We start from the raw sequence: 144,179 nt of genomic DNA, 5'->3' as shown, positions 1-144,179 counted from the left end.
CAAGGTCTGGTCTGTCCCTTCCATTCTGAATAACTCTCGTGGCTAGTGCTGGCTGCAGAACCTCCTTCTGTTCGGACTTGCATACACATTCACTCTGACTCCGCCATCGGCCCATTCCTGCTTCCTCCCCTACCTCTCCCAGCCATTGATCCCTAATAGAAACATACATGCAGTACCCCATCTCGGGGTCCACTTCCGAAACCCCAGCCTGTGAACACGATCCTTCAGGGACAGAACGTCGTTTCTATGCCCCATGGAATTGTCACAAAAGGTTATGAGATGCCATTACATCCAAGGAACATCTCGTACTTTATGTAAACAATGATCCGTTTTCCCCAAAGCAGGAATTTCACATGCCGTGTTTTCTAGAACACAATGCGATAAAATAATAATAAAAGTTAACGTAACCAAAAAAAAAAATGAACTCTGGCATTTTAGTATTATAAATCATTATTCCAGTTAATTATTGGATAAACGGGCATGGAAACTGCAAAACGTCAGCAGTCAGGACTCTGTAAAAATACATTCTCTGTGGTCACAGCCACGTTAGAAAACCCTATAGCGTTCAATTTTAGTATTACTAAGAACGACTGAAATAAGCATTGATTTGAAAGTGTTAGAAATAATATGAAAAAACCAAATTACAATGAATTGCACATTACTATGAATTACAATGGGAGTGAATTATAATGTAAGAGTTAGGATACATAAATACAGCTGAGGATTGGTGCTTTAAATAATAATATATACACATATCAGATTGAAAGGAAACATACCAAAAATACTTGTGGTTTTTCTGAAATTGTTGGCGGGTTTTTTTTTAATTTTTTTTTTTAACGTTTATTTATTTCTGAGACAGAGAGAGACAGAGCACGAACAGGGGAGGGGCAGAGAGAGAGGGACACACAGAATCTGAAACAGGCTCCAGGCTCTGAGCTGTCAGCACAGAGCCCGACGCGGGGCTCGAGCTCACGGACCGTGAGATCATGACCTGAGCCGAAGTCAATTTTGCTTTCTTTTTTTGGTGGGGGGAGGCATTGGACATGAATTTATTTTATTCATCAGAATAATGTTAATCTCTTAAAACACTAAAATGTCACGATTTAAGATCACATATCTTGAACCTTTGAGGAAACCATGAAAATCGATGCTTTAGAACTTCTGTGAGATGACAGTGTCCCGTTGTTGACAGTATGATCTTCACTATCTCACAGTATAAGTGCTAATACAAGAAGGCTGTCTTCCTCTTTTATTGTATTGGCCACTGTCGTTGCATCTCCAGTGTCCGTTTCTCCTTCTTGGGGAAAAATAAAGTTTCTTAGTGCTTTCTGGGGAGCGTGGAAACAGTAGTGAAGCTTCTCTGCCTGTGTGTATCTGTGTCTCCTGTCTCCTCCCGCTCCTAGACGTTGGGGGGGGCTGTTGCCTTCCCGGGGGTGTTTGGTTGTGGTCTGGCACTTGGCCGCCACAGAAGAACCATGATCAGCCTCAGAAGGAGGCTAACGTTTAGGGAAACTGCGCCGTGGTGGTCTCCTGGCGTGCCTGGATCCAGCTGTGGGGCCCCTGTAAGCCTTGCCCTGGGATGGCCGTCTCCCCTGTTCTTGAAGAAAGCTTGAGCTGGGCTCCTTGCTACTCCTGACTGCCCACGTTCTCGTGGTGAATCATATACACGTGCAGCTTTAAGAGCCCTCTTCCACCAAATGAAATCAGCACGTTTGAAAACCTTACTCTGCCATTTTCTGTCTGTTCTTGTGGGTCTATTTCTCCACCTCAAGATGGTGTAATATAATCTGTTTTCCATTTCACTTATATAAACATAGGTGCGATAAGTGGTTCTTGTAACAGAGTAGGCACTCAAAAATGATACTGGGCCCTTTTGTGTTTTCTCCCATCATATCGTAAACCCTTTGATCCTTTGGCATTAAATACAACTACTTATGAGGCCTTCTTGGGAATTAATTATCGTTGAGAGACTGAGTATACACACGGACAGTCCCAGGCCACTTGTGGCCGTGGGAGTCTGCCCCGCGGCCTGTGCAGCGATCATTCACGGACTGTGGAGATGGGTACAACAGCTACCATCTACCCTGGTTTTGCCCCCGACTCTGGACCACCCAGAGAAAGCCAGTATGCGCCTTTGACGTCGTATGTTTCTCTTGTCTTCCTTTATTTTGATTCCGATTATTTTCTGCAATTAAAAAAATGTAACATGATGCACACAATTTATAACCGTTCTCACATTAACAATTCTCAGCTCATTTGCCTGTGGTTCCCCCCCACCCCCCGCCATTGGTTCTGCAGACAAATTTGTTGCATAAAACTACACCTCTGAGAACTTTGATGATGCTGGACTCTGTGCTGGCAACGGTATGCTCCTTCATTAAAAAGTGGAGACGCTCCCTTGCAGCCAGTTTGACAGCAGGATGATCCAGTGCAAGATATTTTTAAACACAGGTTTCACGAGACGTGGATGCCATGGAAGTGAGCCTGAGTGCAAAGGAGATCACCACAATGCTCTGCGTGTGGTATAGATTATTCTGGCACCAGCTGCGCCTCTGTGCTGGTCCAGCAGTACCGTCACGGCCCGAGAAATGTGTGCGGTGGTCTGCCGTGGCGGGGGGGGGGGGGGGAAGGGGAGGTGTGTGGCATCCCAGTTACCACACCTCTGCCCACCAGATGTCCTACCTGGAAAGGTCCTTAGGGCGGCAGGGGGCCATTGGTGGAAGTGGATGCTAGACGATTTTGTGACTCATTCTCCAACCCACTCCCTCTTCTTCCTCACACGCGTCATCCCCTCCTTGTAACAGGACCACACCTGAGAAGCTGTGTTTTTAGTTTTGCTTTTAGTAAAATTAACCTAAATGTAAGGTTATGCCCCTGTTTCTCGTTTGGAATTTCATGTGTAAACTTCAAAGCAAATTCAACAAGGGTGTTTGGTAGAGGTCAGACTTGTTGCATTTTCAACCGGTTCTGTGCTGTGTGATCAACTCCCCCCAACTCCAAACGTTCCTGTCCATCCTGCCTCCTCAGACTACCGTGCAGCTAACAGGGAATCATATCTTTGGATTTTCTTCCTCTTTTTCTCATTGTCCAAACAAATATCCTTGTCCTTTTTTCTTTCTCCTCCCTGCCCCCTCCCCGTTACACTGGGGACTGAATTCTGCTAAGCATGGGCCAAAGTGCTTGAGATACAGAGATACACAGTCTGTGCTAGAATATCATGGGTCAGGGGCACCCGGGCGGCTCAGTCCGTTAAGCATCTGAGTCTTGATCTGGGCTCAGGTCGTGATCTCACAAGTTCGTGGGTTCGAGCCCCGCATCAAGCTATGCACCGTCAGTGCAGAGCCTGCTTGGGATTCTCTCTCTCCCTCTCTCTTTGTCCCTCCCCTGCTCGTGTGCGCTCTCTCTATCTCTCTCTCTCTGAATAAATAAGTAAACTAAAAGAACGTTTTTTTTTAAATAAAATTAAAAAAAAAAGGATATCATGGGTCAGTGAGGAAGGCAGCATCTACAGTGACAAGAACCGGGGTCCAGGTGTGCAGAAGAGTGGGAGCGTGGAGGAAGTGGGTTTAGGTGGGTGGGACGGGTGGCCAGGCAGGTTTCTGGAGTGGCGGGGGAGAGTGCTTGGGCTGAGTGTTGAAGGGTGAAGAGAAAGTGAAGCAGGGTTGGCTTCAAGGGTGTGCGACCTGGAGGGGCACTTAGAAAGGACCTGTGCTGGGGCGCCTGTGTGGCTCAGTTGGTTGAGCTTCCGACTTCGGCTCAGGTCATGATCTCACGATCCATGAGTTCGAGCCACACGTCGGGCTCTGTGCTGACAGCTCAGGGCCTGCAGCTTGCTTTGGATTCTGTGTCTCCCTCTCTGCCCCTCCCCCGTTCATGCTCTGTCTGTCTCTGTCTCAAAAAATAAACATTAAAAAAATTTTAAAAAAAGAAGAAAGGACCTGTGCTTTGTTTAGTGCTCTGATGGCACCATCTTGAAATTCTTAACAATTTTTGGACAAGAAGCTCCACTTTGGCACTTTGAGTGGGCTGCACGGATCATATGGCTAGTCCAGGAGAGAGGGAGTACCTTGTGGGAAGGCACAGAGGCAGAAAAGAACGTGGTCAGGTAAGCATGCCAGTGAGTTCAGCGTGACTGCATGTGGAGTGTGAGGTGGGAGCCTGGCTGGAGAAAGGGCTGGTAGGTGAAAGGAGCCCATTTGAGGATGGGCTGCATTTACTGAGAAGAGGGCTAACACTGACCTGTAAAGAAATGGCATACTTGAGGATCTAACAGTTGAAGAAAGTGTGTTCCAAGAGGAAACAGCAAGCAGAGACAGGGTTTTGAGAATTTGGTAGGGTAGCCTTCCAATTGGGAGACTATTGAGCAGGAAAACGCATCATTTGTAAGAGTAACGGGAAGTCGCGTGTCAGTGGGTCCATGCTCCTGCTGACGGAAAGGAAGCGATTAGAGAGGCAACCACAGAGTTACAGGAGAGAGAGGGAGCACATCTCAAGATCCTCCCCAGCCCCGTCTCCTTCCGTCGTCCCTCGGAGCACATCTCAGGATCCTCCCCAGCCCCGTCTCCTTCCGTCGTCCCTCAGACAGCAGCCAGTTCATGCTGAGTCCTCAGCACCTTGTACTAGCTTAGAGGGCTAGTCCCCATGAGCTTCTCCCCAACACTGACCCAAAATTTACAGCCCCGGGAGAGCAGTCTCGCTCACGGCCACATTCTGCGGCCACCCCTTCCCATCAGGCCATTGCCTGGCTTCCTTGAGCTCTTGACGTATGCACTTTCCTCACCTCTTACCCTTATCCACTTCTTATCCATCCTTTCACACTGAACTGGCCCATAGACTTCTCTTCCATTATTAATTTTTCTCACAACTTGTATTATCAGTGTTCCATGTTCCTAGTAACTCAGTTGAGCTATCCCTGATATGCATTTTTTGCCCAGCCCACTAATCCCTTCCGAGAAAAAAAAAAAAATGCTCATTTACTCATACTTAAGTTACTGTGTGTTGCAATCTTTATCTTAACGTGGTTCAGAAGCTGCATCAAGGTGCCCCTGGGGACCCAGCCGACTCATGGGGGCACCGCAAGATGTTTTCAGCTTTGAAGGACACAGAGATACTTGACATCTGTCCAACACTGCTCTGCTACTAGCTTGAATAATTAATAGTTTCAACATTAGATCATGCTACAATCCTTTCAGTAACGTCACCTCTTTGCAAAGCAGGAGTCTAGATGGTAGGTGTGATAAAAAGCATGTACAACGAAAATGTGAATCGAGAAATGAGGATTAAGAAATTGCCCAACAGGTGCACATTTGCCACAAATGGTAATTGCCTATAAGATAAAATAATATTTTTCTTTCAATTTATGTGTGTTATTTTTTTTCCAGGGGCATCTAGGTTGTTAGGATATAAACGTATTAAATTTTTTGGACTTAACTGCTTAATGAGCGGAGCTGTGTTTATTTTGGAACGGGCACTGTGTAAATACTGTGGAGATAATAAGGCAGTGTATGGACAGAGAGAGCTAAGGATACCTGCCCTACTTCACTGGACCAGGGACCAGGGAAAGCCAGCTGTGGGTCTCCAGCCAGCAGGCTGTGGTGGGTCTGCTCTGAAATTACAATTTAATAGGGGAGCAAGCTGCTGAGACCACACTATCCCATCAGGCTTGCTCTCTGGAGGAGACGACCCCTGGTGGAGTGGCCCCGAGATGGACAGGGATTTGAGACCATGGTGGAGAAGCCAGGGGACATTTGGATCAAAGACCTGCCTGCAGCTGACCGACCTTCAGGACTGAGTGGTGCAGAAACGAGCTGGCCATTCATCAGGGGGGCAGACCATTCAGGGAGAAGGACCCCTAGGAACAGCCAGTATAAGCTGCTTCATTCCAGCTGCCCTTCTAGTCCCAGTGTGAATGGACAATGCCCCGGTTCCAGCCCATGGAAATGTTTACTCATGTGTCTTTATAAATCTTTACATTCTTTTTTAAAATTCATTTTGATGTTTATTTTTGGGAGAGAGAGAGAGACCACACAAGTGGGTGAGGGGCAGAGAGACAGGGAGACAGAGGGAGCAGGCTCCAGGCTCTGAGCTGTCAGCACAGAGCCCAATGCGGGGCTCGAAACCAGGAACGGTGAGACCATGACCTGAGCCGAAGTCGGACGCTTCACCAGCTGAGCCACCAGGTGCCCCTAAGTTTACATCCTCATTGAACTCCGCCCAGCACACATCTTTCTGTAGAGCTGGTATGTCTTTGACCTTTGCCATCCAAAAGATCCCAGTCGTCATATTAACACCTATCGTATGCTGTGTTCTGTTACGTGTTTGATATGGACTTTTAATTTCCCAAATACAAGTTTTTGTTGCCAAGGTGACCTATTTTACACAAAATCCACAATATTGGTCACATAATTTATTTTATTACAAAATAGAATTTAACATATGGCAGGTCAAATGTTTTGAACCTTATCAATTCTGCTGCCTTATTTGAAACAAGAAAAATTATGGCCACTAACAGTAAAACAGGCCAGCATTATATATAGCGAGTCATAGAACCATAACACGATTTAGCCTTAAGTTGTTAATTCCAAAACACCGATATTCCACACCCCATGAAGGTAGAGGTGCTTACCGAGCGGTCCCTATTTGAGCTTTGACCTCCATCCCTGGCATCAGCTAACAATGTCTTAACTGATTCTAGCCCATGATCTAAGTTAGCGTGGCGTGTGTTCATGTGGCTCAGCCTAGTAAAACTCCATTCTGTAAAATTAACATTGCAATTGTAATACAAATGAAAATGTTAATCTTAAAGAGGCTTTTGCTCAGATAGCTCCTAAAGGGTCGAGACACTTTATTCAGGGTGTTAAGACCCAAGGAAAGTTCCAGTTAAGTATCTCCTCTTTGATGAATTTATCAAAATCTTTGGATTCTGTTTCTAAGAAGCGTGTGTGCGTGTGTATTTGTTTTCACATTGTCCATGGTTAACCGATCTTGTCATGTAGATCTCTCTTGCCACTTTGCTTATCATCTGCTCTGTTCTGTCTTGCAGTCTCTGTACTCTTAAGGGAGGTTATTCTTCTTCAGAAATTCCGTTGTCTTTTGGCGAAACATATTACGTCTCATATTATCAAAGCCAGATACTTATTGACCCAGGATCACTAATGATTAATGGCAGTTAGATCTGAAGAATGTGGTTTCACTTATTGGGCTCTGATGCCACTTGCATAATTCAGACTGCATGTCTCGGAGGAAGGGAAGGCAAAGGCCGGATCGACATTTATGAAGACATAAATAAATATACAGGTTCCTGCAGAACTGTTTCCACTTATGCAGACTGGGATACATATAATATATCCATCCAGTATTTCATGTAGTCACTGGAATAGTCTGTGGTCTATCTTTGTTATAGACAGCTGCGCATATTTGTTTTCATTTTGTAAATATTTGCTTAATTTTTTGAAAATGCATCAGGCTACATTGTCGGAATACTCTGAAGATTCATGTAATTTAACCCACACTTCAGGAACTCAAGATGAACTTGTAGTTCAGCATATGACCACGTAGATATTTAGAATTTTTCTTCCTCCTCAGTCTCTGGATAAAAATTTTCTCCTAAGGTTTTAAAATAAAAAATTCCTTAAGGGTCTGTTAAAAATTTCTGATTGGCTCTGCACAGGCCAAATGACCACTGAATTACACTACCATGGAGTGGCCACATTTTCTCCTTTATTGATTTATTGATTTACTTTTTTTCATTTTAAACAGACTGAGCTGAAATTGAAACTTGCTGGTAATTGAAATGAAGCACATGCTGGGTGTGTCACTTACCAGGATAGTTGTTTTTCAGTCAAAATGTTCTGCATCAATGTATGGTTTCAACACATAATTTATTTATTTTTTTTTTTTATTTATTTTTTTTTATTTTTGGGACAGAGAGAGACGGAGCATGAACGGGGGAGGGGCAGAGAGAGAGGGAGACACAGAATCGGAAACAGGCTCCAGGCTCCGAGCCATCAGCCCAGAGCCTGACGCGGGGCTCGAACTCGCGGACCGCGAGATCGTGACCTGGCTGAAGTCGGACGCTTAACCGACTGCGCCACCCAGGCGCCCCAACACATAATTTATTTGTTTAACACGTATTTATAGAGTGCCCATTTTGTGCAAAGCACTGCAAAAATATGGCCTTAGAAAATAAAACCAGGACGCCGGGGTGTCTCAGTTGGTTAACCGTCGGACTTTGGCTCAGGTCATGATCTCGCAGTTCATGAGTTCGAGCCCCGCATCGGACTCTGTGCTGACAGCTCAGAGCCTGGAGCCTGCTTCGGATTCTGTGTCTCCTTCTCTCTCTGCCCCTCCCCTGCTCGCACTCTGTCTCTCTCTCTCTCTCAAAAATAAATAAAACATTAAAAGCAAAAAGAAAAGAAAACCTAAATTTTGCCCTCAACAGAGACTGGAATTTCATTGTGAAAACTGGCAGGTTCATAAAAGTATACACAGGATTGAATAATGGCATAAAGATGGGGCACAGAAGGAAAACGTGTGGTGGAAGGGGGATTTCTGCTGCCAGAGCTCCGTAGGGTTGTGTCATTTAGGCTGTGCCACAGTACGTATATAATAATGCACTACATTGTACACAGATAGGAGTAAAAGTATATACGTATAGGTGTAATATTATGTTTATATTTTAGATAAGATAAAAGTTTAAAATAGTCACAGTTGTATCCTAGCAAATACTGTGTTAATAACTTTATATATTTCCTTCCAGTATTTTTCCCTATAAATTTAAAACTTCACGTAATTGTAATTGAAGACAAAATATAAGTAACTCTGTATTCTCTAAAAACTGTTAATATACCACTAACGTTTGCACTGCACTTCTTCCAGCCGCCATCTTGGATAAGGGCATAACGTGTCTTTCAGAGGATCTGCTGTATCTATTTGTTGTGACTTTCTCCTGCTCTTTCTGGTTATCTTTCTGGTTATCTATACTAAAAAGAGCTTTTTTTACATAGCTTGTTTTGGAAAATACAGGCATGCCTATATTTTTGTCCCCATCCATATTTCAAACTACTTTCTTAGAAGAGGTTCCAAAAAGTGCGACAAACGTTAGTGCAAATTACTGATGGTGCGTCACTTTTAAGCTGCATTTTGATACTGAGACTAAGAATGTAGCATCCTCCCTTGTCTGAGGACACAAAAGAAGTATATGAGAGAGAATGACAGATAATGCCCCAGCATCTTGACACAGGAAACACTGGGACAAGGATGCTGTTAAGCTAGTCAGCATTTCTCCTAAAGAGCATTGGGCAAACGTTGACAAAAATGAGCATTTACTGAGAGTTCAGATTGTGATTGGGAAGAATATTCAACCAAATAAAATATTAAACCAAATATATGCTCAGGAGGGGGGGAAAAAGATCATATACTTGTTCAGTCTCACTTTGCTGGCTTCTGCCCAACATTTAAATATAACATCTTTTAAAATCCCAATCCTTATACTGTCCTACCAATATGTAAACATGCTTGCCCCAAATCCTGTCACTTACAGATTTTATCAGTCACCTATGTTGTTTCCTCATGCTTTTGAAACCTAGATAGCTCCACAGATAAAAACTCGTCTTGCATCCTATGAGACTTCCATTAAAGTTACAGCGAGCCCACCGTCATCCCAATCCCAGGACTTTCTATCAGTTCACGGTTTCCCATCTTACAAAACGGTTCATCAAATGAGTCTCCAACACCTAAACGTTAAAACTAGGTATGAGCACACAATTCTCTGCCAAAGTCTTACACCTTTTCCCGTGACCCATGAGCCATCACTAAGTGCAAGTTTGATGATGGTATTGCTCAGTTACAAACAAAAACAAATAAACAAACAAAAAACCCAAAGGAAATCTGGAAATGCAGAAACCACAGAGAAGCTGCAGCAAACGACCACAGCTGCTTTATCCCAGAATGTATTCTCCTCAGTATCACCCTGGAGCCACTGGCCAGACCTCGGGTTGCGGTCCAGAAATGCCTGTGATCTGGGCTACGGCTGCCTTCTGTATCTCTTTTGAATGTCCCTCCTTGGAAGCACTCACTATTTTGCTGTTGACAAGGAAGTCTGGGAGCACGGAACAAAGGAGAACTCAGAAGGGTACAGTTCATGTTGAGTGTTAACAGCCACAACAGAATGCTGATCCAGTGCTTGACAAGGCACTCTTGCATCAGTTTATCTCTTTCGGCCTCATTTTCTTCCACTTTCTGAGGTGTATCTTGCAGCTTGGGCACCCTTAATTATTCCCAAACTTCCCAGATGTGGCAAAACAGAGCACTGAGATCCACACTCACGATTCTGAGTGTCACATACCAGCCTGTGTGTGATTGACGAGCACCTGAAATTCCGCAAGTGCAAAAAAAGCATACCCCTCTGTCTCGCTCCCCTGGGCACAGCAGTGGTACCCCCATCCACACAACTTGTGCAGTGAGCAACTTGGGCTTTATCTCCGGCCCTTGCTTTGTCTGCGTCTCCTTCATCTCATCAGCCTTCGGGTCCTGAGGCCTCTAGTTCTTTCTGGCTCCCCACCTCACCTTGGGCAAAAAGTATTTATCTCCCAGGCCATTCCAGGACCTAAGCCCATACGCCACACTGAGCTGGTGCTCACACCCCTTCAGGAGTCCCCCCTCGCTTTTAGAATAAAGCCCGATCTCTTAACACGTTCTAAGCAATCCATGTGCCCTGACCTCCACTTTCCGTTCCAGTCTCCTATTCTGTCATTTCATCGTTCCCTCCACATCCCTATCACAGAGAACATCTTGTGTTTCCATGGGCACAGTTCCGACCCCCCTCTTCTCTACACCCTTCTCTCCTGCCCACCCTTCTGGCCAGAACCTGTTGCTGACCACCTCCTACTTGTCTTCAGGTCTCAGTTGAGATGCCACTTCTTGAGAAGGCACGTACATGATGGTCATGTGAGCGACTCATCTCACTTGAACATGAAACGAGAATGGCAGCTACCACAGCAGCACGAACGGTGCTCTGTGCCCGCGTGTCTCTTGAAGTTGTTCAGTGTGGTGGTCCTTTCTGTAGTTATCTCGTGTAACCCTCCAGCACCTGATTTTCTCACTCGTTAGCAACTACGACACAGTATTTTCATACATTTCACTTGTCTCTTACTCCATCCCATTTGGAATATGGGTCTTCAGGAGAAAGGAAGAACCCCCGTCGTGTTCAGCATTGTATGGGTAGACACACAGTGAATACCTGTTGCACGGACAGGTAAATGGACGAAGTTCATGCTCTCTCCATTATCAGTCTTAAAGCCATTCCACACCTAACTTGACGAAGACAGACTTGTCTGTTATTCATTACCTGCCCTTGATTTCTGCTTGCCCACAATACCCTCTTCTAGTAGCAGCAAGAACTTCCTCCCTGGGAGACAGCCCGCTTCCATCCCACGTCATGCCACTGCAGTTACGGGCTGTCAAATGGAGGAACAAAAGCTTAACCAGGCTGCCACACACGCATATTCTCTGTTTTGATCCTTGTGTCTTGTCCCAAGCCTGGTTCAGAACAGCCAAAGCTGTGAAGTTCGTGAGGTATCAATCTGGGGCTGACCCTAGTTGATACCCCTTACTATCAGCTCTCCGATGTCGATTGGTTGGGATGTGATTTTTTTGTACTTTTGGTTTTGTCGTGATATTAGCAACAAATATCTATTGATCCCTGTTAGAATAATTGTATTAAGTAATTCTTAAGGACCGGAAATTCTGCAGGCAGAATTCTCACTATATATCCTAAAGTATTTATGCAATGCATGCTGCGATGGCCTGGGCTTGTGAGGAACAGACAGACAGTTTCATTCTGCTCTCCCTTACATTTTTGTGTGGTTTAAAATAATTTCAGAACAAAAGAATTTTGTAAAAATCTACCAAAGCCAAATGTATGTATTTTGGCTGGAGGAATTTCAGGGGAATGGTCCAGGGCCGAGGGACTTATACTGTGACATCAATTTACTCCCTAAAGAGGCAGTTGTAAGTGAGCACTATAATTTTATGAATAGATTTATCTCATCATGCAATTTTTATTATAGTTTTAATATGTATAATGTTATATTTTTCTTTGGATGTCAGCATTATTACATGAATTTAAAAGTTTTGTGCTTTGAATTTTTAGAGTGAACATTTCAGTTCATATATTAATCTTTTTTTAATAAAGAGCTTCTTAGAAGCTTTTCTACAGCTGAAAATAATTAAATCCTCTCATAAAATTGAAGTGCACAAATTCCTCGGTAATACAAATAATTATTCTACAGACGACAATGTGTAGAATCTTGCCTTCTTAAATTCCAGGTGTTTCCGAAGTAAGCCTTACTTTAATCAGGTTAAGTTCTTCATAATTGAGAGTCAAATTTACAAAGGTAAAGTGAGTGGTCCCTCCTTGAAAAACAAGTATATAAAGAAACCCTATTTCAAATTTATATAAACGCTTTTAAGCATCTTCGAACAAAAGTGCACTATTTTTTTAATGAATCATATGAGTATAATCAAAGAATATGATTTATTTCTCTCATTAAGCACATTACTCTTTTACTACTTCAGTTGAATATTCATGAGTTCATTTTAATCACTGAATGTAAACTTTAAAAAAAATGCCCTTTTAAAGGGCATTTATTTAAATTTTCAATAATCTATCGTAGAGATTAAAAGTATAGCATAGGGAATAAAATCAGTAATACTGTAATAATGCTATATCGTGACTATTGGTAAGTACACTTACCGTTCTGAGCACTGAGTAATGTGTAGAATTGTTGAATGATTACCTTGTACACCTGAAACTGATATAACATTGTATATCAACTATACTTCAATAAGAATAATTTTTCCAGTAAAATGATACCAGTTCTGACATTGGTTCCCGGGTCATTTTCTTGGTTTTAAAATGGTCCCCAGTTTTTTTTTAAAAAGCTTTTTTTTTTTTTTTCCTATTTAATGTATACAGACTATCAGTGACTTAACCTGAGCGACATTGTTTCTTTTTTGTTTTTGTTTTTTGGTTGAAAAATAGATTCTGGTATAGAATTTACATGATAGTATAAGTTAGCACTTTTTCTCATGCTTCCTTTGTTCCCTACAGCCTATGCCCACAGTTCAGAGGGGGTCTGCTTTTACCTTTTTATTTTCTTTCTTTGGGGGCATGGGGCAGGGAGCAGACTTGTATGTCTGTGTTCTCACCATAAAAGGCTCCACTTAAACTATACAGTTGAGGACATGTGATCATAATTTCTGTCATTGACAATCAACCCATGTGTCACCTTCTGATATCTTAAACCCAGCCCCTCTTTGTTTAGTCCCTTCTTCCCTGCGAGCCAAATCAGACAACCAGTGAAGAAGGCCTTGCCATAGGCTCTGTGCCCAGAGTGGATGTATTTCGATAAATATGTGAATGAATCAATGAATGAATCAATGAATGAAAAAATAAATTGATGTCCAGACAGAGCACAACATGGAAAATTATCGGGGAAAAAGAAGGGCATTATGTAATGATTAAAGGGTCAGTTCTCAAAGAAAACATAGCAGTCTTTAACATGTAAGTGCATTTGACTGATATCACAATACATGAGGCAAAAGCTGATCGAACTGGAAGGAAAAATAGATGAAATTCTCATATGTGGAGACGTCCGCACCTCTCTCTCAGTAGTTGACAACTCCAGTAGGCAGAAGATCAGTAAGAACGTAGTTGAACTCAGAACCACTAAGGATCAACTGTATCTAATCGATAGTTATAGAACTTCATCCAACAATAGCATATCACTTGTTCTTCTAAAGCTCTGATGGAACAGGTACCAGGATAGATGAGACACTGGACTATAAAATAGACCTTCAAAGGTCAAGACAATATTGATCATGTGAAGAATGCTCCCATACTAAAATGGAATTAAGCTTGAAATTAATAATAGAAAGATAATTAGAAAATCTCCCAAGTATTCGGAGACTTAAAAACATACCTGTAAATAACACATGGCTCAAAGAAGAAATCCGGGGAGAAATTTGAAATGTTTTGAATTAAATGTAATAAAAAAATATAGCTTTTGAAAATTTGTGGAATGTGGTAAAAGCCTTACTTACAGGGAAATTTTGGGCGTTGAGTGCATATATTAGAAAAGAAGATCTAAAGTTCAGTGATCTAAGATTCTACTGTCGGAAAATAGAAATGGCAGAGCAAATTAAATACAAAACAAGCAGAAGAAAAAGAAAAAAATCATAGCAGAAATCAGTGGAATTGAAAACAACTTTCTTCATTTATAACAGCTTTATTTACAATTACCTAAAACATGGGAGCAAATAGGATTATTCTTATATGCATTTAGATTCACAGAGTGGTATATCCATGTAGTGGAATATTATTCAACAGTATAATAAATGAGCTATCAAGCAATGAGAAGACACATGCACACACGCACACACACACACACACACACACACACACACACAAACCTTAAATCCAAATTGTTAGTCAAAGAATCCAGTATGAAAATCCATATATTCTATGGTTCCCAAAGTACGATTTCTGGAAAGGCAAAACTGTAAAGATAGTCTAAAGATCAGTGGCTGTTGGGGTTGGAGGAAAGGAGGGATGAACAGGCAGAGCTCTGGGGAATTTTAGGAGAATAAATCTATTCTGTATGATACTGGAAAGGTGGATAGATGACGTTTGTCAACCCCTACAACTGTACAACACAAAAGTGAACCCTAATTTATGGACTTTAGCCAATTGGCTCATTAATTTGGATAAATACACCACACCAATGCAAGATTTTCATAGAGAAGTTTTGTCAGGGATCAGGGAAATCATAGGGGACTCATTGTACTTTCTGTACTTTTTTTCTGTAAGCTTAAAATTACTCTAGAAAATAAAGTATTTAAAAAAATATTCCTTGGGGCACCTGGGTGGCTCAGTCAGTTGGGCCTCCGACTTCAGCTCAGATCATGATCTCACAGTTCTGAGTTCGAGCATCGCTTCAGATTCTATGAAGCCTGCTTCATATTCTATGGAGCCTGCTTCAGATTCTATGTCTCCCTCTCTCTCTTCCCCACCCCCGCTCATGCTCTGTCTCTCTCTCTCTCTTTCTCCAAAATAAATAAACATTAAAAACAAAATTTTTAAATACTCCTTAAACTGTATCCTTAAAGTGGGTGCATTTTATATTTTTAAAGTTTTTTACCCTAAAAAAGCTGAATGAATAAACTTTGATCAACTCCGTATAGTTCCTGTCTCAAATTCCTAAATAACCACAGGCTTTTTGGTGAGGCGGAGGACAGGATATGGGAAGTTTGATATAGTTTAAAAGAAACTAGACCAAGGATGGGTAAGAAACACACAAATTCTGCAATTAAAAGTTCACCATGAGTTAAATAAAGTTAAAAGACCATAAGGTTTCAAGAACTTGTCATATTTTGAAATAAAATCTCAGTGTGGAAATTTAAGGAATCATTAATACTACTAATTTAAGAAATAACTATATCAGAAGACACAGTTGAACATTCAGAAAATAGAAACATATCCCAAGTGAGAAAGAATCAGGATGAAGTTCTTAACTGAAGGCATTTGCAGCAGCAGGGAGTGTGAGTTTTGGAGTCACGCTGTCTGGATTTCTTTCCCACATTACAGTTTACCAAACAGCTGACCTTTGAAAACTATTCAAAATCTCTAAGACTCTGTTGCTTTCCATATACAATGTGGAGAGGAGTAGTATCTTAGAGACATAGACAGTAGTACCTCCTCTTGGAGACATCAATGAAACAGTAGATTAAAATGTTTAACACATTCCTATTTTTAGTAAAAACTCCATACACTGTGTTATTATTCATATTGTCATGAGTCTTCTTTTTAGTATGTCTCCTTCCCCCGTAATTTCATGAGAAGAAAGGTTCAACATCTGCAGAAGTGGTTGGCAAGTTTTTAGGAAATGATGATCAGTAGTGATTATAATGGAGCTGGCATATTAGGTATATAAATTTGATTTTTTTTTCAAGTCAGATGTTTTATTTGAACTTTACCTACATGCTTTTTAAGAACAATGGCTTCCTGTGAAATTTCAAACATGATTTTTAATTGCTTATAATCAGTGACAGTCTAAACACTATGTTAGATAGGTACTTACATTTCTTTTTTAGTTTGGCATAATTTCAAATTTACAGAAAAGTTTCAAAAATAGTATAAAGGATTTCCAAACACTTTTCAGAGTTCTCAAATGTTAATATGTTACTACATTTGCTTTATTTACATTTACTACATTTTCCCCTTCCCTCTCCACATACGTTTTCATGTGATACTTCTGAAATTGTTAAGAGGAAATTGCATATATGATGATCCTTCCCTACAAGTCCCTGTATATTGCCTAAAAAATAGCATTCTTTCACAAAACCACAGTTTAACCATCAAACTCAGGAAATTTGCATTGATATGATACTACTCTCTAATATACAGGCCTAGTCCAGATTTTACCAGTTGTCCCTGTAATGTCACCTATAGACAATACCCAGGGTGATTGCTTTCACTTGGCCATCATGTCTCTAGTTTCACTTCATTTGGAACAGTTTCTACATCTTTATAGATTTTAATATACTAATATTTTATAAAAATATTGGATACATTTTGTAATGAGTCCCTCTTGGCTTTGCCTAATGTTTTCTCATGATTAGATTTAGGTTCCATACTCTTGGCAGGAATACCACAAAAATGATACTGAGTTTTTCTTAGTGCATCCTTTTAGAAGGCAAATGCTGTCCATTAACCCCATTACTGCAGTGTGAATTTGATTATTTGGTTAAATAATGCAGACCAGATTTCTCCACTGAAAAGTTACTATTTAGTCTTCTGTCATTAGATACTTAGAGATATTAAAAAATCTTGTGACTCCTCTTTCAGCCACTCATTTTAGCATTAATTGATGATTCTTACCAATGCCTAAATCAGTTATTATCATATTATGATATTGTTTTAGTTAAATTTATCAGTCACTAAATAGCAGTGATCCCTCATAGAGGGGCGTAGCCCAAAAAGTCATCATTTCACAATGCAGTAGAAGTGGATAGGCATGAGTTTTCAGTCCAGTCAAAGCCAGGGACTCTTTCCATTGAGAAGGTAACTGAGCCCATCACACCTGTGTTTAAATTGTGACATTATCATTTATTAGCCATTACCCTTTATGCAAAACACTTAACCAATTCACACGGTTTTGTTTTTTTTTTTTTTCTGTTTAAGAGGAATAAAAACACATCTAATAGGTTTTTCTTTTCAGATGAGATACTTTAAAGAACTTGGAAGGCATTACTTATATGTAAATATGCTAGCTACTTTTTTCTTCTAGGTTTTATTTCACACTTAGAAATTTCGCTCTTTAACCTATCAATCACAGAGACTTTTCCATTGTATATTGCATGGGAAACTTGTTACTTTCACATCTATTTCAATTATACTGGAAGAACGTGATTATTGAGAATGAAAAAAGAAAGAAGTATGTTTCAACCCAGTTATTCCATTCAACTTCCCATTTTTCTGGACAAATTTCTCTGCTTAATTGAAGTCACAGGTTTTGAATCGAATCTAAACACTTAACTGGATCCAAAAAGATGTTTAGATGTCTTTCTGTTCTTATCTGTTGTCTGGTTTCCCAAGATGTTTTAATGATATATTTTCAGAATGAAATGTAGTTAAGAAGCACTTATCCTTTGGGCTTTATGTTAATTTTATAACCGGGACGATAAGTGAGAACCAAGAACTGTGTGTGTAATCCCGGATTAGAATTTGCAATTGAAATGTAACTCTTTACAATACATTGAATCCCTTCATGATATGGATAGGCATAGGAAACATCTAAATTCGTACACTACTGACATGTAAATTTGGTAAACTAACATAGTAAACAACAAAATTCTTACACTAATGAGGTTTACAAAATTTTATGTTGATGGTACAGAAAATAAAAATTATTTTTACTATCTTTATAGTAGCAGCCCAATTAAGACATTTGAAATCAAGGAGACAATCCAGAAGATTACAAGGAACATTCTTAGTGCTCAATATCTGGTTTTCAAATAAATAAGCACATGGAATATACAAAATAGATTGCACTATTAATCGTGTTTCATTGCAATTGAGCGATAACTTTTCATGGACTCTAGCCATGATAATAGTGCATGTGAATAGGTGTTGTAAATAGCACACATTTTTTTGACATGAGCAAACTCACTAGAAACATACACTTTTAAAAACTTTTTAACTTTTAGCGGTGCCTGGGTGGCTCAGTCCGTTGAGCGTCCGACTTCGGCTCAGGTCATGATCTCATAGCTTGTGAGTTCGGGCCCCGTGTCGGGCTCTGTGCTGACAGCTCAGAGCCTGGAGTCTGTTTCAGATTCTGTGTTTGTCTCTCTCTCTGCCCCTAACCTACTCACATTCTGTCTCTGTCTCTCTCAAAAATAAATATTTTTAAAAAATTTTTTTTAATTAAAAAAAAAACTTTTTAACTTTTAATCTTCATATTTTTCATTTAGCCTATATATTCATACAAGGTACAAACACTTCTTATTCCACATTTAGAAGAGCAAATGTAGAAAGTGCGAACTTCACGTGTGTTACTATGGCCATCATATAGTATTATTTGATAGGCAGGAACTTTATACAAATATAAAACTGCACTGCTAGTCCTGGGTATTTAAACTTTGACATTTTTTAGCTTTCTGGTTTTTAATTCTTTAGTATTTTTTAAAATTAGCTTCTGCTGTGATCACAACACTACTAATTTGGGCAATGTACATCCATGTTTCTACTTTATCTGTGTATGTATCAATACTTAATATCAATGTGGATATCTTTTGTATCTGGCAAACATTGAAATCCAAATGGGGCTTGCTTTTTGAGTTGGAATGACATTAAGTCTGACCAAGTTCTTTGTTTTCTCAGTGTGAGTCAAACACAACTGTTTTGTTGGAAAACAATTTTAAGTTTCTAAGTTTACCTTTTACTCTTAAAAATATATATAAAACAATAGAAAAATACTTTTATCTGCCTGCTCTTTTGGGCTTCCCTGGAATAGCCTTCCGGTTCTGGCCATAGATGAAACCAGGAGACTCCCATTAACTTTCAGTCACTAACCTGTGAAATTGAAGACAGAAGCCCAACATTCATTCATGTTTCCGGTGGCAAGTTCTGTCTTCAATAGCTTCAACTTCTTCTTTACTCGTGACTAAATATTCAAGTTATATGCCATACTTCCTAAATGTAAATTTCTGTAGTCATTGTATCTTAAAATATTTTTATAGGTTTAAAAAGTCTGTATAGTATGGAGAAAGTCACCATCATGTTTTGACAAGAAACTAATAAAATAATGTAACTATTTGGTGTGGTTGATTCATTGAGGAAATCAAACCACTGGCAGGCTTTTCATAGTCAGTTAAATGCCACAACACATGAAATTGTCTGAAATTTGGACATCATGTCTAAGACTCAGTTTTTATATGTATTTTCTCCAATTCCATCTCTCATTCTGTTTCTTACAAATTGATAAGCTTGTATTTAAATGGGCTTCATTTTCAAACTCTGTGGGAATTACGAATCACTATTGAATGTTTTTCTTCTCAGAGCACCAAAGTAGTTGATCATAAATATACCCAATCTCCAGTCCATAAATTAGATAAGAGTCACATGACAGGAAGTATCCTCAAATAAGTGTATTTATCTATCTGCTTTCAAACAAGTGTAAAGCCAAATTTACAGAAAGATGGCAAGCTAATCTTCACACTTATTTACGAAAAAGAAAAATTTTCATTAGACTGTTTTGAGCTAATAACCATCATATATCATAGTTTGGATGAATTTTTACCTCAACCAGTGTACTCTCTTAAAAATTTAACATTTTGGCCTGGCCTTCTCTTGATTGCTGTCCACATTTTTAGCATCGTCCAAAACCAAGTATCTTATCTTCCCTTTGAAGACATGTTTCCAACTATGCTGATGAACGCTTTCACATCATATCACCGCAAGTACTTGGAAATCAGACACAAGCTTCATGGCCCCTCCTAGTTTTGTTTGTGGTTTTGAATGGCACAGTACTAGGGAGAATTAGATTAGTCTTACAGAATTTTTCATAAAGCTACACTAATACATACCTACACATTAGAGTCAAAATCCATATAGATTGGTTCCTGAGTTTTACTCAACATAGACTTCACATACATGCCAGTAAAAACTCTGTTGTGGGGGCACGCAGGTGGCTCAGTTGGTTAAGCATCCAACTCTTGATTTTGGCACAGGTCATGATCTCGCGGCTTCATGGGTTCGAGCCCCGCATCAGGCTCTGAGCTGGCAGTGGGGAGCCTGCTTGAGATCTTCTCTCTCTCCTCTCTCTCTGCCCCTCCCACATTCACACTGTCTCTGTCTCTCTCAAAATAAATAAATAAACTTAAAACAAAAAAACTCTGGTGTTAGAAGTAATCATTAATTTATATATGACAGGAAATTCAAATTTGTTTTACAGAGAAAGCACAATTATAGGATGCTCTTTATACCATGCTCAAAACCATTTACTTTGAATCAATTATTGAACACAAAGTGTTTCTTGCTCTTGAATAAAATAAGTGTGCTGTCTTAGAAGGATACTACATGAATGAAACAAACCATGAATGTTTGCACCCACGGATTTGACTGCCCATAGTATTTTATGTATGTTTGCTTCATTTGGGTATTTTGATTCTTAGTTCTCAGGTAATCCTAGATACACTTCTACTAAAATGAGATGGGTTTGAAAGAATGAACCACCCCCAGTTCACCTGCCACCCCTTGGTAGATAGCCCAGCACCTAGCAGCCAGTGGATAATCCATATCTGCTCCTTGCATGAGTAAAACAGAATTTAAATACATCCTAAATGTCTTGTTTTCCTAAAAATATGATCAGAGGCTCTCAATTCTTTAAAAATGCCATCCTTTATTTTTTGTAAAGCATGTCACATAAAATGCATGCATGATGTGTGAATTCCATTTGTTTATTTATAAGCATCAGAGTCTTGAAAAGCCTGCTTTAGATGTCCATAGTCTTCAGTTAGATTTTTGGCACACAACCTCGAGTGTCTGCATTCGGAGGTGATCATAAAATTTCTGTTCACACCTTCAAGCAGCAGGGCCTTCAGCTAATTGCCGCTTCAGTCGGCCACCTGTGCCCCCAGAAGCTGAGCCGGCCCAAATGGACGCTGGCGAATAAATCATGAAATTGCCGAAAGAGGCACGGCAAACAGGAAACATCTCTGTGGACCCAAATCATGTGGGTCTTCTCAAAGCACAGCGTGGAAACATGGGACGGTAATCATAATGCCACATTTGGCTCTGAAATCTAAATACCCTCCATTGTATACCAGATAGTCACATAATTTAAAACACAGTATTTTTGTTAAATAAATACCAAACGACAACAAGGTAAAATTGGCAGATTGAAAATCAAATAACGATTTTTAAACAGAATTTTCTTGGAAATATTAAATTTATATTTTAAGGAATGGGTGAATAAATGCGAACATGTAAAATATGAGGGAAAAAATGAATCCTATCATATGAGTACTGAATGTATGCCCAGAATGTAGAACATAATGCCTTCTATTTCAAGGTATTATTTAGTAGCTCTTTTAATGTTTTCTGTAACTAACAAATCTGTTACCCTGTATGAACTGTACAGACAATTAAAATAAACTTTGTACTACTAGCAAGAAGAAACTTTAGATTTTAAACCCACTTCTACTTCCTGAGTCAAGACCTTACTGTTATCATAAAGGAACAATGGTTTAAGTGATCAGTTACCCGCTTGGAGAATTTTTCTTTTTTCCACTCACCAACTCAAACTTTAGTGTTCCAAAAGAATACTTCACAGAATGCAACACCCAAATGAGATATTTTGACTATGTCTCGGGGCCGCCTATGGCTTTGTGAAGAGTAATTTTGACTTTGGACTGTTTAATCCTTTTTAAGATGAAAAATAACTCTATTTAAAAAAATACCCAACAGATACATGAAGAAATGCTTGACATCATTCATCATCAGGGAAATATATATCAAAACCACAATGAGATACCACCTCACACCTGTCAGAATGGCTAAAGTTACTAACTCAGATAATAACAGATGTTGGCGAGGATGCGGAGAAAGGGGAACCCTCTTGCACTGCAGGTGGAAATGCAAACTGGTACAGCCACTCTGGAGAACAGTGTGCAGGTTCCTCAAAAAGTTAAAAATAAAACTACCCTATGACCCGCCAACTAGGTATTTATCCAAAGGCTACAAAAATACTGATTCTAATGTGTACATGCACCCTGATGTTTATAGCAGCACCAGCAACAATAGCCAGTTATCGAAAGAGCCCAAATGTCCATCAACTGATGAATGAAGAAAGATGTGGTATATATATATATACAATGGAATATTACTCAGCGATCAAAAAGAATGAAATCTTGCCATTTGCCACAACGTGGATGGTAAGAAGTCAGTCAGAGAAAGACACCATATGATCTCACTCAATGTGGAATTTAAGAAACCAAACAGAAGAACAGAGGGGACGGGAAAGAAAAATAAAACAAGATAAAAACAGACAGAAAGGCAAATCATAGGAAACTCTTAACTACAGAGAACAAACCGAGGGTTGCTGGAGGGGAGATGGGTGGGGGATGGGCTAAATGGGTGATGGGCATTAACAAGGGCACTTGGGATGAGCACCGAGTGTTACATGCAAGTGATGAATCTGAATTCTACTCCCGAAACCAATACTACATTATATGTTAACCTACTTGAATTTAAATAAAATTTTGGAAGAAAAAAAAAAGAATATTAAGTCTTCCAATCTATTAGAAAAAAAGGCCCTATTGAATTTTTACCAGTGAAAGTCATAAGAATATAGAGTCAATTCTTTTAATAGTTTAAATTTAATTTTATTTATTTCATTTAAAAATGTTCCAAATATTATATGTACATGGTAGTTAAATAGATGATTGAGAATGTTCTTTTAATTTTAGCTTTGACAAGCATGTTTTAGAATATCTAACTTTTTTTTCCTCTGGAACTACAGAATTTTAGCTCTCTTTATACAGTATTTGTATTGTATTTAATCTTAGTATACAGTGTGTACATTACCCCTCATGAGTTGCATATTCTTTATTGCTTTATGTAAAAATGGGACTAAAAATACCATCATACGATGTGGAGAAACTTAAATAGGAACAAAAAAAGGGTAAAACAGCTAACTGTACTATGTTCAGAAATTTCAATTTCCTACTCCCTTCTTTTAAAGATGTATATTGAGAGTCTGCATAGGTGAACTCTTTCTAGGATAGCATCATATTTAAAAACAACAGCCAAAAAGCAACTTCCCTAATATGAATAAGTACCAATAGAGTGCTTACTTTTTACCCAGTCACTGTTTCTGATGTTTTGTATTAAGTCATCTTCTTTAGCCCTCAAAGTATCCCTCTGAGATAGATGTTAATCCTGTACGGTTTTGCAGAAGAGCCTTAAGAGGTGTGCGTCAGGATGGGGACTCAACCCCAGCGGCTTGCATGCAGGGGCTATGCTCTTATCTGCGACGCTGTCCTGCCTCGCTGTCCAAGCTGAGGAAAATAAAGTCTGTTTCCAAATGTTGGGAAAAAAAAAATCTTGAGAATCGAAATCAATGTTTTCTTCTCTGCAGTTTACCATTCCAGTATGATTTCTTTTAGACTAATCCATGCAGCATGGCCTCACAGGGAGCATCGTGTCACAGATTCTGACAGATCAAAGCATTTCAGAAATTCTGAAGCCCCACAGCAATGTAATCCCTTCTGAGAGGGATGGCTATAGCTGGCCCATAAATTCAGGCAACTCTACTGGGAAAGAATGAGAAGTGATTCCATTGGGCATGGGGGAAATGCCTTTAGCTCAAAGTCTAGGCTTTCTGTGTATATACAAAGTGCAGATTAAACCTCCTTTCGCTCTGTCCAAAAGAAGCACTTGCGTCGACACTCAGCTTTTCCACTTCGACAAGATGAAGAGCTAAACGAATACAGCTGGAAGCTAAACCGTTTGCTCCAGATGGTGTAGATATTTCAGACCTGTCGTTCCAAGGCAGTGGCAGCACACAGGATTTTATTCGAGGAGGAAGCAGTAACGTGTTTGCGAGGGCGACATTTACTTCTTTGGTGTACGAATAAAAAGCACGTCGACTTTAGGAAATACGTGTGCTCACAAAGCAGAGTACAGAACGGGGCAATGAGAAAGCCTGCCTTTGATAGGATTACTCTGAGCCCCTCCCCCATTTTTTTGTTTTGTTTGGTTTTTGGCTTTAATAATGTGCTTTTCGATTGCTTATTTCACGTCTCTTATGTAGAACAAGCATTACGGAAATACTCGCTGACCTGTGTGTCTGTGCCTGATTTTAGCCGTGTCCCTGTTCTGTATTTTGGGTACAGCGTGAGAACGAAAGGGTCCCATCTTTGTGCCCCGGCTGTCAGGGCTGCAAATCACCGAAGACACAACCACATGCCTGCAGTGAGATGGCCGTGTTGCCCCCACGTGGTTTTGCTCCCACAGCCGCCACCACCAGTGGAACTGCCTCCTGGCGTCACATAGTTATAACCACTGTGCGGGGGCCGTTAGCTGTTTGTTTGCAGCTTTTGTTTGTTTTATGTTTCTTTCAGATTTTTTGAGGTGGAACTGACAAAATTATAATACATTTAAAATGTACATCATGGGGGAAATCTGGGTGGCTCAGTGGGTTAAGCATCTGACTCTTGATTTCAGCTCAGGTCATGATCTCGTGGTTCGTGAGTTTGAGCCCCGTGTTGGGCTCTGTGCTGACAGTGCAGAGCCTGCTTGGGAGCCTCTCTCTCTCCATCTCTCTCTGCCCCTCCCCCCCACTCTAAAAATAAATAAAAAATTTTTGTTTAAATAAAATGTACATCATGATGATTTGATACACGCAACATGAAAGGCTTCCTACCATCCAATTTATGAACACATCTGTCACCTCAGGTTTCTCTCTCTGTGTCTCTCTGATGAGAACATTTAAGTTCTGCTACTCTCGCTAAATTTCAGCTTCACAATCCATTGTTGTCAACTATCGTCCCCTATTGTAGATCCTCAGACCTTACTCATCTTACAGCTGAAAGTTTGTACCCTTTTACCAGTCTCTCCCTATTTTCCCCACCCACCAGACTCTGGCAACCATTTTAGTTTCTTGTTTCTATGAATTTGAATTTTTTTTCCCCTTTAGATTCCCCATGTAAGTGACACCGCACAGCATTTGTCTCTCTCTGTCTGACTTGTCTCACTTAGCATGATGCCCCTTCCCCCAGTTCATCCCTGTCATCACAAGTGACAGGATTTCCTTCCTGCCCTCGGCTGAATAATATTCCTTCTTCTGTATGGATCCACCATTGTTGAAGTCCCTTAGGCATCGCTTCCTTCCGCTGGAGCCCTGCCTCCGGGACGCTGGGTAGCTGTGCGGCATCCTGAGTCTCACCCGCTCCGCCTCCATTAGAGGTGGGTGGGACTCTTGTGCTTCTGCAAGTCTCTGTGGATCAGATCACATCTGGATTACTGCTCAACAGTGACCTGTAGGGGCAATGTCCACAAACTGGGGACACTGAGTCACCAGTCGTAGAAAGCTCAAGGTCGCGTTGCGTGCAGAACGACAGAACACGATGAAGACTCTTAAAACAACATGAGCCCTTCTGGTGTGTTGTTTCCCTAGAAGGTACTCAGGGTGAAAGTTCCCATCTCTCTCCTGGCAATTCACATGGAGCCCGGAGGAGGGGATGACGTGGCCAGAAATGCTTTCCCAGTCCTTCCTCCTTTCTTTGTCCTAAGCCTGAGAGTGACTTCCTAACCCCCTTTCCATGCCCCTTCCTATCACGCAGGATTGCACGTGGCTTAATGTAACAGAGAAGCCCCAAACAGCAGTGATTCTGAAAAGATGGATGTTTCCATCTCTCACAAGAAAGGAAGCCCATCGGAGCCACCTGGGTGGCTCAGTCGGTTAAGCTTCCGACTTTGACTCAGGTCATGATCTCATGGCTTGTGAGTCCGAGCCCCCTGTCAAGTTCTGTGCTGACAGCTTAGAGCCTGGAACCTGCCTCAGATTCTGTGTCTCCCTCTCTCTCAGTCCCTCCCCTGCTTGTGCTCTGTCTCAAAAGTAAACAAACATTGAAAAAAAAAAAAGCCCTTCATCTGGCAGTTTAGAGATGGCATGGCTGCTCCCCAAGCCTTGAAGTCTCTGCGCTTTCTGTGCTTCGGTCCGTCAGTGTGGGCCTCATGGCTCAGTGTGGCTGCTGGCCTTCGTCCATCACGTGAGCATTCTGGGCAGCAGGGTGGAGGAAGGAGAAGGTTGATCCCCATCCCTTTATAGAGTCTTCCTGAAATTCCCACACATTTCTGCTTGCACCCTGTTGGCCAGAGTATAGCCACATGCCATGACAAGACAAAAAAGAGACGGAACGTTTAATCTTCTGGATGTGTGCATCCTGCCCTGAATCAATGTGAGGTTCTGTGGAGGAAGAGAATAGATACTGTGTAGGAAACATTTACCTTCTGCCTCACCATCTTGACCACAGGAGGTCAGTGCCCCTCATAACTGCAGCGAGGGCTGCAGGCCATGGCCCCACATCACTGCCACATCACTTAATCACAGGTTTGGAAACAGACGCTATTCGCAGCACGATAAAACGTTATTGTGGTTTCTTAAATCATTCTCAGCCTTAGTTGGCCTCTCCAATCTCTCTTACCTCTTTTTCCAAACCTGTAAATGAAGAAAATAGTAACAAGTGACTGAACTTAACTTTAGTTGTGCTGACCCTCTAACTTCCCTTCACAGTGGATGGAGTGGCGCCTATCCTTTTGGAATTAGCCAATTTGGGCTCCTGCAACCCATGCTTCCTCCGACCCACACCAAGGTAACATCTAGTATGAAACTTCCAATCTGGTCCCTTTGCTGTGGTAGGTCTTCTGGAACTTCCCTGAGTATCCCAAAGACAAAAGAATTCTCAATGTAAAGATCTTTATTATTATTATTATTACTATTATTACTTATTTTAATTCCGATATAGTTATCATGCAGGGCCATGTTAGTCTTCGGTATAAAATATAATGATTCAACAATCTGTGCATTACTCAGTGCTCATCATAAGTGTACTCTTAATCCCCACCACCTAGTTCACCCACCCCCAAGCTACCAGTTTGTTCTCTATGGTTAAGAGTCTGTTTTTTGGTTTGTCTCTGTTTCATTTTTTTTAATGTTTATTTATTTTTGAAAGACAGAGAGAAACAGAGTGTGAGTGGGGGAAAGGCAGAGAGAGAGGGAGACACAGAATCCGAAACAGGCTCCAGGCTCCGAGCTGTCGGCACAGAGCCTGACGTGGGGCTCGAACTCACAGACGGTGAGATCATGACCTGAGCTGAAGTCAGATGCTCAACCGACTGAGCCACCCGGGCACCCCAGTGATATGGTATTTCTGATTGCAAATGCATGCTGTCTGTGCATATACACAAAATAGTTCTTGCTAATGGCTTTGGGGTCGTTTCAGCCATTCCCAAGCTTTGCCACATTGTAATTCGATGTGTATTTTGTGTTTATTTACTGGCTTTGTGAATTGAGTTTTTGAATATTCATGATCTCTGTTTCCTTGAGCATGAGCCAGGGGTAAAGATGCCCACTGCAGAGACATCCTGAACATCCCAAGTTTTGTCTGTGTCCCCAACACGTCCAAGCGTGTTACCTCTCAGATACACGCAGTGCATGTATGGGAGTTGTTGATATCTTTCTGAACTAATAACACTGTACCTGTGTATGATTGTCTTCAAACTCATCGTCTGCTCCTAGCTGAGCACTGTAAAAATGAGGCAGTGTCTTAAGTGCTCTGCTTTGAATTATAACTCAGTATATTTTAATGTAATTGTACTTTTCCATTCAAAATAATCTCCTTTGGTTTATTTCATTTTATTTTCTAGTACCTAAACTCATTGCTTTTCAAATGTTATATTCACAAGTATTTCTTTGTATTTTCCATTAGTTAGCAGAACGCTATGTATATTTTGACAAAATACTGTTTGTGGGCAAAATATTGAGGTTCCTACTTTTTTCCCCTATTTTAAATTTAAAAAAATATTAATATCTTTTTTTTTAACGTTTATTTATTTTTGAGACAGACAGAGACAGAGCATGAACAGGGGAGGGGCAGAGAGAGAGGGAGACACAGAATCGGAAGCAGGCTCCAGGCTCTGAGCCATCAGCACAGAGCCCGACGCGGGGCCCGAGCTCACGGACCGTGAGATCATGACCTGAGCCAAAGTCGGACGCTTAACCAACCGAGCCACCCAGGCGCCCCAAATATTTATATCTTTTTGATTGCTTGCAACTGTTAAGGACTTATGTGACGTTTCTGCTTATTGTTGAAAATTTTTTCAGTTGGTATGCCCTCCTTATGGTTCATTTTCTTAGGCAGATTCCAAATTTGTTAAATTATGACCACTTTTTGTACATATGATACTCATTGCCAGCCATTAAGATCCTAGAGGTGGTGAGAATTATGATTTAATATCTATCCTTTTATTTTTAGTTTTGCTGTGAGATATGATATTTACTATTTTCATTATGCAGCTAGAAATTTACTTTTGAAAATATCATCATTTATTTCCTTTGATCACCTTCTAAATAGACCATTGAGAACCTCAGGGTATTTTTTTTTCTCATTCTGTTTCCCTTAAAAGATATTATATCCATTAGAACCACATCTCAGTATCCATTAGAACCACATCTCAGTATGTATCTACCAGGATCTCAATTCTACAGATTCCTTTTTATTGAGCAAAAGATCAGATCTTTCCTTTCCTGTGTGATGATTTAAATTCTGCAATGAATTCCATACCATTATTTTCTTTGCTTATATGTACTCATAGTGCTAAAAAAATAGGGAAATAAGGACAATTCCTTGCAAAAACTTATGATAACAAGTATTAACCAGTCCTTACAAAATCAGTGACAAAAGGGAAGCACCTCTTGCTTCTCACAACGGCAGGGACTGGGGAGTTGGACTCCCAGATAATTGCACGTCTCCTATCCAGTCCTTTCCCTTAAACTGATGCTCCGGAGATGAGCTCGTCCTGGAACACTGCAAATCTAAATTAGCCTGAAATACCACAGGGGTTTCAGGGTTACATCATGAGTCTAGAGGAGAACTCGAAAATATCTCTATTTCAGGAAGCCTTATCTTAATTATTTTTCTTATCAATGTAAGCATAACATTTTCAAACAACGCACAACAAGCCTGAAACTTAAATACAGATCAGCCTGCTGCCTCTGTCCACTGAGCTGCCTCCACAAAATCGTAGACACCTCCCCACCCCCCATGCCTGCCACAAGGAGATTTCTTTCACTGGTGTTTTGTTTTTCTGTGAATGGCCTGACCGTGTCTACAACCACAAACCTAACAGAAAATGGTCGGAACTATTCCTTTATGATGAAATACTGCATTACATAGGCTGGCTGAACTCATGGGTTGGAAAAAGGAGATGATTCAGTTCACTGTTGGGCTCATTGGTGAAACACAGAACATGCAGTCATGGCTGTCAAAGCAAAATGAACAAATTAAAAAAATATAACCATGAATGCAGGTGTATGAACTCCTTCTGGGAAGGTAATGCTGTCTGTGCTAGTTCAGAGACCGAAAGTAGTACAGGGAGCTACCCAATCCTATTCGGAAAAGAAAAAGTGTCCTGCACGTAGTTTCACTGGATCTACTGGGTGGATGAGTAGGCTAATTATTATTGCTGTATGCAGAGGCACCCAGGGGTGTTGTGAGGGATTCCCAATGCTCCCTGGATCCTGAAGACAATGGGTGTTCTTCTCTCTCCTGTGGTCAGTGCACTGAAAGGAAAGTAAAACATGAAACTGAAAATTGTCTCTAATCCACGACTTTCGTACATGGCACACATGAAATGACCTCTTAGCCAATCTATTCTCCCACTTTCAAATGAACGCGATAAGACTTCCATTCGCTCCCTCGCCTTTCAGCTAAATAGAAGGCAACCAGGGGCAGCGGACCCAATGGCATAGTCAAGAGCCAAGGAAGAGTGAATGTCACCAGCATATTGGTATTACTGATAGCAGATAGTGTGACCTTTTGCTTACAAGGTTAGTCTAATCATACACATGTAGAATAAAAAAAAACAGAAATGCACTTCAATTTGTAACTCACATTAATAAAAGAAATACAAGCACATACTTAAAAGCCATCAGCAGTACCATGATATTGGTTTAATTTTACTGCCTTTGACCCTCTTCCTCCCAGTAAGTATTGCTTTTGCGTAATATGTTAAATTTGATTACAAAAAAAAAAAAAAAAAGCAAAAACAAAAACAATGAAACAAAAGAAGACAAGCCACAAACTGGAAGAACACACTTGGCAAAAGACACATTTGATAAAGGACCGTCATCCAATATAGAAAAAGAACTCTTAAAACTCACCAATAAGAAAACAAAACAAAACGGTTAAAAATGGGCAGAAGACCTGAGCAGATCCCTCGCCGAGGAAAACATACAGATGGCAGATAAGCACACGGAAAGATGCTCCACGTCCTGTGCCATCGGGGAACTGCAGGTGAGAACAGCAGTGAGAAAAGCCTGCGCACCTGCGGAATGATGAAATCCAAACCGCGGAGGGCACCAGACAGGGGCGCGCTCCTGGCGCAGCAGGGACGCTCGTTCACCCCTGCTGCGAACGCAGAACAGGACGGCCGCTCTGGGAGCCAGTTTGCTGGGATTGCTGGACCATATAGCGAATCTGTTTTTGATTTGTTGGGAACCACCGCGCTGTTCTCCGAAGTTGCTGCATCACTTTACAGCCCTGCCTGCAGCACCAGGATTTGAATTCCTCCACATTCTTGTTAACACTTGTTATTTTCTGGTTTCGTTTCTTTTGTTTCCCACAAGAACCGTTCCAGTGGGTGTGAGCGACTCAGTATATTGCGGCGATTCTCAAACAACAGATTCTCTTATAACTATCCTTGTCTTTTTGAAGAGATTTTTTTAAATGTAGAAATTCCACGTTAACTTATTATTTCCAGGTATTTAAAACGTAATTCACTTATCCAACGAGTGCTTTGTAAACCGACCCAAGTGCATATGGAAACACATATAGTGGCCATAATATTTTTAGCACATTTGTAGGGCTTTTAAAAATGGTGTGCACGATAAATTCTTCCAATTACAGAAGTGGAAACCAATGAAATTAAAAGCAGATTTATCTTCTAAGCCCAGGTTAGGCAGTTCTGAGTCTCATGACAATTTTGAAAGAGGATGAGAATAGGAATTTTCATTTATCTTTGGTTATAATTGAAGCATATCTCATTACTTTTAGTTTCCCGTCAGTTTTTGACAATGAAGTGATACCAAGGTCTGAGATTTTGGGTCATCGGGGAAATCCAATGGGTATTCCTGTGTTGAATGCTTTTAGGACTTGCATGATCTCCTTAGGAGTCTTCAATTCCAGATTGCCATTTTGCAAATTCATATTTATTATAAGCCCATATGTGAGTTTTATTCATATTTGGTAGATAGTCGAGATGAAACTGAAATATTTTTTACTTAAATTATGTTTTTAATTTTTTAACATTTATGTATTTACTTTTGAGAGACAGAGAGAGATAGAGACAGACAACACAAGCAGGAGAGGGACAGAGAGAGACACACACACAGAATCCGAATCAGGCTCCAGGCTCTGAGCTGTCAGCACAGAGCACAACACGGGGCTTGAAACTCAGGAACCGTGAGATCATGACATGAGCTGAAGTCGGACGCTTAACCAACTGAGCCATCCAGGAGCCCGTTTGTTAAATTTTTTAATGTTTATTTATTTTTGAGAGAGCGAGAACACAAGAGGGGGAGGGGCAGGGAGAGACAGGGATGGGGGATTCAAAGAAGGCTCTGCACTGTCAGCACAGAGCCCGACTTGGGGTTCAGGCTCATCAACCATGAGATCATGACCTGAGTTGAAGTCAGACGCTTAACCGACTGAGCCACCCAGGTGCTCCTTATCTAAAATTATTTTATGATTTTTCATCTTGGAAGCAAGAAAAGGGAAAAAGGAAAGCAGTAAGTGAGAAGTCTACCATTTCTTAAGTGATTCCACCAGAGACACTTGTAACTCCAGGAGATTTGTGAAAATAACTGTCATGTACTCTTCAAATGTTCAAGGTCAGGAAGGACACGGAAAGTCTGAGGCGCTAATCCAGATCGGAGGAGACTACGAGGCAGAACAGTTGAGTACAACATGCCTTCTGAATTAGATCTTCTGCCTTCCCAGAGGGTATTATTGGAACAATTGGCAAGATTTGAATGAATAGATTAGATGGTGATGATGTATAATATTAATTTCCTGATTTTGACATTTGCATTTTGGTTACGTAAGAGAATGTTCTAGTGTGTGAGCATTACACACCGAAATGTTTACAAGTGATGGAGCATCGTGCTGACAGCTTATTTCCAAATGGTTCAGGAAAAACAAAGAGACTCTCTGCTGTAGTCTTGCAAATATCTTTACATTGAAAGTTATTTCTAGGTTACAAATTATCTAGACAAGAAATTAAAGATAAAATAAAGATCTTTTATTGGACAAGTAAATATTTTTGAAAACAGTGGAAATTTTTGTTTATCAAAAATTTCATTTAGGGGCTCATCCTAAATGTGACTTGGTTGATTGAGCATCCGACTCTTGATTTCAGCTCAGGTCATGACCCCAGGGTCGTGTGATCACACGTTGGACTCCATGCAGAGCACGGAGCCTTCTTCATTAAGATTCTCTCCCCCTCTGTCTGCCCCTCCCTTGTGCGCATGCCCACTAGCTCTGTCTCTCCAAAAAAAATTTTTTTTAATTTAAAAAGCAAACTGATTTATTTTATTCCAAGACAACTAACCCAAAGTAATAATATTAGGTAACCTTATTTTAGACTTTGTATTTCATAACAGTCTGGAGATGCCCTGGGTGAGAGCTGTATGATCAAGCACAGACAAGATTAGACCTATGTCTGGTAGGCCTTTGTTACGTGATAATAAAAAAATAATTGACTATTCTGTTAGAAGTTCTTTAACAGGAAGCTAGATAGAATATCTTGTCATTTTTGTCCCTTAAGAGCATCTTGTGTGAACGCTTCAACATGCAAAACTCACATGTGCCAAGGGAGCAAGCTATAAAAAGGCATATTAATGCATTTAAAACTTGTGAACAACAGAAGTGTCCTATAGTCTGTCACAGATAATAGGGAAAAATGTGGTGGCTTCATGGTGCATCAGATTAAAATAAGTGAGCAATTTCCCATAGCTTGGGGATACGCATGATAAAACCTTCCGTGACAAGTACATGCTTCCCTTCTCACCTACCACCAAATGCGAATTCACAGTCACTATTAGACAGGGAAAATTATTTGATAAAGACGTTGCTAAGCCCGCCAGAAATGCGTTACTTGATTTCCTAAAGCTGTTAGTGCTTTGAGTGAAAGGAGGGAAATACTTCCTGCATAAACCCTGAAACCTCTTCCACCGTCTCCTGTCCTGTGAGTATATTTATGTCACATTTGAATTACTTTTAGTTTTGATGTTTTTGTCTCTTACAAATTAGCTTTCTTGAACATTTGTTGTTGTGCTGTTCATTAAGACATAATGTGAATTTTTTGAGGATAATTTACAGTGAGGCATTACTTCCAGATTGTTCTAATGGTAATTTGCACTCATGAGTCTCTGATAATTCTTTATGTCACAAAACCCTTTTGTATCATACTTAACACACTTTATCTTTTTTTTAATGTTTATTTTTGAGAGAGGGAGAGAGAGAGAGAGAGAGAGAGAGACTGGAGGAGGAGCAAAGAGAGAGAGGGACAGAGGATTCAAAGCAAGCTCCATGATGTTAGTGCAGAGCCCGATGAAGGGCTTGAACTCACGAGCTGTGAGATCATGACCTGAGCAGAAGTTGGATGTTTTAACTGATTGAGCCACCCAAGTGCCCCATACTTACACATTTTTAAAACATATTTATTTATTTTCAGAATGAAACACTTGGAGAAGAAGAAAGGCAACCTGAATGGCAGATGCTTTGAGTTATTTTAAAGACCCATCTGGAATGAAAGGTCCTGGAAAGACATCCTCTGTGGGTCGGTGTCATGCTTGTGTCTTTGCCACTGTCTTCACTCATCCACGTGGTAGAGATCAAAGCTTCCAGAAGCTTCAAACATGGTAAGGATCCAGCATATGGTCAAGAAATCGGATAAGCCTCTTAGCCCCAATTGTGATTCCTTGGAAATGAACCTGTCGGTGGCCTGGTCTAATTAGGTGGGCCCCGTTTGAGGTGATTGTTGCCTAAACACAAGACCGTCACAGGTGCTGGGAGTCACCCATGTGACCATGTGGATTTGTGCAAGGGTCGTTTCCCAGTAAGAGGCCGCGGTGTGGGGAGTAGACAGATAATCCAATACTCTCGCTGTAATTATAATGGAAAACAACATTAACGATTATGAAAACATGTCTGGTTAATTAAAACACCTTTTTAATAGCATATTCAAAATATTCAAAAAATATGTTATTTGTATTAAAAGTAGTTTCTTATGGGGACATAAGATCTCCAAGTTTACATTTCTTCAGAGCTAACGTTAGTTTGAATTTCAAGTATACTTGTGGTACGACCTCAAAAATCTGCAAGAAATTAAACAAATATTGGATTTGGTGACCCAGAAGTTCATACCATAAAACTTAGTTCTCTCTTTCTATTCCTCTCCCATCTCAACAGAAAGTAACATCTCGATCGAACTTTTACCATAGACGTCTATGTAGTGGGAGCCGGAAGAAAGGTAGTCCTATGGGGGGGGCCTTAGGAAATAAACCATGTCAGAACTGGTCTGGATTTGACAAGCAGTGCTAGATATCTGAGTCTCCTAAAATCTCAGCATGTACACTCATAGCAGTCTTGGCAGTTCATTCTAGAGTTCAGCCGCCACCTCGTGAAGTCTGGCGTTATTTCTTAAAGAGCTTCCTTAGTACAAGAATGACTCGGTCAATTGTGAGTGATGTTTTTGAGCTGCACACCCTTGCTTTCAACAAGACCATACATCTCGAGTGTTTATAGGCACAACTCACCTCCACCACATTAGAAACTGGATTCTTTCAGGGCGCCTGGGTGGCTCAGTCGGTTAAGCATCCGACTCTTGATTTCAGCAAAGGTCATGATCTCATGTTCCATTGAGTTTGAACCCCACATCAGACTCTGCGCCGACAGCATGAACATTGCTTGGAATTCTCTGTCTCCCTCTCTCTCTCTCCCTCCCCCACTTGCTGTCTCTCTCTTAACAATAAATAAATACATACATACATACATACGTACATACATACATACGTACAAAAACTCGATTCTTTCTAGACCTCAGACATAGAGCTAATGGGCCTAATCCAGTAGCACCTAGGCAGGGTGCCACGTCGGTGCTAATACAGCTGTGGTGTTGCTGTGAGTGGGGTTTGTTAACAGAAGAGTTAAAGGCATTTCCCAGGTGGATACAGTTCAGCATCAGCTCTGGCTCACCGTGTTCTCTTGGGCTCGGAAATCCTACTGAATCCGCAGCCATGTCCTAGTTTTTCGTACTCAGTGAAATGGGGACGGGAGGGTAAGTGAAGTCAAGGCAACAGAGTAAGAAAAGAGAACTTCCCCTGAAAGTAATGCTAGCTATTATTGCTAAAATCAATACTCTACATTTATTTTCATCTGTATAATTTTGATTTGCTTATTTCCAAATTGGAGCACATATTTCATTATTTTGGTATTTCAGCTAAAAAAAATTTTTGTTTCAGTATTGTATTAAGAAGCAATATTGGGTTTCTGGAAATGTCAAATTATTTTCCAGGGCTTGATAGAAAGCTGTTAAATAAGAGATTATGCAAAAAAGTGTCAGATTATAGCACTTTCAGCTATTGAAATAAATGTGTGGATCTCCAGAATTACTAAACTACAGAATCCTCTGTCCTGATCCTTTTGACCTGAAGCCTTGGATTTTGAGCTATAGCCTCAAAGCAAGAGCTCCTTTTGAAAGATTCTGCGTGGAAGAAATTTCTAGAAATTTTACTAAATTCCTGGCAAAACCCTGGGCTTACAAAGCATCGACAGAACATACCCTTCATTATATAGCTTGTGTGATTTCTATTCCAAGATAAACTTATTTTTTCCTTTCTACATCCAAAGTGAAGACAAAATAATAGCTTGTTACCCTATCCATAGATAAACTTTCTGAAACTAAGAGGACTCTGGGTAAATTTTAATTTTTTTAAATTATATTCTTATAGTCCCTATGTTCCATTTCTGTGTACCCCTAATTTTGTTTATTTCACATATATTTTAAGGACTTCAACTGGGAACAGTTTTATTTTTTCTTTAATTTTTTTCATGTGTATTTATTTCTGAGAGACAGGGAAACAGAGCAAGAGCAGGGTAGGGAGGGAGAGAGGGAGACACAGAATCCGAAGCAGGCTCCAGGCTCTGGGCCATCAGCACAGAGCCTGACACAGGGCTCGAACCCACGAATCGTGAGATCATGACCTGAGCCGGAGTCGGACGCCCAACCGATTGAGCCGCCCAGGTGCCCCAACTGGAAATAGTTTTAAAACATAGTTTGGCAACAGTCAAATTAAGTCATGGTGTGTTGAGTACATTAGGACCTTCAAGACATTTCCAAATAGCTGAGTAGTTTCCCGATTAATAGCAAAATTGAGTAACAAGAAGTGTATGGGATAATACGGTTTGGAGAGTGAGCTCTGATACGCTCCACGACTCTTAGCTGTACACGGCAGCTTTGGTCTTCAGAGTCCGGACGAGGTGATTGTTTAGGTGCGGAGGGTGACCCAGGATGTCCTCTGAGTTGTGGGACGTGAGGGCACCTTCCAGTGTAGTTATGGACTCAGGATCTCAGCTTTCAGGGTGGCAGCCTGACAAGTTCCAGCTCCAAAATGAGCCTATTTTAGGCAAGTTGCAGGGCCTGTCCTTCAGTGTCCTCATCTATAAAGGGGAGATTACAGTGGCCCTGGCTTTGCAGTATCATTCCACAGAAACAATGCAGTGGTACTTAGAAGTCCCAGTGGTGGACACATGTGCACATTAAATCAATGTCACCCATTGTAATTGCTGTGATATCCCTGGTCCAATAGGATGCAGTTCCCTATAAAATGACCTCCAGTCATGCCAGCAAGCCCTGAAAAATGTCAACAGAAGAATTCAAGGAGGCTCCCATCATCTCCCAAATTTTTGACTTAGTCAGGAAACAAATAAGGAAGGATGAAGAGGGGATAACTGTGGAGCTCACTTCCAATCTCAAAGGAAAAACCAAGCTCAGACAGCAAGACTCAACCACTTTATTGCTCTTCAAAAAAGACACGTCCTGGGAAGGTAGACTTTGCTAAACTGTTGAAGGTCTGTAGGCTCAAGTGTCCTAGTCCTTGCAGTGACCTGACTTCAAAAAAATCTGCCCCTTCTCCATCTGTCTTCCCATAACCTTTCTGAGTTTCTCTTTAACAAAAAGATTTTTGGTCTTGGTGGGGAGGTGATCTTTTCCTACACTCGATGTGTCAGATCTCATCCAGCCTTGTCTAGGCATCTGCAAAACAGGTTTTCTCGCTCAGGCTTGCCCTGGAAGCCTGGGGGCAGGGCAGGGGTGGGGTTTGGAGGGGAGCGTGAACTTGCCTTGGTGTTCATTCCTTGGTGGCGGGCAGCCTTGGCCTTGGCGGGCTCTGTGGGACTGTGGGATAAATTCCTATTCTGTAGGCCCCCCGCCCGTGGCTCATGGCCATCTTGAATTCCTGCATCGGAACAAAAGGAATAGGAAAATGCGTCTCATCTTCTGATCAGGATAGTTCAGTTCGCTGCCGTCCTGCCACCTGCAGAGAGAAAATGGTGGAGCCAGACCCCCATTCACTGGAACCCCAGCACATACACTGGTGTCTCCCTGTTAAAATAAGCAAATTCTTATCAGCCAGCATCTGTTTCCCGTTCCCTCCCCCGACCCCCACCAAGAGCCTGTCTACCAGATTTTTCATTGAGAGACTTCCCCATGGAGTATAATTCACTTCGTTTTTGCTCATTCATAAGATTTTTTTTACATCTCCCAGCTGCAAGTATTTTAGGCAAATTTCTGAGGACTTGGAGTTGAATGAGACTCGTTTGAATAAGATGGACCCGCAGCACAAAGCGGTCAGAGGTCTTTGGAAATAGGAATTCACACAATGTGCGATTTTTGGTGTCAGCATGTGATTCCTCCATGAAGAAGCCTGGCAGGAACGTGTGTGCCCCGTCTCTTCGAAAATGACGCGGATTGCTTTTTAATATGCAAATGTCCGGAAAAGACTATTCTTTCTCTCTCTTTTTTTCCCCCTCCAGAAGTTGCCAGTGCGAAGCACGTAATCCAGACAAAGTAAACTCATCACTTTCATACAACACAAAATCCAATCGCTAGTCCCGGGCGTTCCCATGGCAACTGCCTTCCTAAGCAAACTTCTCTACAAAATATACAGCTGTTACTTTATCTCGTTGCTAAGTTCCCCTGACAGAGCCACACTATAATAGCCACTCACATATATGTGCTTAAAGGGGAGGAAGCTCCCACGGGCCTCACACAGCTTATCTTCTAAATGATAACTGAGGAATTCACCCTTCCACCTTCAGCAACAGATGGGGTTTTCTCTTCTCTGCTTTTGAAACTGCGCCGTGTTAGGAAAAGTCCCTGCAGTCTTCAGTACACATGACTGTTAGTCATGCGAGTAGAACTTCTAGCTTTTTTTTTTTTCATTATCTGACAGTGAACAGTATGTTAAATTGCACAGATTTCTGTTCTGAAATTTCATATTCCCATAGTAAATACGTCTTATGTCATTGTTGATTTTAATTTCTTTTGGCATAACTGTGACTACAGTAGTCTTTGGGTGCCAGTTATCCCTGTGCTGAAAACAGGTAGGTGCTGCCTGTCTCTCGAGAGAAACCAGTAGGAAAACTGAACTCATTTTATCAGACTCAAGCCCTGGGAAAGACTTTCCCTACTGTATGTCCAACCTGAAACGTATTTTATCACCAGTGAAAGCTGTAAAGAAACCGGAAGAAAAATAGGACCAAGCCATAAAGGAGAGTCAGATTCCCATGAAATATTCACAGTGAGGATCCATTGTCTCCAAAGTGAAGGGACCAGAGCAGGGAGGGAGGCAGGTTGTATATCCCAGAGGAGGAGGCAGTCAGTGCAACCTGTCCCCCAAAACGATGGAGTTTGGTTTCGTCTCACCGTTAGCCTGCTGCGTTCCTCCATCGCTTTCCCTTAAACGAGTGGATTTTTTTTTTCAGTTTAATTTCAGCGAATTTGACAAGAAAACTGGTTGCCCGTGACCCTTAAGATGATAGTTTTCAGAAAGATTCATTGCTGGCAATGTTAAAGTATATTTTTTTTTATTTTTTATGAGAGTCAAAAATGGCTTATTCCTGCAGTATTTTTCATAGAAGTGAAGTGCAAGGAGAGTCCTGGCCGCCGTTCATTGCCCACGTCAGGAGTGGGCGTGCGTCAGCCGGCACACGGGCACCGTGGAGATGGACGGGGAGAGCGGTGTTGGGCTCTAGCAGGGGCCATGCGACGCCTTCATTTATAAATTGAAAGGATCCCATTGACTTGATTTTCCTGAAAAAAAAAAAAAAAAAGTCCACAAGCATTAGCTTTGTCATAGTCTCACGTGGATTACGCCGACATTAGGGTTTATATGGAGGACACGTCCGCCTTCAAATTCGCATTCACTTTAGTGTTTTTTCAGATCCTTATTATTAAGCCATATAATCTTTCATGTGCTTCAGTGACATCGATGATTTGACAAGAAGAACCCCTCATCTTGATGAGGATCAGAATCCTATTGGGGCGCCTGGGTGGCTCAGTCTCGGTCGGTTGAGCAACCCGACTTCAGCTCAGGTCATGATCTCACGGTCGGTGGGTTCGAGCCCCACATCGGGCTCTGTGCTGACAGCTGGGAGCCTGGAGCCTGCTTTGGATTCTGTGTCTCCCCCTCTCTCTGCCCCTCCCCTGCTGTCCTCTGTGTCTCTCAGTAATAAATAAACGTTTAAAAAAAAAAAAAAAAAAAAAAAGAATACTATCAGGAAGCAGAAGATGCCCAGGAAGGGGCAGAAGGAAAAAAGTTTCCCTGAGACGGCAGTGATTATGGGTGTACATATTTATACATATTCTTTGTTATCCTGGGATGCTTCTAACTCCACTGTATGTGGGGTTTTTCCTTGGAACCCATTAATTGTTTGCTCTGGATGTGTGGGAAGATCTTTATTAATGAAATTGATTCTACTTACGAATCGAAAAACATGTGTGTCCTGTGGGACACTTCACCCCTCCCCCAACTCCAGTGCATTAGCACCTTGACCATTACCAACCTCATCAGCGCCCATGAACCGTGAGCCCCGTGAGTGGCGCTCCAGACCGAGCCCCGCCTCACCCAGAGCCTGCCTGCCTGCCTCTCTCTCCGTTTCTCTTTTCTTTTCTTTTTTCTTTTTTTATGTGCAAAGTTTTCCATTTTTAGTGTTCAGTTAAATAAAATAAATCTTTGGTAAACAAACCCAGCACAAGGCCAACAACAATAAAGGAATAAAAAGCACAACAAACAGAGAGTCTAAGGTTACACCCTGTTGGGCATCATGGTCAGACATGCCCCTTCCTGAAGGGAAGTGGGGTTTTTGCCCTCGGGCGTCGGTATCAGTCCCTGTCTGTCAGCACCAGAGCTGAATAAAAACCAAGAAACCAGCCCTGAAAAATGTTGAAGCATCTCTGCATATCCTTTTGGCTCATGGACTCCGAGTGCATGGGGACTCCTTTGAAGGCAGCCTTTTCTCTTCTTCCCAGGACGTGGTTTCCTGTCACTGACAGGGTCCTGCTTGTGACACTTGGAGGTTGACCTGTGGCTGCTGGTGGTTGTGATATCACTGCGCAGGGGTCGAGAACAAGCCTGGCTTAGAAAACGGCGCAGGAGAGAGGGAGGCCAGTTGCTGAGAGGGCGGAAAGCTGTAGTGGCTTGGATTGAAGTGGTTGGGTTGAAGGTGTGTGGGCAGAAAAAGTGTGGGTGTAAATGTGCACGCTAGTCACAACGGAGGGAAAGCCTCAGCCTCATGCCGTGAAGTTTCCTCAGGCTTAACACGCGAAGCCAGTGTCGGCTTTGCTGCTGGGGAGAAGCTGGCCGGGGGCTCAGCTCTCAGACCTGCCCGTAAGGGCTACACAGGCCATCCCTGCCTGCCTGCCTGCCTGCCTTGAGGCCACCACAACCCCTTAATAACAACATTGTTAAGTATAAACATAGTATACCCTTCATAATACAAATATGTGTATACACATTTATGTACATTTGTGTACTGATTTGTACATACATTTATTTATATATACCTTGTACATATGTAGCTAGAAACTCAGCTGGGTTTTTTGGTTGGGGGGTGGGGGGGGGGTTTCTTTTTTTTTTTTTCTTTTATTCACCACAGGAAGCAGCCTAATTAGTGAGATCTGCCCAGAAACCAGAAGGACTGTATACCCAGGTTCCATTGTCCCCCTATCCCTCCAGGATCTCACTTTGCTTCACCTTGAGAAAGGGTATGATTGTTTCTTGATATTCCAACACCCAGGTCCTTCCCCCCACCCCATCCTGTGTAGCCTTACTTAGAAATTCAGTGGCGATGTTGTTGTTGTTTGTTGTTACTGATTTTTAGAAGTGCATGCTGTAGCTATTAATAACAGTTACTGGTAGAGGGGTGTGTGGGGAGATATATGCGTGCATGTTATTCCTCATGGCCTGTATCAGTTAGAAAGCTCTTGGTCATGCTACAGTGTAACAGAGAGCCCCAAACAAGAGTAGGCTAAACAGTGAAGGTTATTTCTTCCCTTCCTCACCCAAGTTCTCCCTCAAGTCCAGATGACACAAATTTGTTCATGACAAAATTTAAGCCTCGTCTTTGACCCACTCTCTTCCCTCTACCCTTAATATGAAAACCAGTAGCCAAATCTGCTTGAATCTAAACCCTTTACTATCTCTCAACTCTATTAACTGCTTTCTGTCACTGTCACTGTCACTGTTTTGGGTCAGCACCATATGCCAACCAGGTTACTGTCCCCTCACCCCCCATTAATAGCACCTGCCTCTAATCTTTCCACAGTACACTCCCAGGGAATTTACTTATACGCCACTGGCCCGTGTCTTCAGGATGGTGTACTTACCCACAAGTTGTACCAGTTCTGAACAAGCTTGCTGCCCCAGTGTTCTTTTGAACTCATATCCGTCCCTCTACGCAAAACTGATTGTTGTTCTGTTTGTGCATAGCGTTTCGCGTTCGGTCTCAACCTCAGGCCCCCATAAAGACTGTTTCTTCTCTGGAGTGTTATTTGCTGCTCATTAATATCATTAGACTCCTAATCCTTTCACTATCTTAGATATCACTTCCTCCAGAAATCCTGCCCTACCTCCCTGAACTCTAGCGTTTATTACAGCATTTATAAGAATGGACAATAAGAGTCTGCACCTGTAATTCCTGAAGGCCAGGATAGAGCCAGAGCTCTGCCTTGATTGCCACCGGATTGCTCTGCCCAGCACCGTGCCTTAGCCTTAGTAGATAGTCAGTGAATGTTCATTGATATTAAAATAATGGGACATCCTAACCCTAACTCAGATAAAATGCGGTGTAGAAGAAATTGTTTTTTTGCCTTTATGAAACACCGTATCTTGGTGAGCAGAACCACAATAACATCTACCAAGTTCTGCAGGGAAAATGGAAAAGGAATATTCTGGAATTATGTCTGTTCATCTCTATTATTTCTCGAATGCAACCACTTTTTAACTGTGGAAATTAGGAATTTACATACTTATGAGAGTTATGATATTTCAGAGCATCTCATAAATCTGTTTCTACCACAATGTTATTATTATCAATGGAGTCTAGAATTTATTATCAATTTAATCTATAATTTGACCATTTATTTTCCGAATGACCACATCATACAATTTTCAAAACTATAAACTGGCTCAGGGTTTTTTCAGGTATTTGTATGCCCTTCATTATTGTCAATAACAATGTAATCTTTTATTCATTCATTGATTCATATGTCCATCCAATATAAAGTAGGAACTATGGGAAATAAGAATGAGAATAATGCTCGGTCTTTGCCTAAAATTATAATTTAGTTGAAGAAGCAGCCGTGTCTCAGCAAAATGCAGAGAGGAAAATATTCTCACAAAGTGATTAACGTGGTACTGGAGAATGCCAGAGGAGAGATTGTAAAAACATTCATGGAAGCTGACTTCTAAACTGGAGTGTGATGATTAAATCAGATTTCAATACGCAGAAAGAGAAGATGGTGTTTCAAGGGTGAGGGAATGGGGCGAGAAAAAGCAAGGTGGTCCCAAATACTTGGGCAGAGGAATGGAGTCCAGTGTGGCCGAATCATAAGGTGTATGATGTTATGGTAGAAAACCAGGGGAAGCTAAAAAGCCAGTTCTAAATTAGGGAATGACAGAAACGCCAAATGAATAATTTGTCTTTATCATACATTCAACGGGAATCCATTGAAGATTTTTGAAGCATGAAATGTCCTGAAATTGACAAACATAAATGCAATACGGAGATGAATGACAGAACCTGAACTGGAGGCCAAGACTGTGGAACTCACGGACGCCAAGAATGATGAAGGACTAGAGTGTGGGACTAGCACTCGGACCACCCAGGGGAGTTCAGATTAGAATATGGCAACTGTAAGCCCGTTGGGTCTGAAACCCACAAAGATTTGTTACTCGTGGAGCTGGAATAGAGAATGAAGGAGTCAGAAATATAAAAATACCCTGAATTTTGGTATTTCTGAATTGTCCTCCCTAGATATAGTATACACTCGTTGTGAAAGCATAGACACAGAAATGAAATGAAGCATTGGACTGTGTTCCACCAATCATCTTCTCACAGACTACAGCTGGTATGCATGCCAGCCCTTCAGAAACAGTCGAATAGTGTTTTCTTGAACTGAAGTTTATGCCGAATAGTTTTTTATGTGCGTATGTGCTATTTTCCCCAAATAAACGATTTCTTTCCAAAGAAGATAAGTGTTCTAACTGGGAATGATCACTTGGAATCTCAATTCCACAAGTTAAGTTTTTGGGGTTTTTTTTAACGTTTATTTATTTTTGAGAGCAAGAGACAGAGCGTGAGCAGGGGAGGGGCAGAGAGAGAGGGAGACACAGAATCCGAAACAGGCTCCAGGCTCTGAGCTGTCAGCACTGAGCCCGACACAGGTCTCGAACTCACAAGCTGTGAGATCATGACCTGAGCCGAAGTCAGACGCTCAGCCGACTGAGCCACCCAGGTGCCCCCACAAGTTAAGTTTTAAGGAGTGTATTAGTGAGTTCAGAATTGGAAATACTGAGCTTTGTCATATAGGCAAGAGAAACATATGGAGATTTTCATGAGAGAGTCAGATATTTGAATCTAGATTCACAGAATGAATATGGTTAAGAATATAGGTCACCAGTTTCTATAAATTTATTTATTACCTAATGTAATGCCTCATAAATAGGTCATCATTAAATGCTTTGACTACTAATAACATCAATAAAAACTTGAGGTAGTAGAGATCTTCCAAAATCTTGTGGTTCTCAAAGTCAGTTTTAAGCGTTGATGTTTTATTGATTCCAGAAAAACGTCATGTAAAATCTCTGTTCGATGCCACAGGACTCAAGATGTAGACATTTACAACTTTAGAATAGTACCCTAGAGAGAAATTTGCCAAGAACTAATAATCGAGATGTTATACAGTCAGCCCACTGTGATCTTTATTAGTCTGCAGGATCATGAGCTATATTTCCTACTTCAGGACCTACAATAAAGAGTTTTTTTCAAAATTGTAATAGGAAATAATTTTGTTCACTCCATAGCATGTTGTGAGAAAATTTGTTTTAAAAATATTTCACATCCTGTGTATTTTGAAGCCCATCTAAACTGCCATTTAAGGCATTGGAAACGTACGGTGTAAGAAAAAATAGTAAATTCATGCGAGCTATAGTGTTTCTTTTCTCCTGAGAGAAATTCAATACACGTAGAAGGAGTAATAGAGAACCATACATGTTATCTGTACTGTTAATTAAATTGGTTGAAGAGCAAATCACTGGGACTTTTTAGTGTTATAGATATATTCATATGTGTTGTCAATAATTTTTAAACATGGAGCGCCTGGGTAGCTCAGTCGGTTAAGCATCTGATTCTTGGTCTTGGCTCAGGTCTTGATGTCAGGGGTGTGAGTTCATGCCCCGTGTTGGATTCCGCACTGGACGTGAAGCCTACTCAAACAAAACAAAACAAAACAAACTTATAAATATTTTTGAAACATGATGAGTGCAAGAAATCATTTAGGTGCAGTTGGTAATGGATCCAGAAAAAAAAAAAAAAAGATTCTCGAGTTAGTGTAGAAAATAAGAAAGTGGATGGACGTTCAGAATAAATTGAGAAACTTAGAGACAATCTGGTTTCTAAAAGTAAATTAACTTAGTGATAATTGTAACCTTATGGGATATATATATATAGAGAGAGAGAGAGAAAGAGAGGCTTGCACACGGAAAAACCAAATCCTTGGCAACCCACCTCACGAGTGCACACCCAAGGACATGAAAGCATCTATCTGCCTCCATGTTTCCCAGTCCACAACCTTCACTGCTTAGAAGTAGGAAAACAAATGGCCTGGATCCCTCAGAAATTACTCCCACCTGAAGCCTAGTTGGCCTCTCCTTCCTGCTGTGTATCAGGTTAAGTTCAGCCTGACTTTCTTGAGAGATGGGGACAGCCTTGAACATGTGTTAAAACTGACTGAGACATGCTGTTTAAGCATAGTTTCACCTCTGTTCAACTTGCCAGCACCTCTAGGAGTTCCATTCAGTTTCTACTGTCCCTTTTTTTTTTTTTCCTCCTCTGAACTTAATTCCCGAGGCGTATATTTAAAGTAGATTGCCAATATGTTCAGGTTTGGCGATGAGAATGTGTAGAGAGTACTATAGTTATAAAATAAAATAAGAACATAAGCAGTGGATCCTCATTAGCAAGTGGAAGATTGGCAAGAGGTCCAGAGCAGCCCTTGTCGTGATAATTAATTAAACAAATACATGTACTTGACGAAAGAAATGCTTACAGTATGTCAAAATGAATGGCAAAAGGAAGTGAATCAGCAGGCAGAAACGCAGGTGCCTGCCCACCATCCTGCAGCCTTAGCAGACAGCCCTCCTGCCCGCTTCCTCCAGAGCCTGCCCCCTGCTCAGCTCAGAACCTCCCTGCTCCTCCTAGCCTCCTACCTTGGAACCAGTCTATCAGCCTTCCAGCCAGAAAACTGACAAGTCTTTCTCCACCACTCTTTGAAAACGCGACTCTTCCCGGTTGAAGACACCTCACTGGATCCTCTCTCTCTTCAGGAGAGAACCCATTCTGTGGCTCAGGGGGATTTTCATAATCTGATTCCTGGAATTCTTGCCACTTCAGACAGAGACCACATTCCCCAGCCTCCCTGAACTAATTACATTTCGTGGAATCTACCATAGTCTGACATTCCTGTTTTCTCCCACGGGTGTTTACTCTCCTTCTCCATCACCGCTGTCTCCAAATCAAGACTCAGTTCATGAGTCCCGCCGTTCAGGAAGCCTTCTCAGGCTTGAGACCCACTGCCCATGCCCATGCCCTGCCTGTGCCACTCGTGTCCTGGGCACATTCAAAGGGTGTGTTTGCGCCATTAGTTCATTCAAATACTTTTTAACAGACTTGATGTACATGTGTATCGGATTTATCCGGAATCAGCATTGCTCTCCACGGTTGGTGATCACAAGGGTAAAATTAGGCGGGCTTCATATGTAGACTGCAAAATGTAGTTGTGTTGTCTGATGACTGCTGTTTGAACTTGATTCATGATCTACCGTTTAAGCCTCTGGATCCACCTCAAAATTGTGTTACAGATTTTGAAATACTTTGTTGTCATGTTTTTACTGTTATGAATGATTATAACTTAGTACATGGAAATTACCTCTCTTTGAAGAACTGTATCTGAACAAAATATGTGAGTTATTTGTTTCAGGATAACAAGTCTGAGGGGAGTGTGTTTAAACAATATAAAAATAAATAATTTGGGGGATTTATTTGGGGAAAAAAGGAACGATTACATGAAAAATGGACAAGAAGTAGATCAAAGCAGTTTTCAAGAATACATAAACAAAAGAAAACAAAGAAAATTGGTAAAATAACAGGGTTATATAAGAAATAGGGAAAAGACTAATATAACTAGAAAAGAACAGACATGAGATAGTTGATATAAGGAGAAAATCTGAACTGGATTGTCATCCAAGCAAATTGGATGACAAAACTTAGAAAAGAAAATATTGTTAACAGTGACAAAATCCTGTTCTCTCTTACAGAATAATATACAAAATATTTGGCAGATATTTTCTTATAGTAATAGAAAGTGAGAAATAAAACAAATTTTTGTCTAGCTTATTTTTACAGAAAGTTTGAATGTTACATGACAAGTATCCTCCTTCTTCTTTCTTCTTTTTTTGAAGTTTATTTATTTTTGAGAGAGAGCACGTGTGTGTGTGTGAGCTGGGGAGGGGCAGAGAGAGAGGGAGACACAGAATCCTAAGCAGGCTCCATGCTGTCAGCATAGAACCTGATGTGGGGCATGAACTTACGAACTTCGAGATTGTGACCTGAGCTGAAAGCAGGAGTCCGACGCTCAGCCACCCAGGCGCCCCGCCAAATTTTCTTCTACTAATTGTTTTCTAGACTATCTAGCCTTCATGGTGAGGGGTAAATCGCAGTTTGTTCAAACTGTTGTTGGTTTTAAATGTCTTATAATTTATATTTTCTCCAAAATATCTAAATGTCTTTTAATGTTCCTATGACATGAGTTTTATGTGACCCAATTTAACACCTATGACCATATATATTTTTGACAGTTTTATTCATTGATAGATCTCTAGACACAAGAAGAAAATAGGGCACAAATTGGGTGTTTAATTAATACATTTTTATTACGCGAATTTTATTTTATTGCCATACTCATTTAATCTTTCACATTAACTGCAGTAAAGGTAACTACTCCCAGAAAGAAAAAGAAAAAAAAAAAAGAAAAGTAATGAAACCACACTTCTTTGTACTTCTTTAACAGAAATGAGATGGTTAGATTGTTTTATGTCTGTAGTGATAAAGCAAAAATGCTACCATAAGCATGCTCAGATTTTCCTATTATTAGTCACTCTAATGACATGGGATTCCACCTTTAAGTAACTGATTAGTACGGATTGCTTCAGAAAGACAGTCTGGTCTTCATTAGGGCATCTGCCACTGTGTCGGGGTTTTGCAATCGCTGCCTCCTACAGCGTGTCGTGAAGCTATGCGGCTGCTAGTTTGTAAGGCACACGTTCCGTGTTTCCGTGAGAGTAGAGCTGGTTTGGTTAGTTAGCCTGCATTTATTTATTTATGTGTATTTATTACGTCTTGCTCGGTATAACTTAGATATATTGAGTTTTTTGCTTTGGATGCATATGACACGTAGACACTCAAACTAGCTCAGATAAAAAGTGGGTTTAATGCAACAATGCATAGAGCACAACTCTCAGGAGAGACAAATGCGACTCCTGAGCCACATTTCCAATTTCCAACTCTCAAAAACAAAACAAAACAAAACAAAACAAAACCCACAAATGTGTAACGGGTCCTGTGATATGGTTCCTCTTTATGCCTGTGGTCCTCGTGCTCTGGCTGGTCTGCTTACTGGCTGCTGTTGAGCTGAGTGCCCACTCCTACTCCCCTAACTGTACCTGGGGTGAATTTGTTCCTGGTACATCGACTAGGGCTGTGAAACAGGCATTGCACGAGCGGGTCTGCCCTAGAGAGGAAAGAGCGGACGTTTCACTGGCAGCGCATGTTGGATGCTAGGGGTGGTGCGGCTAATACTCACTGAGCACAGGTTGACGAGAGGCAGACTCATTTACTCACCCATCGATTCCACAAATACTGGTTGAGTTCCGCTCTCAACAGGCATTGGATTAGGCATTAAAGACACATAACTGATTAAAAGCAGGCTAGTAGCCTAATTCCAGAACTCTTCAGTGCCGGGTAGTAGGGACAGATACTTATCAGCTGAACTATGAACAAGACCATTGCAGATGAGGATGAGTTATATGAGGAAATAGAGAGAGAAATAAAGAGAATAAAGCAGGGGCCAGCAAATTTTTTTCTTTTAAGGACAAGATGGAAAATACGTGAGGCATTGCGAGACATACTGTCACAACTGCTCCACTTTGCCATTTTCGGATGCTACCAAACAAATGGGTACAGCTGCATTCCGATAAAAGTTTATTTAAAAAAAAAAACCCTGGGGCACCTGGGTGGCTCAGTCGGTTAAGCGTCCTACTTCGGCTCAGGTCATGATCTCGTGGTTCGTGAGTTTGAGCCCCGCATCGGGCTCTGCGCTGACGGCTCAAAGCCTAGAGCCTGCTTCAGATTCTGTGTCTCCCTCTCCCTCTGACCCTCCCCCATTCATGCTCTGTCTCTCTCTGTCTCAAAAATAAATAAACGTTAAAAAAAATTTTAAAAAGACTCCCCCACTTGTGCTCTCTCAAAAATAAATAAAAACATTAAAAAACAACAGTAACAACAGGCGGTGAGCTTGATTTCATCTGAGGGCCATAATGTGCTGAGCCATCACAGAGAGTAACAGTGACAGTGGCCTGGGAAGCACACTGCTGTATAATATAATGAGAAGAGGCCTCTCTGAAGGAATAATGTTTGAACTAGTGAGCAAAGGACAAGAAGGAGCCGTGACAGCTGGCACAGCAGGCATTGTTCTCGGGAAGGAGCAAGTGCAAAGGCCCTGTGGGGACGGAATAGGAGACTGAGATGGCTGAAGTTTAATGAGAAACAGAGTAGATGTTGTAATTAAGTTTTGAGAGGCAGACAGATGTCAGCTTATGTAGCTCATCTAATTGAAGACAAACCTGACTAACTGGAAGAATCAGAACCAGGTTAGCCAGAACCGATGGGCAGCCTTAGTGGGGCACTGCTAGGAATCAGTCACCTGTCACTCCCTGCATTCCTCCATGGGATTCAGATTCCTTGGAAAAGAATCAGATGGCTGTGGACTATACATGTTGATTGAGCGTGTAAGGTGGCACAAAACGGAGGAAAGGACACTCCCCAGAGCAAGATGGAGATTCTGTGACCAAAAGGAGGAAGGATGTATGGTAGGGTCACAAGAACCTTTATTTGCAAATGGCAGCTCCTAGGTCACATCGTGCCTTTTCATGAATCCAGCATTCTGAAAAGTTTGAAGAGTTGCTCAGAGATCTCCAGAGGTACTCTGAGACCAGGATTTAGATTCCAAGAGGAAATGAAGGGAGAAAAATATTTACTGATGGGTTTGCAAACACTATCACCTCTAGGTTAAGCAAACTTTTTGTTTTAATAAAGGAGCAGGGATCTTAAAAATGTAGATGTCACTAATGATTTCTATAATGCCTGCTTGAATAATTTATTTAATATTTCTTTTGGGGCTTTTACGCCAGCTTGTATAGATGACAATTTTGTTTTAAAAATAGGACCTCCCTGGGCCAATGTTTGTAAATGGATGGCATTTTTATTATACACGTTTTCATCAGATAACCCAAATTGATAGTGAATAAAGATAGACGTTTTATTAGAGTCAACTCAGTGTCTCAAAACCCCTTCCTTTCCATCCCTTCTGACTAAGAGCATGAAGTGGGTAAATGCCTTCTCCACGGAAGAATAAAGCTCATTTTTCATGGTCAGTCTCAAAAAGAGACATCTGAAATAGTTGAATAGATTTTAGACTGTTAGAACGAGAAGGTATGCCAGACAATCTAGCCTGGGTCATGGATTGTGATTATTTTACCCAGAAAACTTATTAGCCACATTGCAGATTTTAATAATAAAGCATCTGTGCTAAAGGGAAATTATTCAGTGTATTTTACCAAATGTAAACTCTATCATGCATCTATATAAGTTACTGAACATCTACAGGAATGGAGGTTTTAATAAATTATATTCAAGGATACCATAGAAGTATCATTGTAGTAAATAAATAAAAATGTTTAACGCAAATGAAAACAAATTTAAAAATTTTGTGCTTTTTCGCAAACAACATATTTTTTTAATAACAAAGTGATACTGATCAAAGAGCTCTATTTTTGAATTATCCTTGTTTGTATTGAATACATTTAATGCTTTCATCATTTATGTGTTCTTTTATATGTATATGCATTTTTTAGGACATTAGAATCAAATTACCTTGTTATTTTGCAATATTTTACCACTTTCACGTATTATGTTGGATTTCTAAGCATATCACATATAATGTTTATCCCAGTGCTAACGCATATTCGTCTACATTTTCATGTTAAGTAAATGCATTTTGTGTGTTCATTTATCTTATGCAGCTTCTAGATTCATTAACCTCATAGCATTGGATCTTTACCTAAGAATCATTCAACCATCGCCATAAAATGCCTTTTCACAAGCCAGCCCCACATTCGCTGTGCACAAGAGTCCCGTGCTGTCACACACCTCTGCGTCAGCTGAGGCTGAGGAGACATGCCAGGCTTGGCCGGGTGGGTGTGCTGATCTTGGCTGGGCTCTGCCATGCCTCTGTCACTTAGGTATGAGTCAGCTGGTCACGCAGGGCTCCTCTGGGGCGTTTCCACCCCATTCCAAGTAGCTCATTCTCCTGAAATCAGCAAGCTAGCCACATAGACTCTTCCCATGGCCATGGCAGTGATGCAAGAGAACAAGATAGTGTGTTTCTACCGTGGTCTTCCTACCGCCCCCTTCCCTGTTCTCCTTCTCCCTCCCCTCTCCTTTCTCTCTCTCCCTCTCACTTTCTCCCTCTCCTCAACAGACAGAATGCCAACATTCCATTCTTCTCCTCAGCTGACAAATTTAAATGAAGAGTGTAGTTTGGGGCCTCAGGATTCAACACTTCTCTAAACCCTCTCTCAAAGGTTTACTGAAATAACGCTTAAGCTTACTACTGCACTCTTTATTGAGGGTAGTTTGGGCTCCACTCCATTATTGAAAAATCATTGCTTAAATGAATCTTAGTTCATACCAGTGAATGAGACCTCGAACTCTCTGGTTGAGCCGCCCATGTGCATCATGTAGCTGGGCTCACCCTCGCCCACCCAAGTGATAGATTCGTTGTCTCTGTTTTTATTTTATTTCTGGCGGATACTAACGATAGCCAACGTATATGATGTCAGATTGTTCTTTTTGAAATTGATTTCATACCTCAAAACCTAACTGGCATTGCACAGTCTCGTTCTCTTCCTGGACCTCTTCTCCACAACACCAAGTGTATACAGTCCTCCATTAGTCAGGTATCTCTCTTTGCCACTTAAACTCCATGCGTTAAGATTTTAGCAAGCATTGTCCACGGTCTGTTTTCATCGCGTTAGATGTTTTACATAATTTAATATGTACATGTGGTTATACTTTTTTTAAAAAGATTCCCCACTTTTAAAGATTTTACCAGTCTTGACTAATTTTACCTGACTAGAGAAATTAATAAGAAATTAGTATTGACAGGCTGATTTTCTTCCATCACTTAATTATCTTGACAGGTTGAAGTTAATCATTTGCTTGGCTGAAATTAATGCCATGTAGTATTGCCATCAAACTACTGAATGTGAGGACAGCTGCTTTAGCAGAAACCTTTTCAGAAGCTCATCATGATTTTCTTTCACTTCAGAAGCTATTGTGTTCGTGCCTCTGCAGTGAGGTCACTTATGATTCAGTGGCTTTGTATCCCCAGCCATCCCCACTTTTGACTAATCACAAAAGCCAAGTTGAGTAGCTAAGTGATATTTCTAAGAGCCTGTGGTGCTCCAATACTAATTAATTCAATCTGGCAGAAATACAGTAAGGGACACTTTTAGCATGTGATTATTCCATTACCCCCTTTCTAACACCAGTGCTGATAGATACGTGATATTTTAAACCTGAATAAAAGTTTTCAGATTCATTGTTTAAACAGTTATTGCTTATGTGTCAGTGCAATATCTGTGTCTCAGACATTAGATTTGCACTGTAAGTGCAAGATGTATCTCCCTGCTAAATGGAACAAATTGGAATTAGTGTTGACTGATACCTACTAATTCACTTAATCCTTGTTATAATTCTGTGTCATACGTGTACTCCTCTTTTTTGTGGATATGACTGGAATTAGTTGTCTAAACTCACACAACTAACAGGAAGCAGCAGTAGGTTTTCAATCAAATCTGACTCAGGAGTCTGTATGCTTTCTGTTCCACACTGGCACTACAGTGGTATTTGCCCTTAAATTCTTTTATGATTAAACCAAGAAAACCTCATAGAGTATGAATTTTCAGTGCCAAGATTAATGAGCTTTAACACTCTTATCTCAGCCTGAATTTTCTAGTTTTGCCCCCTGTTCTCTTATAGAACCATCAGTCACAGTCAAGGTCCTTATCCTTTCTAGACCACATCCTCGAAACCACAGACTTCTGCATGACATTTCCTTTCTTTGCCCCCTTCTGACCCACTGGGCGGGGGGGAATTTCATCCACCAGGTCTCACCTAATCAACCTCTTTTCTGGTCTTCTCCTTCAGAAATGATCCACACTATGTATCCATGCCTCTTTGCTCTTGCTGTTGACAGAACATCACTCATTTGGAAGACAGTGACCAGTCCCGAAAGGTTTCTCTTAAATCTCTCTTAGTATGCACTACAATGTCTCCATGCACACAGTAAAAACATCAGAGCATGTGATGGAAGGGACTGGAGAGTTGCTTGGATCTGCACTTCAGACCTTACCGTTCCGTCAAACGGCATCATGCTACCCTCCATTCTAATACTGTCACTATAGCATAGTGTAGTTATACTTCACTACCGTTGTAAGAAACAAATATATGTCAACATAGTATGTTATAATATGTAATACTAGACTAACACACTATGACTGCATCATGTTTTCATTTCAGCCACTCTTGTGCGCCCTGTCCACTTAGTACATACAGTACGTACTCTCTGTGCATTACAGATTCAGTCATCATGGTGCCACTGTGATGAGTGTTATTATCCCCATTTCACAGATGAACTAGAAGATTAAACGCATTAACTGGAATTGCCACTGACACAGAGCTCCTAAGTGAAGGAGCAGGGATGTCTGATTCTAAAGCTTAAATTCTACTCCACTGAGCTTTCCTGCCTTCTGGAAAAGCAAATGGGTTCAGAGACATTAAATACCAAAGAGTCAATAGCAATGATAGCAGTTTTATTCCCAGATCCTCGAAGGCCAGTGTTCATTTTATTTTATCGAGGTTGCCTTTCCTCCATGTGTGTGCTTGTCAGTCATTTAGATTTGAAGATGCTTGTGGGGAATAAGCTTAGGAATTCCCTAAGCTTGCACCAATGGGTTAACAAGGCATAAAGAGATACAAAGCCATAGAATGCTCACCCCCGAGTTTGGGTAAACAAGATTGGCACCCCAGAATAGAGAGGGGGTGTAGAGCCCCCAGAATAGAGGGAGGGGCAAAGGGCCCTGAAATAGAGGCACAAAGGTGCCCAATACATAGGTATATGAAATAAATAAGATTAGATATTCAGGGTGGAAGCACCCCCAATGTAGTACCATAGCTGCTTTCACAGGAGGAAAGGACCAAGTTAGGTAAACAGGTAAATTGGACTATGGACCACTGCATTGCAGGAAAAGCAGCCCAGAGCAGAGATGGTTAACAAAAGAACAGGTGCCTTGCCAACCCTGAGGTTATTCCCCCCTGTCTCATCGCCTAGGCTAGCTAAGATAAACAGAGGTGATGCCTCATGTCCTCTGTGAACAACCCTCCTCCTGACTGCCCAGCACCCAGATTTTGTTTTGTATTAACCTAAACCCCTAACCCCAAATATCTTCGGGATCCCCTTCCCCTCACGTCCACAGGTTAATGTTCACAAATTCATTGTATCTTTGTGCACGTCCATCGCCATGTTTGTAAGCCTTCTGATCCTGATGAAAACGGGGCAGGGACCCTTATTCAGGGCTCTTGTCTTTTCCTGGACATTAGCCATCTCTCACTTTAATCCTGCATCCCGCTCTCTTGCTGGACAACAGAGAACTTTAGACTTCGAGTCTATGACAGATGCTGCCTTGAATTACTGTCAAAGGAAAATGGTTCTCAAAGTAGCAGAAAATCTTCCCTTTCCAACTTAGCTATCGGTATATTCAACAGTCAAAATGGTTTCAGCTAATATTGAAAATCTCCCTGTATATTTTACTCACTTGCTTTTATATATCCTTTTGTAGACTATACCATCAGTACTAGGGAAGCCAGAACATAGAACATGTGCGTTTCAGACCTTTGAAACCTATTATTTGCCCCTGAGCCAAAAAGAACAGAGCTGTTATCATCAGTCACTATTTTAATGGCTTATTTCCTGTTTGGAATTATAATATACCATAGTGTCAACTTGTTCTGACTTTGATTTCAGTTTTCAGTCTTAGTTTTGGAAAGTTGCTTTGACGGAGGGCTCAAGCATTCTAGTTGTAGAAAGAAGAACCTGTAATTTCTCTGACGAAACAACTTCAGATGAATCACATTTCTTGTGGCCATGACACCTTGGCCGTAACTCAGAACATAGCCCAGGGCTTTCCCATGTCTTTAAGGTGAACTGTGTCTTCAAATATCTGACCCAAAAAACAGTGCGGGCCATTAAGGGATGAGGATGAACATGCCCATTTAGGACAAGTTTTTATACAGAATTGGTCGCTGCTAGTGATCAGTGATTAATATGTGCATCGACTTTGTGATGAACCTTGGTCTTGCTTTGCTAACGTGTGACAAGTCATTTTAGATATAACGTAGATACTAAAAATACTTGCTGTGTCCATTACAACGTCCATACTCTCCCTGACATTTGATTATAAGTCTTTTGTCTTTTTTCACAGCAGTCACTTCAGAGTATTTTTGGAATTTTTTTTTCTGTGTGTGTATTTCTTTGTAATGTTCACTAAGAAAGTTTTAGATTGCACCAGCTTGTTTCTTACAGCGTTTTAGGTCTGAATAAAGAACTGTCTCCGTTAGGAATGCTTTGTTCCTGGGGCACCTGGGTGGCTCAGTTGGCTAAGCGTCCGACTTCGGCTCAGGTCACGATCTCGCGGTCCGTGAGCCGACAGCTCGGAGCCTGGAGCCTGTTTCGGATTCTGTGTCTCCCTCTCTTTCTGACCCTCTCCCGTTCATGCTCTGTCTCTCCCTGTCTCAAAAATAAATAAAACGTTAAAAAAAAATTAAAAAAAAAAAAACCTTGCTGGCACCCCTATGTAGGGTCAAGTGTCCTTTCTCTTTGTTCCTATAACATCTCACTCTTGGGCTTTAAGAAAATGTATTTGAGGGGCGCCTGGGTGGCTCAGTCTGTTGAGCATCTGACTTCGGCTCAGTTCATGATCTCACGGGTCTGTGAGTTCGAGCCCCGAGTAAGGCTCTGTGCCGACCGCTCAGAGCCTGGAGCCCGCTTCGGATTCTGTGTCTCCCTCTCTCTCTGACCCTCCCCCGTTCATGCTCTGTCTCTCCCTGTCTCAAAAATAAATAAACGTTAAAAAAACAAGGAATGCTTTGTTCCTAAGAAGCCACAAGAGTGTGATGGCCACTATTGCTTCAGCAGCTCGACAACATGAGGCCCAGTGTCTTCGTGTCACTGCTTCCTGCTCACTCCCAGCCATCACCTCTCTGTTCAGGGCAGAGGGAGAGGTGGACTGGTTTGCCAGCCTCCTCTGTAGGTCCGCAAAACACAAGAGCCCCCGGTGTTTTTTCCAGCAGACTTCTGTTCTTTCTTATGACCGGAGTCAAGTTTCTCCTCCATTCCTGGCTAAAATGTTTAGAGACAGTTTGCACAGTCATGATGAAAAGGATTGTTGAATCCTTTCAAATGTGTATCCAGGATGTACCACGTGCCAGCCACGAGCCTGTCTGCCAGCTTCCCTAGAGGACGCGTGGAAGCTTTCGTCAGTGTCGGGGTCTGTGAAAGCCTTACTGCTCCGGTTCCCGGTAGTGGAACGGAGGGTTGCGGATGGAGATCCTACGGAGGTTAAAGCAGGAGAATGAATTATTCACGGTCATGCATCAGGGTCTGGGAGGACAATGGGAGTGTTAAGTGGAGGATTTGAGATGTCGTTTTGAGGACAAAGCAAGAGTACAGGATACATGACTAAGTTAATAACTCGGTGACCCAAGATTTGTGTCCAGTTGTCCTACTCAAAAGCAAAACTGCAAAATCAGCAATTTCAGGTGCAGATTTCAGACTTCCTGTTCATTACTCTGACTCCCTGATGAACCTCACTGTTAATACATTTTACTTAAATATTTATAAAGTAATATAGAAGAGTCAGAGCGAGCTAATGAAGTCACCAGAAGCATTATTAGACTGTATTACGGATGAATGTTGGTGTCCCCTGAAAATTCCCGTGTTGAAGCCCTAACCCTGAATGTGGCGGTGTCAGGAGGTGAGGCCTTTGGGGGGTGATGAAGTCCTGAGGGCTGAGCCCTCAAGGTAGCATTGGTGCAGACACTTTGGTCTTGGAGTTCCTGCCCCCAGAAGTGTGAGGAGTGACGTCCTGTTGTTCGAAGCCGTCCAGCCCGGGTATTCTGTGATGGCCGCGTCAGCTGGCTAATGGAGGCTTGGTTGGGTACTCTCTAAGAACACATGTAAAAACCGCTCTGGTTTGTTCCTGAGCTTTTTTGTTGTGGCTGCTCTTGATCTTTTAGTGAACTGTTTAAACGCCAATGTACGTGACTTAACGTGTAGTCACATAAAAATGAAGCCTCTGTCAGTTTGGGCTCTAACCTTCAAGAGAGAGAAGCGGCTGGTTAAGGAAGCCGACTGTGAGGCCTGGCACGTGCTTCATAGGTACACGGTGGAGATTAAAGTGTGTTGATCCCTGAGTGTGCCCTGATTTAAATAGTGAAAGATGATAGGAGGTTCAGGGAAAGTCTGGGATCAATTAGGAAGGGAGAATACATTTTTTTAAAATGGTTTTATTTCATATATTAATTGTAGACTTATCTTTGAAACAGAATCATTTATCATTCATTTAATCAATATTTATTAAGCACCATTTATGCACCGCGGCAATGCCTGCATATATCATAAAATAAAGTACAAATCTAGCTGAGGGAGACAGATGATAAATAATAAATATGGAAGTAAGTAAATTATGTAGTATGTTAGAAATTAAGGAAAAAATGGTAAAGCATGATAAGAGATTAACATTCTTCGGTAGGGATGGTGTTTGAAGAGAATGGTCTTAATGAGAAGGTGAGATTTGAGCCAGGCCTTGAAAGGCAAGGAATTTCCAGCCAGATATCCTGGGGGAGAGTCACGGGACAAAGTACAGTTATCATATGCAGTATATGAGTTATTCAAACACGTCTATGTCATGTACAGTCTCGTGAGAGCCCCGCTAGAAACCTATAAAAAGCACAACAGCAGCAGAATTTAATTTTCAGAAATGTTAATTTGATTAGGAAAATAGATCTCAGAGTTAAATGTGAAATGACGTCTGAGAAATATGGTGTGGGTGTTTCAATTTCTGCTCCCCTCAGGTTCTAGCATGTAGGAGAAGTCGGTATATTGGTAACGCTCGTGACCCATAACTGTTCTCTATTTTGTGCTTCAGAGAGTATACTGGAGACGTCATTGGTATTACGACATTTGCTTAAGGCAGAATCATAGGATCTTGGGAAAGAATCCGGTTCAGTAGTTGTGCTTAGTCTACAAGGACAGACTTGTTACCTGCCTTCGTGAAGAACATTCTAGTGGAGAGGACTGACATTATTCACACAGTTCCCGCCCAGGCTGTATAAATACAAGGTGAAGCAACAATTATTGTAGGGAGAGGACAATTATTGTATGAAATTGTATGGTGATGAAGAAAACTTACCAAGACAGGAAAGGCTTCCCCGGGTGTATATCTGCCCTAAAATCTGAAGGACGAGTGGGGAACAGCCAGCTAAGGGTTTCAGGACAGCACCTGCAGAGGGAAGAATGGCAGAAGCAAGCAGGGTGTGCCTGGGGCACTGAGAAGGCCAGCGCTGGGAGGCTCGGTTGGTTAAGTGTCCGACTTTTGATTTCAGCTCAGGTCCTGATCTCACGGTTCGTAGGGTTGAGCCCTGCATCGAGCTCTGCACTGGCAGTGCGGAGCCTGCTTGGGATATTCTCTCTCTGTCTCTCTCTCTCTCTCTCTCTCTCTCTCTCAATAAATAAAAATAAAAAATTTTAAAAAAAGGCCAGCACTGCAGTAGTGCAGGAGTGAGGGGAGCAGAGACATCAGTTGAGGCCAAAAGGCAAAGGGACAGAAGTTAAGAATGTTGCTTTATTTCTCTCTAAAAGCAATGAAGAGCCATGAAAGGCTGTGCTCAGTGGAGAAGAGTGTCTTAAACAAATCTGCCTTCGGGACAGATGCTCCGATGGTAAGTGAGGCAAGTTTTCAGCAGGGTCATGGATTAGCGAGGGGAAAACTAGAGCTGAAGGCTTAAAAGCAGGTCGCAGTGGAAGAAATGGGGAACAGTTGATGGATTTGAGAGTTTGTATAGGAGAAATAAGTCAGGAGAGCTTCCATACATGTGGGGAGCAAGGGAAAAAGGAACAGCTTCAGATGATTCCAGGTTCCTAGCCTGTGGAGAAGGATAAAGGGCCATGCTGTTAGCGGGGGTTCCTTGCAGCTGATGGCGGTGGCCTTGGCCAGCTGGACCGTAAACCTGCTTTACTGGGTGGAGAAGATGGCTAGCATATGTAGACGCGCCCACACAACCTCGAGAACACACCCAGAGCACTTGCGTGAGCCGCAGTGTCACAGCTCATCAGGCAAGGATCAGACAAGGTTGCAGAAAATGGACGGGTTTTGCTGGAATCACCCCGTGTGTGCTGCACTCAGTATTCCAGTTATCTGTCTGCTTTCCACCCTAGAGCTAGCCTTAAACAGTCCTCAGGGGACCAACTCCCCGGGAGACAAAGTGACACTTAAAAAAAATCTAAGACCTTGAAGCCTGTGGAAGATCGCGTGGGAGCAACATGTACTTCTTTGTAAGCGCATGTCTGAAAACAAGTGGAAACCATGCTGTCGATTTTCTCTTCATTATCAGATACTTGGACCAGTGATCTCTGGTTTTTTTCATTAGGAAAAAGAAAGAGCTTCTTAAAGTCCCGTTGGTCTTCCATTGACGTAGGACGCAACCCAGTTAAGCTCACTGGTTAGGTATTGGGGAGCACAGAGGTCCGCAGAAAGCCACACGCACTGATGCCGCTGGGTCAAGGCCTCGGGAACAGAGAAGAGAGCTTGTCTCTGTTGTGACAGAGAGAGAACTTGTCTTGTCCTATCTGTATAAAACAGCTCTGGTGGAAAAGGTCTTTTCCTTTCTCCTTTTGTTTGTTTTAATTTTTTAACGTTTATTCATTTTTGAGAGATGAAGAGAAAGAGTGTGAGCAGGGGAGGGGCAGAGAGAGAGGGAGTCACAGAATCCGAAGTAGGCTCCAGGCCCTGAGCCGTCAGCGCAGAGCCCGACACGGGGCTGGAACCCATGAACTGGGAGATCATGACCTGAGCCGAAGTAGGAGGCTCAACCGACTGAGCCACCCAGGTACCTCCTCTCTTTCTCCTTTTGAGTAATATGTTGGGAAGCCTGGATAAACTGTCTGTATATAAATTGTACTCTGAAAACGTGGCAGGACCAATCAGATGATTCACCAAAAGAACTTACTGCTGATAAAGATCTCATGGGAAGAGGTGCCTCTCCACCCCTGAGCTCAGTTGAGCGCAATCAGGAACGACAGACACAGTGCTCCCAGGCAGGACCTGAGAAGGGCGCTCCCAGGCACCCTTCTGACCCGCAGAAGTCGAGGGAACCAGTTTCTGATTCATAGGATGAGGAAAGTGGCGATCCACAGTTTAAGCTGGGCTGACAGGCATTAACCTCGTCTGCAGTGAATATGAGCTTGTAGTCCCCCCAGAGCAGGTGCTGACTGCATGTGAGAGAAATGACCGGGGTCCAGTAGTGGAAAACGGGCCCAAAGCACCTGATGGAACAGTGACTCTTAGAAGAGGCCAACTGAGGAGAAATGGGCCAAATATCCAGATTCTTGATGCTTCGGGAATGCCACAGAAAGATGTCATCCACACAAATGGTTCTGGCAGAAAGTGTCTACAGAGGACAGATAAATCCTTCTTCCGCCATCTGTGAAAGGAGGCTTAGAGCGATGGCATCTCAGAGCAGCCTCACCGCTCTGCTGTTCATTGGATCATGGTCACAATGTGAGTGTAGCTAAGGCTGATCTTATTCTAGGGCGGCCTTCGGGAGTCAGCCTCTACTGAGAGGTCAACATCCAAGGTATGACATCATTTAAGTCATTCATCAACGCACCTGAATCACCCACTGCCAAGTGATTATGAGTTTGTCTGCTTTAGATTTCTTTCCTCAGGAAACAATGTCTGAAATTTGTTTACAGGCTTCTATTGGGAAGGACTGTTAGGAGTAACATGTGTGAAGAAATTAAGGAAGAGCAGAGAGAAAAATCGATGTGCAGGGCAACCACAGGACTTTGGCCCATCCCACCCGTGTTCTGGAGCTCAAAACGCCACTGAGTGTCCCTCAAAGAGGTGAGGGAACGTAGGCTCCAGTGCGGGCAGGTTCTTGCAGCCAGAGCCTTCCGGGAAGAACCTCGGCAGGGAGTACTCAGCAGGCAGCACCTCCGTGGCAGGCCCGGCGGACGTGGGAGGAACTGTCTTCTCGGGTCCAGTGAGCCAGGCCATACTTGTCAGCGCGAGGGTTCTTCCGAAGGGAAGGGACATCCTGTCCCCAGTCGTCCTGGGAAGTGGTTAATCTGGGAGAGACAGGAGCAGTCTTTAAGGATGGTGTGTTGGTGGAGGGAATTAAGCGTCCAGCGCTCTCACCAGCGTGAAGCAGGACCTGGGCAATTGTGAAACTGCACAGGTACCTCGTACAGCACGTGACTCGTGTCTGTGTTGTGTGGTTCTGATTTCGGCAATCAGACCCAATTATCCTGGTACAGGAAGTATGCTGCCACACGACAGCTACACGACTGAAGGGATCACGGCGTTGATGACAGTGCCTTGGCATTACTCAGCGTTGGAGCCCAGGAGCCACAGGGTCCAAAGCTCGATGGTGGAGCCCCGCCCTTGGGACAGCAGGGACCACGCGATCTGCAATAGCCTGTCTCGTGAGCTTGTTTGCGAAACAGTGAGCGAAGCACTCCAGCAGCCCTGTCCCATAGAGATATGATGGCAGCCACATTCACGAGTTGAAACTTTCTAGGAAGTGTGTGAAAAACAGGAGAGGGGCGTCTGGGTGGCTCAGTCGGTTCAGCATCCAACTTCGGCTCAGGTCATGATCTTGTCGTTCATGAGTTCGAGCCCCACGTTGTGCTCTGTGCCTGGAGCCTGCTTCAGAGTCTGTGTCTCCCTCTCTCTCTCTGTCCCTCCCCCACTTGCATTCTGTCTCTCTCTCTTTCTCTCTCAAATATAAATAAACATTAAAAAAATTTTTTTTACAAGAGAAAAGACACCAAATGAGATTAAGTTTATTTGGCTTATTTAACTCAATGTGTATTATCATTCGCTATGCAATGAAAATTAAAACTGTTGATATATTTTACTTTTTTCATTACATGTTTTCCAAATCTAGTGTGTGTCTTTTTTTTTTTTAAATTTTTTTTCCAACGTTTTTTATTTATTTTTGGGACAGAGAGAGACAGAGCATGAACGGGGGAGGGGCAGAGAGAGAGGGAGACACAGAATCGGAAACAGGCTCCAGGCTCCGAGCCATCGGCCCAGAGCCTCATGCGGGGCTCGAACTCACGGACCGCGAGATCGTGACCTGGCTGAAGTCGGACGCTTAACCGACTGCGCCACCCAGGCGCCCCTAAATCTAGTGTGTGTCTTACAATGACAGCACATTTCAATTTGAACTAGCCACATTTCCACACTCTGTTGCCACATGCAACACAGGTGGGTGCTACCATGATACAGACTAGGCATTATGCCTGGTGCTTGGAAAAAATCAGCTGTAAGTATTTTAAATGTATTTACTGTTAGTGAGTATGTCCCTGCCTAAGTCTTCTTGTGCCCTAAACCTGCAGTGTAAATACTATATGTTTTTAAAATGTTTCTGCCACCTTCTCCTCTATGTAAACACACACGTGCACTCACATGTTTTAAATAAAGGGGATTTTTATTATTTGCTTCCTTGTTAGTATTTTCTCGAAGAGAGAATAAAATTGACTAGATTCATATAAACTAATTTGTCAGAATATCGATGTTGAATTTTCGTCACAACTGGAACTGTGGGTTAGCAGCTTAGAAAAAACTAGCATTTCAGCTGGAGGGGGTTTTAGGTCCTCATTTTGAAGAAGTGAAGCTGTTTGTGTAGAGTAATTATAATTGGCTGAAATTTCAGTAGATAAATTTAGCATTTATATGTTAGTTTGGAAGTGTTTTATTCTAGAGGAATTAAAATGTGCTTATGCTACTTTTGAATGAAAATATCAAATGGGTTGTCTTTTCATTCCATACATATATGTAGAAAATAATTTTTCTTACCACAAAAGGTATTTTTGTCATTGTTGAGAAGATCTGTGGCCACGGATACTGGTCAAAGGAAATAAACACAGAGCTTATTAGTAGTATTATTTTTTCTGCTGCTGCCTTTTAGCAGTCAGGACCTGTCCAACCTAAATCCAAAGGGCTATCAGAATGCCAGGAGCATTTCATTTATCCTTATCTGAAGGCTGCCCAGCCTTAAAGTTCTGGAAAGGCAAATGCTCTGCTTGGATACATGCAAATTCAGTTGAATAGCATTTTTCAGAGTAAGGAAAGGAAGGATGTTTGGGGACAACCAACAATAATGTCCTGTTGCTCACATCATCATGGAGAAGCTTCCCTGGGTCCCTGACTTGCCTGTCATTTCTGTGTCTGCACCAGTGGGCTCTTAACCACAGTTTAGGATTTGCAATTTGAAGTAAGATCACTGGATGCTAATGCCTCCGTCAAACTAGCACGTTCACTGATGAGTGTTGGGGCAGCGGATGGTGATGCCGAGATTCCAGCCCTCGTCTTCCCTGTCTCCATGAGGTGTTGGTTTCTCCACCGTCCGCTTCTTCCCCACATGTCCTGGGCTGGGGTTGCACTGTTTGAAGGAAGTGTGATGTGGCTTAGGCCACACACACACACACGTGTGTGTGTGTGTGTGTGTGTGTGTGTGTGTGTGTGTGTGTGTGTGTCTGGGGACTGCGATGGCGTGGGGGTTCTTTTGGGTTGCTGTGACAAAGCACCCCAGCCTGGAGGTTGGAAATCTGAGACCAGAGTGCAAGTATGGGCGGGTTCTGGGGATGACACTCTTCAGAGATGCAGACCGCCATGTTCTCACTGTGTTCTCACATGGTGGGAAGGGGCAAGGGGGCTCTCCGAGGCCTCTTCTATAAGGGCTCTGATCCCTCGTAGCCTCATCACCTCCCAAAGGACACCATAACTTTGGGAATTAAGTTTCAACACATAAATGGGGGGGGGGGCAGAGTACAGACGTGCAGTCCATAGCAGGATGAGAGCAAAGATGTGAAGAGATAAGATGTGTTTCAAAATAAAAGGAATAGTGTATGTCAGGAAATGGTTAAGCAAGGAGTTTCCTTTAGCTGTGACAGACTCTTGGGTTTAGAATTATTCTGGCTTTTATGTGGCTGTAAACTTGGTTTTATCAAAAATATTACTGGCTCCAAAAAGTAATATAAAAACTTGTCATTTTCATAATCTTTTGGTTCTGTTAAATTTACCTAGATATTTTCAAATGATTCCACTTACTAAAAAAGTATCAATGTGTATATATTTTTATGGATTGAAATGAACGCAAGTACAATAGAAATTGTCTCTAGCCATAATCCCCGAGCCTTGGCTTATGTTTGAGCATCTTTATCTCTAAACTGGGAATAGAAGTGCTTGCCTGTCTAACCAACCGTGTGATTGTGGGGAATTAAAAGTCTCATAGGTGACAGAATGGTAGACTGTTTCCAGGGAGTTCATGAAATGTAAAAACTGGCACCGCAAGACCATCACCTTGAGTGAAGAAAAAATCAAAGCACCTTCCCAGTGAATCCGGTGTGCCCATCTATCAGGGTATTTATTTGGCCTTTGGATGCCTAATTGTGTGCGCAAGACATGCAGAGACCTGACGGGAGTTTAGGGAAAAGCAATGAAGATGATGAAGGGGCTGTTTGCATTGATTTATGAAGACATTTTAAATGAATGCAGTATGAATAACTCTCCTAAGTGACGACCGGGGAAAGACATAATAAATGTCTACAAATATCTGTTGGGTGTGAATGCTGGAATGGGAGATAGATGAGGGGCAGAAGGATATGATAAGGAATAATGAGACAGAATTGGAAGAGTTTATACGAGGAAAAAAATTGTAGTCCTTTGATTCCGCTGAGAAGTGTCCATCAGTGAAAAAGCTCGATCCCGTGATTAGAAGCGCTGAGACTACGGGGTCAAGGCTGAGGAAGCGTGCTGCTAAAAATGCACGCGAGCGAACTGGGGTGTGCAATGTGTTCGCAGCGGAGCGGGGCTGGGGTGGCCGGTGCTCAAGGTGGAGCCCTGTCCGTGTCTTTGTGTTCTTGTCTTGGGGGGAAAGCAGGCAGGGGCCCAGAACTCCTCCGTCTCCATTCTGTGCCCGCCCCGTTGTCCACCTCCGTCTTCTGTATTCCTTGGAAGAAACCTGGAGGAGGGGGTCTGCTAAGTTAGCAGCTTTGGGTAAAAGGCCGTGTTTGGAAGATCGCTTCTGTGACCAAGGGCACAAGGCGCAATATCACAAGGTCGGCGTGTGTCCGCACACGGTGTGCTAACGTTGTGGTCTTTATTTCCCCAGCCCGGGACCCTCTGTCACCCTCCTTCCCCACCCTGAGGTCTGAGACTGTAAGCCAGACGGAGAACCAAGGACGGAGGGCCGGCACTGTCTCCAGGTCCCCCACTAAATAGAGCTTCTGTCTTCAAAAATGGAAAGCGAGATGGCTAATAATTAATGAGCTCAGCTGAGGCAAATAACAATTAAGTTCAAATAAGGCCTTAACAATTAGCATTTCAACCATTATTGCATGGGAAGCGAAACATTAGATTAGTTATGCTTGTAGGAAGTAATCAGCGAAGAATTACTCCGCTCATTTTTAAGTAATATAATTACTCTGTTCATTTCTATTGAGACTTTCCACTGAGGCTCTCAGCCTGAGTCCATGCCGTGGCCAAAAAAAGGATACACGTGGCTAACTTAGAAGGCGTAGTCATGCAGACTCAAGTTCATTTCTAAAAGAAGTGCACGGGGATTTAAAAAGAAGCTTCACTAGTGTCTACTTAAATGACTGTAGCTTATGAGGAAAGATTGCAAGGCACGGTAGGAATCAGGTAAACATTGGGAGCCAGGAGGATTTGTAGATTTGAGATGAAGTCACAATAATTCTTTGTCATGTGTCATCAGTCATGACTGCCTGAAGGAAATTTGGAGCAAGTAAACAGATAAAATGTATCATTTATCAAATGGTTTATATGAGCCATGCTGAAAATGGGAGATTCCCTAGCCAGTGGGATAATAATCATCTGCATATTGCAGAGTTCCTGGATTTTGTATCTTTTTTATATTTACCACTTATATCTTACTATCGTTATGATTCTATATTTACCATTTTTTATTCCTAATAATGTGTTTCTAGTATTTTGTCCTGCTGGTGAGATAGTAGAATGCATACGGGTCAGTGTTGTCCTCTGATGTTTATTTATTTCTGAGAGAGAGGGTGTGTGAGCAGGGGAGGGGCAGAGAGAGAGGGAGAGAATCCCAAGCAGGCTCCACGCTATCAGCAGAGAGCCCGACATGGGGCCCAAACTCACCAACCAGGAGATCACGACCCAAGCTGCAATCGGGTGCTTAACTGACTGAGCCACCCAGGCACCCCACAACAGTGTCCTCTAAAATCTAGCTTTAGTGATTACAGATAAGCTGTGTTAAAGTGAACAAGGGGACCATTAGTCAGAGGTGGCTCGCATGCTGTGGTGGCCTAGGACAACAAACCAGCACCTAAACCTGGAGATGCATCAGAGGTAGAGTCACAATACTCAGGGCCTAGTCACAAACAGACAGTACTAAGCTTTTGGTTACAGCCGATCAATAATTTCCTTGCTTTGTTTCACACTTTCTGTTAAGTCTCTCCCGGGCTCCTGCTGGAAGAACACCCCTAACAGCTTCCTGTTTCGTTCTGCCTGATTAGAATTGATTTTTGCTCAAATAAACTGAAACATTTTTAAAAATATGCCTCAGTTAATCTTTTAAGAGCTACAAGAACAGATTATGAGTGAAACACAAGCAAAGAAAAAATAAAGGCTATTTTAGAATCCGCTGTGAAAACAGGGAAACCTAGGAAATCACTTGTACAGTTAATCCCAAGGACAAAGGCTTTAGGAAATTGGAAGGAAACAGATTCTAACATGTGTAACACGAAACAAAAATCGAACAACATTTTGCTATTTTTCTGTCTCCCCATAATTTATCTTCAGTGATCATCATAATGGTTAAAGCTATTGGTTACCAATTGCTCTGAAGTCCATACGACACTAATTTTGACCTTTTAAGTCAGGAAGCATTTCCCTTGCATGCCAAAAGAACTCTAATTTCATTTGAAGTCTTGGAGGAGCCCATGTGCTTATGCAGAAATGATCCCTTAATTTCCCATGACAATCTAATTAAAATGAATGACCTACAATTAAATTGAACCACATCTACCTTCCAGTGAGTGACGTGAAATCCTGCTCCAAGCCCCTGAACTTCAGTTCAATATCTGGCTATATTTAGGCCTCTGGTATGACTCTCTCCTTCTGCGTACATGTCTAGGCTGATGACGTTAATACACAAAAAGAGGCTCTTGTTTCTATAGGAAACAAGTGAAGAATTAATTTCTTAATGCCTTGAAAATTACCGTTCTGATATTTGTGAGCCCTTGTAATCGTCCTTAAGTCGATGGCTCATCGACGGTGTGGTACTTCAGATTATAAAATTTTCTTGCCGTAACTTGTTTACAGTGATGTTTCCGTCCAAGTAAAGCGGTCATCCAGGATGTCATGTGCATAATGCAGGAGGAGATGATGTGCAGAAACAAATGCTTTTCGTCCCCAAAGCCTCTCTATTCCTGTTATCTTGATTCTTTCTTTTCTGTTCTCATCTCTTCTGGAACATTCGCCAAAAATCAAAGCACTTACAGTTTGTAAGTGCACATGTCGAAATATTTGCAGTTTGCAAAAAGAGTGACTCATGGGGAATTGGCTTTCGGGTTTTATTAATAATGAATAATCGGTTCTGTCTTACAAGGTGCTTTTTTTTTCCTTCTGTTAACTTTGCCAGAGTCCTTTGGAGAGAAGAAGAAAAGGAAATGAATTTTAGCTGCTGTAAAACACAGTTTATAAATGAGCATAAGCATGTGTCAGCAATTTTGTTATGAAAAATTTTCTGTACAAGACATTTTGGCATGTCAGTGAAACACCTTCTTGGTTTGACCTCTTCTCAGACTCTACCTTTACAAGAGGCACAGGATTTGCTTATGGAATTTTGAGACTGACCTAAAAGTCACTATTACAAAACAGTCATAAAGTAGAAAAACCATTCCTTGGCATCACAAGTATAGGGTTCCGCGTCCAGCCCCATGAGGTCATGAAGATAACGTTTCTGCATTCGAAGAGGGGCCCTAGCGTGAGTCAGGCTGAGGGGCCACATGTGTAAAAGCATCAGGTGAGGACACCACGTACCTGGGGAAAGAGCCCTCTGTAGTGGCTAGCATAGTTCAGCAGCAGGGTCATAGTTACTGTTAAATGCCTACAAAGCTGAGAATGTGATATGCATTCTCTATGTGTACAGACAATTCATTTCTGCTTCCTGTGTAGCACGTATTCTGAGAATCGGTGAATTGGAGGGCTGCAGAGAGGCAATACAGTTCAGGTGTTTACTCGCAAGACAAGGTGAGTGAGTGCGCTCAGGGTTTATCTTTGTATTTGCCTTGGGAACTCTGTTTTGCTTTTCACAGGATCCTCAGAGGCTTCTCGATTCTTGAAGAGGTTCAGATAAGAACCCAAAACCCACGGAATGGCTGGTTTCCTCAAATCACATGCTAGGACACTCTTAGAGCTTTGGTTCAATGGGTTCTCCTTATCAAGGGTCAGTGTATTATCCTAGAAATCAAGCAGCCAAGGCCAAATTAGTGACCAAAAGCTGCTGCGGTGAAGGCCAGGGGTTTTGATGCCTGAGTCTAACGGCCCCAGAACCACTTGGGTTCACACAAAGGAGATCACGGAGACACTAAAAGCAAGACCTGTGTAATGGATACAAGGCACCTAAACGATTCTTGCTGGTATAAGACAGAAGTAACTAGAAAGAAAAAGATCATCTTCCTGGATAAAAGATTTTTCTTTTCACCTCTGTGCCAGCCATATGGAATCTCTTTCACGTGGCCCTTGATGATGTCGTCCATCTGGCCCAGCTGTCCCTTCATTCCTGAAGAGCCTTTCAGTCTTCTGTTCCGTGTTTTCTGATCTCAGTACCATTTTCAGGTTGGTTTTTACTCACCAAACAACATCGCAACAATAAGGCATGTTCCTTCTGCTGTATTCACTTCTGCAGTGATAGCTCTTGGGACCTGAATAAGAGCTAACAAGGCCTCTCTAAAGCCACTGAACCCTAGAGACGAAGGAGGTTGGCATCCTAGAGAGGAAGGAAAAACAAACATTGTCTTCTGTCCCCCTGCCAGTCTGGTAACAAAATGAGGTCACATCTCTGCTCTCTTTTAGAAAGGAGAAACCTTTTCTTGGAATCAGTCCTCACCACACTGTGTCAACTCAGGCAAAAATTCAAAGCAAAAGCAGGTATTGTTTAATGTGTGTTACTCATTTGGAGACAGGGAAAATGGAGAATTGTATGCCTTGCCTGTTGGAATACAGCATAAAAAGGAAAAAATGGGCAACATTAAAAGGGCGCCAAAGTATAAGTAATAACAACAATAATGATGACAAATGTATGTGATTAAAATAGTGTCTCTGCTAAACTTCCACGCAGCTTTGCAGTGGAGTTTTAATATTGACAGCGTGCACTACAGGAGTAAAGAGCTAATATGCCATGTCTGTCTGCCTAGAGTTTAAAAGAAACAACGGCTTCCACGAGTGCAACGTTTTTAGGGCCGACACAGAAGTGAGATCAGGCGGTGGTTGTCTTTCTGTGTCTGGCTTATTTCACTCATCATAATACCCTCCAGGTTCATCCATGTGGTCACAAATGGCAGGATTTTCTTCTTATTTTATTGTATTTTATTTTATTTTACTTTATATTTTAGAGAGAGAGCATGAGTAGGGGAGAGGACAGAGGGAGAGCTAGAGAATCCCAAGCAGGTTCCACAATCAACGCAGAGCCCAACGTGGGGCTCGATCCCACAAGCCAAAATCAAGAGTTGGACGTTCAACCAAGTAAGCCACCTAGGTGCCCCAAAGGATTCCTTCTTTTTTAAGGTGCATAATTTTCTGATGTGTGTATGTATATACATCACATAGAATGGTGGTTGCTGAGAGTAGGAGATGTTGGTCAAAGGATATAAAGTTTCAGTTATCAAATGAGTTAGCCCTGGAGATCCAATGCACAGTGCAATGACCATATTTATCAATATCGTGTTGTGCCCTTGAACTTTGCTAAGAGATTGGATCTCAAGTGTTCTCACCACGAAAAGAAAATACTAAGTATGTGAGGTAACAAGTATGTTAATTAGCATGATTGTAGTAATCATTGCACAATGCACATGCATATTAAACATAACGTTTTACACCTTAAAGGTATACAGCTTTTGTCAATTATACCTGATAAAGCTCGGCGGGGGGGTGGGGGGGGATGGGGGGAAGAAATGCTAGCACACAGGTATTGAGCTGGATGGAGATACTAGCACGGCCTCGGCGGAGTTAGGAGCGAGGCGTAAGACAGCTCCAGGAGGTGGTCACCTTAGGAAGGATTAATTACACAAAGACAGAGAACTTGCCAGCTGTTCTGTGTCCCTGGAGGGCCCTGGGACGTTTCCGCCCCAGACACAGTGAAGTTCCCCAGGGGCCGTGCGTCCGTTTGTAGACCATCTCAGAGTCGGCTCTCCATAGGCTGGCAGGGCAACAGAGAGTGAGCCGCCCAGCACCCCCAGGAGTGGCAGGATTCTGAAGTGGCAGATGCCAGGTGGCAGCTAGGGGGTCTGTGGCCCCGGGTGACAGGCAAGGTGCTCACGGGTATGAGCTAGAGGGACAGCCATAAGGGTATTGCTTGACGCATCTAGAGAAAGTCAACACAGAGTGGGTGAGCAGTTACCACGAAGACAAATGATGATGTCGTAAGTTAGGACGTCTCGTTCCGGACCGGACGATACAGTAGAGGAACACAAGATGAACAGAAGAAAAACGAAGAAACATTTATTAACACGTGCATCATGCCTACACAGGCGTATTCAGTGATGAGTCACCCAAAGGGGTGGTTAGAACTCAGGCTTACAGAGCATCTTAGCCAAAGAACAACAAATTTGCAGAGCAGTGACGACACAAAGGAATAGAATTTTGAGTTCCCAGGGCAGCAAACTGTAGGGCGACAAGTCTCTGGGGGAACTAGTGGGAGATAAGGCTTAGTTTGTGCGGTTTGCTGTGTAGACTCCTCTGGTGTCATCTCTGGGCTCATAAGGATCTAGAGGTGTCTCCAGTGATTAACTTCTGTCCTTCCTGGTAGAGAAGAGGGGAGGGGGACACTTTGACAGATTTGTAGGGGAAAGCAGAAAGCTTTGTTCTGTTTCTTCTCAGTTGTGGTCCACTTAAAACAATCCTTCTGCCAAAGTGGCATATTTTGGAGACCCATATTCTGCGACCCTATGGTGGGAAGTAAGTTCCACTAAAGATTAAGGGTCCCAGGTACTGGTAAAGAGTTCATGAGCCTAGTGCACAGAACATTCTGTGACATCACTTACTTAAAAAAATTTCTTTCCTTTTTTATTTGAGCATAGTTGACACACAGTGTCGCATTGGTTTAGGGGTGACACCCTCTTGAAAGGAAAGAACACATCTATGTCTGGGTGTCTCCTAACACAAAGAATGAAGCACACAGCTCTTGGGGTGAGGCTCTTTGGTTTGCAGCCAGTACAGTCTGAACCCAGAAATACTACTCCCCAACCTGTTTTCAGGTGCCTGGGAGAGGAGCCTAGATGAGAGAGAATTTTGAAGCAGGTTCAACATGCACGTAAAGGGACCCTCTGGCATGAGCCTTATGGTACCCGGGGTCGTCAGACTGCTGTAAAGACCTCTACTAAGCTTCAGTCAGAGGGTTACAGTGTAGACCTCCAGGGTCTTGGAGCCTGATTTACTTTCTGCAGTAGAGAACCTGTGTTTTCTGGGTACCATAGAAGAGGCAGCAACAGTGACTTTCAGAGTCCTGTCCTGGGGTGTCCTGTCTAAGCCATGCCGTGAGACTGGAACCCACCTGAAAACTCTATGGACTATCCAGTATTTGTACAAGAAATTCCTTCACAGCTGGGACCATCAGAGATGGTACCTGTCACAAAGAATTAAAACATTGAGCGCTGGTAACCATTAGCCCAGCTCTGTTGCTATGAGAGCTTTCTTGGGGTGCAGGAACACAAGCTGCCCCAGGATTGGGTCAATGTCTACTGGTGCTTTAGAAATCATACTGTGAACTGCCCTCATTTTTCCCATCAAGGAAGGAGTGTCCCAGAGAGATTAACTGCTTGCTCGAGTTCGCGTGAGTGCGCAGGGTCTTGGTAAAAGAACCCAAGCCAGGGCCCCCTCGCGTCAGTGCTGTTTCTTTACCTCTGTAAACACACGAACTGCAACGACTTTCCCTTGTTCATTTTATTAACCTCCCGGGACCACGTTGGATATTATCCAAATGGAGCTCATTCCCCTCATGTCTGAAAAATAATGGTGCCGTGTGTTCCTTGGTGGCCATCGAACTCTATAGATTACTTGTACAATATGATGAAGGACTTTAAAAACTTTGCAGTAATGATAATTGGGTCAAGGATATATCAAGGAGTTAATCAGAAGGGTTTATTAATTAGCATATCTCTAGTGGAGCCATTACAACTGATTAATAACTTGGTAGGTGTGAAAGGGAATGTGAAGTTTAAAAAAATCAATGACCCAATCGACAGCATTGTGTCCTCCATATCAGTTGCACCGAAGCTTTTTTAGAGAAATCTCAGGTTATTAATCATCAGCCCAATAGCCCTTTGTGGAAATTGACCAAGGTAATGTGTGCATAGGGAAAAGCAGCTAGAATCTCCTTAGGAAACTTCCTAGGAATTTATTTATGTTAGAGCATAAGTCTTGCCGTTCAAACTGAAATAGCTGTGCTGTTTAATTTTGGTTTTAAATACAACAGAAATTAGTCCAATAAAAGAACTAATTGCTTGCGAATTTTCATATTTAAACACAAAGCCATTTTCTTAAATGACAGTCCCGAATAACATTTCAAAGTCTAGGCAAACAATGGTTTTTAAAGTCTTGAGTTATGCATAATTTCACAGGATTTTTTACTAATTATAAAACAGTGAAGTGACGGTTTCGAGAAATTCAAGGAAAGATCAGAAGTAATTATTACTTTTTTAAATTACTTGTTTTTGTAAATAAGAGGACGTTTATAAAGCGTATGACTAACATCACTGCCTATTTTAAACAACATACTCCTATAAACAGGCGTGCCAGCTCACAAGAGACTTGTAATGCAGTCCACCCCTCAAGATTACCATTGTTTTCAGAGCTGCAAAACGGTCAACTTCTTTTTTCCTTCTCATTCAAACCCGCTTCACAACCACCCTCCTTTTGAAAATACCTCGGGTGTTCAGTGCACAGAAATAGAATGAATGACCATCCACAGTATTTGCTTTCAGAGGCTTGCCAACATTTTAGAATTCTCAGAATTAAAATGGGCCTTTGGGGTGGAAAGCTGTTCTTCGAAGGCCCTTCTGTCTCCTTAATCTTCTTTCAGTGCTTATGACCAAGAACTTTGGAGCTAGCCAGCCTGGGTCAGATCTGACGCTGCCTCTAACTACCTGTAACCGCAGACAAATAAGCACACAGAGCAATTACTCGATAAAAATGTGCTCAGTTTTTGTATTAGTGTCTTATCATCATGAATAAAATAACCATACATTACAGAAATTAGACACAGGAAAGGTGTTTTGTGAACCCCTACTCCGTGGTAATGGCAAAAATGAGGTAACAAAGAAGAGAGCTAACAGGAGACAGGACGGGCCCCCAGACTGGGCGACTATTGTGCATGCACACACTCACATCCTGAGATTTCAGGGCATCTGGGCAGAGATAAAGGATAGTAGGAAGCAGAGTAACTCAAGTAGACACTTGATCTGCTCCACTGTTTTGTCAAAGCCTGCTTATAGAGAGTTTAGTTTGGTAGCTATGATTAAATATTTTGTGACATTCAGCCAAATTAAATAAAAGATTGAGTCAGTCAATATACAGCTAAAACATGGAAGAAACCTGTGTCCATCCACAGAGGAATCAATAAGCAAAATGTGATATAGAGAGAGACTATTAATCCCTTATCAGATACACGAATTGCAAGTATGTTTTCCCATTCTGTGGGTTGCCCTTTTACTCTGTTGATTTTTTCCTTTGATGCAAAACCTCTAAAATTTTCATAAAGTTCAATTTGTCTGTTTCTTCTCGTGGTATCATATCCAAGAAGTCAAGCCAGATCCAGGGTCATGAAACGTTTGCCCTACATTTGGCATTTTCTTACCATATTATCTAGTAATGACACTTCTAGGTATTTTCTCAATTGAGCTGAAAACATATTCCCACACAAACCTGCACAAAAATGTTTACAGCAGCTTTAACCACAACTCACAAAAACTAGAAACAACCAACTTCAGTGTCATAAAGCTTTTGCGCTATGTTTTCCTTCTAACAGTTTTATAGTCTTAGGTCTTACATTTAGGTCTTTGATGCATTTTAAGTTAATTTTTGTATTTGGTGTCAGATAAGGATCCAACTTCATTATTTTATATGTGGATACTTAGTTGTCCCAGAACCATTTGTTAAAAAGATTGCCCTTTCCACATTAAATGGTACTGACACCGTTGTCAACAATTGTCTGATCATACATGTGAGGGTTTATTTCTGGAATCCCTGTTCTGTGAGGTTGGCCTGTATATATCTGCCTTTGTGCGAGGACCACGCTATTTTGATTCCTGTAGTAATCAAAAATCAAATTACTGGAGTAATGTTTGAACTCAGAAAGTATGAGTCCTCCAGCTTTGTTCTTTTTTGTTTAGGTTTATTTATTTATTTTGACAAAGAGAGCGAGAGAGCGCATGTGCACAACCAGAGGAGGGGCAGAGAGGTAGAGGGACAGAGAGAGAGATCCCCATGCAGGTTCCACAGTGCCAGAACAGAGCCTGATGCGGGGCTCAATCTCACAAACCGTGAGATCATGACCTAAGCCAAAGTGGGATGCTTAGCCAACTGAGCCACCCAGGCGCTCCTGTTCTTTTTTAAGATTTGGATGCTTGGTGTCCCTGGAGATTCTCTATGAATTTTGGAATGGGTTTTTGCATTTCTGCAAAAAATACCATGAGATTCTGATAGGGGTTGCATGGAGCCTGCAGATTGCCTTGGGTAGGGCTGACATCGTGGCAATGCAGAGTCCTTCAGTCTGTGATGAGCGTGCTTCCCTTTATTTCTGCCTTCTTTAATCTCTTTCACCTGCCTTCTGTAGTTTGTATCGTAGTCTTTCACCTCCTTGGCTAATTCCTAAGTATCTTATTCTTTTTGATGCTATTATAGTTTCAGTGGTTTCATAATTTCTCTCTTAGATGGTTTGCTGTCAGTGTAGAGAAATTCAACTGAGTTGTGTGTTGACTTTGTATCTTGTACTTTTGAATTTATTTACCAGTTCCTAAAGATGTTTGTGGAGTCTTCAGAGTTTCAACAGATACGATCATAACATCTGTGAACAGAGATAATTTTACTTCTTCTCTCCAATTTAGATGTCTTTAATTTCCTTTTCCTGCTCTGGCCAGAACCCCCAGAACTATGTTGAAAACGAAGAGGGAAAATCTTGTTTCCTTGTCTTGTTCCCGATTCTGCAGGAAAAGCTTCCAAGCTTTCACCATTGAGTACGATGTTCGCTGTGGGTTTTTCATATACTCAAAGAAAGGCCTCTCACACAGAGATAAGAATTTATGAAAATGTAAAAACATCTAATAGTCCTAGAGACTAGAGAGGAGTGAACAATTTGAGAAATCTGATGTTTCAAAAATGTAAGGAAAACATAGCTGGATGTGGGACTTTAAAGCGGTTAAAATGAAAATGTCAGATAATAAAGGACAGGTGTATCTCATACTGGGTGGGGTGATGGTATCTTGACCTTTGGTCCTATGGTTTTCAAATCCATGTGCAAAATAAGGCAGTTTTCCATGCATTTTCATTTTGAGATTTCAAAAGAAACATTACTTTCGATAAGAAGAAGTCAGCAGCGTTTTTAAATCAGTGAACTGTGTGAAATTCTGTAGGCCAAAATGTACCTGTGCTGATATGATTATAAGCTATAAAAGAAAGGCTAAAACTTTGCCTCTAATAGAGTACAAGCAAAAATTAGTTAGATGGCCTGGGAGGGAGAAATAGAAAGTTCAAGCAAAACAGATTAAATTATAAGAGGAACTTTTATTTTTAATGTTTACTTATTTTTGACACAGAGAGAGACAGAACATGAGTAGTGGAGGAGGGGAGGGGGCAGAGAGAGGGAGACACAATCCGAATCCGATCAGCAGGAATCAGTCTCCGAGCTGTCAGCACAGAGCCCAGTGCAGGGCTAGAAGCCACAAATTGTGAGATCGTGACCTGAGCCGAAGTGGGACGCTTAACTGACTGAGCCACCCAGGCGCCCCAAGAGGAACTTTTAATAAACCATACATTTATAAATAAAATTAACAATTGGCCAACAGACAAAACTAACAGAGAGTTCAAATAGAAATTCTCTGGCTAGCCGGAGTTCTGGAGCCTGAGTTCTCAGGGTATCTGGCCACCTGAAAGAAAACCGCATGAAAGCACAGAATGTCGGCCGACCCAATGTCTTCATCTCAGAAACATGAGAATTTTGCTTTGTAAGTCTTCAAAATCTACATTACTGTATGGTTTTGTATAAGTCAATTTGCCAGAGATTTTTTTTACCTCCCCTAAATCAGAGATCCCAGAGTATAAAATAAGGATTTTCACTTCAGAAGAACAAATTGGTTTTGGAGAACACATGGATGAAAGCACTCTGTTCCAAATTTGGGGATCACCACCGACGAAAAGGAAGCATATAGACATTGCAGTTGCTCATAAACTTACCTACCAGCAATTTGATTAAACATCACTGAGCAAACATATTCAATGTATATGCATTTCCTCCTATAGGTAAACTTCCTCTCCCCTTTACATTTTTTTGAAGTTGGCTTATTCATTTTGAGAGAGAGTGTGGGGGCGGGGGAGGGCAGAAAGAGAGGGAGAGAGACAGAATCCCAAGCAAGCTCCATGCTATCTGTGCAGAGCCCGACACAGGGCTGCATCTCACAAACCGCAAGGTCATGACCCAAGCCAAAATCAAGAGTTGGATGCTCAATTGATTGAGCCAGCCGGGTGCCCCTCTACCCTTTTTATTCCAATGAAAAGTGATGGTATCTTCTTGTAGTGACCTCTTAAGATAGACTTGAAGGAGTCCTTGAGTTTTTTGTCTCCCCAGCTTCATCCTATCAGAGTGACCATGACTTCCTTTGATTCTGTTAGCAAAATAGTCATGGATTTTACTCTCTTCTCCAAATCAACTGTGCTGTTTTACTAGTCATTTATTTCAACCATAATCATTAGTTGGGGACTGAGTCCCATCCCCTGCAGCCACTTTTCACATTTCTGCCACACTTCACTTCCTTTAAAAGTCATGATGCCCTCCCTTGTTAGGACAGTTGTGTTATTTGGAACATAACAAGAGTGTGGCCAGGAGGACGAAGCAACTTGAAATGGGAGCATGTAAGGAAGGGTAGATGAACTGAAGTTTTCCACCTGGAGAAGAGAAGACTGGGACACCAGGGGATAGATAGGAAGCCAAGAGGGAAGATATGTAGTGGTTATCACCAAGTATTTAAAAAAAAAAAGTCCTAGGAAAGAGTTATCAATCCGTGTGTGCAAAGGAGTAAATCTGGAAGTAATTGGGAGGCAATAGCAAAAAGGAGTTTGGTTTTGTGCCAGGGAAGTTATCAGTCAGAGCTAGCAAAAGGGGGAAGGGGATAGGAGCACCTTGTCAGGGAAGATATTTAGGTGCTGGGTTATCACCTAGGAAAGCATAATTCCTTGTATTTTGAAAGGAATTCTAACAGTCAAGGAGTGTTGGGCTGGAAGACCTCTAAGCCCCATTTGATGAAGATCTCTGTGATTATCTGTAGTCCGTTTTCTCGACAAACTCACTGTCCTTCCATGATGGATATATTTGTGTTATTCCCAAACATGTTAAGAAAAGAGTTAGTTTTGTGAGCCAGTCACACTAAGTAAGGAACATTAATATTCTCTTTGGCAATAGATTTATTTCGAATAAAAGTGCCTTGATGCTAATGGAGAGAATATGTGCTTTCCAGTCTGGTACATACAGAGAGCTCATTAGTTCTAAATATAGATGTAAGCTTTAGTGTTGGAGGGACTCCAAGTTTGACTAATACATCTGAACATGTCCCTGTTAGAAAAAAAAATGATGGAGAATTCTATTTTTCTACTTTGTGTGTGGGGTGGTGGAGAGGGAAAAACACATGCTCTTTTATATCAGCTAATGCCATCTGGTCGCAATTATTGAGGAGGTGTGTCAACCTGATGATCCTACTGTGTGAAACACACAGTAGGTACATAACTGATGCTTTTAGTTGGATAGAATAGCTCTCATTTGACAGATGTAAGCCAGTTAGTAAATTCTTAAAGTGTCTTGATTTAAATCAACTGATGTACATTTTTCCTTGGCAGACTCCCCCAAAATGAGGCAGTGGCCAATGGCAGGATGTTGTTTTACTTCATTGAACTTTTATTGAACACCTACCCAGTTTAAAGATGAGTAGACAAAGGTAACCAGGTTGATGCATTCAAAATTCTACTCTCAAGTAACTCCGTCTTGAAGAGAGATGAATTTCAATAAGTATCAAACATGTCACCACCTGTGCTCAAAAAACCTGTTATTTAGCATAACTTCTCCCAGCACTCTTAAAAGATAACTACATGGATAACTCAAAATTCTCTAAACTTCATTGCCTAAAAGCATTCGATAGTTCTAAATAAAATAGTTCAGTGTAGAGTAGTACTTTCCCAAATATTCCCTCTCCATTAATATTAGAATAAGTTATAAAAATAATTTGTCACAAGTTTTGTATATTTTCATTAATAATAAATAATATCAAATATGGGTTTTAAATAGTTTAAAATATTTAGTTAACATTTTTATACAAGAAAAAAGAGAGAGAGTTACTTATAGGGAATCCCAAACCTCAGCAAGGTTCCCATCATAATCCACCTACAGGTAGATTATGTTATCGCTGTTATCAACAACTAGAAAACGACACCATCAGATCTGCCAGCAGGAAAAGTGGCACAGTGAGAGACCAACCACACTTCCACCTGGAGAACCAGCTGGAGGACCCTCGGATCAGGAGCAGTTGGGGAAAACAATGCACAGTTGACGTTTAATTACCATGTGAATGACAGCTGATACTACTCGGGGATGCCACTGCCAAACATGACTGTTTCCTTCCTCCCAGTGTTTCCTTAATGACCCCACCGGAAATGGATCGCCCTCATATTAGAACCCAAATTGGGGCGCCTGGGTGGCTCAGTCAGTTAAGCGTCCGACTTTGGCTCAGGTCACGATCTCACTGTCCGTGAGTTCAAGCCCTGCGTCAGGCTCTGTGCTGACAGCTCAGAGCCTGGAGCCTGCTTCAGATTCTGTGCCTCCCTCTCTCTCTGCCCCTCCCCTGCTCATGCTCTGTCTCTCTCTGTCTCAAAAATAAATAAAACGTTAAAAAAAATTTTTTTTAAAAAGAACCCAAATTTACAAGCCTACATCGACAAACACCTTTTCACATCATGATCCCTCAAAAATGCACTGGTGATCGTTTCTAGATATTGTTAATATGTTAGGAAGAAGGTGGCCATGCTGGTTACCACTGAAGTAACGCAAGAATGGAAACGGTACCTAGAGATGGGCATGAGGGAAAGAAACACTTATATACGGTATTTTTTCCTTAAAAAAACCTACCTGGAGTTTAATGGAACAACATCATCAATTATAGATAAAATTAATACGTAAGGACTACTTCATCAAACAAAAGCAGAATCCACACTCTTCTCAAGCTCATATGGGATGTTCACCAAAATACGTCACATTCTGGGCCATAAACTTACCTTCAAAAATTCAAAAGACCAGAACTCACGCAATGTCTGCTCTTAGATCGCAACACAATGAAGCCAGAAATCAGGAACAGAAAAATATCTGCAAAAAAACAAAATACATGGAGATTAAGCAACACATTTCTAACTAACACGTGGGTCAAAGAAAAAATCACAAGAGAAAATAAATGGACATTAAAACACAATTTATCAAAATTTGTGGTTGTAATGAAAGCAATGACTGGAGGAAAATTTTAAATGTTGAATGCATATTATAAAAGAAGAAAGATATAAAGTCAGTAGCCTAAGTTTATGTTTAGGAAACTAGAAAAAGAAGAGCTAATTAAATCCAAAGTAAGCAGAAGAAAGAAATAATATGAATTAGAGCAGCAATCAATGAAGTGGAAAGGCAAGGAATAAAACAAAAAAGCTGGTTCTTTAAAAATACAATCAAATTGATAAGGATCTAAGCAGGTTAACTAAGAAAAAAAGAGGACACAAATCACTAGTGTTATAAATGAAAAAGGAGACATCACTGCAGGCCCCACGGACAGTAAAAGGATAATAAAGGAATATTGTAAACAACTCTTTGACCACAAATTTGATGACCAGGATGAAATGGACCAATTCTTTGAAAGACAAGATCTCCTAAAACTCAAATAAAGAAGAAATAGACAATCTGAAAAGTCCTCTATCCGTTAAATTGATAGTAATGTAGGTATATAATAGATTAAATACCTGTTAAGGAAATTGAGTCAATATTAATAAATCCTCCAAAACAGAAAGCACTGAGCCCAGATGGGTTCACTGGTGAATTCTACCAAACAAAAATATACAATTCTCTTACAACCTCTATCAGGACAGAAACAGAGAATACATCAAACTCTATCCAAATCAAAGATACTAAAGAAAAGGAGACTACAGACCGACATGTCTCGTGAACATTGTTGTGAAAAATCCTCAACAGAATATTACTAAATTGAATCCAACAGTGTATAAAAAGAATTATATCCCATGACCGAGTGGGATTTATCCAGATAGGCAAGGCTGGTTCAACATTGGAAAAGTCAATTATTAGAAAGAATAAAATCCAGAACACTGACACCACCATATGCTGGCGAGGTGGAGCCGGAATGTGGAGGCTGACAAGGATGTAGAGCAACAGAAAGTCTCATTTACTGCTGGTGGGAATGCGAAATGCCACAGCCACTTCGGGAGATGGTGTGGTAGGTTCTGACTATATAAGCTCTTACCATGTGATCCAGCAGTCGTGCTCCTCGACAAACACCCAAAGGAGCTAAAAACTTACATCCACACAAAAACCTGAACACAGATGTTCATAGCAGGTTTGTTCATATTTGCCCAAACTTAGAAGCAGCAAAGATGTCCTTCAGTAGGTGACGAGTGAGTAGACAATGGAATGTTATTCAGCACTAAGAAGAAATGAGCTATCCAGCAATGGAAAGACAAGGAGGGACCTTAAATGCCTATTACTAAGTGAAAGACGCCAATCTGGAAAGGGTACATACTGCACGCTTCCAAGTACATAACATTGTGGAAAAGGTGAAACCGTGGAGATAGTAAAAAGATCAGTGGTTGCCAGGGATTGGAGGAAGGAGAGTGATGAACAGGCAGACATAGAGGATTTTTAGCACAGGTAAAATACTTTGTATGATATTATAATAGATCCCTGTCCTCACACATTTGTCCAACTCCCTACAATGCACAACACCAGGGAAGGATCCTAAGGTAAACTGTGGCCTCTGGGCAGTGATGACTGTCGGAGTAGGTTCATCAGTTGTAACGGAAGTGCCACTCTGGTTGGGGGTGGCCAACAGTGGGGGAGGCTGTACATGCATGGAAGAAGAGCCTATGTAAGGAAATCTCAGTACCTTACCCTCAGTTTTGCTGTGAACTTAGAACTGCTCTAAGAAAATAAAATTTTGGGTCACCTGGGTGGCTCAGTCGGTTGAACGTCCGACTTCAGCTCAGGTCATGACCTCATAGTCAGTGAGTTCGGGTCCTGCATCGGGCTCTGTGCTGACAGCTCGGAGCCTGGAGCCTGCTTCGGATTCTGTGTCTGCCTCTCTCTCTGCTCCTCCCCTACTCACGCTCGCTCTCTCTCTCTCTCTCTCTCTCTCTGTCTCTCAAAGATGAATAAATGTTAAAAAAAAATTTTTTTAAAGAAAAGAAAATCTTAATTTAATAAACAAAAATACACCCAACTGTATATCCACCACGAAGCTTTGTCAAATCTTTGCACTAAGAACACTTGCACTTGCTCAGATGTTAAATAATAAATAAGTAAATGGTCAATGTGGGGGAAAAATCCATCTGGAATTTTGATAGGACATCATAGAATTGACCTCACAAAATGTGGATAATCGTCATTTAACAATACTTAGTAACTAATAATAATACCAAGTAATCGTGGAATGTCCCTCCATCTTTAAGTTCCTTCAGTAAATATAAATGTTTTCTCCAGAGAGAGCTTTGTCTTCTTTCTTCAGTCAGTACTTTGAAATGTTGTATTTTTTAGTGCTAATGGAGATATCTTTAGTATTATATTTTCTACTTTTTTATTGCTGGTGTAGATGATACCATATTTTTTGTAACTTTATTGCTAGGCAACATTGATAAACTCTTATTTGTTCTAATTTTTGTTTGACTATTTGGCTTTTGTATGCAAAGGACCATATCATCTCCAAATAATGGCTGTTCTAACTTCCTTTCTATCACAGAAGCAGTGAGAGTGAACAGTTTTGACTTGTTTCTAATCATAAAGCAAATGAGTCAGACGTTTTGCATAATACATAATATTTACTGCAGCTTTTTTTGTTGTTTGTTTATATTGAAGGAATTCAGGAATTTCCGGAACCTTGTCGTGAGAACGTATCTGACATGACCGAATTGAGGGGTGTTCTACAAAAATAACTGTCTTATATGCGTTGAGAACTGTGAGGGTTGAGATTCTACCCATAAGGTAAGATGTTAGCCTTCCGCAGTTTCACGGATGCTGGCAGAAGACAGAAGCCTTCTGGATCCAGAAGGGTTTTTTAAAACGGTCTTTGATGCAAACTGCAAAACCGCTGTATAACTGAGATAATAAGTATTATGACCTTATTTCACAAAGCAATTTGAGTTGCTATAAAATTACAGATTCAAAGTTTTGCCTTTTCCTTCCAAGTTTTAAAATGTCGCTTCATTATTTTCTTGGCTCCTGTTTTGTCAATCTGATTTTCACTTTTATCGGTGGTCATTCTTTATCTCTGAAGCATTTAAATGATTGTTGGAGAATATGTTCTTCAGTTTTCTTTTAATGTGTTCTTAGTGCAGATTTTTTTTTCAGTTCTCCTTAGTAATATATAAGCCATTTAAATCAGAGAACTTTCACCTCTTTTGAAACAGTGGTTTTCAAACTGTGGTCGCCAGAAGGATTCAACTGTCCTCCAAATGCAAATTCTTGGGCCCAACGACAGACCTACTGAATCAGAATCAGAAACCTAGGGTCTGGTGCCTTGTCGATTCAAAACCCACTATTTGAAAAGCCAAGAAGCCTGTCGTCCTATTGTCTTCAACTATTTCCTTTCTTCCTTTTCTTCCAACTTTACTGAGAGATCAATGACAAAGTTGTGTATATTGAAGGTGTGGAATATGATGCTATAAGATGCAGGTATACACACACATAGAGCCAAATGATTACCCCAAGCAAGTCAGTGAACACAGCCATAAGAGAGAAGGATATCCTGTCATTTGCAACAGCATGGATGGATCTGGAGGGCACTGTGTTAAGAAACAAATCGGATAGAGAAAACAAATACTGTGTGATGTCCCTTGTTGGTGGAATCCAAAAAAGTGGAACTCACAGAAGCAGAGGGTAGAATGGTGGTTATCAGGAGATGGGGGGAGGCAAGGGGGAGGCGTTGGGCAAAAGGCACAGATCTCCAGCTCCGACACGCATGATTCCCGGATCTAGTGTGCAGCATGGGGCCTTTGGTCGACGGGAGAGTCCTGTGTGCATAGCGGAGCTTAACTCTGCCTCTTCGCCTTAGTGTTTCTTTCTTTCTTTTTTTTTTTACAGGACTTCTCTTACTAGATGTTGATGTTTCTGCTTGGGAACGTTTATCCCTTTTTGCTGCTTTATTTGAGGATTCCTCAATTGTGTGCTTCACATCAGTCATTCCGCAGCTTTATCAATCTTGCTTTTGTCCCAGTGCGTGCTGTTTTGATTCCAGTCCCTATACATTGTGCTTAATAGTTCTGTTTGATACTTGATAAACTCTTATTTCTTCTTCAGATGAAAAATACCCATCTTTACTTTGCAAGGAATTTTTTTTATTCTAAACTGTCTTGTCTTTTACAACCTGTCAGGCTTATAGACGTATGTGGTTCACGTATTGTCATTTCCATTATGGTTGTCATCCCCAGATTTTAGCCATGGGCCTGTGAGCCCATTTTCTCTGGGGCTCTCACCGCCATGTCTGGTAAAGTATTTGCAGGAGGGACAAAGGCAGGCCCCAGTCTGTGTGCCTTCAGGTGAGACCCAGTAGAATGGAGAGAATGTGGCCAAGGCAGTGTGTGCCAAAGAACACAGAGCCGCTGCTGATAACTTATCTCTGCTATGGTGTATCCGTCTAGCCAGTGTGTTATTTTTAAACTTTTAAGGGGATGCAGAATTGACAGGCAGATTTTTGTTTTAGTTTGTGTTCCTTCAGCGTTTTGCCTTTGTGGGGGGACATTTTTCAGGAGGACCTGTCCAAAGGCAGCTGGCCAACCTGTCTTCCTCAGCAGCTTACCCTAGGGTGACTTCTTCTTTCCAATTCCTGTAATAATTGGATACCAGTAATCATTCCAATGTAAGATTCAGGCCAAGTAAGAGTGGATTTTTTTTTATTCTGCAATTTGTCTGCTCTGTCTAGCCAACAAATATAACACCTCGTTCCCTGCAGTCCATACACACAACAGTTTATGCCGGGCTTTCTTGTCCATCAGAGTTTGTTTTTCGCTATGTGTGTGTGTGTTGCCCAGACCATGTTGTTCTCTAACTTTGTAGCTTCTTCAAGCTTCATTTGGGGGTAAGAACCAGTCTAGCAGCATGTGCCAATTCCCCATTTTGTCCTGGCGTTATCTTCTTGGAATATAGATTCAATTATTTGACTCTCCTATCTAAAAACATCCAAATACTGCCCTTCCCCAGTGAATCCAAACTCCTCAGCATGGAATGTGGGGATTGTCATAGGCTGGGCCAACCAACTTTTATGCTTTATGTCCTGCTACCCTCCCTCATTTATCATAGAACCTAGCCACCTATATTTTCCTTCATTCCCTGATACGCGATAGTCTGTTAAATCTTCATGTCTTTTCAATCTTATATCTCTCTTTATTTGGCAAAATTATATTCAATACTTAAGACCAAACTCAAAATTTTCATTAAAAGAAATACCACCTCTTAGAGTACTGAAGCGGTTCAGAACGAACATCCCCAAAATGTGCCACTTTGGTGTGGGGATTATTTTGAGCTGAAGATAATCAAAGCCCAGAAGACTCAGGAAAAGCTTTTACCTCCCCCTTAACTGCCCCAAAGAATTTAGATAGGTATCCTGGCTCAAGAAGAGAGATAGCACCAGAGATGTCTATAAAGAGTCTGGACCAGTTGTGGTAATCTGGGGGCAGCTGGGCAGGGCCTGGAGTTCAAATTCTTCTGTGTGTGTCACTGTCTCTGCATGCATGACAAGCATCAGTTTACCAAACACCCGCTCTTCCCATCTTCCTGGGAAGTGACTTCCTTCCCTTTGAAGCCAAAGACCCCTGCCCCCTTCTCCTTAGCTCAGAATGGAATACAAGTCTCAACTGCCTGACTTGCCTGTGGGGCTAATTTTATGGCTCTCCCGTATGTACAAAGTTGGTTTTTCTCCTGTTAAATGTCTGGTGTCAGTTTAATTATTAGATCAGCCAAAGAACCTAGAAGGATAGAAGAAAAAATTTTCCACGCCTACAGTAGACTTATCCTTTTCTTTCTTCATCTGGTCAGGAATTGGGAAGAAGACCATGTCTGGCTTTCTTGGTCTTGTAGCTCCTGCTGAAATTGAACTATAAATTTGCATCAGCACTAAGTAGATTCAGCTCCTAATTCATAAGTGCTGTTATATAATCTTTTAAATATTTGTTACTTCGGCGTGAACCCAGACTAACTTATCAATATGTTTCTTAAAGTGGATAGACATGGAAAAACTAGGCAAATGTTGGATGACTGAAGGTAGTAGCTCATTCAAGTAAAATAACTATTTAAAAAAATTGAAGTAGGCCTCTTGAGTGTCGAGTTGCCTCAGTAACTGATATCAAGTATAATTCCCAATAAACTCCCTTCGCTATGAATCTCTGCTAATGCTAGATGTAGCCACTGTCATCTCTTACCTGTGCCACATAAAACAGCTGCTGAATGGTGTGTCTGCTCCTCAAAATTCGTCTTTGACACAGTAGACGATACGAGCTTCCCAAAAGAAATTTTTCTATTTTTCTGTGGTCTCCAATACATCGAGAATAGAATCTTTGAGGGCTTGAACCTAGACATACTCGTTTACGCCCAGTTTCTCAGAACTTCTAGCAATTTTCTGCATTTAGGGCCTTGGTACTTTCCGTTCCTTCTATCTGGAATGTTCACGTGCCCAGACCCTCATTTTACATCAAGTTTCAGTTCACATGTTTGCTTTTCCAAGAGGCTCCACTGGAAATAATATTGAGTCTGGAGTTAGTCCTTTGGGACACTTTGTACTAATTTCACAGCCCACTGAGTCCCTTCATTGTAGTGCATCCACGTTACATGATGGCCATCCTGCTTCCTTGTTAATGTGTCTAGGCTTGTCTTCTCAGTTTGGAATAGACCATTCACAGAGGCAGAGAAGAGCTCATCTGATTTCTTCATTATTTTAAACCCAGTGACAGTCACAGGAAACAGCACATATATAGTCCTAAAGTCTAATTAAATTGTTTTTTACTGAATAAATATATGATACTTAATTGTTCAGAACTTTTGTGAAACTAACTTCCCAATATCTTTTCAATATATTTGATGAAGACCAGGTTTTACCTTGTATGTTATCTATTGTAATTTCTGGAGCAGCAAAAAAAAAAAAATCCATTACTTTGAGTCTTTTTTCAGCTGAGTCGTGAAGAGTTGGTGAGTAATGAAATATCATGACCGTCTTATGTAGTGATTTGTTTGAAGGTGCTTAGCACACTCTCTGATATGTGGAAAATATTATGTGAATAAATGTGAAATGTATTATAGATTATTAAATATTCCTTTTTCAGCATAGTATAGAATTCTTGACCAATAATAATCACTTCAAATTATATTTGCTCAAAACAACAGCCACGGGTTTTTAGAGACCGTTATGTGATCTCATAAAGTTCTGCTCTTTTGATTAACTGTCCTGTTCAGTGTTGCTTGCTTGTCACGCCATCCAGACCTTTATTCACTATTACTTCATTTGCTATTAAAAGATGCATCTCTGTCTGGTGTATGTCACATTCGAAACAGAAATACAGCCATAGTACTCTCTTTTTCCTTCTTTGGATTACGTAAGACCAAAAACTGCCTGAGCACACCACACGCTTTTTGCTCGTAGGTGGAAATGATGCAGGAAATCCAGTGGCTGACAATTTCTGTTGTTTCTTCCAAGTTTTATGTCTTTCTAGGCAGGGACTGAGAAGCCAGGGAGGTGCAGCCCATTGGAACTAGTTCCCAGTTACATGTGGTGGTAGCAGCCCAACGAGACCCAGGGGCTGTGATGGAGAAGGTGTCTTCCCTTAGGAATGCAAGAGCATGTTTAACATTTATAACTTGGGAGTCACTTTTTCTTTAACATACAGAATTCTTTATTGATGCACTTTGGACATAGAGAAGGCTGTTCATTTATCTTCAGTAAGTCCGTGATTTATTGAGAGGAATAAAATACTTATTAATCATTTGAGTTCAGGATATGAAATAATTTTTCAAGTTGTCCAGATGAGCCTGTCCGGTAAAATTCTATCATCAATTGTAGGCGATGGTAGAAACTTGGCCTTGAATGTCAATCTGTCTTCAGACGCGGTTTTAATTTCAGCCTCTACCAGTGTATCAGTGACTTGACAGTGAGTTATGAATTCTCACTCGCTCAGCTGGACAAGTTGCTCGCAGATTTTCTGATAACATGACCGTATTCTGGAGGAATATTCTTAGATAAATGTGACTTTTTAAATGAAAATAAAAATCTCTCTTCTTCTGTACTACATGAAGATTGTGAGTGTAAAATGAGTCATGAGACATATAAAATGGTAATTGTATTCACTGTGCAATTCTCTCTTTTGAAAATCCTGCACTGCATACTGAAAATCAATTTTCATCAGTGAAGAAGAAAATCCATGTAACAAAGTAACATCATTCTACTGACAATCCCCACGGGCCAAAGGCAAACTCCATTGTCATTTTACTTCCTAAAGTGACAGTTTAAATGGCAAGAATACATTTAAATACACAAGTTGACGTCCACAGAAAAGAAAATCAATTAATTGCATTGCCCAACACTGATGAGAACACAGGAAAATCCAATAAAATGGCAGGACTTATTTCAAAGAAGGAATTTAAGGTAAGTATCATTTCATGACTACCCATTCTACTAGAAATCAATGGCGGAAAATATTTTTTAAAAAAACAGATCAATTGATTGTGAAAAAAGTGAGGAAAACATATGAGGGTCTGCCAATGGATGCGTCATGTAACTTCTAAGCCAACAGAATTTGAAGTTCTCTGTACACCCTGCCTAGATGTATATATACCTCTGCAAGGCATTTAGTGTTCTTTTAAGAATAAAATTATGTATGTGCAGAATGTGGCATAGTATGTTGGGCATGGCAGGTGCTCGGGTGAGTGAGCCATTGTAGTTACTGGTAATCATAAATTATTTTCCATACCATCTGATACCAAGCTGTTCAAGTAACTACATGTAAATATATCCTTTCTGAATGTCATTTCTTTACTAACAGACAATGTCTCTAAACCAGCCATTCTCAAGCGAGAGAGGGTTTTTGTCCACACACATGAGAGTGACAATATCTGGAGACATTGTCTGTTCTCGTGCTGGGGGAGGGGGCTCTCGCAGACGGTTAGCGGTAGAGGACCGGATGCCGCTAAACACCGTACGGTACACGGGACACCGCCCCCCCCCCCCACACACACACAAAGAGTCACCTGGCCCAGAGTGTCAGTAGTGCAAGGTCGAAGAATCTTGCTCTAAACCATGTATGTGATTCCCCGGCTTTCTTTGGCTGTTGAGAAAACAGTCATGGTGAAAACTGGTGTGTACCACTTCGGTTCTCCCTCTCCCCGTCCATGCTATGGGCAAGCTGGGCGAGAGGATGTAGCAAAGGAGAGCGGACAGAGAGAAGCAACTTGAAGAGAAGAGAAGCTAATGAATAAACAAGTCGGTTTGCCAAGAAAATTTCATTAATACTTCTCCCTTCAAATTATGATGGTGAGGGAATGGGCTGAAAGTGAACTCAGACAACTGAAAAGCAAAAATTCAGCAATGATAATAATAAGACTCAACACAAAGATGATACCCCACTATTGGTCAGGAGGGTCTGAGTATATGGAACGCACAGAGATGAACACATATAATTGGAAAATACACAAATAGAAACCCAAACTAGACCACCAAGGTGATTGTTTTTTAACTACTCCTGCCTACATGTCTCCTGCCTACTCCTCCACTCAGGCTGCTGTCACAGAAGACCACAGACTGGGCACAGCAGAGGGCTGTGTGGCGCAGCAGTGGGGTCCAAGCAAGGTCACAGCAGCACCGTTAGTGATGATGCCCCAACAGATATTGACGTGTTCGAACAGATCTTGACGGGGTTTTGGAGTGATGGGGATCCAGAGCTGATGGCCAAGGAAGAATTCTTGAGACGTCTTTGGTGCCAAAAAACAGGTGATTTTATTAAAGCAGGAGACACGACCCGTGGGCAGGAAAAGCTGCCCTGGGGTTGTGCACAGTGACTGTTTACATACTATGGAGTTGGAGGAGGTAAAGGCCAAAGGGAGGCCTCCAGAAGGACTTTCATTTGCTAAAGAGGACTCCTAAGAAACTGGAGGTCGAGCTATTATCAAACTAAGGTGTTTTTTTCTGTAGCAAAGCATTAACATTAAGACGGTAGGAGTTCCTGGAAGAATGTGTTGCTCTGCCTAGCTCCACTATTTGTCAATGGGCTGCAGGTTATAAGGAAATTTAGTTTTACCTGCCACTAGGCTCTAGTTTGTTCCTCACATCACTATGGAGGGGATGGTGATGCTGGGGCTCCAGGAAACTGAGTCTATAGGTTTTTGGAGATTAGGCTGTTGATAAGACTGCCTTTTTCTTGTCACTTATTAAGACATTTGTAAACTGATGGAGACCCCCATCCTGCACGAGATCGCTATCAGTTAACCATTTGTTTTCTCTCGGTTCTTCTGCAGCCCGGAGAGCCTGAGGGAAGTCACACATCTCCCACCTGAGGGGGTGGGGGTGTTGTTAGCTTGTGCTTTACTGTCAGGTTTCCTTATGCTCCCTCTTCAGATATAACAACATGTACTTGGGATAAATTCCCTGGTTTTATGGATTCCAAACACCTGCCCAATTCCACTGTGGCTTCAACATAATAAAATATTGCATAGACTATTAGCATGCTTGGGTGAGATAGTAAATGAAGGACATTTTTAAAATTTAAACATTGGAGATGGATTTTGAAGATTTAAGTTATGGACACACCCACATATATATATATTTAATCTTCCCTTCATTCCAAAAGATGGTTTGTGGTGGAATGAGCATCCACACAGTGGTGTTCCTTCTCCGTGCTCTGGTGGATTAGCACACAGACCTGGGCCGTGTTGTCAGAGCTGATGAGATGCTCAGAAGATACGGCAGTGATGAAAGAAATGCCGAGGGGGCAGAAACAAAAGCTGGCTAGAAGCTCTCCAGTTTTTTTCTTCTTTGGAAGGAGGTCAAAAAGTCTATCATGCATGATTAAAACTTTTAATTAAATATGTTGAAATTCTGGTTCGAAATGTAGTTTCACTCTGCATCGAACACTTTGAATTCTCCAAGAAGATAATAAATCTCAGTTGCCATAGGAATTTCACTTCCAGAAACGTGATTAGAAGTGGTTTTTGTTATCCAGCAGAACTCATTGTATGGATTGGCTGTCAATAATGATGGGGAGATTTCCTGCTAAGGAGGAAGGAAATTAGCATTTGTTAAGTCACTAGTATGCCACTCACTGTTATTTGTTTATTTTTTTTTTTAGGCGTGATCTCCTTTATTTATTTATTATTATTTTTTTATTTTTTGCCAAAATTACAGGTGAGGATTAACACCCCCCATTGTATAGATGAAGACATTGAAACACATAGATAAAGCATTTTGTTCAAAATCACATAGCCAAGAAGGCAGGAAGAACCAAAATCTGTGTCTCTGAAGGCTTTGAACTTTACATGCAACTAACTGGGTTGGTCTCCAATAATACTGAGAAGCACACATGACTTATTTTCTACAGTGGAACTATCAAAATTTAAACATACTATGTATTGAAGGTTGGAAGGATGCCATGCAGCAATACAATCTTTAGGAAAAAATGAAATGAATTTTTAAAATATTAAACAGATTTTTTCCGGAGGCTATAACTTTGTTGTAGCCTTACTGGGAAATAGGACATCGTGCGTAGACATGTCTGTACACAAGGGATTTGGCCTCAATCGAAGGGAGTTCCAAGAGAAAGGAATCCTGGGAATGCAGTCTCTGGTTCCTTGGTCCAGGGGTGTTTGCAGTTTCTTTTCCTTACAGCCCATCTCTGACATCATCCTCGTCAGAAATGGAAGAGCGCCTTGCCAAATTCAGAACGTACTTGAACTTTATGATTTCATACATGAGAAGTAAATGCCAATCTTTAGAAGTCAGTTTGTAAAGTATAAAATAAAGGAACATGACTTCCTTTTTCCAAGAAAAGTGCCTCCCAGCGCCTTCTTGGACATCACATTTCCTCCACAAAACCAGACTCCAATGAGCTAAGTGCGAGTCAATTAGAAACACATGTACCAAATGGTCCCTGGATCTAACAGTCACAAAGGAAACACTCCAAAGCTCCCCTAATAAATACCCAATCTGGGGAGTTCGGTACACATCACACAGGGTTGAAAAAGAACAAGTTGGGGCTCCATGGTGACTCAGTCAGTTGAGCATTGAACTCTTCATTTCACTCAGGTGATTCCAGGGTCGTGGGATTAAGCCCACATCCAGCTCTGTGCTGAGTCTGGAGCCTGCTTGAGATTCTCTCTCTTTCTCTCTCTCTCTCTCTCTCTCTCTCTCTCTCTCTCTCTGCCCATCTTTAAGATAATAGTTGTTAACACCCTTATGGGAGTAAAAGTTAGTTGCGTTCACCAATCTAATGTTCAGTACTTGTGCTACAGATTTTTCTTAAAAACAAGTCTAAATATAACTTAAAACATAAAACATTCCCTTGTGACAGTTCTTCCAAGCAGCAAAGCCACCCCAGAATGGGAAAAAACAAAACAATGTGAACATGGCCGGGGCGGGGGCGAGGGCGGGGTGCGGTGGGAAATCCTACCTTTCATGTAGGCACTTGTGTTGAGGCTTATCTGAGAGGTGAAGCGTGCTGGGTTCATTTTATGTTAAAAGTGATGATTAAGATTTTATGTGTGTCTTTAAGAAACTGAAAAAACATTGTTTTGCCCTTGATAAATAAGGTATAACACTGTACAAATACAGTAAGAATCTTATAATGCTGCTGTGCTTAAACGTCAACACTTTATCAGTGCATCGACGCGTCTCCCAAGGAATTTGCACACTTGACTGATTTCCATGTTGTTGGGAACTGACTGTAGTTCTTTTTGTTTGTATTTGAGAACCCGTGTAGTTCCAAAAGATTTATCCTGGAATCTGTATTTTCAGAGAATTTGCAGTGACAATAGCTGTCATTGTCTTGCTTTTATTTTTATGCATAATTTTATCCATGATCAATAGATCCAAAAGCTATCCTAGGTCCCATTTCTCACTGCATAGGAGTCAGCACACCCAAACATATGATAGCATCTTTGACAAACCCTGGGTTTGCCCACCTCAGGAGGCATCATCTCAGAAGGATGCAGCCAGCCTGGTGTCTTGCCAGCTGTCACAGATGGGTAGGGTCCTGGGGCAGGTTTGAGGTGTTTGGGCACAAAGGATCGAAACCTTGAGTATGTGCAGGATTTGGAATCTATTTCAGCTCTCATAAAAGCACCAATTTCCCTTTTATTTCTTAAGGGATAAAGGATGGTTCTGGAGCTGAACATAAAGGCATTGGAAGATTGTTTTTCTAATTAGTGTTGTTTCCTTCTAAATGCAGGCACTAGTGTTTTCTTTTGATTGGAACAGGACCTTTCCTTAAGTGGAAGGGAGGGAAATTTGAGAGCCACGGTTCCCGCACGTTTTTGTGCACCCTGACTTTGTCAACATGGGATTGTATTACTGTGACATTTCAGGAGAAAAAAACAGGCTGCTCGGAATTGTGTGCCTCACTTGTATTCTATTTCTGAACGATGTACTATAACAATATTCCTGTTCACAGGGAACCAGTGATTTACCCTCTGGTGGATTCTACCCTTACAGCTGCTTGGCAATAAATACAGTCAGAGCAGAAAGAGAGTACAATTAAAAATTAACTGTACCCAATTGGCTCCACACTGCTTTCATTTTTGCATGCTTGTTTGATGAGGTATTCTTCAAGTCTTTTTAATTGCAATATAAAATTAGGTCTCTGGTGATCAAAAGCTCTAAATAAAAGGGAGGGGTGTCGTCCACTTTGGTTGCCCTCAAATCTTCCTTCCTGGATTTCTACTTCTCAAACTTACTGAGCGTTTCATAACTCCTGGGGGAGATTGGTCTAACAAAAAGCTGGTGCTACCATGACCAGATCAAGAATCTAGGCACTCAGGGGCATCTGAGTGGCTCAGACGGTTAAGTGTCCGACTTCGGCTCAGGTCATGATCTCACAGTCCATGAGTTCGAGCCTCGTGTCAGTCTCTGTGCTGACAGCTCAGAGCCTGGAGCTGCCTCAAGATTCTGGGGCTCCCTCCCTGGGCCCCTCCCCCCACTCACACTCTTGTTTATTTATTCAAATAAATAAGAATTAAAAAAAGAATCCAGGAGCTCCAATTTTTGTACTAATCCTTAAATTGCTGTGGAAGCTTTCTGACAAGGTTAGATAGCTTTCAGTGAAGTGCTTTAACAATTAAATGAAAAGAAGAGGGCGAGTCGGGGAGGGAGAGGGAGTGGAGAGAAAGAGAAGCATACAAAATAGAGAAGCAATTGAGTTACTTATATCAATTTCTAAAATAATGGCCGTAAATTTATTCAGTTTCACTCACCAAGGTTGATGAGTTTTAAAGGAGAGACCAATTCTGAGTGCCCTGCTATTACACCATTCCATGAAGGACCAGCCATCGACTCTGTGACAAGTTGATTGCACTGGACTCTTCATAATGAAGAGAGAAACTTTAGTTTATAATATTGATAGAAATTTTCCTTCACTCTCCACAACACCCAAGAATCAACATTCATAGACCTTCAGAATGTCTTGTTAATCACTACTAACAAACACCTCATTTTATAGCAGAGGAAGGTGACAGGGGGCTCACACCCATAGCATTGGCTCGTGTTGTCAGGTGCCTTGTTGTCTAAAACAGCTGATAGAATGGTGGACGGCATGTGGAAGGCTCAGAGCCAGAAGGCAACTCCTCTGAGTTTGGGTTTCAGTCCCAAAGAATTCTGTTTGACTCTCAAGTTCACAGCCAGTGTATTCTGCAGTCAACACAGTAGTAAGACCTGGGAAGCATGGGGCCGGGTAAGAGCAGCCTCTCACACAGTTACATTAACAGATCTGTAGGAAGAGTTTTGCTTCCCAGCCCGTAGCCTTGGGCCTTAGAGGCTCTGAAAGCTAATAATGACCAAAAGAACAACGCTTCGCCAGAGCGTGCAGCCACAGCCCATCAGAGCGTGAAACAGGACAGCCTGTGTGGCAAGGCTGGGCTCCTCATAATGTTGAAACCCAGATGGAGGTGGATTTGTACACGGTGTTTTTTGTCAGTGTAAATACAGACACATGTATGTAAATATAAAGACATGCAAATTATATGTATATATGTATATATGTATTAAATATGCCTTGGAAGAAAAAGTGAAATGCATCCATATCAAGTCATTTGATTAACTAAATTTTAAGAACACAGTTGGTCCCTGAACAACACGGGTTTGAACTGCCCGGGACCACTTACAATGCAGATTTTTTTTTAATAAACACAGTACGGTACTGCAAATATACTTTCTCTTCCTTATGACTTTCTTACTAACATTTTCTTTTCTCTAGCTTACTTTATTGTAAAGATAATGCATATGACACACAAAATATGTGTCAGTCGGCTATGTTATTGGTGAGGCTTCTGGGTCAACAGTAGGCTATTAGAAGTTAAGTTTCTCCAGAGTCAAAAGTTACATGTGGATTTTCAACCGTGTGAGGGGTGGGCACGCCCCAACCCCTGTGTTGTTGAAGGGTCAGCTGCAAAAACACAGTACTTGCTGCATGAGATCTGTGTCTCCAGTAGGGTCTACCATTTCTTAATAGTCTGGTTCTGGACAACTCACTCAATCACTTTTGACTTGATTTCCTTGACTGCAAAATGGGAGAATGATAGTAGATATCTTAGAATTGTTAAAAAGATTAAATGATGTAATTTATATAAAGTCATCGTTCATGTGAAGTGCTTAGCACCCCTTTCCGAGGAAGTACTCAGTAAAAATGGTCTGTTATGCTCATATATTTATAAAGATATATTTATGTACACATATGCATATACATATCAAACAGATGATAGATATAGATAAAATGACCATATATCATGTATTTTTTAATATTTTATTTCTAGGAAAATCACAGTGGAATTATAAACCTTCCTCAATACATTTCAATTTACAATTTACAATTTAAGAATGACAAGCATGAAAATAACAAATTGTTCTATCGTATATGTAATTCATTCTCCAAACAGTATCAAGAGGAACAACCAAATATATTTGTGTTTATGAAATTGAAACTTTAAACTTTTGATATATGCTTAACTATTTTACATTCCCCATGTTATCCGCAGAATGATTTTTCATTCCACTCTGTAGATTCTTGTTAAGTATTAGTAACGACATTAAAATTACCATTCCTGAACGGTTCCTAAGGTTATACATTTTGTCAGCCTTCAGCTTTCAACCACATTTTTCTCATTGTTTTAGAATTTATAGGGCAGAATTTGCTATGAACATATCTAAGGCCATTTTTATTAATGCTTATATGGCTTTTTTAAAAGTTTAGGTTGAAATTGGTACAGATTTTGTTTGAGTAAATCACTCCCCTTGAATGTCATGACTGGGATGACAATTCTCTCAGCCCAACCTTCTAACCCACAGACTGCTTTCATGTGGGAATTGTAAGGCTATAATTAATCCTGAAGCAAACTGAAATACCCGTGTTCATTTCATGGAATGTTTTTTAGCTGTGTAATTCCTCCCACACTGGTGCTCAATCTGTGCATTTTCCAAATATGGTTGCCAAAGAGAAACACTTATGAAAATAAGCTTCAAATAGACAAGGGAACAGGAAAGTAAGTGAATTTAAAAGTTTGATGAGAACCAAAATAAGCTTAACGGGGTTAAGAATTCTTTGCCAATTTTTGGCTAATTGCAGTTAATCAAGCTGGCTGTTATTAAGACTGAGAAGGGGGAATTTCCTCTCTTACAGATCCTTTAGGCCACACAAAGACTGAATTTTTTTTTCAAGAGCTATGGGCTATTAAAACTAAAAGGAAGCTTTAATATTAAATAGCCCAAAACACTGATTGGATAAGTACAAATACTAAAACTTAGAGATGTGAGTGATTTTCCTAACTAACACATCCCCTGCATGTTATCAGTAGAACCAGGACTAAATTCAGACTGAGTTTTCCATCTGGGGTCCACGTGACACAACTCATGCTTCAATGGTTTGGTCGTACCCATCCATCCAGGCATAGATCTACTGTCTGTCCTGGTTTAGCCATAGCATAATCTTTATGAAACTGATTAAGTTTTATACACTATCTTATAATTTACTTTTACTAAATTATCTTCAGAAGGTGGAGGTAGGGAGAGAAAGCCTTCCTCATTCATGGTAGAATTCCAGCTAATAAATGCAGAAGGAATGATGGCGGTAGTCGCATTGCCCCTTAGCAACCACAGTAGTAATAATTGATCCGGGCAAGAGTAATCAATGAATGCTGAAACCACTGGGTAAAATTGGTTGGGAACAGGATGATCAAAGAGCCTCAAGTTGTCTCCCCAGAGATTGCTTATTCATGGCACCAGGAACTGGTAACTGCACTGGAGAACACTTGCAGACAGCACCACAGCCCAGAGCCTGAAGCTAACCTCCCACGCCGAATGGGACAGTGGGGTGTCTCTGGTGAGACGGGCTGAGTGCACACACTTCAGGGAACATCACTGCCAGCAAAGCAACGGCCCCTGAGTCTAGTCAGAAAGAAGCAATCGGAGATCCACGAGTCTGTGGACAATTTGCAAATACGCCCCGAAAGATGTGAGTGTCAGGAAAGGCAGAGATGGAGGGGTTGTCCCAGGAAAAGACTAGAGAGACGTGGTGGCTTTAATGAAACAGGTGATACCTGACTGCATGTTGACTGGAACAAAATGCCGGCGAAGAACTTCAATAGGGCAACTAATGAAATACAAATGTAATCCTTTATCACATACTAGTACTGTGTCATGACCAGTTTTCTGAATTTGATAACCGCACCGTAAGGCTTTGTTCTTGGGGGGTTGATGAGGCAGTGTTCAGGGTTGAAGGGCCGTGATGTCAGCAACTCATGCTTCAGTGATTTGGCGGTACTGATCGTAAGAATGAGACCTTACGTCAACTTGGCTGGGCCTCGATGCCCAGTTATCTGGCAGACGTTGTTTCGCGTGTTTCTTTGAGGGTGTTTTTGGATGAGATTTTCGTTTAAACTGGTGGACTTGGAGTAAAGCAGCATCAGCTGTCCTAGATTCTCTAGCAGACTGCCTTCGGACTGCAAACTGGAGCTTTTTCCTGGGTCTCCAGCCTGCTGCCCCAGCAGATTTGGGGCTCTCCAAGACTCCACAATCACGTGAGCCTTAAATTCCTTAAAATAAATACTCTTTTTAAACAAATATACACCTCCTGTTGGTTCTGTTTCTCTGAAGAGCTCTGATGAACATGGCTATCTAAGTCACTGGAGTCAGTGCCAAATCTATGTATCATGACTAAATTTAAAAATGCCCAAAAACTACCAAAAGAAAGAAGAGAAAGATGGGGAAATGATAAAAAAAAAAAAAGGAAGTAAAGTTCAAGTATTTTTATAATACCATTTGACTGTTTTGAATCTTGCCAATATGCTGTTCAAATTAACCCTAACCTTCCCAAGATGGTCTGGTTTTCAATTCATATAAAAACACACGTCCTAATGTTCTTCAAAGAGAGCAATCGTGATCTCAAATAGAGCAGATGATTTATTTCTTCAGCCACCTTTTCTTCAGCACTCTTTTCATCAGGCGATATTCTGGATGTCCCTGTCAAAAATGGGCACGAGTACTGCTTTAATGAAAAGCCCAGTAGAGTGGAAGACAGGAAGTTTGAATGCGCAAGACTTAGAATAAGAATTGGGCAAGCAATACATTGGGCAGAGTAAGGACCATGGATAAGATGGTGCAAAAAGAAAAAGCTTTATGTGCTCCAAATAATAATAACAGAAATGGTACATAATGTTTGCAACTATGGGACTCAGGTGATTTGGGAGAACTTGGTTCCACTTCTAGAAAAGGCTCGGTCCCAGCTACGCTGCCAGCTTGTCATTAGCTACTTTGACTATTGTGGTTATCTCCTGAGTGCAGTGGGAAGCCACGGAAAAGGTTTGGGACAGGCCCGTGGAATGGCGATCTGCTTCCAGACGAAGAGTGACGCCCTGAGACGTAGAAACGCAAGGGTGTTGCACAGGGAGCACACAGAAAGGAAGGCTACATGGAATGGGGTTGGGTGAGACGCAGGCGAGTGATGAGAGGAAACAGATTTTAGAGATGACCAAAGAGAGCTCCAGTGGAAGGGTTAGCAAGGGGGATATTCACAGGGGAAAGCTAACCAGGCTCTGAAAGAAAGGTGCACAAGGGGTCAGGGTTTTGAGTCATTGCATGTCAGAAGAGATCTTGATTTTCTTCTCAGTCTTCACATCTCATGAGCATAAACTTCCAGGATGAAAATGATTTTCTTTCCCAATGTGAAGGGCATATTCCATTGTATTCTTGGCCACCAGTATTTTTGAGGCAGGAGAGGAATCTGTTATTTCCCTTCTATTGTGCATTGACTTGTATGTTGTATGTTGATATGAACATGTTTTGAATTGTGTGTTTCTGCAGGAAAACATATTTTTCTTTCTATAATCTCTTAGAGTCTTTTCAGCCCTAGTGTTTTCAGATTTCACAAAGGCACGCCTCTGTTTAAACCATCGCGTTCATTTTGCTGGGGGCTGTGTATGGTTTTAATGGGGCGGTTTTTAATTTTTCCATTCAGCGATTTTTCTCGTGTGTTTTCTTAATGCATTTGTGTCCATCTCTATGCCCACACACATACACACAGAGGCACAGATAAGCAGGATTCTGGATGTAACTGCTTAATACTCCTATTTTATTACATACATCTGTTTTAAAAATAGTTCTCCTCTTCTTTTATTTTTATACTAATTCAGAGAAATCGTCCTGATTTTGTCAGCCCACCCTTGTATTGAACTGTCAATTTCTTTCCCTGGCTCCCAGGTCCTGTGGCATCTTTCACACGTCTTGACTTTCCCTTATTCTTACTATCTTGTTTTTATTTACTAGGTGCGACATCGCCTCTTAATCTTTGGGGCCCATTAACTCATTATAGATTCTTTTCCTCCTATGGTTCTCATGCTGCCCTGAATCCTCCCTTGACTTTTTTCCAACTTCACTTCCAGCTCTGCGTGCCCCTGCCTGGCACCCTCCACTAATGGGACCGTGGTCTCTCCCGCCACCATTTTTCTGCACTTACGGCTACAGAGGCTGAGCACAGAGCCTGCACTGCAAAGTCACATCTTTCCGTCCTTCGTCCAAGTTCATTTTTCGAGCTTCAACTCTCCCCGTTTCTCTCTGCTTCTGGATGCTTCCCGGCATCTTTAGATATATGCATTTTTAATCGATCCATTTAGCGATTGTTCCCATGATCACTTCATGCCTCCTCCTTCAACCAGAAGCCTGATATGGTTTTTGAAACAGATTATGCTAATTCTTTGATTTTCTAGTAGTCTTCATTCAATAAACTGCATGAAAAAATAAAGCTAAAAATGCTACAGTGATCGGTGCTGTAACATCTTTGAAAGGATGCAGACTAAGAAGGCAAGATGGGTTCTTACTGAATTCAGTTTTGCCCACCGTCATTCACCAGACAATAAATTAAGGCTAAATTAAGTACCGTTTAAAAGGATAAACTGTTATTGAACATCAGGGAGAGGATTGAGCGAGTTACAGGTAAAATGGATCCTTCCCCTAAAGATTGAAATGGTTTTCGTATTTTGTACTTTGTGTCATGCTAGTAAGGAATGAGTGGCAGTCTACTGTGTGGTGAATATTGATACTGAGGTTTGATAGATGCAGAAGCCACTGTTTGATGTTCACCTAGACAGGTTAGGAAGCCTTTTCCAGAATTGATTTTGCTCCCATAGTTCATCCTTCTGTTCAGTGTTCCCGTGGAAATGCTACATATGTCTGCTCCATTCTCTTTTATGACCAGCTTTCCATTCTCTAGCTGTGAACTATTACAAATTGGTATTTACTTGTCTTTCGAGAAGTTATAGGGAACGTATAATCCACCAATAAAAGAAAATGGGCCACTTTTATGATTTCTTATTTCAGTCTGCATATTTAGCCCTAGTATTGAATTTCAGACAATATTTTAGGCTTGATCGTGTTGATTTTTTTTCCTTTATCAAAACAAAGAAAAATAAGCCTATTTTCTGTAATTAAAAAATAAAGCCAGTTTATCCTAGGCTAATCAGAGACAAAATTACCCAAACTGCTATGACCGAAATCTGGATTTCTTTTCTAACAAAATACTTCAGATTAATGGCCATTGTATTTTAATTTCATATTATCTTGTGAAGTAAATGCCATAGATTCCTTAAAAGCTATTGGACTTGTGTGTTGCTGGCAACACACCTATCATTTCTGACTTCAACGTCTTAACCACAGCATTCCTCACTGCAGTCCTAGATTCATGTGTTTAAAACATTATATTCATTTGCTAATCGTCTGTAGATTCTTTCATGGGTATGGTCTCACCAAGTATTTGACTCACCTAAATTGAGATATTCCTGCTGTTTTTTTTTTTAAGTGATTTCCTTCCTTCTTAATTTCACTTTTGTTTTTAGTATTACTTGTGTTTCAGATGTGTTTTTAATTTCTAGACCCAATCTTACATATTAGAAACATCTCGTTTACTTGCTTTCAATTTTTTTAAAAGTTTTACTCTCTTGAATCACTTTTGCTTTCTTCTGTTATTTTTAAAATCCTAAGATTTTAGATCCCAAGATCATCTGAGTGTCCATAACAAGTTAGGCTGTGTCATGTATGTGATGACACACAGGTCACATCGGGCCTCCAATCTGTTTTCTAGGCCATGCAGCCTTACGATGTGAATTTTGAGAATAATGTCTAAGGAAAATGTTTTGCAGGCTATCCAGAAATAAGGAGCCTTTGGAATGTGAATAACACCACATCACGTATTCCACCAAGAAGGCAAGTAAGACTGGTTCTCGAGCGACAAGGCATCGCTGAGCAAAGAAATCGACAGTCAGGAGCCTGGCCTGCACACAGGTGGGTCTTGAGCTGGCAGTAGCATGTAATCTTAGAAGGATGGCAATATGATTTTTTCTCAAGAAAGCAATTTTTTACTTTTTGTCTGTTTAACCAGAGTTTTAATTCAAGTATTCATTTACCTGTATGAAAGGAAGGACTGTAAAGCAGAATACGAACTAAGAAAATACAGAAATGTGTACTTGAAACTCTAGGAAATGCTCTAGCAATAGGATGTCTCCATGACTTAAGAGATACAGACAAATCAATTAACCTCTGGAGCTCTATGTAGCACGAAAAGGAAGTAGAGAAAAAGCGGCAGTTATCAAGATGGGTTGGTAACTCCAGAGAAAGTCATGGCCAGGTCAAAACTAACAGTCATTGGCCAGTGCTGACTTGTAGCCTCCCTGGCCAAACACAGTCTGGGTCAATCCTTGCTCTCAGAAGTGCCTCTCACCCCTGCTCAAGGAGAGGGCTGCCCTTTTGCCACCAGCGTCTACAGAAGGGTATGTAATTGGTTTGATTTATGTGTTGTCCACAGCCTGATTGATAATGGCCACTGAAATGACCTCTGAAGCTTCAATTCTGTGATTCTAAAAATAACAGAATCAAATAGAAAGTGATCGAAGGAAGTAGAACTTTTAAAAAACTGAATATCAGAAAGTAAATGAGATGTTTCCAGTTGGTTAGATTGGCTCTAGAAATTAAAAACACATCTGAATCTTGCTCTCGACCACCCGTGGTTGGACAGGGGCGCATCTTTCATGATGAAGCATGGTACTCATGGCTGGAGATATTTTCCATCCACATCAACAATATCTCAGGCAGGAGTACGTAGAAAATATAGAAAGTGATATTCCGAGCAGTGCTAATTAGTGGCTTACAAGGAGCTACTATTTGTCCGTCATCTCTTAAGGGTATATGGGTCATGAGGAGCTATATGAAAGCAAAATTAGGTCTCTGCAGTTGGAGTCCAAATTCTATACATATCTCCATGCTTGTAGTCCAGCTTGAGTTTCAGGAGAAGGGGGCCTAAATTTACTGTTTTGCTGTGTTTGCACCCAAAATCCGGACAAAGTATGTGTATGCCTTGGACAGTGTTGTTACTCTTTTCCTGCATAGAACATAGGTGATAAGGAAACACAACTTCATCTCAGTTCGGGGTGGTCTCTGAATAGACTAAGAAACCAGAGCAGCCCCATCAACTCTGCCAGGGCTGCATCCAAATCCAGGTTTACTTCAGGCCATACCAACAACCCACTGGTCCATCCCAGTGGTCCAGGGATGGACATGACACTGACATTGGCCTGAAGTGTCTGAAACAAAAGACTTTCGTTCCATGGTTAGGAGAAACATTTTCTCTTTCACTGAATGATGTATGAACTCTTTAGACTAGAAGAGTTCTTTCCACTTTTTTGGTACCTGATTTCAGATTGCTGACATAATTAAAGTTTCAGCCTGTTTGTTTTCATTAACTGTCGCACATTCTGGATCTGTCTAATTGTTTCTCACAGTTACATTCAACTTTAATGCATTTTTGGTACGAATACTCCATAAATGATTGTGTGTATTTCTGCAGAGTCAGCACTCTGCCAAAGTGAGACTGCTTCCCTCCATTCTGACACCAATCGTAAGTTCTGGATCCCCCCAAGACAACAGTCAGGATGGATAATTTGCTAGAACTCACACTGAAAGCCGTTATACTGAGAGTTGTGGTTTGTCATAGCGAAGGGATAGAGATTAAAATCAGCCAGCAGAAGAGTGGTCTGGGAGCAGTGACCAGGACACTCCCAGGCCTAGAGCTTCCTGCCGTCCTGTCCCATGGAACTGTGGGCAGGGCTGGCTTCTCCCGGCAATGACATGTGACAATACACATGGAGTTTTGCCAACCAGGGAAGCTTTATGAACCTTGGTGTTCAGAAAGAACCTTGGTGTTCAAGGTTGAACTTGAGCTTATACCACATGGCTCATAGCCCCCATGAAAAATTACACTTAGGCTATCAGTGTGGCCAAGGCCCCAGGTAAACAGAGATAGTTCTATCAGACAGGACATTCCAGGGGCTTAGAGATGACCCTCTAGGAGCCCAGGGCAAAGGCCCACCCTCTCTGGGTATGGTTGGTTCTTTACTACACAACTCCTTTTCACCCGCCTTTAGTGGTGTTGAGTCTCTGGCTTTCTTACAGAAAAATGACCACATTTGTCTTAGGATCTACAGTTAGTATAAATTTTATATGAAAGATACAGCGATGGTATCATTCTGCATATGCCTAATGTTTGGAGGATCCAATGTTGGGGAGGGATTAATTTAAAGAAACAAGCAATTCATCCTATAAAGCCATAATTTTTCGTATTTTGTACTAATTTGATAATTCCTTTCCCCCTTTGATCTACTGCTGTTTGGACCTTATTAAGAAGTTTTGCAGAACTGTTTATTCTAGCTCTGTGAAGAATGCTAGTGTTTATTTTGTTAGGGATTGCTACATGAATGTGTAGTTTGCTGTGGGTAGTGTGGACATTTTAACAGTGTTTATTCTTACAATCCATGAGCATGGAATGTTTTTCCATTTCTTTGTGCCTTCTCTGATTTCTTTCATAAGTTCTCTATAGTTTTCAGCATACAGATCTTTTACATCTTTGTTTAGGTTGATTCCTAGGTATTTTATGGGTTTTGGTGCAATTGTAAATGGGATCAATTCCTTGGTTTCTCTTTCTGCTGCTTCATTATTGGGGTATAGAAGTGCGACAGATTTCTGCATGTTGATCTTATGTCCTGCAATTTTGCTGAATTCATGTATCAGTTCTAGCAGCTTTTTGCTGGTCTTTAGGGCTTTCTCATAGAGTATCATGTTGTCTGTGAAGAGTGCAAGTTTGGCTTCTTCCTTGCCAATTTGTATGCACCAGAAAAGACCCCAAATAGCCAAAGTAATGTTGAAAAAGAAAACCAAAGCTGGAGGCGTCACGATTCTGGACTTCAGTCTGTATCACATGTATCACAAAGCTGTAATCATCAAGACACTATAGTACTGGCACACAAACAGATGCATTGAAACAGATGTTCAATGGAACAGAGTAGAGAACCCAGAAATGGACCCACAAATGTATGGCCAACTCATCTTCGACAAAGGAAAAAAGAATATCCGATGGGAAGAAGACAGTCTCTTCAGCAAATGGTGCTGGGAACACTGAACAGTGACATGCAGAAGAATGAATCTGGACCCCTTTCTTACACCATACACAAAAATAAGTTCAAAATGGATGAAAGACCTAAATGCAAGATAGAAAATCATCAAAATCCTAGAGGAGAAAACAGGCAGCAACCACTTTGACTTCAGCCACAGCAACTTCTTACTAGATACATCTCCAGAGGCAAAGGAAACAAAAGCAAAATTGAACTATTGAGACCTCATCACAGTAAAAACCTTCTGCACAGTGAAGGAAACAAACAACAAAAACCAATGAAATGGGAGAAGATCTTTGCAAATGATATATTGGATAAAGGATTAGTATCCAAAATCTATAAAGAACTTATAAAGCTCAACACCCAAAAAACAAATCATCCCAGTGAAACAATGGGCAGAAGGCATGAATAGAAGACACTTTTCCAAAGAAAACATCCAGATGGCAAACAGACACACGAAAAGATTATTCATCTTCAGTGAAATACAAATCAAAACCACAATGAGATACCATCTCGCACCTGTCAGAGTGGCTAAAATTAACAACTCAGGAAACAACAGATGTTGGCAAGGATGTGCAGAAAGGGGAACCCTGTTACACTGTTGTTGAAAATGCAAACTTGTGCAGCCACTCTGGAAAACGGTATGGAGTTTCCTCAAAAGAGTAAAAATAGAGCTGCCCTGTGACCCAGCAATTGTACTACCACGAATTTACCCAGACGATACAGGAGCGCTGATTTGAAAGAATACATGCACCCCAATGTTCATAGCAGCACTTTCAACAATAGCCAAATTATGGAAAAAGCCCAAATGTCCATCGACTGACGAATGGATAAAGAAGATGTGGCATATATATACAATGAAATACTACTCAGAGATCAAAAAGAATGAAATCTTGCCTTTCGCACCAACACGGATGGGACTAGAATGCATTATGCTAAGCAAAATAAGTAGGTCAGAGAAAGCAAACACCATATGATTTCACTGATATGTTGAATTTAAGAAACAAAACAGGTGAACATAGGGAAAGGGAATGAAAAATAAAATAGGATGAAAACAGAGAGGGAAGCCAACCGTAAGAGACTCGTAAATACAGAGAACAAACTGAGGGTTGTTGGAGGGAGGTGGGGGGGATGGGCTAAATGGGTGACAGGCATTAAGAAGGGCACTTGTTGGTTGGGATGAGTACTGGGTGTTGTGTGTAAGTGACGCATCAGTAAGTTCTACTCCTGAAACCAGTACCATATGTTAACTAACTTGAATTTAAATAATTTTATTCTTAGAAAAGAGGTGCCGTTTCGTGCCATTTCGTCCAATTTGCAGTGCCATTTAGCACAGAAGCCAGCTGATGGTTCGCTAAATCTGGTTCTTGGTGAGGCCAGTTATTTTCCCTTGGTGTTTCCATTAGTACTAACGGCGTTATCGGTACTACGACAGCCTGAGGTGACTTTGGCTTAACTTCCTGGCACACGTGACCACCAGTATCAGTGATCACAATCTCCCCAACAATACCAGGATTGCACGCAGAGCATCCCATTGGTAGAGTCCCACTGAGTCACCAACAGTTGTCAGGGCTCATCACCATCATGTGACCAAAACGTCTCCCTCAGTGATGTCACCAGTTTTGGGGTTTTGGGGTTTTCTTGGCTTCTGTTTGACCTTTCTGGTTTCCAGAGCAGTGGTGATCTTGGCAACATGAAGCTTCACTCCTGCAGGGATCTGATACAATTGAGCAAGACAATGCCAGCTCTTTCTCTGAGCCTCTCTTAAAGCATCAATACATTAGATTTGCCTCATTGCATCACCCATTTATTTATGCTTTTACCATCAGCTACTGGTCTTCCTTTTCTCTGTTTGTCTTTTATTTTTACCCAAACGTGTCCATTTTTGGAAGGGACATTCGGTTTGGCTACTGTGCTTGTCAAAGTGCTAGTCTACCAAGTGCCCCTGCCTTGGTCCATTCCCATTCACATAGGGTCGGGTGTGTAGGAATGGAACGGTGGCCTGTCCCAATCACCAGACAGCACAGTCGCATTCCTATCAAACCCAATTTTGCCCAAAAGGGTCAAGTCGCAATCCACCCCACCAGGCCCTGGCACAAAAGTCTAAAGATAAAGTTAGTGGTGTGCACATGCGTGTGAAATATGCTGTGTATTTGTATGCACGTGTGTGTGTGTGTGTGTGTCCTGTGTGTGCATGGCCTGTGTACACGCGTGCTGTGTGTGTATGTGTACGAGCTCGTGGTGTGGCCATGCATAGTTGTGTAATGTGTGCCTGTGTATACACGTGCAAATGTCTGTATACACAACACGGACACGTTATATGTGCATATGTGCTGTGTGTGCATGGACACGGGGTGGGGGGGATTGCAGGCAGTGGTCACTTTGACGTTTTGATCCAGAAATAATTCTTGCGTGCTTAAAATAAAGTAATAATATTCTTCACATAAAGTTTTGTATCCTGATTTTTATTTTCACTTAGTCTATATAATGAGATTTTTCTAAATTATCAAATAGTGTTATTATGGAAAACATAATTATCAGTTACTACATAATTACATGATATGAGTAAAGTATTCCTTTTTATGCTGTTTTTCTGTTATTGGAGGTCTGGATTGTTTCCAGTCTGGCTCTACTATAAAACCCCCGTGTGGAACGTCACTTTACAGATACACATTCCATTCAGGAAGCATCATTTATTTACTCTGTTGACGTTAAATATGTGTTTCTAGGAGCTTTCCCTGCTCACTCACCATCTGTGTGCTCTCATCCTAATTTTCCATCATGTCCGAAGCGCCTTAACCTTGAAATTCCCTACAGCAACTGTCCTCAGCGCCTCATCCCCGGCACTGGCTTGCGGGAGTCATTTTTGCTAATTCTCATCACAAATTTTTATACACTAAGTCTTCTCTATTCTATCTGTTTGTAAGTTGAACGAGGGCCGGGCTACTCTCCAGTGTCCTTCCCTGTCACTTAGAGTTTCGGGAATAGTGCCGTGCTCGGAGTAAACGTCTGACGGACCCCAGTGCCCCAGCAGCACCTCCCCCGTGGAGAGAGCGCTTCCCGGCTCGCACCTGCCAGCCTGGCAGGCCCCCACCGACGCGCCCCACGGTGCTAGTTGAGTCCTTCGGGGAGAGTTGACGTTGCAGTTGCACATCATGAGGTTGAACTTCCACATGCACCTGGCAGTGATCATCTTTGTGATCCACCTTTCATTCCTTTCCGCGGAACGTTTGGATCCGTGTATTAACCCACAGTTTCCAAACCATGTTCCTTGGGGGGGAATAGAAGATGACTTACTTCTATTTCATTACTAGAAAAAAAACTTTCCTCTGAGTTGATTAACTTCTGCTCACGGGTTATAAATCTTACACCAAGTTCCCCAGGAAATCTAAATAAACACCATATACACTAAGCTTAAATAGTACATACCTTTAATAATATAAATGCATAATAGCTAATGTGCTTGTATCCATAATACCCTCTGTCAAGTACTCTGCCCCTTGAGAACACAGCATTGCAGGGGCGCCTGGGTGGCTCAGTCAGTTAGGTGTCCGACTCTTGATCTCAGCTCAGGTCGTGATCTCACAGTCCGTGAGTTCGAGCGCCACGTCGGGCTCTGTGCTGACAGCGTGGAGCGTGCTTGGGATAGTCTCCCTCTCTCTCTGCCCCTCCCCTGCTCTCTCTCTCTCAAAATAAATAAATTCTTTATTTTAAATATTTGTTCTTTAAGAACATGGTACTTTAAGCCCATATATTGTTCTTACATTGTCCTACACTGTTTCCGACAACTTTGCCTCTTCTCTTTCCTTGCCAGTCCTGCCCTCTGCCTCCAGCTTGATCTGTGTTTCTCTCAGTGAATTACAGGAATAATATCATTTACTACCCGTGGGAGTACTAACCATATTTTTAGGTAATAACTTTTTGTTGTTGTTTAAAAGCAGTGCTTTTACAAGGCTGGATAGAAAAAGGTCAGCAAAAGGTTAAATCAGAGACCTCTTCTTTTTCCCTCTTCTTACAAGAACACCTGTCCATGAGCACTAATTTGTAGGAGGAAACCAAGATAGAAATAAAAGGGATAACTCCAGTCAACCACCCCCCGCCCCACCACCCCGTGCACGTTCTCTCTAACCATGCAAACTCACGAGGTTTATGTGCACATTTTAGCTCCCTCGAATCAGGATGGCTTCCCACCCGAGGAGCGAAACCTCTTTTGTCATTGTTGTTAAATCACACCCCTTGCTTTGGTATGCCTCTTCTAATTATCATTAACTCTCTCATCCCAAGTATGGGAATTTCATTTAATACACAACACACAAAGAAAACAAACGCAATTCAGAGACAGCTAGAAGCACCGGGACAGAGACGAGTAAGTGCATCGTCGATGACAGACCTACTAAGGGTTTTCAATCAAATCTTCTCCTTTTACCACAGATACCTTTATTTACACAGCGTCTTAATTTATTACTTCAATTTATTTGCTGGCCTATTTTATTTGTAGGCTTAGTCTAATTTTAACACTGTCAAGAATAATTCAAAGAGAATCGGGTAAGTCTGCTTAGAAGAAGGAACCTACGTTAATCTTTTCTGACATTAATAGAATTAGACCTTATTAATTCTGACATGATTTATTTCATATTGTGTAAATACTAAGTGCAAGCATCATGTTCTCATTGAAACAAGTGTTTTACATGCTTCGTATGCTGCGATTTAAAACATGAGTTGAAAGCAAGCCTTGAAAACAATTTGAAATTACTTAAATCTTGTCAAACTTAGAGAGATTATTACTGCCAAATGGGGACAGGCTACATGCCGAACAAACAACGCTCACGGAAGTGATCCAGGCAGGAGGCGGGGGCTTGTCTTCTTATGAAGACACAAAGCAGGTGCCGACCGGGCTTGCTGGGCTCTCTGGGGTCGTCGAAGCAGGTAGTCAAAGAAAAGTCTTCTCAATATGCCTGCATGTGTTCAAGGTGTCTTTATTTTCTTCATTTTATATCAGGAGAACTGAAACTCAGACCAATTCATATCTGGGCCTCGTTCAGTTGCTCTGTTTGTCCTTCAGGAAGGCACGTTGGTGTCTCGGTTGGGGCCGCGGCCTCCGGGTGTGCTCGGGAGGGTGGGCAGGGCCACGGGGACGGTGGAGGCACCACCTGCCTCCTGGGCTCCGCCTCACTCAACGGTGCCCTTTGTTCCATCATGGTTCCTCTTAATGAAGAAGGAACTGTGCTTCCCATGGTTTGCCCAGATTCCTGATTGCCCGAGCGAGCTTTCAACAAAATGACCAGGCGCATGGTGGTGTCTCATTCCTGTCCTGCTTGCTGTCCAACAGCAAAGACAGACTTGTCCTCCTCTTTCCATCGACTTGGGCCAATGCCATCGGCTGATTAGCCAGTTGAGTTGGCCCAAACAGATGCTGGCAGTCCTTTGGACATTTTTAAAGCACGAGAATGGGAGGGTTACATCTTTAGAGGACGTGGTGCGTCTACATCTAAGTTGCAGATGTGTGGAAACAGGCCTGAACTACTTTACGAGCACTGTAAGATTAAAAGGAAATCTTAATACTGGCTTCCTTCAATGTTAAGTGATCTATGTTGTGAATAATCCTTTTAAGAGTGGAAATGGATACTAAGTCTTTGTTCTTTTGAAATGAGAGCAGAGCTACCATTTCTCTTAAGCCTCAATTATTTATTTGCCAGAAACATATGGGGAGAATTATTAGACTAAGATTTCATGTTTCTAGAAGAGTTTACTTAGTAGCTGTCAATTGGGGTGTGAATCACACAGCTTAATATAGTGCATGAATGACTGAAAACAAGTGAAGGGGTTTGCTGCTTTTGTATAGATATTTTTTTAAGTTTATTTTTTTTAGAGAGATGCAAAGACAGCGTGAATGGAGGAGGGGCAGAGAGAGAGAGAGAAAATCCCAAGCAGGCTCCACACTGTCAGCACAGAGCTCGACAAGGGGCTTGACCTCACGCAACATTGAGATCATGACCTGAGCCGAAACCAAGAGTTGGATGCTTAACCAACTGAGCCACCCAGGCACCCATGCTTTTGTGTCTTTCATATACTATCCATGGTTATATTCAATTATATGTTGAATTATATATACATATATTGAATTAACATACCTTGTCCAAAGTTCTCAAAGCATAGGCCAAATCAGAGTTTACTTCTATACATCATGTAGGGCTTCTATATAAAGCACTTATGTATTTAAGATTGTCTTTAAAAAGTTTGTCTTTGAAATGGCCATTCCAGGTATCAGTGGCAATTCCCATCTTCCTCAGTTTGGTGGCAGCAATGATGTTATAATGATGTAGAAACAGCACCAATGACCAAAGATTTCAGTCCTTAGAAACGTGATACCCCAAATGGTAGATTTTACAAAAGGGAGAGCCAGTTCACTGGAAAACCAGTATCGTTGAACTGGAAGACACTGTAGGGCTCATACAAACCTGACACGGAGCTGAATGCTGGCCAGGCCAGTGACTTGCCAAAGGTCACATGGCTGGACCTAGAACCCAGACCTCATCTTGAAGTCAGTCCTGCTCTACCACAGTGTATTTCCCCAATGAGCTGTATCTGCAAACTACCCTTGGATATTTTAGGACTACTGAGTTGAATAACACTATGGGGTTAGTATATATGTCTCAAAGCTATTTTATTTGTTGATGTGTTTACGAGCATATATCTTTCTGAAATCCATTTCTTAGTGCTACATAGTGTCTTCTGGCGTTTTTTCCTTCTTTTTTTCAAGTTTATTTTTTTTTGAGAGAGAGAGAGAGCAGAGGAGGGGCAAAGAGAGAGAGGGAGAGGGAGAATCCCAGAAGGCTTCACACTGTCAGAGTGGAGCCCAACACAGACTCAAACCCACGAACTGTGAGATCATGAGCCGAAACCAAGAGTCCGGCACTTAACCGACTGAGCACCCCTGGGGTTTTTTCCTTCTGTTTCCATAGCACTTCTTCCCTTTACAGCATAATTTCTAACAGCTCTTGGTTTCTACCACATTTTAAAAAACAACAGATGAAAATGAAGGTGTTCTCTTGTTACAAAATTTTAAATGACCCTTTGAGGGACTGGGGTGTATTATGAAGCCTCCATCACTCTTTGAGATGTTGGTTTCTATAGGTTGAGCTCAGTTTATTTCCTTTTAAGTTAACGCTACAGGTCTTAGGAGAGACATATGCTTTCTTTTCTCTTGGGTGGATGCTTAGGAATTGAACGGCTTTGTCATATGCTAGGTTTATGTTTAACTTCTAAGGAACTGCCAAACATTTTTCAAGGCAGATGTACCATTTTATGTGCCCGCCAGCAGCAGAGAGCTCCCGCTGCCCACATCCTCATCAACATGTGGTATGATCACTCTTTAACTTAGCCATTATAGTGGGCATGTAGGGACCTCTTATTGTGGTCTTAACTTGTATTTGCATAATGATGAAATATGCTTAACATTGTTTCATGTGTTAATTAGCCATCCTTATACAATCTTTGGTGAAGGGTCTTTTCAAATCTTTGCCTTTTTTTTGTAATTATTTTGTCTTCTGGTCTAATTATTTTGTCTTCTGGTAAGAGTTCTTTATATTTTCCAGATACAGATTTTCTCTTGTACATACATTTTTCACACATATTTTCTTCTAGTGTGTGGCTTACCTTTTCATTTTAAGTGTCATCTGAGGAGCAAAAGTTTTTGTTTCTGATAGGCACACTTTCTTGATGTGTTTTCCTTCATAATCCTTGCTTTTTATTTATAATTGAGAAGTATTTGCCAAATTAAAAGTCGCTAATTCTCCCCTATGTTTTCTTTTAGAATCTTTATGTGTCTAACTCTTACATTTAGATCTACAAATGTTCATAGTAGCTTTACTTGTGATAGTCAGAACTGTAAACCACCCAAATGTCCATCAGCAGATTAACACATAAATACATTGCATATCCATACAATGGCATCCTGTTCAGAAATGAAAATCACTGATGCACCCAACAAAGTCGATGAATGTCAAAATAATTATACTGAGTGAAAAAAAGTGATCCCGAAAAAGAGTACAGGCTGTGTAACTCCATTTCTATAAACACAGAAAGTGCATGCTAACGTACAGTGGCAGAAAGCAGATTGGTGGCTCTCTGAAGAGGGGTGAGAGAGGGGAGCAGGGAAGGGGGTGTATGAGGCACCACAGACGGGCACAAAGAAATCTGGTGGGAGCCAGATGTGCTCAGTATCTTGATTATGAGAATGATTTCACACTTAAAATATGTGCAGTTAATGGAATATCAGTTACACTTCAATAAAGCTGCAAAACATAAATGATAATAAATACCAGCCTAAACAAAAATATAGAAGAAACCAAGCTGCAATGCTAACTCTAAAAGTAAACTCAGTTACTTTGTATTACTGTATTTTAAGGAAGAAAACTAAAATTTGAAGACTCACCGCATGGCAGGTTTTGTACTAAATGTTTCACATGATTTACCCTACTTACTCTCCACAGCTATCGCATAAAATAGGAATTAACAGGCATCATAAAAGTCAGCACCAGAGAGGGTTGTGGACCATATGATGTCAGATCCCAGAGCCAGGAATGATCATAATTTCACTACTCACCTCCTGCTCTGTACCTGGCATGAAGACCCACTCTGGGAGAGGTAGAAAGCAGTAGGCTCCTCCGATGTTGCTGATCTCACGGTTGTGCCCATATTGGCTTAGGGAGCCCAGCTCTGTGTGTCTGTCTTCACAAGAAGTCAGACATGACTGGAGAACCAGAAGCCTCCACAGGGCACACGTGGCCACGCTCTTAGGTTAGTCCTACATGCCCAGAAGGAAAGTTCTGGAGACAAGACGAGTGTGCCAGGGCAGCCGCAGGCACAGCCAGTGGGGACAGGCTGACCAGGGTGACCACGGGTGGTCGGAAGGACTGTACCAGGTAGCGGTTCCATTTCGGGCTTGCAGACAGCAGCCCCACGGCCAGGGCATTTCATAGCGGCCTCCGGGAGGACTGCTTCCTGATAGGGTTTGGCTTCCAGATCCCTGGAGAGACTTTTTCAGGGCTGCTGCTCCACAGCAGACTTGGGGCCAGATGTCCAATCAAGGCAAGTTGTGCTTCACCATGACCCTCAGAATGAGACAGAAGGGGCTTCAGATAGCCCTTGGCTACGACGTGGAGGCACTTTCAAGTCAAGAGCAAATTAAATCTACTGGCCAGAATTAACTGGGTTCAAACTCAAATTGAGGTGGTGTGGCAAGAGACAGTATCCACAAATAGCACATGTTCATTCAGTGATAAAAAACAAATAAGACACAAAAGAGGGCAAAGAAAAGTAATTGATATACTTCCACATTCTCTACTTTTTATTTTTGGTAAGCTACTGAAGGGTGGCAGGGTATGCCACCAAAAACGTGCCACTCGGGCATAAGGACTGTTTTGGAAAACATCAGGTCCAAGAAGGATGCTCTGACCTCCCCTTCCTCCTCCTGGAAGCAGGAGAAAAGATCCCACATGGACGACGTCCCCGTCACCAAGGACGGGCGGTTGAAGCCGAGAGAACTCTGTACAAACAGCCCTTGTTTATATGATCCCGTCTTCATTTAGCATCCTTGAATGTTTAGTCACTTTTCCAAAACTTCCTCCCTTTGTTCAGCCTGGTGCAAAAGCCTTTGGTTTTTGCCTCTTCTTTGGGTCTTCATCCCGTGTGAAGGCTGCATGTCACGTAAAACTTAGACTAAATGACCCTGTGAGCGTCCCTCCTGCCGATCTGTCTTGTGTGAATTCTCAAGCCCCAGTGAAAACCTACGAGGGCAGAGGTGAAATTTTGCCTCCTCTACAACGTTAAAATGATTTTTCCCCACTTGCAGTGCTATCTCTTGAGTATATCAAGATTCACGCTGTAAAATAAATCAATCAACACAAATACTGAGTATTTACGAGTGACTGCAGTCCTGTAGTTAGCTTTGTGAACTGACTGAACTCCAGAATCATATGCGGCCAGTGGGTGATCGTCTGCAAAAGGAAATGTGAACAGTTCATGCCATCCTTGAATAATTACTGCCTTCTAGATGGGTGATCATAGCAGTTACGTGACTGGAGGGATCTTGGAGGCCTTCCAGGAGGAGGTGAGGCTGGAACAAGGCCATGACAGTGGGGCAGGAACCCATGAGGCAGACAGCAGAGTCTGCCACACAACTCAAGTAGAAATGAGCTCCCGTTGTTTCAGAATTAAGGCAGAGAACTCTGATGTGGGTATATAAATGGTGTTTTGGTTTCTGAGCAGACAGATTATCTATAGCTGATGGAATTTGAGACCTCATGGATTAACATTTTCATTTAAATGCCCATCTTTTAAATTCTCTTTTGTCCTGAATTACAAATCCAAATCATGTTATGTTTGTACACAAGAGAGACTAGCAGTTTTCTGACCTTGATTCTCACTAACTGTCTCTGAGTTATGGAGCCTTTGTAGTGCAAGGTAAGAACTAACAAAAAGCATGGCACATGGGCCCAAAACCAGCTTACGTGTTACAAAATCATTTTAGTCAAACTGCTATTATGTGACCAAATATCTCCATTGCCAGATATAAACATACCTATTATATCACAGAGGCTGACCTGAACCTTGAAGTGATAAAACCTATGAATTCATGAAAATACATAAACACTTTAGCAAATGCTTTGTAAAAAGGCAAAAGAAAGAAAAGAAGAGAAGACTCACCATTCTTAATCAGGTGTTAGAGGCTATAAAGATGTGATATCAAGTCCTCTGACCCTTTCCCAGCTAAGAGTTATCCTGAACCATTCTTCCATTTGATGGGTGTTTCTGTTCCAAAAAGAAGAAAAACAAATGTCCAGCAGATAATCTATCTGGGAGTTAGTAGATATTTTGCCAGAAACTTATGGTTTTGCCCCATGATGAGTTGAATGCAGGGGCGGGGAGGGGGCTTTTCTTTGGAGGGAGGGCTGCCTATTTTTATTTATTTCTTGTAAGACCACCTCCTTGTACTTCCCAGAAAGAGAATACAGAACAAGAAACAGACTGGGTTTCAAACCCATCAACACTGGAGTGTAAAGCACTTAAGCGCTTGGGAGACTTGGCCAAGGAGTTAAGTCCCCACCCACCACAGCCAGTGCTCAGGGCAACTGAAAATCCAAATGTGTGCCTGACCGACACAGACAGAGAATGAGCGAAATTCTGGGACACGGTGCACTCTGTGGATGTCACTGAAAATGGAAGCTGAGCTCCTTTATTAAAAAAAAAAAAAAAGCAACCTTTAAAAGTCAAGTATGGGCTACATTAAATATGAATGGTAATAGATCCAATAGATAAATGACGACTCTGTGTGATTTATTACTTACTCTGCTAGTCCCCACTTTCCCCTGAACGTCAGAGCAGAGCCAATAAAGGAAAAGAAAGCACTGGTGATGGTCGCAGGGACGTGGAATAACACCAGTGTGCATTTTGTATTTGTGTCTGAGAGTGGCCTTTGGCTGCTGAATGTTCTTTAGTGTCTCCTGAATCTTCCGGGGATTGTAATTTCAGAGAGAGAACGCTGTGAAATTTGTGATATTTGGGAGAGGAGAGTTAACTGTACTAAATTCACATCTGTTTAATGTCAGGTGACATAACCTCAGAGAACGTTAACATTTTAGATGTGACGCAGTTTGGTCAGGTGAAAGGGAACTTCACCCAAGTACTGAATGTCTGTATAGTTTTGTTCATCAAAGGGGATGTGGAAATGGGCATTACTACTGAAGATAAAACCAAAGAAATCCAAAGCAAACATTTCATAAGACCTCTTCCCTCCTGAGGAAATGGATCGCCAGTCTCAGGGTCACAAATAATGCAGACGTTCAACTTGGCAGCATCCTTGCTTCTGTACCTAGCTTGGTCTCCGCTGGCTCCCAAAGGCCACTAGGGACAGTTCCATTTTCTATTTCAAGAGTGACTCCGCTCTCATTACTACTCTGGGAAGGAAACATGGAGGTCATTCTCTTGTTTATAGGCATGGAAGCTCCATTCATGAGAAGGCAAGTGACTTGTTGCAGTCATGAGGCTAATGCATGGGGATGACCAGCCTTCCAGAACCTGGGTCTTCTGACAACTTACTTCCTGTTCTTCTCTCCTTTCATAGGAGACTGACAGACCAGAGATAACGTGGATCATAGAATGTGGAAGCATATTACTCATGCAATGATGGGTTGCTGGGAAAAGGAATTACGAAGAATGAAGGGTATGCCTTCATTCTCAGCTGGCATTACCCTTAAGCCCTGTTGTATGGCTAAAAACAAAAAGGAAATTAATTTCCTTCTGTTAGCAGCTACTGTGGCAGCAAATGGATACAGAGTTTGGGCAGTTTTGAACAGTATGAAATATTCTACAATATTATTATAAAATCAATGATACGCTTCAAAATAAATTGGAAGTCATACTAGAATTTTGAATTCGCTGGGAACCCTGGATGGAACAGATTTTCATGTGATGAAAGATCCTTGCTAGACTCTGTGGACCTTCACCTGAGTGCATGAATTTAAGTGCAGACCTGGAAACAGTACAGGGGGAGAAACTGAGCATCCAAAATCATCAAGTGACCATGGTAATAACTGACCACTTTTATAGCGTGACGGAAACAAGGCAGCAGCAGACAGTACCGCATTCCCAGTGACCACAAATGAAATATGGTCGTGAGCCTATGGGGGGGAAAATGCTACTTTGAGACACAAATTTAAGTGAGTTATGTAATTTAATCCATTTATCTACTGTCCTTAATGGATTGTGTTTTGCAGAAGAAATGAATAATTTCTCTATCGGTTGGAAATTGAGAAGCTTGGAGGAACTTGGATTTATTGGTGTGAAGAAATGGTAATTATTTTGTGAATTAAAAGAACACCCTAAACGTAGCTTCAGCAGACCGCTAGCGAATCCTGCCACATAAATAAAGCATGATATGTTCATCTGGAATGGAAGCCCTGGAAGCATTTTAATAGCTGTGCTTTTGAATAGTTACAGCTGCTTCTCCTACAAACAGTGCAGGTGCCCATGAGATTATCAACATCATTCCCAACTTTTTATCAATGAACTGAGGGCATGGGAAGCTGGACTCTTGAATGAGCTGAGTGCAGCCTTTATTTTCCCATTTAGTTATTATACAGATTCTTCGGACACCTGGGTGGCTCAGTCAGTTAAGTGTCTGACTCTTGATTTCAGCTCAGGTCATGATCCCAGGGTTGTGGAATCAAGCCCCACATCGGGCTCTGCACTGACAGCACGGAGCCTGCTTGGGATTCTCTCTCTCCCTGTCTCCCTGCCCCTCCCCTGCTCATGGTATCTGTTTCTCTCTCTCTCTCTCTCTCTCTCTCTCTCTCTCTCTCTCTCTCTCTCTCTCAAAAATAAACTTAAAAAAATTACTATACAGACTTTTTTCCCACAAGTGTTCTGAATCCTTGTTCCTGGAGCTGGCAGCTAGCAGTTCCTAGTAACAATGAAAAAGCTGCCTGATTACGTGCAGCTCTTTCATAAACATTGCGGTTTATGTCAAAGATTTCTTTGACCCTCCCACTGCTCCCCAACCCAGGATTTTTCCCAAATAAGAGACACTGGAGGATACTGACTCCACCTGTCTTTCACTAGCTCACTATCACCTGGACTGCAGCCCCTTAGTTAAAAATTTGAGATCATCTGACTTCAGCTCAGGTCATAATCTAGCAGTTGGTGAGTTCAAACCCCACATTGGGCTCGTGGCTATGAACCGGTCAATGCGGAGCCTGCTTTGGATCCTCTGTCCCCCTCTCTCTGCCCCTCCATGCTTGCTCTCTCTCCCGCAAAAATAAATAAATATTTTTTAAAAAAAGAAATTTATAAGACTGCTAAACTCTCAGCAGGTGCTAACTGTCCACATGAGGCCACTAAAAGCAGGGCTGGTTGGGTAGTTCCTGGAAGGAAAACTGAACAAAGCCACCAAAACAAAAACAAAAACAAAAACTTTGCCAACTTACAGTTAAAATGATGTCTGTTTTTGAACATGGTTTTCCCTGCTTCTAGGTTCTCCCGATTTGGGAAGAGGGCCTAGCCTTTCAGTGATGAAGTCCTATGTTATTTTCTCCTTGCTGCATTTTCTCCTTGCTGCTGTTATTTTCTCCTGTCTTAGGCTTGGCTCAGTCACTCCCTACCCTGTCGTGTGTGGCCTGCTGCTCAGGAAAGCTCATTGAGGAACATTAGGAGCTCTGGTCTCTTCTTGTATTTGTATCTCCAGACAGCAAGCAAAATGCCTGTCACAATGAAATGCCCAGTACATGCGCCTCAAAATGAAATTGCGCACACTGCCTTCCCCTAAGCCCACGTGGAAATCAAAATGTGTTCTTACTGGCAGGGAGGTAAACCAGAGGGCTCAGACACACACTCAGCCTCTCCTTCCCTCTTCTGGGGCTTATCTGCTTGCTGTGGGGTAGGGCCCCAGCTGGCCTGCTGACTCTTCCGAGATCCTGCCTTGGAACATGAGAACTGAACACCACACGCACCGGGTGCGAGGAAGAGAGTGAAACTGACAGCAGCAAAAACAACTTGGTTGTTTTTGCAACAAAATGCAAACAAAATGCATAAATCTACAAAATTTCTTAAGCAATTTTACTGCTGTCTTTGAAATTTGGAGGACCTTTTTTGCTGGCATAACCTTCCAACTGCTGTTGCATTTTAAATCTAAATATTTGGGGAAATGAATTTCAGCTAAGATAGTTCTATACCCAAAGTATCAAGAAAGTTCTCGAAAAAATGGAGTTGACACAGTTTTCCCTATACACCTCGCTAGGTACAGCTAAATACTGTGGGCATTATGTAAGAAACAAATGTGAAAGACTGTGAAAAACAGAAGTCAGAATGCCTAAGGATATCAGAACCTGAGGGAAAAGATGTATCCTGGAAAATGTGATAGAGAAGTTGGCAATCTGGAGACACCAATGGATGCAGACAAAAAGCCCCAAGAAAAGCATACTTGCCTTAGCAAAGGGCTAAGAAATGGGCAACCACACACGAAAACTTTCAGATACTAACTGTTCCACTCCAACGAGAGAGTAAAAAGAGTCAGGACTTGTACCACTGCACGTGGCATAAAGGTTCCCCCGTCTCTTGATGTCACTGAAGCCACATGGGGGTGGGGGGAGGGAGGGCAGGTGGAGGTCCCTCTGTGTGTTGCAGCCACAGCAGTCAGCAGCAGGGACCCGGAGCTCCCACCACTGCCCTGCAACACGAGTGCCCTTCAGCCTGGCCGCCTCCCCTGGAAGAAGTGAGACAGACCCACCCTACCCCCAATGCCATATGAGGAGGCAGAGATCCATGGTACATGATGCAAGTTTTAGACCTGAAAATATGTGCGCTGAAATAAAAGATTCAGTGGCTGGACTCAACAACAGAATGGAGAGAACAGAAGAAAGAGCCAGTGAACGTCAAGACAGACCAAGAGAGATTACCCAGTCTGAATGACAGACAGAAAACAGACTGAAAAGCAAGTCACACTGAGCCCCCAGGATCTGCAGAACTGTAAAAAGAGATCTGACACTTGCCTGGGAAGGAACCCAAAGAAATAATGCCTGAAAATTCCCCAAGTTTGGCCGAAGACCAATAAGCTAAATCTGGAGGCACCAAAGAAACCCGTGCCATGACACGTCATAGTTAAACTTCTGAAAACTGAAGACAAAGAAAAAAATCTTGAAAGCAGCAAGAGAACAGAGATGCCTTATTGTGGAGGAAACACAGTTGGAAACTATCACACATTTCTCTTTAGAAACCATGGAGGCCAGAAGGAAGTGGCACATTTCCCAAAAGCTGGAAGAAATGAATGGTCAGCCTATAATCCCAGGCCCAGTGAAAATGTCCTTCCAGGCTGAAGGGGAAGTCATTGCAGATAACGGAAGGAAACTTAGAACATCAAAGAGGAAGAAAGCAAAAATATAGGTAGATACAATTGCCTTTCCTTCCCCTGTTCTGGTTCCAAAATCATGTCTGACAGCTGCGGTGAAACTTACAGCTGTCTGTTGTGGCTCTTGGTGTACCTAGAGGAAATACTGAAGACAATTATATTATAAATGGGAGGGGGCAAAGGGATGTACTTTTTCTCCCCTTCCCTCAAACTGACTCAGTCCCTCTGCGATTTTTCCCCCAAAACTAAATATATACATAGCATACAAGCCATCAGTCCCACCCCTGGGCATTTGTCCCAGAAAAATGAAAACCTTTGCCAACGTAAGAACCTGTACATGGATCTTTACAGAAGTTCTGTTTGAAATAATCAAAAAACTGGAAACAGCTAAAATGCTCTACAATAGCTGAATGGCTAAAAAAAAAAAAAAATACCATTACATTTATTCCATGGGATGCTACTGAGCTCTAAAAAGGAGAACACTTTTCATTATGTGTAACAATTCATATGGATTTCAAGGCACTGTGCTGAGCGAAGGTTGTCAATCTCAAAAGGTCATATATGTTTCCATTTATGGAACATTCTCAAAATGGCAAAAATTATATAGATGGGGAGAAAATTCGTGTTTGCTAGGAGCTGAGGAAGGTGGAGACGGGTGGGAGGTTATGACTATAAGAGGCATAGTACAGGGAAGGTATTTGTGGTGATGGAACATTCTGTATATTTTGACTGCGGTGGCAGTTACACAGACTACACTTGTTATAAAATGATACAGAGCTATGCATACACATTGTACCAATGGCAAACCCCTGGTCTTGATATGACACCATAATTATGTAAGCCGTAGCCACCGAGGGAAACTGGACAAAAGTACACGGGACCTCAGGGCGCTATCTTTGCGACTTCCTGTGAGTCTATAATTATTTTAAAAAGAAAAGTGCTTTAGTTAAAGCAAAAGCCAAGGTAATTTTACTGCTAACAACTACACCACAAAACAGATCAAGTATAAAGTATAACATAACCAACATGGTGAATAAATAGGTCTCATTTTGTAAACGCCCAATCATGATAGGAAAATACCACTTTCCCAACGACATCAGGACAATAAACTACGTACGATTAGCACGACTAAAATATCAACATCCTTATGAACAAAGCCATTAAAACTGTTGAAGGACTGAAGAATTACAGTCATATCAGCTGATCAGCAATGTTCTTAAGTAAAAATATGCAACATCACAGAGATGTCTTATCTTAATTCAATATGGAAATTAAAGATTATCCCCTCCCTTCAAATAGCAACAGATTTTTAGTGGGAATTAGCTAACCGTGTTCAGAAGTTCATGGAGAGAGAAACAAAGGAAAACAAAAACCTGAACTAAGGAAGACTAATTTAAAAAATCATACAACAGTGAAAAGCGATCATCCCAACAGGTATCAGAACATGTTAGAAAGCCTCAGTAAATAAAACAGTAGGTTGCTGCCACATATATGACAGAAAAACTTATGGAACAGAAAGGAAAATCTAAAAACTTGGTTAAGTTTATATAATAATGTCATATATTTAAAAAGATGGCATTTCAAATAGGCAGAAAAAGGCAGCTATGCTTATGGTGATGGTGGACTCAGATATTCAGGACAACTCTTCTAATGAACAGAACAGTGAAAGCCGGATAAAACATCCTAGGAATCAGACTTAAGTCATCAGAGATCTATGAAAAACCATCATGCCAAAATCTGAGATGATAAGGCATCCCCAAGAAGTGATCTGGGATTTGGGGCAATTTGACAGCGAGAAGCATCTTCTGCTCAGCAGAATATGCACTCAGGAGTCAGAGAGACAGGTGCTTGCACACCATGAATGGTGAAGCAGGGCCCCAAGAATGGAGGTCACTTCTGGTAGATGCCCGGCTTTGGATCTGGACCTCAAAGATCACACCTGAGAAATAAGGCATATTTAGAAAAATACCAAGCCAGCTTTAGGTCATGCCTCTCCCTGAAAGTGCAAGATGTTTTTCAGGTTTGTAGAGTCACTAACCTTCTGTAAGAAGCAAAGAACAGTCCTCTCCAAAGGAGATGACAAATCATTCTACATGTTTCCAATGTGTTTCACAACACATAATTAATAATAATCAGGCAGTCGAGAAGGAAAGACACATACATACCACAAGAAGCAACAGAAAACAGAAGCAGAGAATACGGATATAAACTTCATGGGCCTTGAAATAAAAGACCTGATGAATAACTTCACCAAAAAAATTAGATTTTATGGAAAAGCAGCAAATGGTAATCTAAAACTGAAAAATATAACAGCGGAAATTAGGGGCTCACCAAATGGGGAAAAATAGGTTAGAGTCAGAAAAAAAAATGAGGACTACAAAACTGCTAGATAGATTTGCCAAAAATGTTGTGAATGAAACACAGAAGAGAAAGAACCACACAGAAGCAGTTATTTGAAAAAATAAAGACTCGTAATTTTCTTTAAATGAAAAAGCAAATCAAGCTACCAGTTAAATTAGTATGTGAACTGCAAGTAAATAACTATGTAATTTTTAGGTAGTGCTTTGTAACCTCATGGTGTCCTCACTGAAACCAAGGGGACAAGAAAGCCTCAAAGAAACCAGAAAAAAACTACAGATTACTTTCAGATGAACCACTGCCTTCTGAGAACAAACACAAGAGTCAAGAAAACAATGTCTTTGAAGTGCTGAAAGACATTCCAAATCTAGAATCATATACCCGACCAAAAATACTCTTCAAAAATGAAGGTAGGGGTACCTGGAAGGCTCAGTCAGTTGGGCGTCCAACTTCAGCTCAGCTCATGATCTCGCAGTCTGTGAGTTCAAGCCCCATGTTGGGCTCTGTGATGACAGCTCAGAGCCTGGAGCCTGCTTCAGATTCTGTGTCTCTCTCTCTCTGTCCTTTCCTCTCTCTCTCTCTCTCTCTCTCTCTTTCTCTCTCTCTCCCCTTCTCTCTCTCTCTCAAAAATAAATGAACATTTTAAAAAATTAATTAATGAAGGTCACATAATTATTATTTCTTATACAAACCTGGCACAGTTTATCTCCCTTAAATTTGCACTAAAGGAAATACTGAAGAGTGAAAACATGTCCCAGAGGAAGGCATAAAGTTGCCAGAAGGTGTGAGGAAGAAAGGGTAAAGATTTGGGCAAGCCACATAAATACCAACTACATAAAATTTTAAAAATAATATTTTCTGGGGGCGCCTGGGTGGCGCAGTCGGTTAAGCGTCCGACTTCAGCCAGGTCACGATCTCGCGGTCCGTGAGTTCGAGCCCCGCGTCAGGCTCTGGGCTGATGGCTCGGAGCCTGGAGCCTGTTTCCGATTCTGTGTCTCCCTCTCTCTCTGCCCCTCCCCCGTTCATGCTCTGTCTCTCTCTGTCCCAAAAATAAATAAAAAACGTTGAAAAAAAAAAATTAAAAAAAAAAAAAAAAAAAATAATATTTTCTGGATTGCAAAATAAATTTAGAATCAAAAGGAAACACCAAAATAGCTTAGGAGTTTGGAAGAGAGATAAATGGAGTAAGAGTTCATAAGATCTTTGCCTTGTCTTGAAAGGGGTAAAAGTGCCTGTTTATGTTGTGTGTCCATAAGCCAAGAATGCATACTATAGTGTCTGATAATCTTCAAAATAATAATAGAAATGGTTCAGATAAAAAGCTAATGGGGCAATGTTTGTAGCGCTGCTGTCAACAATGGGCAACTTGTAGAAAGAGCCCAGGAATGGAAAAAGAAGATGTGGTGTATATATATACAATGGAATACTATTCAGCAGTCAAAAAGAATGAAATCTTGCCATTTGCGACAACATGGATGGAACTGGAGGGTATTATGCTAAGTGAAATAAGTCAGAGAAAGACAAATTTCATATGATTTCACTCATAGGTGGAATTTAAGAAACAAAACAGATGAACATAGGGGAAGGGAAGGAAAAGCACTTTAAAAATAGACAGTGAGGCAAACCATAAGAGATTCTTAAATATAGAGAACAAACTGAGGGTTGATGGCAGAGGGGGAGGGGCCCGGAGGGGGATGGGCTAAATGGGTGATGGGCATTAAGGAGGGCACTTGTTGGGATGAGCACTGGGTGTTAAATGTAAGTGATGAATCACTGGGTTCTGCTCCTGAAATCAATACTGCACTGCATGTTAATGAATGAAATTAAATAAATAAACAATAAATAAATGAAATTTAATAAATAAATAAATGAAATTTAAAAATAAATTTATTTAACAAAGAAAGAAAGGGGGAAGCAAGGAAGAAATGAAAAAGCAAATGGGATATAGAATAGTAGAAATGGTCTAAAATATTTACTCTAAGGAAGAAGAAAGAGCATAAAAATAGAAAGTGAATAGTTTGGTGGTAAATATAAGCACAAATACATTAGTTATTACTTTAAATGTATTACTTTAAATGTAAAAGTTATTACTTTAAATGGTCTACTTAAAAGACCAAAAATTGTCATACTGAATTGAAACACACACACATACGTGTTCACACTCACACAGAAATTCTTTGTTGTTTTCAAGACTCACCTAGAGATTACATAAAGGTTCTACAAAAGATTACACGAGATCAAACAAAGGTTGAAGTAAAAGGATGGGAGAATATTTGTCATGGAAACATTGAACAAAAGAAAGGCCGTGTAGCTAGATTCATCTCAGACCAAGTCGACTTCAAGGTAAGAAGTGGTGTTAGGGATGAAGGGTGACATTTCATAATGTCAAAATGTACAATTCACTAAGAAGATGTAACAGTTACTAACTTAAATGCATAACCTTGAAGCATTTATGTAATAGCTAGGTAATAGCATAGCCTCAAAATACATGATACAAATAAGTAACTAAAGGAGAACAGAGACAAATCCACATCACAGAAGATGTTAACACACCCCTCAAAGTAAATGATACAATAAACAGACACAAAATGATAACCCGTAAGGACGTAAAAGATATTAGCAAAGGAGACCCAGCTGACATATCTATGTCATAAAATACATACCATTTTCTAGCACACATAAAACACAAAAATACAGTATACTCTGGGCCACAAATCAAGTTTCCAATTATTGCTAAGGATTAAAATAATACAAAACATGATTCATGAAGAAAATGGAATTAAGCTAGAAACCAAAAAATGAGAAAACACCTAAACATTTGGAAAAGACACAATATACTTCTCAATAACCCACAGATCAAAGAAGAAATTACACCAAAATTTGAAAAATATCTTGAACTGAATGCAATTTTAAAATGATATGACCATTTCAAAACTTGTGGGTAGTTAAAGACATGCTTATGGGGTTTCATTTTAAGTTTTAAATCATGGTTGCATATATTAGGGAAAAAAAAGAAAGGCTTACAATCAATGCGCTAAACATTCATATTAAGAATGTAGGTAAACCACGGCAAATAAAACTCAAAAGGTCGAACAATGAAAAAACAAAGTAAAAGAATAATTAATAAAATACAAAATAAATGGGCCACAGAGCGATCACCAGAGCCAAGACTGTGTTCCTTTCAGAGAACTCGTAAGTCCTTGCTGAAGCTGATCAAGAAAAAAATGGAGGTGACACAGGAAACCATTACCAGTGATTGACAAGGAGACAATGCATAAGAGCCTTTAAGTCATTAAGACTAACCAGTAGCTATCTGAAGAAAACAAAAGGAAATGTGATGCGTATCCCTGAACGTAGACCAGATGAAGCTTCTAATGGATACAGACTTAATTATGAAAAAATGCAGGAGGCCTGGGTGGCGCAGTCGGTTAAGCATCCGACTTCAGCCAGGTCACGATCTCGCGGTCCGTGAGTTCGAGCCCCGCGTCAGGCTCTGGGCTGATGGCTCGGAGCCTGGAGCCTGTTTCCGATTCTGTGTCTCCCTCTCTCTCTGCCCCTCCCCCGTTCATGCTCTGTCTCTCTCTGTCCCAAAAATAAATAAATTAATTAAAAAAAGAAAAAAAAAAAAAGAAAAAATGCAACCACGAAAATAATTTATGAAAACAAATAGTACTCCTTTATATGAGTGAAGTAGGCCTTTTGTAATATGGAAAATCTAGTAGACATAAATAAAAGTTGACAAACTTGATTACCTTTAAAAACCTACTACATTAAAAAGGAAGCTCTTCCTATCCAAAATTAAAACAACCCAAGAACTGAAAAAAATGTTTGGGTTCATATTTCAAGAAAAAAAATGGTACCCCCGTCCCCCCAAAATTAAAGGTCCCTAAAAACAAGATAGAAAGTTAATTAGATGGGGCAGCTAGGTGGCTCAGTCAGTTGAGCATCTGACTCTTCATTTCTGCTCAGGCCATGATCTCACAGTCGTGGGATTGGGCCCCGAGTTGGGCTCTGCACTGACCGTGGAGGCTGCTTGAGATTCTCTCTCTTCCTCTCCCTCTGCTCCTCCCCCACTTGCTCTCTCTCTCTCTCTCTCTCTCTCTGTCTCTGTCTTTCAAAACAAAACAAAACAATTTATTAGGAAAAGATCAAGTCTAAAGAAAACTGAGGAAAGGTGATGAGTGAAGAGTCAGTGGGAAGGAAAACACCAGTGGCCCTGAAGGAAAGATACTGATCTCCACGGAGACCACGAGCAAAGGAAAGGTGTGATCCTCTGAAACACCATTTTCCCACGATGGGCACAATGCCAAGTGGATGTAAGCCCTGACGGTGAGGCTTTGGCAAAAGGGACATGCCCGTCCCTGCGTTTGCGTCTGCAAACCTGGGTGGTCATTTTGATGATCCCATCAAAATCGCAAATGCTTAAGTGCCCTTGAACTGGCAGTGTAGCTCTTATGATTTATCATTTATCAGTTGAAATACATGCCATGGGACATGCGCGCAAGGTCGTTCACTGTGGTCTTGCTTATAATCGCAAAACATCGTGAACGACCTCAACGTTCATTAATGAGAGATTGGCAAAGTAAATTATGATGGATCTGTGCAGTGCTGAATTACAGAGTGGAAAGTTTGAAAGAATAAAAAAGAGCTTAGTATTAGAGGGAAAATCTCTAGGATACATATATTTCTAGGTGAATAAAACAAGACACAAGACAATGTGTATTTTATGAAAACATTTTCTTTGAAGGCCTAACATAGCATTACACACTCATATCTGCTTGAAGAGGCATGTGGAAATTCTAGAAAGGCACAGAAGCAGGGAGACTAGAGGGCTAGCTTGGGGTTGCTTAGAGAAGGAGCCAGATGGCCTGGGGACAGTGACCGAAAGACTTTGCTTAGTGCATCTTTAAGTGTCAATATAAAAGGCATAACACATATACACATACTTATTTATTTTTGAACAAGATTGTTATTGCACACTTTCAACCCCTCTCATAGCAGATTCCAAATGGACAGCACCCCAGAGCAAAACTGGAGGGGGAGTCATTCCCTTAGAACTCCATGTGAGTAGGACACGAAAGGGCGCCCCTCAGCTCATGTGCTTTAGCACGCCTGTCTTAGAACCGTGTGACATATTACATAATTTAAAAGTCACACGGAAAGAGAAAATAATCATAAAATGAATTAAAAGCGTAAGGATTGGAAAGGAAGGACAAAGCAATCATTATTTGTAAGAGGTATAATTGCCTCTATGGAAAAGGCCAAAGAACCTGCAAATATTGAACTAATGTCCTTTCAATTTGCTATCACTGCAAACAGGAATACGTTTAATGCCTTGTTTTTCATTAAACCAATAGAAGCTAGTTCAGCCCACACTGAATTCGAAAGCGGGAATAAGTCATTCATTTTAACCCTTTGCGGTGCGCTCCCTTGAAGTATCCTGGACTGGTTTTATATGTTAACTTGTTCTATCTACTTAGACTGCAAAATCCCGGTAAACAGGGACTGTATCTTATGTTGTTTTTTAAACCCCTGGGCCATCTCAGCATGTGGGCAAACAGTTTGTGTTCAATAAACGCACCCGTTTGTAAACAATACTTGCACTGAATAAATAAATGCAGCAGGACATCGGCATTCTAGGTGCCGTGAGTGATCAAGATCATGCAGTAATCTGGGACCCAGTGTGATCCCCAGACCAGCATCGGCATCGCTGGGGAGCCTCGAAACACAAATTCTGCTTTCCCGGAAGCTCTGGGGGTGGGTTTGACCGAGCTCTCCAGGTGGCCCTGTGCACGCTGAAGTTTGAAGGCTACTGGTCCAGGAGCCAGAGTCTGCGTTACCACGTGAAGAGACAAGGTGACACAATCATCTTAAAAACTTAATGACGTGGTGACTGGTCTCAGGCAGTAATTGTTTATGTTAGTTTTTGACAGCCTTGGGCTCACTCGGTTATTTTGTGAGCAGTGGCCCTTGACCCTCACAGGTAACATTCAGGCTTAAAACACACGTCCAGGGGCGCCTGGGTGGCTCAGTCGGTTCAGCGGCTGACTTTGGCTCAGGTCATGCCGTGAGTTCGAGCCCCGCGGCGGGCTCTGTGCTGACAGCTCAGAGCCTGGAGCCTGTTTCAGATTCTGTGTCTCCCCCTCTCTGACCCTCCCCCGTTCATGCCCTGTCTCTCTCTGTCTCAAAAATAAATAAACGTTAAACACACACACACACACACACACACACACACACACACGTCCAGCCACAGATTGTGCAATCCCTTTGGGAGCAGTGCTTCTCAAACCTCAATGTGCAGAGACCTTCACGCGGAGGGCCGGCTCGGAAACTGGCTCTAGCTTGGAATTCAGCTGCCCTGGGTCTGGGGTGAGCGCTTCTATTCTGCACTTATTTTGTAACAAGCCATCTAATTCATCTTGCTTGTGGCCAAGGGACCACATCTGAGACACTTCACCCCGTGACGTTGCTACCCAAATTGTGATTGCAAGTCAGCTTGGCATCACCTGGGAGATGGTTAAAAGTCCAGATGCAAAGGTCCCACCCCGGACCCTCAGAATCAGAATCTTCATTTTGGCCAGATTCCCCCACGCACTCGTTCCACATGTTGAAGTTTGAGAAGCACTTTGCAGGCAATTCACCAGGACGCTGGGGCCCAGGGCTCTGACAGAACATTGGCCAAAGGGAAAGTAAACCAATTTCCGAACAACTTACGTTCTCTTGCCGCTCCTAACACTGGTGAATTAAACGGTGTTTATTCTACTTCTTGATTTCCGATTACATGTTCCTCCTTCATGGCTGCCGTTCTAGGAAAACAACAACAACAACAACAAAAACACTAATATGTAATATGTTTATAGTAGCACACATATAAATAGCTCTAATTAAAGCTCAATGGAAAATATATGACATTAGAGATGAAATTGATGTAATTAACAATAATTTATGTGGAACCCTTTATGTGTTAGTGTATCAAAATAAATTAGTTGATTGTAGGAAGTTAATAATTAATTTGAGATGTTTATGGTAAGATATTGACCCAATAATGTATTCTGTTTTCTTCCTAGATTTTAATATTTATAAAATTTAGAAGTTGGTTAAAAACAAAAACGGGATATTTTAAGCTCTTATAATTGGATCTATTTCTATTAATTTATAGTCAAGAGGAGTACATTTATTGAAAATAGAGAAATACCATTTGCATTGCATTAACATTTACTAAGAGAGACAAAATGTTGGTACGTATTAGTATAAAGGAGCTTATTAGACTTAGAGTATGTGGCTTTGAATTGATTTTTGTATAAGCAGAACTTTTTTTCTTTTTTATCATGGCCATTTGGATACTTAGCCATTTTTCTTACTCTTTGTAGTTATTTTTCTTTAACTGTACTTTTTTTTTTTGCCTGTGGTTTTCATAACTTATTCATCCTTTTTTCTATATTTATGCCATAGGGACAGTCCTGTAGCTCTTAGTACTACTTAATGACTAAAAATATCTAGATGCTTCATACCTCGTGATGTCCTTAAGTCTCTAAATGTTGCAGAAGGCTTGCCTAAACCTGTGCAGAAACACTGGCCTCCTTTGGGCTGTGGTATGGCCACGAATCCTTTTGGAAAACAAGATAGGATGTAAACAGCGGATGAATAAGTGTATGTGGCAAAATGGCGGACACCACAGGCAGGACTTTTCATCTGAATTACAGACATGACTATCTGACATGCCATCACTATGGAGGCATTCCTCAAAGAAGATTGCATCTTCAGAATTGCAAATACTTTTGAGAGGGACCCACCTTCAGGCCTTCGGAGTGATCCCGTTTAGATCTCAGAGTGTCTGAGAAGAAGACATCACTGGAAATAAGTTGGGGGCCAGTCCAGGGAGCCATGGGTGTGTGACACACAAATTATGCCAACTTACTAGATTTCCTAATTCCACAGTTTTTAAAGTGGAAGGCAGATTTTAACAACAGGCCTTTTATTAACCGAGAAATTTGCATTTTTAACTTTACATTTACATAGAGAGAAAAGCCCGACTGAAGAACCCCTGAGAATAAGTTAATATTACAGTCGGTGAGGACACAGGCTGGGGGGGAAGGCCCTGCTCTGGACGAGAAGGCCTGGCTGTCCGCTCTGCCACTCACCTGCCGCGTCTTCCCGAGTACGAGCTGGTTCGTCTCCCCAGTAAATTGGGCCCAATGATCCCGACTGTCCCCTCCTTGCCTTTGTTTCCCAAAGAAAAATAACAAGTGAAAAAGAACATGAGTAATTTAAACCTTCCCTTCAACTAGTTTTAAAATTACCACCTTAGGCTTACAGATCTGGAGTTATTTTCTATGATTTCGGTGAATTAAAAAATAAAATACAAAAAAAATTACTGGAGAAAAGGGAAAAATGGTTTAGGCAAAGCAATAAAGTCATTATTTAATATTGAAGCTCCAGGCTTTGTGGTTTTGAGTAGAATTTAAAGCTGGATGAGTATTTTATTTCTTACTGCATATTAACCCATTCTTCAAAAGAGGTAACTTGCTGCCTTCCATAGGGCTGCAGTGAATTCTGACGTCTTTCAGACACCGTACTAATTACATTATTAACTGCGTATGAATTTCATTTTTAAAAGTAGGAAATGAAATAATTGTTAAGTTTTTGCCTGAAGACTCGAGAACATCCTCCATAAATTAATGAATCCCATTAGAATGAATTTCACTGTGAATGCCCACGTGAATAATAATTATTGATAGGAATAAAATAAATCCCACTGAGTTTAAAAGTGCCAAGTGGTAATAATGAATGAGGACAGTCACACCTGGATGAAATTAGCTAGAAAGAAGATTACAAATCGTTATAAATAGAGATTTTAGGAGGAATTTCATCTTTCAAGCAATTTTCTCTGAACAATTATATCTCTTTAAATAATCCCCAGCATCAATATTTTGTTCCTTCAGTATCGTAAGGCTAGAAAATAACAGGGTTCGGTGTTTGGTCGTAGTGCGGGGTGAGTGAATGTGACTTTATGAGATTAAAGCAAGGAAGGTAGGAAAGGAGATGATCAAAAGCTGCATTTGCACATATGGGGAGTGCCCTAATGGTACCCTCTATCTCAGCATTAGAATGTGCCATGTCAGTTTGCCAACCAATAGTTCATGACGACAGCATGACAGCACCAACTCCGTAACGAATCACATAAAACTTTAAATGAATTTGTACATGCGCCGTTTTAGGATTTGGCAAAATTAAGGATCTTCTTCACCGACTGACCAGGACTTTCTTTGAGAAGAGTGTTTCAAGATACGAAGAGACAAAGAGTCAGTCCAATAGTCTGTTAGGTGGTGCCTCTTCAAGGCGACTGTGGTAACTCTTCGAAGTTGTTCCTGCCGCTTTCTGTGCTCACCTCAGGAGAGCTGCTCCTGGCCCCAACCCACAAAATCTGCGTGCTCATACAGTCAAAGGGGTAGGGGCAGGGGTTTGCCCACAGCTCAAGGCTCAGTTTAATGCAGAAGACCAGCTGACAGCTTTTTATAAGAGGGATGTGCTGGGAAAGGGACACCTGACCCCATTCGATACCATTAATCTCACTGATCAGTCATGGGAGCCGTCTAGTCACAATTCCCTTATTTAATCTGAGGCCAGTACGAAGATAACGTCTGATTGAAACTCCCTTAATGAGGCACCAAGAGACTGTATTTTTCACTGTTCTCTAATCAAAACATAGAATAGAGGCTTATACATCTCCGAACCAAGAGACTCTACACATTTTGCATTTCTTTCTCTTTATAGAAAGCCTCTGGGAAGGAGGTACATAGATCTCGGAATAATTTACTGCAGAGCAATAGACAATGCTCAAAACCTATTAATTCTGATCCCACATTCTTTAAAAATGAGACATTATAACATGATTGATGCCAGGTTTGTTATAATTTTAATGACAACGAAAGGTATTTGGCCAGCCTTCGTAACAACATCTTAGAAATATTATTGTATTGTATTGATCTTCTGTTTTATATGTGTGATATAAAAGAGACTTGCATAAGAAAGTGTTTATTACACATTTCTGGTCAAATTGCCCCATTCTGACATGCTAGAACAGCAGAAACTATGGCTGGTGATTAAAAAACACTTTTGCCAGGGGTGCCTGGGTGGCTCAGCCGGTTAAGTGTCCAACTTCGGCTCAGGTCATGATCTCACGGTTCGTGAGTTCGAGCCCCATACCAGGCTGTGTTGACAGCTTGGAACCTGGAGCCTGCTTCAGATTCTGTGTCTCCCTCTCTCTCTCTGCCCCTCCCTGCTTGTTCTGTGTGTCTGTCTCTCAAAAATGAATAAACATTAAAAAAAATTTTTTTAATAAACACTTTTTCCATGCTATACCTAACATAGACCATGAGCAATTATGTCGCAGTAGTTTGTTTTCTTTCTTTTATATCATCTCAGATGACTGTTGTCGGGAAGGAAGAACTTCCTCTGCCCCTCACGGTCCTTCTAGCTGGACTAAAAATCAAATGGACATGAGAAAGATTCATAGGAGAAAAGCCAATTTAATTTCATACGTATGGGGAATTCACACAGACATGGAAACATTCCAAAGACAGTCAAGCAAAATGAGGTATATATATCATTCAGAACTAAGGAAAAGGGGGTAGAGACCTGGAACTTAAAAGGTAAGGAATGCAAGCCACAGGAAGATGTAAAAGGGCCAATGTTTGGTAAACAAATGTTTGCCGAGCCACGCAGAAACCATGGGACAAAGAGACCTTGGTCCAAGTGGCCTTGCTAGGCCCCTCTCTGTCCAGCATACCTGCTTCCTATCATAATGCAGCTATCTGTGATGGTAGCTCTCTTCCTGGAGCGGGTCCTCTGTCCAGATTCTTTTTAGGCAGTTGAGGGAAAGGTGAAGAGTTTTTCCTGACTCTGCTGGATTTTGATTGCTTCTATCTCAAAATAATCTTTATGCCAAAGTTGCCCGTCTTAGGACAGCCTGTCCCTTGGCCCCTACATTATTTGTGAGAATATCTAACTCACTCACCCAGTGACTTACTAGAAATTGTATACCTACAAATACCTGATGTTTTCATTTTTACAATGAAATTTCCAGAAACAGCCTCATATAGCCAACAAAACAGAGCTGAAGTTCAAGACAAATTGTAGACCATTATTTTTCCAGTGGGGAAAGAAAAAAAAATGAAGAATTTCATATATTAACCTTACTACACAGAAATAACCTATTAAGAAATAACCTCTGAACTTAGTTTATTGATAAGAACATTCTTTTGAGTTTAAAGAATTTAGAGATATGGAATGTATACAGAAATCAGAGCTGAGAGGAATCTTACAGTCTGATGAAAATTGAACCCATTTCTTTTGCTGAATTGGCAAAATCACGGTTCAGTTGGTTGAGGGTGCCCATAGTATGACCTTCTTTTTCCAACAGGTGGATTCTGGAGGTTGAGTTGGCAGTTAATCAAATTTGATCTGGAGATGAGATGTAGAAACTGTAAAAGGCAGATGGAATATTCCTCAGCAGATTCTGAAGCAATGGAAAACCCTACCATTTTTCCTGCTCGCCTCCCCTCGCACTGTTTATCAGCCTCTCATCTTGTGAGCAGGTGTAGCTGGAGGAGGGACAGTTGCGCCTACATCATTATTTCCCAGAGCATCTGGTTCTTTCCAGTCATCTCCTGCTGTCACTTTCTGAAACCACTTTCTCAGACACATTAGCCTGTGGGCAGTGGTTTACTGCTGAGCCATTCTCTGCTAAAAGCCCTCAGTAGCCCCATTCCAACTGAGAACCAAAGAGGTTATAACAGTGTATTTCGCTCTAACCAAAGTGGGAGACCGTGGATTTATAGCAATGTCAATGTGCATGTTCCCAAGAGGATTCCTATTAGAAATGTACACAGAGCCTCCAAGCAGGTGTCCCTAGCACTGTCAGTCACTAACAGTAGTTATCTGTGTTGAGTCCTTTAAAGGACACCGTCCCTTAAGCCCTCCTAGACCACATGCTTCCAAGTCCAAATGTTTTCTAAGCTATTTAGAAATGATAGGCCTTAATAGTTTTGAAAACAATTTCGTAAATTACGAAGCTATCCTCTGATTGCAAAAATGCCTTCAGCCCCTTAGCTCCCTTATTCAGCAAAGTGTGGAAGATGTTGGTTATGGTGTGATAGGAATAACACAACTTTTTGTGTTCTGGCCGTACCAGGCAGTCATGGTATGCAGATGACCCTCAAAATTCATGCGAATGGCATATTCATTGTCGAGACTCATGAAGGCATAGAGGAAAGATTAAGGGTACATTATAGATGGATGGTTATGTAGCAAACGCCTGTAAAAGTGCATGGCACCTATTTTTGACCTGAGACCAGTAACCCATGGAATCACAGTCTTCAAATATTTTACTCACTGTGAAGTGAAAAAATTGCCACTAAATGAAAATACTAATATGGGTATTTGACCTCTCCACCTGCCTTTGAAGCTTTGAGAAACAATTCTAAATGAATAGGAAAACACAGTCATACTCTTTTCTGTTTTATAAGCATATATATATATGAAACAACAGAATTTCTTAATGTTCCTACACATAAAGTAACTCTCAAATCCATATAACATTTCTATGATTTTGTTCAGATACATTACGGCTTATTTTGGGAATAGTATTTGGGCATGGACATGGAAAAAACAAAGTGCATAGAATATGCAAAAATTTAGTCATGTGAATATTTTCTATCCAATTCCACTGGACAGAAAAGATAGAATTGTCAACCATTCATAGAATAGAAAAATAAAACATAAAATACTCTATGTTGGATGCCCTTCCGCAGCTTTGGCCAAACTACACAGACGAGCGAAACAAGCTGATTCTTTGTATATACTTGATATTTGGGTAGTGCTACTTTCTCGCAATTTTTAAAATTTATTTTGCAGTTTCCTGTACTAAAAACTACAGAAGCTATGACTAAAGTAAAATAAAATTTAGAATTAGATAAAAAATATAAAGAACTCAGAGAAGTTTTGATTGGGTTTCCTAGACTCCTTGAAATTGAGGACCTTCCCATTTTAATTAAACAAATCAATTTCAACATATTGAACTGAATTCTATTCACCTACCCAGGAAAGGAGGTTTTAGGGTCCCAGATTCCCTCAGTCACCCGGTTTGGTTGTGCCTTCGCCCTCCCCCCACCACCCATGGGTGATCTGCTGACCAGCCAGGGGGAAAAGCCAGCAGTGGAAAGTAAGCACTGTGTTTGATATTCTGTTTTGTTGCTAGCAATTCTGATCACTTGCAGGTGCATCCAAAGGAATTGAGATGCAGATGATTTGGGTGGTGAGGACAGTGGTCTCCAAGCTCCAACCTAGTGGACCTCCTAGTGGTCTCCATCCTAGTGGTCTCCATCCTAGTGGTCATGCTGGTGGTCTCCATCCTTCATCCTAGTGCTCTGTTATTTCCTGACAGATTTTCAACAGCCTCTGCACATCCTCAATTGCTCAATATCTCTCACGTTATCCAAGGTCAGGAGAACCATATGGCTTTATAGAGATCAAAGAGTAAAGGCAGGAACCCACGCTTTTAAAAGTGAAGAACTCCCCCACTACGTAGTTTAGAGTCAAATGCACATAGCACGCTAACTACAAAGAATATATGTGGCCACGTTCACCTACTTGGAAGTAGAATAATGTGTCTGCTAGGGCTGAAAGGACAAGGCTGTCTTCCACCAGGAAAGTAGCAGAGTGCAGACATTAAGGGAAAAGATATTACAGACGCTGGGTTGAGAGACTCCAAATGGTGGGTACAAGTGAGGGAAAATGGAGAAATTAAATGAGAAATTAACCCCTCAGTCTCTAAGGTCATTCTTTGTGTTGAAATTCAGTTGTTTTAAAGAGTCTTTATTACTAGAGACATGATTTTCTCATAGCCGAGGGGGAAAGTTCAATTACTGTGCCCATCTAATCGTCCATTTTAAATCATTTTTGTGTAAAGATTGAGTGTATTGGATGGATTTGTCATACTCAGAATGAAACGGGTACAAATGAAATGCCTGTTAAGGGACATTAACTTTACTATTTTCTCATCTGCTATAAAAGCCTAGTAAGTACCAAGATTTGACATAGACTGGGGCTTATTATCAGGCAAGTAGGGAAGGAAGAGGAGCTTCCTGATGGGTTTAAAAACCAGTAGCTTTTGGTTTAGTGTCTAGGGAAATTAAAAAAAAAAAGTGTTCCTTTTGTTTTTGAGGGTTAATGAGATATCACTCTTCTGGTGTTATAACTGACTTGTTTTCTGTATCCAACCGCCCCATATATCTTAATGGGTTTCTTTATGTCAACGCCATTTTTCTAGTCATTACCATCCATGTGCCAATCAAACAATTATCTTGTCATTCCTTTTATAAGACCTTCTGTAAAGACCCACAGAATCCGTTTTAGAATAATGGAGTTACAATAGTAATCAGATCATAAACATTATCTTTATTGAACATTTCATGGATAATTTGAGTAAAGAAACAAACGCCAAAACAGCAAATAGTAAATATTCTATGTAAATAAAGGGAGTATTTAAAAATTATTGCAATTTATTAGAAGCTGACATATGTTGTTTTTATGGCTTTTAGAGATTCTTGGTAAAGAGAGCTGTGAGCAATTTTAATTGACGTGTTTCAACAGTTGTCCAATATTAGTTCACAGCAACAAATGGAGAACGGGCTGGAGTTCAGTTACCAAAAACTGGCCTCTTTATGACGTAGCTCAAATTATGGTTTTACACTTGCCAAATGTGATTCTGTGTTTGACTTTGGAACCGGTCGTCGTGATGCAATCTGTGACAGCCCTCGTGGACACGTATTAGTACTACCTACTTTGGAAAGCTGAAGAGACAAAAAAGCGTGGGATGTTACAAAGTACAAACTTATTTCTGATTCTAAATATGTCCCTTGGTGCCCAAATGGCAAGTGCATTTGAACAAGCTACGTGTCCTCCCAGGTTCCATGTTAACATCGGGTACCAGTTTCGGCATTAACCTGGCTCTATGTTGCACAATATGTGCCATCACATGCTGAAGCCATCAAATGGCAGGTTCCTTGGCACCCATTTTTGGATGGGGTATTTCCAGCAAAAACAAGGACTTAGCAAGCAGTTCAAGTGAAGTACCCAGGGACGAACATAAAGCTGCAATGGCTTATAGGCGCCCAGTTTGTGGAAATAAACCAATCACCAACCCTAAGCTATGCGAGGAGGAACCACCTTGGAACGTAACATCACAACCAGGAAATGAAAAGCCACTAGCAAAAACAGCCCCTCAATATTAAAGGAAACTTGAGGCTAGGAAAGCTGAAGAGCAGGAGTGAGAAGAGACAAGAGTCCTGATTGGCCGTGCTCCTGCCCACCTCCCCACCCCGGGGCACATCACTGATGAGACTGCTTCTCAGCCACCTCACCCCTCGAGAGCCGGAGACTGACAAGCAGATCAACAACCTAAACAAGGGGTGCCTGGGTGGCTCAGTCGGTTAAGTGTTTGACTTCAGCTCAGGTCGTGATCTCATGGTTCATGAGTTCAAGCCCTGCGTCAGGCTCTGTGCTGACAGCTCAGGGCCCGGAGCCTGCTTCGGATTCTGGGTCTCCCTCTGTCTCTCTCTGCCCCTCTCCCGCTCACACTCTGTCTCCCTCTCTCTCTCAAAATTAAATAAACATTAAAAAACAACAACAACAACAAAGAATCTAAACAAGAAGCTCCAACCAATTGAACAACTGAGAGAAGAACCAACATGTGGAAACAACTAGAAAAACACCAACCCAAGAAAATGCAGCAAGACAGAGCCTTTCTCCAGGAGCTGGAAGACATGGCTTTGGGGATTTAAAGATTCACGGAAAGCAAGTTAGTGATCAGAAATCAGGACAAACGGGTGCCCGGGTGGCTCAGTCGATTGAGCGTCTGACTTCGGCTCAGGTCATGATCTCATGGTCTGTGAGTTCGAGCCCCGCGTCGGACTCTGTGTTGACAGCTCGGAGCCTGCAGCCTGCTTCCGATTCTGTGTCTCCCTCTCTCTCTGCCCCATCCCCACTCAAGCTCTCTCTCTCTCTCGGTCAAAAATAAATAAGCATTTAAAAAAATTTTTAAAAAATCAGGACAAACATATTTGTTAAATCCATATATGTGGACTATCCATGTGCCCACTCTTAGTTTCATCTATAACTTTAACCATTTATCCAAGATTTCTTTTTAAAAAATAGGACAAGACACCATGAAATGCCTGAGAATAAATCTAAGGAGGGATGCCCAAGAGGTCTACAAAATTGCCCCCCGTGTCAGAACCACCCATTTAGAAGTTGACCTACACGTATATGGTAAATTTACTTTTGGCGATGATCCCAAGGCAATTCAATGAAAAGTAGAACGTCATTTTGACAAACAAGACCAGCGCATTAGACATAGACCCTTGACTCATAACCACACATTTAAAAACATGGAATGGATGGCAGATATTAATAAAAAATCCAAAACTAAAATATCTAAAAGTATATGTAAGAGAGGATAAAAATTGTAGGATTTTGGGTACACACACACACACACACACACACACACATCTGAATCTCACAAGAAAAAATAATTGATGGCTTGAACTTTATTAAAATTAAAACTATTTTTCTTCAAAAGAATTAAAACCATACCATCAAGATAAAAAGGGAATTAACAGCATGAGAATATATTTGCAATACAACTATCAAACATAGGACTACTCTCTAGATTATATGAAGAATTCTTCCAATTTAGGGGTGCCTGGTGGTTCAGTTGGTTTAAAGTGTCTGACTTCAGGGGTGCCTGGGTGGCTCAGTTGGTTAAGCTTCCAACTTCAGCTCAGGTCATGAAATCATGGTTTATGAGTTCAAGCCCCGTGTGGAGCTCTGTGCTAACAGCTCAGAGCCTGGAGCCTGCTTCAGATTCTGTGTCTCCCTCTCTCTCTCTGCCCCTCCCCTGCTCATGCTCTGTCCCTCTCTCAGAAATGAATAAACATTTTTTAAAAAATTTTTTTAAATAAATAAAGTGTCTGACTTCAGCTCACGTCATGATCTTGTGATTTGTGAATTCGAGCCCCACATTGGGCTCTCTGCTGTCAGTACAGAGCCCACTTCAGATCATCTGTCCCCCTCTTTCTCTGCCCTTCCCTACCTCATGCTTGTGCTGTCTCTCTCTCTCTCTCTCTCTCTCTCTCTCTCTCTCTCTCTCAAAAATAAACATTAAAAAAAAAAAAGAATTCTTACAATTCAGTAACAGGAAAACAAATGACCCAGTAAAGTGGACAAAATATTGAACAGTCCTTCACATAATAAGGTACAAAAATACCACCAAATGCGTAAAAACCCCCAAAATACACAAGAGGATGATGAATGTCATCAGTCAGTAGGGAAATGCAAACTCAAACCACAGTCAGATACCACCAGCCACCTTCTAGAATGGCCAGAAGAGCTGACCTGATGTTGTAGAACCCTGACTCTCTCATACACTGCGGGTGAGGTTGCAAACAGTTTGACATGTTCTTAAACAAGGTAAACATACACTCACCATAAGAAACAGCCCTTTCATTGCTGGGTGTTTACCCAAGAAAGAAGGAAATGTTTAGAAAAGGACTTATTACACGACTGTTCATAGCAGCTGTATTTGTAATAGCCAAACACTGGAAGCATCCCAAATATCCATTAGTAGACTTATAGGTAAACAAAACACAGTATATTCATTCTGTTAAAAACCACTCAGTAATCATTTGCAACAACATTTTTTTAATGTTTATTTATTTATTTTGAGAGAGAGGGAGAGAGAGAGAGAGCACATGCACAAGCGGGGGAGAAGGAGAGAGAGAATCCCAAGCAGGCTCCATGCTGTCATCCCAGAGCCTGATACAGGGCTCAATCCCATGACCCTGGGATCATGACCTGAACCGGAATCAAGAGTCAAGGTACTTAATCCACTGAGCCACCCAGGTGTCCCAATATGCAACAACCTTTAGATACATACAACAACGGGGGCACCTGGGTGGCTCAGTCAGTTAAGCATCCGACTTCAGCTCAGGTCATGAGCTCCCAGTCCATGAGTTCGGGCCCCACATCAGGCTCTGTGCTGACAACTCAGAGCCTGGAGCCTGCTTCGAGTTCTGTGTCTCCCCCTCTCTCTGCCCCTCCCCCGCTTGCACTCTGTCTCTCTCAGTCTCTCAAAAATAAAGGAAACATTAAAAAAAAAAAGGTACATACAACAACGTAGATGGATCTCAAAATAACCAGGCTGAGTGAAAGAAGACACAGGACACTATTGCTGCTCTATGATTGAATTTTGTTAAGATTTCAGGAAATGCAGTCTAATCCCTCATGACAGAGAACACATCATTGATTGTTGGAACAGGGTTGGAGAGAGGGAGAGATGGCCCAGGGGCCTGAAGTAACTTTTGAGGTAGATGCAAGTGTTTGGTATCTTGATTACAGTGATGGTTTCACAGTGCATACTTCTGTCAAAATTTTTCAAAGTTTGCAATTTAACTATGTGTAGTTTACTATAAATTAATTATATTTCAACAGAGTGGAAAAAAATAAAGTTTAAGTTGACATTCAATTTACCCCACTGAGGCAAATTGTGGTTTTAGTCCATAGCTTTATTTTCAATTTTGTAAATATTTTTTAATGTTTATTCTTGAGGGAAAGAGAGAGAGAGAGAGAAACATGAGTGTGGGAAGGGCAGAGAGAGAGGAAGACACAGAATCCGAAGCAGGTTCCAGGCTCTTGGGCTGTCAGCGCAGAGCCCGACACAGGGCTCAAACCCATGAACCTTGAGATCGTGACCTGAGCTGAAGTCGGATGCTTGACCGACTGAGCCACCCAGGCACCTCTCCAGGCACCTCTTTGTTTTCAGTCTCTGAACAAATCTCAGGTCATGAAATAATCTCAAAAATAAGATTATTCCCCCCCAAAAAAAAGAATAAGATTATTCCTGAATGTCATACATTCTTTGAGGTTACTTTTGGAATTCTTTCCCATCATGTAGTACCATTTAGGATTCTAATATAGTCAGTTGCAGCTCAGAGAGGTCATGTGGTTTCCCAAAATTCCTATCACAGTTTCTAAAATTAAAATATGTGGTTAAAAAAATATCTTTTGGAATGTCACCAGCAGGCTTTAAGAAGAAAATGCTAAAAGAGAAATGTAAGAATAGACACATTTTGGGGGCGCTTGGGTGCCTCAGTCACTTAAACATCTGACTTCGGCTCCAGTCATGATCTCATGACTTTTTTAACAGAATCTGAGAGGCAATAAGTGTACAGATCCCACATTTCAAAAAAAAAGTCTCGATCATGAACGGAAATGTCAACTGCCATCTGATGGAAACTCTCCTGTTGGATAAATACCATTTTCTTGCATAAATTAGAAGCAATCTGATAAGAATACTGGAATTTGGTAAAAACAAATCCTACTAATATCTAGGAAATTTTACTAAAATCCAAATATTTACACATAATGCGCTCTATAGTTCATATCTGATATCTGAGATCCTGGAGCAGCACTTGCTTCATTACTAGAAAAGTTGACTGAGCTACCAAACTGGAGAAAAAAATCAAAATCCATAATATGAATTACCAAACTTCCCAACCAGAACATACACATACACATCCTTCAGTAACACTAGCAATTTCTTAAAATGAATGAGAAGTCCTTTGAGGTGAAATTTTGAGGCCGATAAGTTATAAGTACATCAGTTATCCACTGAAAAATGATGCCATATTAACAAACCACCTCAAAACCGTAAGCTTTTATAAAAGTCATGGCTTTGTGAGTTTGCAATTTCAACTGGTCTCAGCTGAGCTGTTTTCTTAGATGGCTCATTCACATGTCCAGCTACGTATCTGGGAGTATCTGGGCCCTGTGTCCCTCCCTCATCTTCTCTCAGACTAGCTTGAGCAAGCTCTCATGACAGAGGTGCCAAGGTGAGTGAGCATAATTGGCATGTCCTTTTCTTCTGTTAGCATCACATTTGCTAACTTCCTGTTGGCTAAAGCAAGTCACAGGACTGAATCCAGGGTCAGCCACCCAGTTCCACAACAGAACTAAGTGTGACTCATCTTCTGGATGACCTATTTTGTTCCATTGA

General features: G+C 41.3%; 1 long non-coding RNA gene and 1 pseudogene across 1 annotated transcript; both read left to right on the top strand.

Annotated features, from left to right (window-relative positions):
- Positions 1-34,084: 34,084 nt before the first annotated feature.
- Positions 34,085-119,136, top strand: LOC131483658 (uncharacterized). The gene is made up of 3 exons (XR_009247840.1): positions 34,085-34,265; positions 102,508-102,649; positions 118,584-119,136. It is a non-coding gene; the product is annotated as an uncharacterized LOC131483658 (long non-coding RNA).
- Positions 119,137-128,360: 9,224 nt separating this feature from the next.
- Positions 128,361-139,398, top strand: LOC131483922 (eukaryotic translation initiation factor 2A-like; annotated as a pseudogene).
- Positions 139,399-144,179: the final 4,781 nt, after the last annotated feature.

Source organism: Neofelis nebulosa, chromosome 8 (genome assembly GCF_028018385.1).
Source record: "Neofelis nebulosa isolate mNeoNeb1 chromosome 8, mNeoNeb1.pri, whole genome shotgun sequence".
NCBI classification, from domain to species: domain Eukaryota; kingdom Metazoa; phylum Chordata; class Mammalia; order Carnivora; family Felidae; genus Neofelis; species Neofelis nebulosa.
The sequence above is the reverse complement of the archived record's forward strand: the minus strand, read 5'-3'. Positions and strand labels throughout refer to the sequence as shown.